Below are 114,873 nucleotides of genomic sequence, written 5' to 3'. Positions count from 1 at the left end.
CAGCCGCTTCAAAACTCATCACTGAGCTCGATCTCTCTTTTAACACGCTGGAGACAACAATGAAAGATGACTTTCTTTCATATGCTGCTTTGACGGCTTTGTTCGTGAATAACAACAGAATCAAAACCATCCATGAAGAGACATTTCACCCGCTGATTAATTTGGAGAAACTGGACTTCCACAAACCAGTTGGAGACTTTGTCTTCTGGATGGTTTCAGAACCTGATTTCTCTCCACTAGTTCAATCTTTTGGGAAACAAATATACAACACTGGGTCCGGGAAACCTTTTCCTGCCACTGAGGAGCTTGAAGACCCTCCATTTTTGAGGAGCTTTCCTTCAGTCTGTCAGTGAAAGGGATTTTGTTGAACCTTGAAACTGCCGTGACCCTGTCCAAAGACCAGCTGGCCACCTGGCCGGGTCAGTCATGGATATTCACAAATACCCCATAGTACTGGTGGAAAAGACATATCGAGGGAAAATCCATGTTCAGACCATGTTCAGTGTGTCGTGACACTTGCACGATGGAAGAACACACCCACTTGTTGGTGCCAGAAGAGCCACTGAGAAATTATTGTTTTAGCTGGCTCATTACAAGTCGATGGCTGCTCACCTGGAGTAGGATAAAACTCTGGAGCGAATAATTGCCCGATTTTACTGGACAGGAAACTGTTTTAGACTTAGAGCTTTTTATTGTCATTGTGCAGTTTCTTGCACAGTGAAATTGGGTAAGTGGAGAGCATAGAGCCGCTGTATCTGTGCGCACCACCATCTTGCATTTTTTGCATGTTTGGCTGGTGTCACTTTTGGACTTTGCTACCTGTAGCTAAACATTTGCAGCTAAATCATTTATTTAAAAGCAGAAGCTGCAACTGATCGAGGGAATATTTGTCTGAAAACTTAAACTGAACTCCAAGGGTACCATTGCTCCAGCTCACCATCTTTACCTGAGTGAATCAGTTTGTTGAACAATCTAAATGATTCAGAAACTTCTGTGACATCAACTTAACTAAGGCTCATTACAAATTTCACAAAACACTGCTGAATACTTTTAATATTTTTTTATTAGTTATTTTTGTTTTTGTTGTTATTTTGATTTTAATAAAACAAAATAAAATAAAGAATTAAATCATTTCTTTGGTTTTTTTTAATTTAATTTATTTTACAAATAAATTAATAATAATATTAATAATAATAACAACAAATTAGTGCTGTCAGCGTTAACGTCATTAGGTAAAATGACGTTAACGCTGACAGCACTAATTTGTTGTTCCCAGAGAGCAAGCCAAACACTGGTCCAGAAAAGGACGATCTCTAGTAGATTTTGTTTTAACCTCCTAGGACCTGGTGTCCACATATGTAGACATAACATTTTGGGTTGTCTAGACCAAAATACAAAATTTTGCTCTTCAAAAACCTGATATCCACTTATGAGGGAGGACATGACACTGCCACTGTTCAATCGAAATTTAAAATGAATGTCCTCATATGTGGATCTCATTCTTTTGAGAAACAAAAAAAAGATAGTCTGAATCTGATGTCTTGGTTTTTACCTTCATCGGGTCCCAATCAACCTAAATGGCACAGAGGAATTAAAAATGCATGCCATGAAAGTTCAGGTCTTAGGAGGTTAAAAATGTCCCTGCTGATGAGACCAGTGAATGTGGGGCGACGGTGGCAAGAAAAAACTCCCTCCTGGAGGAAGAAATCTTGGGAGGACCAGGCTCTCTGGCAGGACCCTCCCTCCTGAGGGCAATACTTACCTATACTTGTCCTCCAGTGTGCGATGGTGGGCTGGGACGACTGCTTTTCCTTCTCAGCATGATGATGACCTTAACTTCCTTCCTTCCTTCCATTTCCTGTTTCAGAACTGAGAATGAAGACAAAACTGGTTAACAAGGTAACAGGACATTTAAAAATTCTCTCACTTCAGGATGAGATGCTGTGTCTTCTTACGTTTCTCTTGTAAAACAGGATGTAGGCCGACTGCTGCTGTTCCTGACAAACTGCAGATCCAGTTGTGTGGAGCACCTGTGCGTCATTATAGGTGAGCCAGCGATCTGATGTAGAGTGCTGACTCTCCTCAGGATGGACAGAACTACAGATGTAGTGTCCTGAAATCACATTAAGACAAATGAATCCAACTTCTGGAAGTCAACTGATTCAAGCAAACAGTGATTTTGACTTAGTGCTTCTTAGAACATCAAAAGCTTTTGTGTGTGAGTCCTTCACTGAAAAGTAGCAAGTTTCATTTTCTGTTTGTCACAAGTCTGTTGTTTTACCTGACTCTGTGCCTCCATAATGACTGATGATGCTGCAAAGACTATAACAGCCACCACCCTGAGAAGGAACAAATCCAAAGAGTGTTAGTTTCATAAAGTCTCACATCAGTGCCATAATTAAGCTGATTTGCTGAGGCTACGTCCACACTAATGCGTTTTCGTTTGAAAACGCATCGTTTTCTCTCCGCTTTGACCTCCCGTCCACACCGAGACGGCGTTTTCCTCAAGGAAAAACACAGCATCTTGAAAACGCTCTCGAAAACGCATACATTTCAAAACGGAGTTGTCCCATCGCAGTGTGGACACTCGAAAACGCAGACTTTCTAAAACGATGACGCATTTTGGTCATGTGATGCAGTCATGTGAGCAATTAAACAAAGATAAGCCGAGTGCATTAGACAGCAGTTGTTTTGATTGCTCTCAACTTTGACAGCCCTAAAAAAGATTAATATCAGTTTGTACATGCTCCGGATAGCTTTTCTTCAAATTCTGTAATTCTCACTCACTTTTGCGCATGCGCAGGACTGGAACGTAAGCGTTTTCGGCCGTTTCAATGCAGACGCACAACTATTTGAAAATGACTGAAAACGCCAGTGTGGACACGGAGTTTTCAAATCTATCCGGGCTAGTGTGGACGTAGCCTGAGACGTTCTGCAGTCTGTTTTTACCTGATTGGATGGCACCACCAAGTCCCTCTGCAGCCTGACGGGGTCATCCACCTTCTTAATCTTGTAGGTTTGTGTAAAGCCAAACCTCTTCAGATGCAAGATCAGAACTCTGGCAGAAAAGAAAAAAAACACAAACAAGGTAGAAAATAAGAAGAATGAGTGTCAAACACAAACAGAAGATGGGAGAAAACGACTGCTCAAGTATTGTCTCGAAGAACTCTGATATTTGATGCGCCACAGTTTGGAAACCTGGTCAGTCGATCAATTCTGATGTGACCTTACTCACCTTGGCAGTGTATCAAAAGACGACTTCAGTTCTGAGGCCGTCCCTCCACAATCACAGCGAAATTCTATTTCTTGTTCCTGAACAACAGCACAGAGAAAACAGGCTTTATGGTAGAAAGAAATCTCAACATATGCACACACACATGCACACAAACACTAACAAAAAAGGTGTGTTAAGATCGCTGATACGACAACTCTATTGGAATTTGTGATCTTACCTTCAAGTATGTCTCTAACATGTTTATAATAGACCCCTCTGGAACAAGGTCTAGAGACAAGCTGGTGAATTCCTCTTGCTGTGATGATTGGTGACCGCAGCTACACATTTCAGGAGTAACGTAGTTAAAGTAAAGATCAGGTACGTGGAAAAGAGGTATATGAAAATATTGCAACCAGCTCTGCGTTTCTGAAAGACAGGCTTACCTCTTGCATGTCCTCATGTTTTCCATTTTAAAAATGTGATGGTCTTCTACTGGGCAGCTATAACTTTGGCCCAGGAGAGCTGCGTTCCTCTCCAGGTGAGGTGCGAGCCTTTTGACCTCATCGAGGAACAATGTTAGGAATTCATGAGCGTCCTGAAAGAAAAGCAGAGAGATTTAAAACAGTACATCAAAATCAGAAGGTAAAGCAAAAAACGAAATGTCCAAATAGCTGACGCACTTTCTGTGCACTGCCGGTGTATTCAGGAGCTTGACTGCTGAATGCCTTCTTAAAAGCTCTTAGGTGGTGATCTTTAAGGCCATAATCTGTTGACTCGTGACAGTCCCTGACATCAATAAGCCTTCTGTAGAAAGGAAGGGTAAACAGACATTTCTGCTGTTAGATCTCTTTGTTCTTCAGGTTTTTGAAGAAAGTAGAAGGTTGACGTAGCGCACCTTAAGAGCTGAGCTTCTGGATCTGTGCTCCACAAAACCCCCTGACGCCTGATGTCTCTTATGAACTCCTCAATGTTGAGGAGGCTCTGCAGGCAGGAGTTCATGTAGCAGGTGTTTCCGATGTTTGGAAACCTGACACACACGCGCAACGTTTACAGTATCAGTGTAAAATAATTCATTTTCTCCACTTTGACAAAGTGAGTCTTTGTGCACCACGTGTACTCACCCGAAGCAGTCTATAGTCCCAGTTTGACTTTCTATTTTTTTCCCACCGCATGCTACACTGCTCCAAAAAGGTAAAAACACAAACACAAAATTAGGAAAGATGTCAAGATTCTGAGCAGTGTATGCGCATGTATGCATGAGCTTTGAAGTTGAAACATTTTGGAGGACGTCCAAAAGTAGTAAAAAAGATGTAAATACACAAGGTGGAAGAAAAATGCCAATAAAAGGGAAATAAAACAGCTCCAACTAAACCACTGCTATAAATATCTCCAGCAGCATTAAAGAGCGGCGCATTTCTTTACCTCTGATGAGACGTAGAAGGAATTTCCTTCTCTGCCACGTTTTGTTTGTGTAATTTCTGTTTAGAAACAAGAAAACCAACATCAGTAATGGCATAAAACAAACATACCAAGGGAGTCTCTCCATGAAAAGTGTCCAGTTAGAAAATTTGGTATTATTTCATATTATTTATCACTTCAGTGAGCTGTCAGCTCATGAAGCAGATATATAGGAATATCTTTAAATAAATTAAAAACAATTTATTCATGCTTTAAATTGAGTTTTAAAGTTTGTCCTATGAAATACAAAATCCTTCATTTGGTTTTGATCAAAATTCAGTTTTTACAGAAATCATCCATCAAGCTTCATTAAAAGATTCAAAAATGCTTATTTACCATAAAAAATATTTAGAGAAACATCCTGCAAGTCTCTTCAAACTTACCTTTCTGTGAAAAAAAAAACGTTTAAACATCTTTGAACTTAATTTGAGGACATGGATGTGCTAAATTGCTCTTAATTCTTCGCATTTAACTGTGATGAGTAAATGCTTGATGACAGTGACTCTTTCCATAAAACATACCTTCCAGAATTTAAAAAGAAACCAGCGACACTTTTTTTGTGTCTTCACAGTGTTGCTCTCTGCCTCTGCATCGCTGTCAGTTTGCTGCAGAGGACGAACAAACATAAGTTTATTAAAAAAGTAAAGTCACTTTAAATTAACAAGTGCAATTTAAAGAGAATGTGCATTTCATATGTTTCGTGTAAAAGCAAACCGAGGAACAGCAGAGGTGTCTCCATTTTCTCTTCTTCTTTTGACCATTTTCAGCAACACAAGCATCCGGGATGCTGATGAGGACAAAAGTGTAAATGTTATTTTTCAAAGTGGAAATTTTTAACAAGGAGTACATGCTGGAGATTGCAGATAAAAATTAATAACTGTAATGGAACAAAATCATGTATTTTGTACATTTACACTCCAACTAACATTTACACTCCAACAAGAGCTCCAACTAAACCACTGCTATAAATATCTCCAGCAGCATTAAAGAGCGGCGCATTTCTTTACCTCTGATGAGACGTAGAAGGAATTTCCTTCTCTGCCACGTTTTGTTTGTGTGATTTCTGTTTAGAAACAAGAAAAGCAACATCAGTAATGGCATAAAACAAAGTATATGGTAAGAAAATACAATATCCTTCATTTGGATTCAAAATTCAGTTTTTACAGAAATCATCCAAGAAGCTTCCTTAAAAGTTTCAAAAATGCTTATTTACCATAAGAAAACATTCAGAGAAATGTGCTGCGAGTCTCTTCAAACTTACCTTTCTGTGAAAAAGAAGTTTAAACATCTTTGGACTTGATGTGATCGCAGCCAAAATCTCCTCAGCTTTGCAAAAGTTCAACTGAAAACAAGCAGTCAAAGGTTGTATATTTATAAACTTTCAGCATAGAACGTTCATACCCTGAACAGCAAACATCAGCATTATGATGTATGGGGCTCATTTGCATATTTTGGAATGTATGCTCATTTGAACTGTATGGTGCTCGTCTCCAAGCAACTGCTACAAAATACAGGTCAAGTCAAGTGGCTTTTATTGTCATTTTAACCACGTGCAGAGGTACTGTACAGAGTGAAATGAGACCGCGTTCCTCCGAGACCCTGGTGCTATATATGACATATACGGACAAACCCAGGACTACATAAAGTGCAGTGTGCATAAATTGCAAAAATAAACAAGACAAAACAGTGCAAAACTAGACAGAACAGGACGATACAGACACAAGACAATGGAAATGTGCAAAATGCTGAGTATTGTGCAAAAGTAACTTGGTGTCTGTATGTATGTGTATGAGTGTGAGATACTGCAGATAAGTGCTTGGTAGTGACATGTGTGAAGGTGTGCGTGTGCCAGTGCAGTCACTGAGTGTTCAGGGGTCTGACGGCTTGTGGGAAGAAACTTTTCCGTAGTTTGGTAGCGAGGGCCCGGATGTTCTGGGACCTCTTTCCAGAAGGCAGCAGGGTGAAGAGTGTGTTTGAAGGCTGTGTGGGGTCCTCCAGCAAGCGGGTGTTATAAGGAGGGGAGAGGGACTCCAATGATCTTCTCAGCTGCTCTCACAATCCGTTGTAGGGTACTGCGATCTAATACGCTGCAGTTACCATACCAGACAGTGATGCAGCTACTTAGGATGCTCTTGTTAGTCCCACTGTAAAAGGTGGTGAGAATGGATGGTGGGAGATGGGCTTTCCTCAGCTTCTGCTTGAAGTAGAGACGCTGCTGGGCCTTCTTAGTTATGGAGCTGGTGTTGAGGGAGCAGGAGAGGTTCTCCGCCAGGTGGACACCAAGAAATCTGGTGCTCTTGACGACCTCCACAGAGGATCCATTCATGTTAAGTGGGCAGTGATCCCACTGTGCTCTCCTGAAGTCAACAATCTCTTTTGTTTTGTCCACGTTCACAGACAGGTTGTTGACTCTACACCTCTACAGATGGCCCGCAGTGCAACCCTTCAGCTTCCTACTAGATTCACCTATATACAAATTTAAAGACCTAGGAGACTTACTTCTCGTCACAGAGTTGTAGCATTCACAAGATTTTCAGAAAACTTGAACTCAAGGTCAAGGTCACTGATATTCAAACTGACCCCAGAACTTTAGTAGATGCACCAATGGTATCAATTCAAAATCCTACGCTTCTCGTTCCATTTTTATTTCACTATCTGTAACTAAGACAAATAAACAGTATTTGAGACACAAGTCACTATTAAAGTGGTTCGTGAGACTCCACATCTGATAACAGTATAACACACTGCTTATTTATGTAAAATTGTCATCAATAAATGTGTTCAAAACAGAAGCTACACTGGCTTTAAAAGTTTTTGTTAACTCTGACTACCTGTCTGCTCTTACCTGTTTCTTTTGCTCTCTGCTGTCTTCATCCTCCATCCAACTCTACATTGTATTGTTAGGGATGACATGATGAAACTGAAGGGTGTCTGGGCACCGAAAAAAGAAAAGAAGAGAGATTGGATTAGGCTGCAGCTGGCGTGCCATTCTCTCACTTCAGGATGAGATGCTGTGTCTTCTTACGTTAATCTTGTAAAACAGGATGTAGGCTGAGTGCTGCTGTTCCTCACAAGCTGCAGATCCAGTTGTGTGCAGCACCTGTGCGTCATTATAGGTGAGCCAAGGATCTGATGTAGAGTGTGGACTCTCCTCAGGACGGACAGAATTACAGATGCAGCAGCTGTTTCCGATGTATGGAAACCTGACACACAAACAAAAGTTTACAGTATCAGTGTAAAATAATTCATTTTGTCCAGGTTGAGAAGGTGAGCTTTGGTCCTTGTGCACCACGTGTACTCACCTGAAGCCGTCTGTAGTCTGAATTTTATTTTCCATTATTTATCCACCGCCCAAATGTTTCACTGCGCTACTGCAAAAAGGTAAAAACACAAACACACAATTAGACACTGAGCACTGGATGTGCATGCATGCATGAGCTTTGAAGTTTAAACTTTTTTTTATCATCAACAATTTTTATTTATTTCATTTTAAACTTCAATAACAGAGCTTAAGGATAACTACATAAATAAATAGTTTAAAAACAAACAAACAAAAACAACAACAAAAAACAAAACAAAGGGAAGTTATCCTATTCTTTCTTCGCACACCAATTCCCACACCACCACTCTGTCATTACTCCTCTGTTCTTCAAGTTACAGAAAGCCAGCTTGTAAAGGGGGACCAAATACAATCATATTGATGCAATTTGTCTAAAAGGTTATTAAGAATGCAAAGCTGCAATTTGTGCCGTCAAACCCCAATGTTAAGACGTCGTCGCATGCTAAAGTCAGTGACCATGGCTATGCTAGCACTGAAGCTGCCAACGTGGGCTTAACCCTTGTGCTCCCCTTCGGGGCAGCTCCGGACCCCGGGGGTCCCAGAGTACCCCTGGGTCGCATTTCACAGGCCGCGCATCAGGGTTGGCTCCCGCGCCCCGTACACCCACGTTTCCCTCCCTGGATGCCACTCCCGTTTCAATTTTTCTCCTAGTTTCAGGCAGGCTCTATCATGTTCGTCCATGGGAGGCCGCTGTTAATTGGGACACGGCCTACGTCAGCTGCTGTTGAAATCAGGTGATAGACTATGAGCACGTTAAAAAAAAACAAAAAAAAAAACTATGTGCACGTTAGCATATGCTACTTCCGGTGCGGAAACTCCTGTGGGGAGCTTTGTTTCCGGTGTCCTATTCGCGCTTTGTTTACGGTCCAAAACAAGTTAAGAAAATGAATGAATCAAGCCGCGATTTACATTTCTATAGATGTCTTGGGCATTTACCCAATATATCTGTAAATTATCTTCATCGACTTGTTGATTTTTTCCCCCGCGCCTCAGCGCAAAAGAGAAAAGGGATTCAAATGTTATATTTCTCAGTATCTGTAATCAGAATCAGAATCAGAATCAGAAACTTTATTGTCATTGTCATGAGAACAACGAAATTAAGAATGGTCCCCGATCATTGCATCATCCCTAGCAATATCAAAATATAAATAAAACAATAAAATTCAATAAATAAAATAGATAGAATACTTAAAATACTAATAAGAAACAGCTGTCCCTCGTTTATCGTGGGTGTTATGTTCTAAAAATAAGCAGCGATAGGTGAAATCAAGTAGCCAATTTTATTTTTTGACAGTGCAAAACGTTTCGTCGACATCCACTGCACTTCAGAGTCACACTGCTAGTGATCGATGCAGCGATTCTGTACTGTACAGGAGAGACGTCACGGAGGAGATCGTCTGCAGCGATCAGGACACAAGGTGACGTAAAAAAAAAAAGCATGCAAACTTGCGCTAAAAAATCTGCGAAACAGCGAGGTGAAAGGTGAACCGCATTATAGCGAGGGACCACTGTAATTTGGAAGGTAAGTCACAACATACCCTTCGTAAATACTAATGTATAGAAACCCTTACCAGCAATCGTTCATTTTTTGTGTGGCTTTTTTTCACGGTTTGTTAACATGTTGTGTAGGTGTGTACTTGACTAGCTGATATTAACATAACGGGGGAAACATCTGGTTTGACTATTTTTCACCTGTAGTTTGAATGCTGAACATTTGCCTGTTTAAATCACAAGACCAGTCACTATACAGAGATGTGCTTCTGAATGTGGACGATGTGTCTTCTGCTGCAGTGATGCAGTTCTGCTTGTGTTGAGTGACGTAAACAACTGATCGATCTAAACTCTTTAAATTGATCATTAGATTTTTTATGACACAACAGCAGTGAGTGTTCCCACCTTCTGCTCTTTGTAACTTAACGCGATCTTTCCGTTTTCGAGTTTTGGACATGATTTTGGAGTATATCTTCGTAGTAGCGATTGACCGCAAAGTAAAACTATCGGAAATGTACAACCCTACATCCGGTCTCAAACCAGTAATCCTGCTCCTTTACTGATTACTTATTTTCAAAAGTAATTAGTTACTAAGTTACGTTTTAAAAACATGATTTACAACCTGAATAGGTAATAAAGCGATAGATCTTTCAGCCCAATTCTACTTTTTCTGCATAATCCATCATATAAAATGTAATCAAATGAAAAAGTCTCATTTTAAAACTAGTTTATAATGCCAGATATGTGGTCAAGGTGTCACTTCGTTGCCGCCCTGAGTTGAATGGGAATGATCTTATCACTCCTGTGTTTGACATACTGAGATCTAACTTCAGCGACTTGACATATTCCAGCCTGCCCATGAAAGATTTCTACAGTACTGTGCCACGACCAGGTGAGAATGCCATGGATTACTGGATCCAGTTGAACAAGTCCATTGACGCTGCTGATGAGTGTCTCCGCAGGCGTGGCAAACTGGTAGAGGACCCCAGTGGTGAGGTTGTTTCGATGTTCATTAATCACTGTCCTGATCACAGTCTTGCCTTGTCTTTTCAACTGAAGGCTCCTGAGGAATGGACTGCGGCTGAGGTTCAGAACCGTCTGGACAACTATGTGAGGAAAGTAAGACAGTCTAGTGTTTTGTCTCATAATACAGCATGTCTGTCCATCCCACATCTGAGCCCTGTTACTGTTAACAGCCAGCCCCACTCCAGTAGTGCTCAAGCAGTCCCAGTAACACATGAGCCAGCCTCGTACCCTATGCCCTCTGTTCCCTCTGCAGACACATGTCAGCCTCTCTCTTCTGGTGACATGGTAAGTGTGCAGCAGCCCTCGGCTTGTCCTCCCTCGACTCCTCATGTCATGCTCCAATCTTTGCCAGTTTCCGGCCCTCCTCCAGCTGAGCCAGATGTTCAACAGATGGTAGCACTGTTTGACAAGGTTCTGTCCATGTGCACTGCATCACTAGCCACTGGTCCTAGGTGCCCACAACCCACGGGTCATTCCCATGGGCACCGCAGTGCTTATCGTGCTTCTTGCAGAGTGTGTGGCTCACATGAACACACAACCCATTTGCATTGTAGGCTGTACAAGCTATGCCACAGCCGCTTTGACCCTGGACACATGAGGCGTGAAACAGTTGCGCCAGAAACAAAGCATTTCAGTCCCTCCTCCCACCAATGCTGCTTTAAACTAGCCAGCCCATGTAACGAGAGGGGTAGCATGGGCAGTGTTAATGAAACCCTCACAAATGTAACAGATCCAGAAACCATATATGTTAACTGCTGTAGTGGCCTCTCTGATGAGAAGACTGTTATTATGGGTTCACAAAGAGTTGGCAGGGCTAGTGAGTTGTTTTACACCCCAGTGTCCGTCAGTGGCCGGTGGTCCTTAACAGGCATGCTTGATTCAGGAATTATGTCATGCACACTAAGTGAAGAGGCTGATTACAAGCTAAGAGCTGCTGGTGTTGCTCTGATTCCGCAGCAGGTCTCTGAAAATGTGGTGCTGGTTGGTTGCGGTGGCCTTCTCACACAACCCAAATGCATCTGTGATTTGGAAATATATGGGTCTAGGTTGCTTGTGCCAACGTTTGTGGTTCCTGGGCAAAAAGATGAACTCATTGTGGGGAGCAATGTGATCCGGCCCATCATTCAGAAGATGAAGGCTGATACAATTTACTGGGAGCTTATTAACTCCAATTACACTGGCACTGATTGTGAAGACTTCCTGCAGTTGCTGAGTTGTATCTCACGGTGGTCTGCTCCTGTGATGCCAGATAAAGTAGGTACAGTCAGGTTGCGGAAGAGTGTCACTCTCCTGCCACAAAAATAATATGTAGTTTGGGGAAAGCTGCCAGCTTCTGCCCTTGTGTCTCCAGAAAGTACTGCCATTGTGGAACCCACGTCAACCCGTTCCACTCCAAAGAATATAATGGTGGGGAACATTATAACACCCATGTGGGGAGATCGTTGGGTCCCTATGAAAGTCCTTAACCCAACAGAGAGCCCTGTGACACTTCGTCGCAATGCTAAGACTGCGGATGTCTTTCCTTGTATTGCTGTAGAGGACCTGCCCATCACTCAAGGTCTCTGCGAGACTCTGACTGACCAGCATACCAGTTTTTTTTTTGTATTGTATTGTTGTATCTTTATTTGTTTCAGACATATAAAACAAAAAAACAATATATACACACTACATATATTTTCATTTACAGATACGAATATATATGTAGATATACACACACACACGTATGTGTTCAGATAAATAAAAATAATGAAATAAAACAAAATCGTCTGACATAATGTAACAATGTTTGGTCTGAAAAGGAGTAGGAAGAAGTATGAACATACTTATTAATTCCTACCCCTGCTCAACATCTTATTGATCCCACATAATTCACCTAATTCCCATCATCACATACTCCACACAATACACGAGGAGAACCTATATAAACATGGCTACCGTGATTGATATAATTTGGATATAATTTGATATTTTTATACATACAATGGGTGATCATCTTTATCGGTATCATATTCTTCCAAAATCAGTTTTCGAAGTATTTTCATGAACTTACTAATTCCTGAGCATTGCTGTAGATCTATAGTAAAACTATTCCACAGTTTTACCCCATAAATAGTGACACAAAAGGTTTTGACCTTTGACCGTGCTTTAAGAATCCTTAGATTCAATTTCCCCCTCAATTCATAGTCTCCCTTCTCTGTCATAGAACATCCTCTGTATATTTCCTGGTAACATATTGTATCTGGCCTTGTACATAATTTTTGCAGTTTTATATTTTATAAGATCCATAAACTTCAGTATTTTTAATTTCAAAAACATGATGTTAGTATGGTCTCTAAATCCTGCTTTAGTAATCATCCTGATTGCTTTTTTTTTAAATTTTACATATTGGTTGAAGTGCAGTTTTATATGTGTTTCCCCAAATTTCCACACAGTATTCCAAATATGGCAATATAAGTGAACAATAAAGTACCCGAAGTGATTTGGAAGGCAAAAAATATTTAACTTTACTCAGTACGGAGATGCTTCTTGACAGTTTGGCTTGTATATGCTTTATGTGAGGTTTCCAGCAGATTTTGTTATCTATTATCACACCCAGAAATTTTGTATCCGAAACTTGCTCTATTTCAACATTGTTTACTAATAATTTTGCTCCTGCATCTTTTTTACAATTTCCGAATAACATAAATTCCAAATTTAATGATAGCTTATTTCTATCAAACCATGTTTTCAGTTTAATCATTTCTTGTGTGACAATTTCCAAAAGCTGTTGTAAATTCTCTCCAGCACAAAAAATATTTGTATCATCTGCAAATAGAATAAACTGTAGTATATCTGATGTTCTACATATATCATTGATATAGAGGATAAACAGCTTTGGTCCCAATACTGACCCCTGCGGAACTCCACAAACAATGTCCATACACTCTGATTGATATTCCCCAATTTTCACAAATTGCTGCCTGTCTCTCAAATAACTCTTTACCCACTCTAACACCACTCCTCTAATGCCATAATACTCCAGTTTATCAAGTAATATGTCATGATTAATTGTGTCAAAAGCTTTTTTTAGGTCAATGAATACACTAACTATACATTGTCTTTTATCTATATTGTTGGTGATATTTTCGATCAGTTCCATTAATGCCAATGATGTTGATCTATTTGATCTGAAACCATACTGACTGTCCATTATTATTTTGTGTTTATCTATAAATTTGTCAAGTCTATTACTAAAGACTTTTTCCAGTATTTTTGAAAATTGAGAAAGTAGAGAGACAGGCCTATAATTTGTGAATTGGTGTCTGTCACCATTTTTAAACAGTGGTGTTACTTTAGCTGTTTTCATTTGTTTTGGGAATGTACCAGTTTGTAAGGACAAATTGCAAATGTGTGTTAAGGGTTTGGAAATGCCCTCTATCACTCTCTTAACGATTTCCATATCAATGTCGTCAGAGTCTGTAGAGTTTTTTGTTTGTGATTTCCCAACAATATCAATGATTTCCATTTCTTCCACCACCGTTAAGAACATTGAATGAGGATTGCGGTCAATGAGTCTAGTTTCTTTCTCTACAGAATCTGTTATATCAGGAATTGTTTCAGCCAAGTCTGGCCCAACACTTACAAAGAATTTATTGAACTCATTTACCACATCTCTCATATTAGTAATATTTCTATCATTATTTGCGAAATACGAAGGATAGTCTGCCTGCCCCGAGCCCTTTTTGATGATGGTATTTAATGTTTTCCAGATCCCTTTAATATTATTTTTATTCATAATCAGTAATTTTTCATAGTATTCCTTTTTACATGACCTTAAAATACTCGTTAATTTATTTTTATATTTCTTGTATTTATTTTCAGCTTCTGTACTTCTGTTCATTATAAATTCTCTGTATAAGGTATTTTTCTTCTTACATGCATTTTGCAATCCTCCCTCATCAGACTCTGTGCCTGACTCTGCACAGCTACTCAAAGACGCTGGGTTGGCTGATATTGACATTGAGGGCTGTGAAGTGTCAGATGGGTGGAAGAGGAAATTGGTGGGGCTTGTGTTGACTTACCAAGATGTGTTCTCTAGAGACAAACTGGACTGTGGTGAGGTGAAAGACTTTGTCCATCATATCCACCTCACTGACGACCACCCTTTCAGGCTTCCCTATCACAGAGTACCCCCGGCTCACTATCATAAGTTGCGAGAGGTGCTGTCAGACATGGAGATGAAAGGCATCATCAGTAAGTCCACCAGCAAATACGCCGCACCACTGGTAATGGTTTGGAAGAAGTCAGGTGACTTGAGGATATGCACTGACTTCCGCTGGCTCAATGCCAAAACCGTTAAGGATGCTCACCCACTGCCCCATCAGGCTGACTGCCTTGCTGCCCTTGGTGGGAATGCTTTCTTCAGCACCATGGACCTCACATCCAGGTTCTACAACATTCCCCTCCATGAGTCTGACAGATGGTACATGGCTTTCACTGCACCTCTTGGCCTGTATGAGTACAACAGACTTCCCCAGGGTCTATGCAACAGCCCAGCATCTTTTATGCGGATGATGCTCAGCATCTTTGGTGACTTGAACTTTTCCAGCCTCCTGTGTTATCTTGATGACCTGCTGGTGTTTGCACCTTCAGAAGAGGAGGCCCTAAAATGTCTCGAGATTGTTTTCTCTCGCCTGAGGACTAGCAATCTGAAGCTGACGCAGAAAAAATGTCACTTTCTCAGACGCTATGTGAGGTTTTTGGGTCATGTCGTGGATGCTGGTGGTGTCTCGGTTGATCGGGATAAAGTGAGGGTTATCGCCAGTTTTCAGAAGACTGACCTTATGGATGGTGACGGTCGCACCCCTTTTCAAAGGAAAGTGAGATCCTTCCTTGGCATGGTGATGTTTTACCAGCATTTCATTCCAGGGTGCTCTCATATTGCAAAGCCACTCTTTGCTCTAACTGCCGGTCAGAAGAGGACTAAAGGCTGCCATGGGAGTCGGAAACCTGGAACCTTTCGTAAGCTCACCCCTCAAGACTGGACTCCTGCTTGCGAGAAGGCATTTGAGGGACTCAAAGGTGCACTCCTCAGCTGTGCGGTGCTGGCACATCCTGATTTTGAGAGGCCATTCATCCTTTCAACTGATGCTTCCATGGATGGGCTGGGTGCTGTATTATCCCAGGTGCCAACTGGTGAGGAGAGAGCAAGACCTATAGCCTTTGCTAGTAAGTCTCTCAGCCGCAGTCAGGCCAAATACCCAGCACACCGGCTTGAATTTTTGGCTCTGAAATGGGCTGTGTGCGATAAATTCAGCCACTGGCTCAAGGGTCACCGGTTCACTGTCTGGACTGATAACAATCCTCTCACATACATTCTGACTAAGCCAAAGCTGGATGCCTGTGAACAGCGTTGGGTCTCTAAGCTTGCACCATACTGCTTTGAGATCAAATATGCTCCTGGAAAGCTGAACATCGTGGCAGACACCCTGAGCAGGGAACCATTTGTGAGGCCTTTGGCCCAGCGCCTCCTGTTGGAGCCTTACTTTGAGCTGCTAGAACAAATCACTGATGTGAAAGATGCCAGTGTCCAAGATGCCTTCCGTTTGACCTGTCAACCTCAATCGATACGCAGTGCTCCACCCTCTGCTGTGCTTGATGTGTCTCTGTCAACTGATGACATGCCTTCCCTCTGTGAGTGGGAGTCTGCTTCTCGCCAGCGTGCAACATCCCTCGCTGGTCACCTGACCTCCATTAGTCCACCTGACTGTGATGTCTTTCATGCGCTGTCCCATGCTGATCTCCTGTCTCATCAAACAGGGGATCTCCAGAGTAGCCCGCTATGTTGAGCGTAAGCGCAGACCCAACAGGTCCCCATTTGTCAGAGCACCAACATACGTTGCTGCTCCTGAAACAATGGGATTAGCTCACATTCCTCAATGGTGTCCTCTACAGAGTTGTGAGGGACCCACTGGCCAAACACAAGAGATTCCAGTTTGTGGTACCTGACTCCCTAAAACAAGTGGTGCTGTCTGGCATACACGACAATGCTGGTCATCAAGGTCAACCTCGCACACTCACACTCTCCTTGGCTTGTCAGCGTTTCTTCTGGTATGATATAGAGAAGGATGTGCGCGATCATGTGAGAAATTGCCGCAGGTGTGTTCTCAGCAAGACCCCAGAGCCAGCAGCTAGGGCCCCGTTAGAAAGCATTAAGACCTGTGCTCCACTGGAACCTGTGTGCATTGACTTCTGGTCAGCTGAGGACAGCAACAACAAGTCTGTGGATGTCCTTGTGATTACTGACCACTTCACAAAATTAGCACATGCATTCCACTGCCCGGATCAGACAGCTAAGAGAGTTGCTAAAAAGCTCTGGGATGGATTTTTCTGTGTGTATGGCTTCCCTCAGCGCATTCACTCTGACCAGGGAGCTAGTTTTGAGAGTGAGCTGCTTGCAGAGCTTCTGGTTTTGGGTGGTGTTGCCAAATCCCACACTTCACCATACCACCCCATGGGTAATGGTACCACAGAGAGATTTAATCGCACCCTTGGAAACATGTTACGGTCCCTCCCCCCCCAGATGTAAGCAGAAATGGCCGCAGATGATACAGTCCATAGCGTTTGTGTATAACTGTACAGCACACGAGACCTCCGGCTTTGCGCCATTCTACCTGATGTTTGGGAGGGTCCCAAGGTTGCCAATTGACCTCATGTTTCGGGATGTCCTTCATGATGACACCATTTGTGACTATGATATCTATGTCAAGTCACTGATGGATGACCTGTGCTCTGCTATGCTCCAAGCCAAGGAGCACATCACGATGGAGCAGAGACACCAGTCTGACCAGTACAACAGAAAGGTGAAGGGTCTGCCTCTATCACTAGGGGACCAGGTGTTGTTGGCAAACAAGGGAGTCAGAGGAAAAAGGAAGCTCTCTGACAAATGGGGACCTGTTGTGTACACGGTAGTCGACTTGGATCCTGCTCTTCACATCTGCCGTATCAGAGACAAAGAAGGTCATGAGCGTGTGGTGCATCGCAACCTGCTCCTTCAAGTTAACTTTTTGCCCTTGGATACAACATTGAACGACGATCCTGCACATCCTGCTGTGAGCGTTGTCAGTGGCCCCCCTGAGTCTGACCTGGATGGGTCTGTGACATCTTTTGGGGACACAGGAGCGTACCTCCTGCCACCCGTACTGTGGATTCCGTCTCCAGCATTGGCGAGTGTGATGACCGCACACTATCATGGATCCATCAGCAATCCGCCACTGACCCAGTCGAAGATGGCGTTCATGAGACCCCTCCTATGATAGGTGCTCCTGATCTTGGTGGGCTGGCTGGTTAATGTTATTGTCGACAGGATACAAGTTTGGGGAGCAGTGTTCAGCACCTGGAGTGCAGATATAGAGATGATGATGCCGGTGTATCCGGGTGCCCCTTGGGTACCAAAATATAAGGGTCCTGAAACAGATGTTTCATATGGTGACTGGAAAGAACAAATACAAGGTTTATTGAATGCTCAAGAAATAGCCGAGGCCCGGAAAGTAGAAATTTTAATTGGGGCTTTAAGCGGTGAGGCAAAGCGTCAAGTAAGCGTGTTAGAAGAAAAAGATAGAGACCAGATTAGGAAAATATTCGCATATCTAGATTCTCTATATGGTGACAATACCTCCCTAGCGGTTTTGAGGTCGCAGTTTTTTAGCTGTATACAAAAACAAAATGAGTCGGTAAAATCTTTTACCTTAAGGTTGAGGGAGTTGCACTGCAGGCTACAACAGCGCAATCCAAATCAAGCACCTACTGAAAAGTGTTTACAGGAACAGATGCTGTTGGGCCTGCGGGAGGGCCCGTTGTCACAAACCCTGCGAGCCTACGTGCGTCACCATCCAGAAGAGGATTTTGCAACAGTCCATCGGGAGGCGTTGCTCCTAGAGGAGGAACAGTTGGGACACCAGGGATTGCAAACTACGTGCTTGGCCGTGGGTGAGTCCAGGTGTGTTAAGCCACCTTATGAACCGGACTGGAAAGAGACATTTAAAAAAGAAATTATGGAGGATGTCAAGGGTCAAATGCGAGATCTTGTTAAAGATGTTGTTAATGAAATTAAACCGCTCTTGCCACAGCAAAGCCCAGCCGGCTCAGCTTTTAATAAATCAAGGTTTAAGCCAAAGCGTTCTGGGTATGCTAATAACTGGACCCGAGAGGGAGAACCCATTTGCCATCGTTGTAAACAAGCTGGGCATATTGCCAGATTCTGTCCGAGCACACTAGACCAGCAACCACCTTTAAACTAATAAACCCCGCTGCCGAGGCCCAGGCGGTGGGGACAAGGGACTATTCAAACAATCAGGGGGCCAGTACAGCTTTTGTGGGAGAATGTCCACTCATTGAGGTGTGTATGGGAGGGGTTAAGATGACGGGATTATTAGACACAGGCTCTCAGGTTACACTAGTGCAACAGCAGGTAATGGATCTCCATTTCCCTGAAGTGAATAAAACTGACACACCCCTGTTGTTCGCCTTAAAGGCAGCCAATGGACTTGAGATACCATACTCAGGCTATGCGGTTATGGATTTTGAGGTAGAAGGGGTGGAGATACCAGAAAAAGGGGTTGTGGTTGTGAGAAATGACTGTTCCACGCACCCTTTAATTATTGGTATGAATGTTATTAGTGCATGCTGGAATGATGTTTTTGCCAAGGGCAAGTCTGCTTTTCATCCTCAAAGGCTGAAGTCCCGCAGAGCATGGAAAGAGGCGTTTGCCGTCTGTCAACAGACTGCTACCACCAAGACTGATGGCTTTCTAGGCTATGTTCGACCTGCTAGCCGCAGAGGAGTCAAGGTGCCCCCGAACTGTGAAATGGTGGTCTGGGGCCAGACGTGTAAAGGTAAGGGTGGGACAGAACGCTTGGCACTAGTGGAAGCCTTACCTGATGCTGGACCCTGGGGGGTAGCTCGAACCCTGTCAGTAGTCAAAGGAGGGAGGCTCCCCATCCGGGTCTGTAACCCTAATCCATACGAAGTGACTATAGGACGCTACCAGAAAATGGGCCAGTTGTATCAGGTGGAGGAGTCGGACGTGGAGATGGACAGTGATCTTAGCCTGACAATGGGATCCGATGGTGTGATCGAGGTGGGCGTAGTTGAAGCAGCTGGGCCCGAAGAGCCTGCGATCCCTGAAGAGGAGGTGAGTCAACTGCTTAACGGCATAGACTTGACCCCCCAGCAGAAGGTCGAGCTCCAGACCCTGCTGCAGAGGTGGCGAAAGGTGTTTGCTGTAAATGAGGAGGATTACGGAAGAACTGATTTGGTCCAACACCAGATCCACACAGGTGATACACCACCCATTAAACAAAAGTATCGTCCTTTACCACCACTGATGTACAAAGAGATTAAGATACTTCTAGCAGATATGCTGAAAAAAGGTGTCATTCGGGAGAGTAGCAGTCCCTGGGCAGCCCCCATTGTGTTGGTGAGGAAAAAGGATGGCAGTTGGCGATTTTGTGTAGACTACAGAAAATTAAACGCAGTAACTCATAAAGATGCGTTCCCGCTCCCCCGAATTGAAGAGACTTTAACATGTCTGACCAGAGCTGAGTGGTTTTCCACACTGGATCTTGCCAGTGGATACTGGCAAGTGGAAATGGATCCTAAGGATCGGGAGAAAACTGCATTTACCACTCCTCTGGGTTTGTTTGAGTTTGATCGCATGCCTTTTGGACTCTGTAATGCCCCTGCCACCTTCCAGCGCCTGATGCAGCGGTGTCTAAGTAGTCACCTTTCTGAATTGGTTTTGGTATATCTGGATGATATAATAATCTACTCACCTGACTTCTCTACTCATTTACAGCAATTGGAGAATGTCCTGCAGAAGCTGTGGCAACATGGTCTGAAGCTGAGGCTGGACAAATGTAAGCTGTTCCACCGTCAGGTGAAGTTCCTGGGGCATCTTGTCGACCAACAAGGGGTAAGACCGGACCCTGAGAAAATCCAAGCTGTCCAGAACTGGCCTGTTCCCTCTACCACCCGGCAGGTCAGAGCCTTCCTTGGTCTGGCAGGTTATTACAGGCGATTTGTCCCAGGGTTTGCTAGGTTGGCTCGACCTTTAAATGCTCTGCTCGTGGGAACTTCTAGCAGGTCAAGCATGCAGATCCAGTGGTCTGCTGAATGTCAGGAAGCCTTTGACAGCTTGAAATGTGCTCTGACCGAGCCCCCTATTCTGGCTTATGCAGATTTCCTGGAGCCCTTTGCACTTTATACTGATGCCAGCAATCAAGGCTTAGGTGCTGTGTTAGCTCAGGTGCAAGATGGCAAGGAACGGGTGATTGCATATGCCAGCAGGAGCTTACACCCCACCGAACGAAATGACAAAAACTATAGCTCCTTCAAACTGGAACTTTTAGCTCTAAAATGGGCCATTACTGAGAAGTTCAAGGATTACTTGACAGGTGCCAAGTTTGTCGTGTATACCGACAACAATCCTGTGGCCCACTTACAGAATGCTAGACTTGGGGCAACAGAGCAACGCTGGGTGGCACAGCTGGCATCCTTTGACTTCGAGGTTAAGTACAGGGCTGGAAAAGAGAATGCTAATGCTGATGCTCTCTCTAGATTTCCCACAGACTGTCACACAGCTTACATAAACATCACGAGTGCTCCACATCGGGAGCCACAGGGGCTGGTGCCACAGATGAATGACTGGAAGGAGGCTCAAGAAAGGGACATGGATCTGCGCATCCTGAGGGAGCATGTGGAACAGGGAATCCCGCCTGATGCACCAACGAGGAGATCCCTGCCTAGCCCTGTACAGAAGTTATTACGGCAATGGAGAAGGCTGCAGGTTTGCGAGGGTACGCTGTGCAGAGAGGTAAGGGACCCTAACACTAACGAAATGTACCTTCAGATCCTATGTCCTGCAGAGAGACACAAGGAGGTGTGGGAGAAGTATCACGAGACAGCGGCGCATGCGGGAGCGGAAAAGACACTGTCCAGGATACGTCGCTTCTTTTATTGGCCCAGCATGGAAGAGGAGGTGCGCAAATTCCAGCTAGGGTGCGCTGCGTGTGGCCTACGAGATAGAAATAGGCCTAGAGCCCCCTTGCATCCCGTTATTGTGTCCTATCCCCTTGAGGTTGTGGCCCTGGACTTTCTTACATTGGGGAGGCCCACAGACAGGTACCAGAATATTCTGGTTATGACTGATCTTTTCACACGGTACGCCTGGGCAGTTCCTACCAAAGACCAGACTGCTCAGACTGCGGTGCATGCTCTTTGGGCTCACGTGATTCAGACCTTCGGTTGCCCGACCAGGCTACACTCAGATAGAGGTGGTAGTTTTGAGTCTGCCCTGATGTACCAGCTGTGTAAGTGCTATGGCATTACAAAAAGCAAGACCACCCCATACCATCCGGCTGGAAATGGTGGGGTTGAGAGGATGAACCAGACGTTGCTGCACATGCTTCGGTCCTTAGAGTCAGAGAGACAACAGAGGTGGCCAGAATACCTCCCAGAGCTCTTACAAGCATACAATAATACTGTCCATAGTGCCACAGGGTATGCGCCGTCGTACCTGATGTTTGGGCGGCATTTGAGGCAGCCAGTGGATTTGAACCTAGGTGTTGAGCGGGATTCCCCATGCCACAACCTGGGAGGGTGGGTTAAGGACCACCACCAGAAACTATCTTTTGCCTATGAGATGGCTAGGAAGAAGATGAGGGCAGCAGCCACCCAAAACAAGAGGGCTTATGACCGAAGTGCGCGGGCCCTGCCGTTGGTGCCAGGCGAGAGAGTTTGGATAAGGGACAGGAATAGGCAGGGACAAGGCAAGTTGCACCCAGGTTGGAGCTCAGAGCCGTATGTGGTAGTGGAAGAAGTTGGCAATACCGGTGTAGTATATAGGGTGCGTCCGGAGAAAGGGGGGGGGGAGAAGGTCCTCCATCGGAATGCACTGAAGTTGTGCGTTACCCCCGCAGCAGACTACCACTCAGAGGGGCAAGAAGTCAGCCTTGAGGGAGAGGTGCTAGTTGAGCCTCCATTTTATGGTTTTGTGCCCAGCGCTCCAGCCCAGCGGCCGGGAGAGTTGTCAGAGGTACGGCGCTCGATGAGGCCTAATTTTGGTCAGCCACCCGCCCGTTACAGGTCGCTTGATTAGGGTGACAGGGACTGTCACAGGTAAAATGTGGGGGGATGTCACACAGTGGAAAATTGTGTTTTTATATTTTGTTTTGGATCAGACTGTGTTGGTACAGGGTGTCGATTTTATTTGCATGATTTTATTGTAATAGTGATATTGCATGTTTGTTTATTGATATTCCTATTGCATGATTTTATCTCCATATTTATAGTGTGTGTTTAGTGTTGATTGAACAATATGTTTTTTTATTATTCCACTGTGGATTAAGCGGACAATTTTAGACACCTGTGAGGTGGGGGCGTTCCCCGAGGTGGCCTATCAGCCACCAAACTGACTTAAGGGAGATGGTGAGCGCAAAGACAAAAAAAAAGAGAGAGACACACGAAAAGTGGAGAGCTGGAAAACAAAACGGGTGCAAGCCAGCATATGAACAGAAGGACCTCCGGCCTGACTGTGGGGCGCCACGAGACATTCGGCGATCGGCCAGCATAACCCGGCGATCCAGTCCCGACGGACAGAATAGCGACCGTGGGAGGCGACGCGTGAAATCCACAGTAGGGCAGGGGTACGCCTCTGCCGGCATCTGGCGGAGCTACAAGGGAGGCCGTGCGAGGAGGTGGAGAGTAGCTGGACTGCACGATTGCGCACAGTCAGGTGGAGATAGGAGCCTCCTCCCTGGTCTTCTGCTGGCGAGAGTCCACATCCCGGAAGAGGAGTTCCTCTCCTGTCTCTCTCAGCTCAGGAGAATTTGCCCGTGTGTTGCTGGACTGGGAGAATTAGGACCCTGGGGGGGGAGTTTTTAGTATAGGGAAAAACATTCATTTAGCTTTGTATTTTTAGCGTTTAATCATTCCTGCCGGCAGGGTTTTTAGCGGCTTGTAAACACTATTTTTTATTGTATACGGGGATTTTAGCTTGTATTTGGGGTTCAGACTGTGTTTTATCCTGAAAATAAATGGTGTGTTTGAAGCCAGCTAAGTTTCTGTGCTCTGAGCGCTGACCCACTCACTCCCCTTTCTGCTTGTATAGGCGTGGTGGTGAAGATTTAGTTCCACCAGTTTAGCGGCTACATTATAAGTGTGTAGTATGTGTGTATCATAAATGTGTTTTAGGTGCCCTAAATGCTAGCATGAATATATACTCCTTGCTAGCTTGGAAGTTGTGGTGGGTTGAGCTAACCCTCTTCCCCACTGTTTGTATTTGGTCGTAGAAGCTGGAGTGGGCAAATTATTTACTTGGAGGCCTTTCTTTCTTTTACCTTTTTTATCAGGTATGTTGGATTTCATGTTGTTGTTGTTTTTTATCTTATGTCAAATATGTTAAGGACTAGAAAAGCGCTATACAAATGCAGGCCATTTACACTCACTCTTTTAAATAGATGCAAGTAAAACACAGCAGAAAATAAATAAAATCAAAGACTCAGCAATCCTGTTGCTCTATTTCTCTATTTGCTCTATTTCACCTGTATAGCAGGAGTGGGGCAGGCGGAGGTTTGCCCTGGTGCAGGTGTGTCGCAGCAGTCAGTGGAAGGATCTGGGAGTTTCTCTGTGAATTTCACATTACCGTGGCAGCGTACTCAGTGCTTGCTCGGAAGTTTAGGGGAGGGGGGGGGAGTTTCGCTGTAAAAAGAATGTTTTCTTCCCATGCAGTGAACAGCTAATGTTTTTGTCACTTTTTACAGAATCAAACTCAAAGTAAGGTCAGTACTTCCACGCTTTAACCCTTTAAAACCGGTCAGAGCGGGCACGCTCCGTTTTGCGCAACTACTTTTAAATCCCGGTAGCACTGCAGCCATGTAAGCTAGCAATAATTTTTTTTGCATATGAAACCGGAGGAGTTGTACTTACATCTTATGCCATCAGCTTGTCCTAGGTCACAGTTTCCTTCCACATATAGCTTTGCAGAAACTGCATAAAAAGCACTTGCAGCAACAAAAACATAATATTCCAGAAACACGCTTTGCCGATCCGATCAGCTGTTCATACCACTTCCTAGTTACAATAGACGACAGCGTGAACTATCGCATTACCTGCCCCGAAACCGGAAGTGGCGTCATTTTCGCGGAAATGTAGTTTTTTACCATCAGGGCCTCATGAGCATATACTGGTGTTTTTAAAAGTTATGTTTGACTTTATGACTTTCTGTGTCGTGTCTGGGATGCTTAGAACTCAAATTGCACTGCTGGAAATAATTTATTTAGATGCATATGCTGCTTTTTTGCAAATTAGGACTATAATATTTGTTTTTCGTTTTTCCTGCAGTATATAAAAATTGGTGTATTTCAAAAATAAAACTATGAAGACACTCAAAATAAATTTCCTGTGGTGGGAAACTATTTTGTGCAACTTTTTTGTATTTACAGTTTTGAGGGATAAACCTCTTAAATTTCTCTAACTAGAAATATATGTTAAAAAAACAAAAACGATTTTCAATTTTTTTGTAGTTTATTGCACTTTCTTGCATAACTAAAACCGATTTAGAGTGCTTTATTTAGCTGTGTAAGGTAATAACTGAAAATATGAAATAAACACACATGTAAGCTAAGACTCTCTAAAAAAAACAGCATTGTTGTTCGGCTTTTCATTTCGCCATTTGTTCATTCACTTGAAGAGCAAGTAACATAATATAGGTCAAGTGATCAGTTTGATATCAATCTTTTGTGATACACCGTCATATTTACATTATTTGTCCAGTATGAAAAATTTGCTTTGGTACCTGGTCAAACTCAAGCTCTCTTCTCTCTGCCAGTGCACTTCTCCTACAGCAAACTCGCAGGCAGCAGCTTCTCTCCCCGCTTCTCACTCACATGTGTAAGTGTTCAGAGTTCATCTTTCCCAGCCAAGAACAAGACACCGTCCTCCAAGAGAAGTGGACTCAATGGCTGAGCAGTTGTCCAGCTTTGATCCAAGGTTGTCCCTGGTTAAAATTCTGCACCTGGAATTCAAATCCCTGAGGGAATCGTGGAGTTGTGTCAGCAGCAGGTGGAAACTGAACAGGCCTGATCCGTCTGAACACTGAACCTGAAGTCTCTGTGGCCACAGTCAGAGCTAGTTAAGTTCTCTCAAAAGGAAATGTGCTTCAGTGCTACCTTTATTACCTCTTTTTGCAGAGGAGACACTAAAGCATCCTTTATGAGAGGAAGTAATTACATTCCATAATTCATAGCGATGCATTATCAAACCATTAATGAAAACCATCGACAAAAGTGATTCACATCAAATCAGTGTTGATTATCATTATTCCTGTTTTTCATTTCAGTGAAGTGCTGATATGCTTTCAATTTTGAACATCATGCTGATGGAATGAAATCGGATTTGTGTGTGACTTTGCATGAACAACAACATTTATAAACTCTCTGAATCCAAATTATAAGATCTATTACACGGATCAAAGTGTGTTTAGGGTCCGCTCCAGTTTACTTTGTATGATTAACATCTGCATTATCATATATTATTCACCACACTTCTTTCTTCTTTATAAATTCTCATTCACATCAGAAAGTAGGCATTTTTTTTATTCAAACATTCCTTGATATTTAACTTTCACAATGTGTTAAAGCTTCAGTCTGTATCATACTGTGTGTGCTATGTGAAATATTTTAATCTAAACAAAAAAAAACTCTTTACAAAAAGTTTTCTCATATTTATTAAAAAGCATTATCACTCAGAGGCTGTGGAGAAAGAAATGTGAACACCTGGAACCCCGCGGGCACTGACACAGCTGACCTGAATGACTTGTCTGACTCCGCCCCCAACAGAACTTCTCCAAGTTACACTGAAAATGAATCACAGTGGACACTCAGGTGGCATGCTTTATTTTGAAAGGACTTGAGTGGTTCTTCCCTGAGGTGTCAGTTTATTTTTACCAGGACAGTGACTCTGCGTCTCTTCAAACGCCGACAAAGTCCAGGAAGTCGTCTGAAGATGTTTTCCTTGACAGCTGAGGCGATGTTTGAAGCATTTACCTGAGAGATGACACATATTAAAGGTGTCTTATTCTGCTTCATATTCCATGTTTTTTAATCAGAGACTCTGTTAGTGTATCTTGGCATGATTCACAGGACAAAGTAATGATTCTTTATCTTATTCTAGGACTTGGTGCAGCCCCTCAGTTCATACTCTGTCTAAATAACAAGTTTTAGCTCTGCCTCTTCAATCTAATCCAGTTATAAACCACATTTAAAAACTATAAAGTTCGCAAAAGTGCTGTACATAAATATAGGGAGGTCACACAATGAGAATATAATTAAAATACAAAATGTAAAAAAGTTGACACACCTACATAACAAACACCAACACATGACTGTAAATACAAGCAGAAACAATCAAATTAAGTATTCATCTTTCACACTGTGCTAAAAGAGTAAAACTAGAGACAATTTTTTTCCTGGTTGGTGAGCTTCAGATAGCCAGCAGAGGGGCAGCCAATTGGTGCTAAAACCAATTATGGAGACGACGTTGACCATAAAAGGAAATCTGTTACACATTGATTTCAGTGTGCAATTAAAGTAGAAAAGTGTTTGGATCAAATCTATTACTTATTGATTTCTTTATCTTATTTGAAACTGTGCTTAATCAGCGGTGGAAAGTAACAAAGTACAAATAGTTTTCTTGCTGTACTTGACTAAAATTCTTTCAGGTGTCTGTAATTTACTTGAGTATTATTTTTTCTGATAACTTTTTACCTTTTCTCTCTTCAGTTTAACACAAATATTTTAACTTTCTGCTTCTGACATTTTCTAAACAGGCTTTTATTTACTGTGTCAGGAGTAGTGTCGTGGATGAGAGAAGGAGGACCCAAACACTGGACTCACAGGCAGGTAGGTGAAGGTGGATGTTTATTGCCGATGGAGTGAACAAACAGTACAGAGGTAGGAAATGGCTGGCTGGCTGGCTGGCTGGCTGGCTGGCTGACTGACTGACTGACTGACTGACTGAACGAACGAACGAACGAACGAACGAACGAACGAACGAACGAACGAACGAACGACTGACCGGTTGACGAACTGAACATACAGACGACATTAACATCAATGACACGACAGTGAACGAGTAGAAACAGAGGGCTTAAATACACAGACTGATGAGGATGATAATGAGAGACCGGTGAGTACACAGCTGAACATAATCTGGCTAATGACACAAGACGAGCAACACAGGAAAAGCAGGAAGTGAGCACATGGAAGTGGCAAAATAAACTGAACATGAACAAAACCGAAAACACTGGATCACCGACCCAGGAACCCTGACAGTACCCCCCCCCCCCCTCCCCCCTCCACAGGCTGGCACCCGACGGCTAAAAGAGAAAAAAAAACAACCCCAGAACAAAGTGGACTTGAACGGCCTCTAACAGCATTCAAGGTTCAAAAGAGGATAAAAGGGAATAACACTGGAAAATAATTTTAAAGTTACTATGAGCTCAAGAAATCACAGCAAGCACACAAGCTGTTTATTGTGAACTGTGTCTGTGAAGTTAGGATTTTTTAAAATTGTGAAACATCATCATAATAATGGATTGCATTTATATAGCGCTTTTCAAGACCCTCAAAGCGCTTTACAGTTCCACTATTCATTCACTCTCACATTCACACACTGGTGGAGGTAAGCTACAGTTGTAGCCACAGCTTTCAAACTTTTTGATTAAACTGTATTCTGCACACCTGGTAGCCACCTGGAAGCCACCTAAAGCTGGATTGTTAGACCATGTGGCACTAACAAGAATAAAGTACAGAGCCATGAAAGAGGCAGAAATGTTGTTACTGCACGGCGTCAACGCGTTAGCGTCGTCCAGTCCCGAGCCTTATCTCCTACAGTCTTAGAAACACAAAACTCAGCTTGTTATTTGGTGGTTTTGAAACTAAACTTAAACAGTCCTTTTTATCTGGTACTGAAACTCAGCTCTCACAAAAAGAAATGGCAGTATGGTGTACATTTTAGGACATCCGTCAGGTCTCAGACAAAAAGCTGTCAAGTGTCAGGTCTCAGACAAAAACTCGTCAGGTGTCAGGTCTGAGGTGTCAGGTCTCAGATGTCAGGGCCTCAATTGTCAGGACTCAGGTGTCAGCTCTCAGTTGTCAGTTCTCAGGTCTCAGGTGTCAGAACACAAGCTATCAGACAGAGAGAAGCCTCCTTCAGGTGGCGCTGTTGTCAGGTCCCAGCCAATGACTGTAACAAACATGGACGACGTGACAGCGTCAGTAGTTCATACGATGCTGTTTTATGTTCAAGGGGTCTCCTTTCTCATACGTTTGATTCTAATTACATTACATAATGCTGTGAAATTGGGGTGTGATGTAATTGTAACAGCTTTGACTGGAAGCTGCAGTCACGCACAAACTTACGTATCTCTGTTCGGGAATGGGAGATAGAGTGGGGGTGCAGACAGGAGCTCCAGCGTTTACGTTACAAAACCATGACGACTGTTTTAATCTGACAGCCTGAGGTGTTCTTCAGTATACTGGACTACCCGACAGAAGGACCCGGCACCCCGCTGCACTTTTTCGGTAAGTTAAACGTGTTTGTAAGCTTATCCGTAACCACCATTCTTAGCTAGGTCCTGAGACCTAGCTATAGTGATGTTCGATTCGTGAACGAATCATTCAATACTCGATAATTACTTTACTGACTCGTGAATCATGATTCACAAGCGCAACTGACTCAATGACTCATCTCTGTTGCTGTTAGCAAACTAATTCCATTAGTAGAAATATATCTAGCTTATAATTAAAATTGTGGGGAGAAAAAACAACAGCCAGTTTCTTAACAAAAACATCTCTGCTCTGAACTGGAAGAAAAAACCCTGAGTAGAAGCTCACATCAAGACAATAGCTCCTCGGTTCACAGTAGCATCTCTCAGCAAACATGCTAACAGCACATTTGAGTTACCCCTCCCTTGCTGTGCTGAATCGTAGCATAAGCGAATCACTCAGGACTCACTCACCCCCTCCCTCCTGGCTCACAGCTCAAACGAGTTGAACGAATCACTGACTCACTCACCCCCTCCCTTCCTGTGCTGAATCGTAGCATAGACGAATCACTCACTCACCCCTCCCTCCTGGCTTACAGATTCTTCTTCTTCTTGGTTGGCAACCAGTGTTGCTAACTTAGCCGCTATATTTAGCGAGTTTTCAGAGTGAAAGCGCGTATTGCTTTTACTCTCAACAAGCAGCAGGTGCTGTAACGCAGTCAGTTCTTCTTTTACTCTTTTACTCTGTGATGGCCAAACCTGTGGCCACACTCTAAAGTCGGTAACTTTTGTATTTTCATTCTTCATTTGAACATAGTAATATATTTTAGTTGCCAATAACTTTGATTGGTTTGGATACATTTGTTCTATTTGTAAGCGCGCACATTTAGTTTACTTATGTATTCATACTACTTCATTTCTTTGCTTTCTGACTAACTTTTGTCTTTTTATTTCTTACCTGCCATCATCCCTGGGAGTTGCTGGACAAAAGATGGTAGCCAGGGTTTGAAACCATTAAATATGAAGGAAGATAATTGGACCACACCACCACTTCCTGCTGAAGGGGGTAATGTGTGTTTTGTTTACTTTAAAAACAAAGTATTTGTATTTAATTAAATATTTGAGTTTAGGGTTTAATGGGGTTTTTGATTTTCTTCTTTGGTGTTTAGTTTATTAATACTGCATCGTTTGTGATTTATGATTGTGTTTGTTTGCTACCCCTCATGTGTCACAATGGTCTGATCAGCCATTATATATACCCTTGTATGTCATTTCATGTTAGGTCAATTATGTATGTTTGTAGCAGTCATTTGGTTTGTTAAGTTTGCAGTCGTTGCCTGAGTTCAGTTTTGTTTCTTTGACCTCTTTTATGAGCTCAACATTTATTACTCTTGTGAATATAATTTTTGGGGGTTAAATAAATGGAAACTATATTTTTCTAATAATTCCTGGGACGACTCCTGTTTTTCAACTCGGTCCATCACATACTCTTATGCTGTTTTGTGGATCACAAGGTTTAAAACTACTTATAAACACACACACACAAAGTAACTCCACCAGAGTGCCTATTTCGGGTCACTTTTGCCGGTCCAAGCCCAGGTAAAGGAGCAGGGTTGGAATTGTGACATTAAAAAAAACAATAATTGCTAAAAGAAATTTAATTTGTAGTTCTAAATAAACTCTAAATGCATTTAGGACATTTTTTACTCACTTTATGTCTCTTCCACGATGTTATTTCTCTCTCCAACAACATAGGTTACAATTAGATTAGCATGACCAATTATGCAAATTAGGCGATGACGTCATTTAGCAACTTCTAGCGACTTTTAGGACAACCAATAGCGATTTTCCTTACTGAGGAGTTGGCAACACTGTTGGCAACCAATGTTAAGGCGCATTACCGCCCCCTGGCTCACAGCTCAGTGCACATTTAGATGAGAAAATATATATTTGACACATTTAAGGAAAATATTAATAAAATAAAATAATAAATAAATAAATGTTCCCTTTAGAATTTTTTTTGCTCTATAAAATAGTTGTTTTCTTTTACAATCATTCATCTTAGCAGTAGGATTTACATTAAAAGAGAAACAAACAAGTTTGAGTGAAAATATACATTTTTGCACTCTCTGGTTAACTGACTCAGTGACTCAAATGACTCAAGAAATCTGATTCACTTTGGTGAGTGACTCATTAAAACTCGATTCAGGAAAAAGAATCGAATTTACCATCACTACCTAGCTAAGATGAGCACTCTGCTGTCAGGGAAACTTGTTTTGTAAAGTCCGTTTAGCTCTTTTAGACTCAGGGGGTGAACAGAATTTGATTGACAGCGGTCTGGTACGTCTTCTCGGTATTAAAATGCGACTTCTAGAGGTCCCTGTTTCGGTTTTTGCCCTCAATGGTCAGGCTTTGCCCTCAGTCACCCATGAAACGGAACCTGTCTCATCAATTCTCTCGGGCAATCATCGCAAATTTCTCAGTTTTTTTGTTTTCGCGTCCCCTGATTCCCCTGTAGTCTTGGGCTATCCTTGGTTCGAGCGCCACAATCCCCATATCAACTGGGCCACCCGTCGTATAGAGAGTTGGAGTAGCCACTGTTTGTCACACTGTCTGCGGTCTGCTTTACCTCCCTCTGCGGCCGGTGCTCCCGAATCGACACAAAAAGATTTGGACCTGTCGTCTGTGCTGGAGGTCTATCATGATCTGAGGTCAGTTTTCAAACGTCGCGCTCTGTCTCTGCCTCCCCACCGGCCATATGACTGTTCTATTGAATTGTTGCCTGGAGCTTTGCTGCCTACTAATCGGCTGTACAACCTCTTCAGGCCGGAGAGGGCTGCCATGGAAGCCTATATTACGGAGTCTCTGGAGGCAGGCTTGATTCGGCCGTTCTCTTCACCCGTGGCTGCAAGGTTCTTTTTTGTAGGGAAAAAGGATGGATCTCTCAGACCTTATGTTGACTATTGTGGACTTATTTCCATCACTGTGAGGAATAAATATCCCCTTCCACTGCTTTCTTCCACCTTTGTTCCGTTACAGGAAGCGGTTGTCTTCACTAATTTGGACCTACGTAATGCGTATCACTTGGTATGCATACGTCAGTGGGATGAGTGGAAGACGTTCAACACTCCGCTGGGACATTATGAGTATATGGTAATGCCATTTGGACTGACTCTGATCAATGATGTGTTGCGGGACTTTTTGAACCATTTTGTCTTTGTCTATCTGGATGACATTCTCATTTTTTCCCGATCACTGGATGACCACGTACAGCAGGTGCGCTGTGTATTACAGTGGCTTCTGGAAAATAAACTGTTAGTGAAAGCTGAGAAATGTGTCTTCAAATGCGGGGTCAGTGTCCTTTTTGGGTTATGTACTGGAAAAGGGACAGCTCAGAGCCGACCCCTGTAAGCTTGAAGCCATTGTGTGTTGGCCGACCCCTTCCACACAATAGCAATTGCAGAGGTTTCGCTAATTTTTATCGGCAGTTCATTAAGAATTTCAGTCGAGTTGTGCTTCCGCTTACTAGTTTGACATCTCCTGCTCGTGTTTTTCAGTGGACGGCGGAAGCCGAACGGGCTTTTTCACGGCTTAAGGAGCTGTTTTGCTCCGCTCCCGTCCTCGCCCGCCCCGACGTGTTCAGACAGTTTGATGTTAAGGTTGATGCTTCCGATACCGGCGTGGGAGCCGTGCTGTCTCAGATTTCGCCGGACGATGGGCATCTCCACCTGGGCGCTTTTTTTTTTGTTTTTTGTTTTTTTGCCTGTTCCGCTTGGATCTTTAGCCATCAAAATTGTTGTCTGAAGGCCAAGAAAGATGCCAATCGGCTTTACTTTACCAATTGGATCATCATGGCCTTGCCATATTGGTCCATTTGATTGACCTCATAATTATGTATGTCCGCCATGTCCGCGCGCATCCTGCATTGGCTGCACACTGTGCGCTTTGCCTGTCATCCCGGCATTTATCGTATGGTGTCTTTGTCGAAACGGTCCTTTTCGTGGCCTTCGTTGGAGAGGGATGCGCGCGAGTATGTTGTGGCTTGCGAAGTTTGTGCGCGTTCTAAAAGCCGTCACCAGGCGCCTTCTGGGCTTTTGCATCCCCTGCCCGTCCCCAGTCACCCGTGGTCGCACATCGCTGTGGACTTCGTCACAGGGCTGCCGCGTTCCTCTGGTCACTCGGTCGTCCTTACCATCGTGGATAGATTCTCCAAGGCTGCCCATTTTGTTCCCTTGCCTAAACTCCCTTCCGCCCTTGAGACTGCTCGCTTACTCGGTGTTCATGTTTTTCGGTTGCATGGGATTCCCCAGGACATTGTGTCTGACAGGGGACCTCAGTTTGTGTCACGTGTGTGGAAGGGGTTTTGTGCTGCCTTGGGGGTGGGGGCGAGCCTCTCCTCGGGCTATCACCCACAGTCTAATCGACAAACTTAAAGGACGAACCAACAACTGGAATCCGCGCTCCGTTGTGTGGTTTTGGCTAATCCTGCTTCCTGGAGCTCTCATCTCTCCTGGATAGAATATGCGCATAACTCTCTCACCTGTTCTGTCCCCAGTTTCTCTCCGTTTGAGGTTTGTTTGGGTTATCAGCACCCACTGTTTCCTTCTAAGGAGGCGGAGGTTGTGGTCCCAGTGGTGCAGGACCACCTGCGCCGCAGCAGGAGGATTTGGCGTCAGACCAAGGCGGTGTTGCTTTAGACTGTGACACGAGCTCACTGTACGGTGGATCGGAGGAGATCCCCTGCTCCTCTATAATCCATGGGACAGAAGGTGTGGCTGTCGTCTGCAACTGTTCCTTTGAAATGTATGTCTAGAAAGCTGGTGCCCCGTTTTCTGGGTCCTTTCACTATTCAATGCTTCATTAATCCTGTATGTGTCAGACTGCAACTGCCCGCTTCCATGAGGATTCATCCTACTTTCCATGTTTCCCAGCTCAAACCTGTTTCTCGCAGCCCGTTGTGCCCCCCGTCCGATTCCCCCCCCCTCCCCCGCCCGCCGGAGTAGTGGATGGCATTTCTATCTATTCAGTCCGGCAGCTACTGGACATGCGCCGCTGGGGCCAGGGCTTTCAGTTTTTGGTGGACTGGGAGGGGTACGGGCCTGAGGATCAGTACTAGATTCCGAGTTCGTTTATTGAGGACCCTGATCTCATTGCTGACTTTTACAAGAGACATCCTGGTAAGCCCTTCCGGGGGCCGCCCGTTGAGGGGGGGGGGGGGACTATTAGGAGTTGGTAGGGTTTCTCTGGTGTGGTGTCATGGGTTTGCTTCCTTTTTCAGCACAGGTAGGTGGGACGGTGTCTCACAGGATGCTGTCACACCGGTGGTACATCAGACGTCATTTGATGGAGCGTTATTTAGGAGCAGCGCGACAGACATCTGGTGTCGGAGTATTGTTGCCTCCCTGAGTGGTAACGTGTTTGTTAATCTCTGCGGTGTGCACTACAGCCAACCCATGTTTTGGATTTTGTCTGCTTACCTGTTGTCCTGTATCCTTAGCCGGATCCATCACCCGCTTGCCTGTCAGCTGCTGGTAAAGCCGTATTTCCGGGATCACTTCAAACATCAATCGCATCTTTACCTTCGCATCCTGGAGATTCTCGCCCAAACCTGTACTGCCAGTGTGAGAAGTGAGCTCTCCAACTCTCCCCATGTTTATTGCCGCTTTTTACTGATTGTTTGGTATCTCCAAACCGTCCAAAGACATGCAGCTTGTGGGGATAGGTTAATTGGACAATCCAAATTGCCACTAGGTGTGAATGTGCGAGTGAATGTGAGTGTGAATGGTTGTCTGTCCCTATGTGTTAGCCCTGCGACAGACTGGCGACCTGTCCAGGGTGTACCCCGCCTTTCGCCCTATGACAGCTGGGATAGGCTCCAGCGCCCCCCGCGACCCTGAAAAGGATAAGCGGAAGCGAATGGATGGATGGATGGATGTTTGGTATCTTCCCCTAAAATTTCGTTTTCCTTTTTCTCGTAGATCAACCCTGTGTGTGCCGATTATACCTTTCCCTCCGAGTGCGTGTCAGCCCCCTTTCCTGGTTTCCCTCCGTTTATTTATCACTGTACATAATCTCCCACCCTGTGTAAATAATCCAGACACTGTAAATAAAGAGCACTTTCTGCATTCCCTGCGTTTGTTCTGCCATAGAGTCCATTCGTTCAGCCTAACAGACAAGCCCTGGGAATCTTTAAGAGAGAATGTGCAACTAACTTTCTTATGTATGTCTAATTGTGTGAAGTTGACACATGGCAAGGGCCATGTGGCAAACGAGGATTTTCTGGGGAGGCTTAAATTACAGGTGGAAAAAGGTAAAGTGATGGAAGAAGAAAATGAGATGCAGATGCAGACTGAGGCTATGAGAGAGGCGACAAGAGGATCAGTGAGGGGTGGAGACCACCTCCAGTTGACGACCCGCAGAGAGCTGTACCACTGGGCTTCCTAGAGAGCATCAACAGGAGATGGTGGACAACAGAATGGTTATCTGAAGGATAAGGGGAGCATGCCAAGCTCCAACCGAAAGCACAGAGGAAGTTCAGGGATGGCATCATGATTCTGTAAACAACACAGAAAACAGATGCTATGGCGGTGACAGGAACTGACTGACGGCAATTTCTCAAAGATTATCACCTAATGTTTTTTCGCTGTGCCATACAGAGGTTGACACTCTACAGAGGGTCTTCCTTTGTGTCATTGTTGTTGTCATTTGCATTATGAACACTTCTACAAGACTGCTGCTGAAATTTTGAGCCATGGACGTGGTCATGACTCAACAGGAGGGAGCAGCATAACAGCAGTAAAACAACTGGATCCAATTTCCTTTTAAAAATAACATTGCTGAAAGATCAACATGGATTCACCAGAGTCACTGCAAGAAGATCACGCACCTTGACGCTGAGCCCGAGTCCAACTACAAAGGGGGAAGAAAGCCTCTAGGACCTTCCATCTCAAACCCGGTGAAGAAACCAATGACTCCCTTACCTTTAGTCAGCAACAAGGATGACAGCGTGGCTGAAAGTATTCCTGTTCGTGACGACAGCTGAAGCACTATGGGACCGAGGAAGCCACACTCAATAACCTCATGGCTATTCTACAAACTTTTGGTGGCAGATGATGAACACCACGGCGCACCTTAACAACAAGATGGACTGCTACATATGTGCCCACATGCCACTATCCACTCACAGCTCTGGATTATGGCCGTATAACATTCTTGCTAACCGCATCCCAAGGTGGGGTGTGTAAGCTAATTGGTGAGACATGTTGCACATTCATTCCAGACGAATACTCCACTGGCAGGACCTACAGAACTTAACCGTGCTGCAAAGGCATGTGGCAGACCACACACCATGAGCCTCAACACAGGATTGGCTCGCATGGCTGACTTCTGGACCTTGGTAGCACATGCTACTGTAGATTGTGACCCCAGTATTTGTTGTTTTAGTTCTTATGTTTATTGCTGTGACCTGTATTCTCCCCTGCATAAAAAGCATGATACAAAGGATGGTGACTAATACCTTTATTTACTACACATTTGCCCAGGAGGACCCAAAGAAGGACATGGAAGATTGCATTTAAATGAAGTAAGCATTGAAAATGCACCTGAAAGTGATGCTGTACTGATAATTGAAAACACAAGCTTTTAAAATGTAAAACAGGAGGGAATAATGTTAGCAACCTACAACACATACATTAAACCTATTTAAAAAGCTACACATTGCCATTTAAAAAGCTAGAATGCTTTTGTTTGCTCCCGAACCCAACAACAAGATCATGTTGTTCCAACACATCTCTTCCTTAGGCTGACTGAACTGTGGGAGCACACTGCCTCCGATCCAGAGCTACAGAAACTGAGCACTGTCACAATGAAGGCCTGGCCTTGCAGACAAACTCAGCTGCTCACAGAAATTCGTGAATACTACCCATATCAAATAAACTCCCCCTTGAAGATGACATTGTCAAGAAAGGCCTGAAGACAGTGATCCCAAAGTCTTTACAAAAGGATTAAATCACTGTCCTCCACAGAGGGCACCCAGACACAGAAGCTACTAAACGCAGGGCCCATGCTATCATGTTTTGGCCCACAATAACTGAAGATATAGGGCAAGAAACAATTGCGTGTCTGGTGTGCAACAGTACCAGGCCACATAAACAAAAAGAGCCACTCAAGCTCACACACTAGGTTCTCCAGCTGAAAGGCTCATGTCAAGGCAAAAATGCACTATCATGCAACATCTGCTGGTTCCCAGGCCCAAAAGCAACACAGCTGTTAAGACAAGCCTAGTTCATAAGCGCCATGCACAAAATAAATGCTATGACAACTCCAGCAGACCACTCCGTCCCCTCGTGCTAAGTGAGGTTGTGAGGATGCAAACGCATCATGGACATGACTCCTTAGGGACTAATAAGAAATCCAGATCATACATTGTCCAGTCAGGAGGCGGAGAGTATAGGCGGAACCGCAGGCATGTCCTCCCAGTCCCTGAAGCACCACCACAACACAGAGATTCCCACGATGACTCTACCGTGGTCCAACCATCAACCGCCTGTTCCCCAGAGCACAAAGAAAACGAAATCCATGGAAACTACATGTAACGTGATGTTGACAAGGTCAAATGTTAAATGTTTACTATATTCTTACCAATGACAGTTCCAGGTTTGAAGTGAATGGTTAATGTCCAGGCTATAATGTTGTGGATTAGAATCTGTTGTTTATACAGTCTTAACCTAAAGAAAGGGGACATAGAACATCTGACTGGTATTGTTTAATAATGGGGGTTGAATAGGGTCCCGAAAAGCGCTATATAAATGCAATCCATTATTATTATTATTATTACCTGTTCAGAATAGTGCACTGCGCATGCATGCAGTAAGAAGACGCTGGAGTCAAGCTGCTTGCATGTAATGCCTGCTCAGTTACCCATTAAACAAAGCTTGCAAGGAATCACAAATCCAGCGTCTTTACTAAACATCAAACATTGTCCTTTGAGATTTTAACATAAGACTGAGGATGATATAAGACTAAAGATTTAAACAGTTTTAGATCCATTACACTCACTGAGCACTCTACAGCCTGGTAACACATAAACTTTAAATAAAAACTAGTGTAATTTGTTCTTTTCATGTAATAACATCGTTCACATTATGATCAACAGCTAGATTCACAGTTAAGTAAACCTAATGAGGGAGACCATCAGGACCAAGCTGGGTTTCCTGGGTCCAGAGGTTTGGAGAAACTTCCTCCCTTTCTTTTATCACAGCTGTCCTGTGCCAGATGTTCTGTTGACCCACTGAGAGAGGCATAATTTCAGAAACATCAGAAAGACTAAAGCTCATTGCATAGATCAATGATCTTCACCATTGATCTCTACAGCTCCCTCAGAGGGAAATCTTCAGAGCTTCACTGTTGGCTCGCTCCAGAAAATGGATAAACCAAGTTTCATGAACAAGCGTGATGGACACCTTTGCTTTGTGTAATGTTAGAAGTACTCAGATAATCTTCAGAGGCTCTGGACTTTTACATAAAAATATTATATTCAGTCCTGTAGAAAGTTATATATTTAAATATACATTATCCTGTCTGGTTACTCTGGAGCTGTACTTTTTCAGTTTTATGTCAGTAAAGAAGTTCAATCCGTACTTCAACTTTTACTGAAGCTTTATTTTAACACAAGTATCTGTACTTCTACTGAAGTAAATATTGCCTGTAAATTTGCCACCTGTGGTATTAATCTGAATAATACACTTCTGATTTAAGTCAAAATCAGAGCTGACTTTGGTTGCAGCTGATTAGCTCAGTGTCAGGGTTACTGGTTTTCTTCCCAGCTTGCATTTGTCCTACCTGCAGAGGGGGAGTTCCAGGACTGAAGTTAGGTAAATGGCTGTCAGCTCTCTGCAGAGAGATGCAGACCAGCAGCAGAAACACAGAGAATTCACTAAGCTTCATCTACAATTTCATCAGGTGATTAATAAATCTTGACAACCCACAAATGCCTTGTCTTCTTCTGTGAAAACAAAAGACTGAAGCAGACAATAACTGAAGAGAGATTCAGTAATCCTCTTAGCCTGCTTTAAGAGTCACATGACTAGAGGATGACATCACACTGACGCGCCAATCACTGATGGACATTTCACTGTTACTGCATCACAGTCACTGATGGACCTCTGACCCCCTTATTAATCAGTTGCCTACAGAACATCTGTTTAAATAAAGCTTTATTTTAGAAAGAGGCTTTATATGAGGCTCCTTTTTTCCAAGAAAGATGTACAGGTCTTTTTCTACACAGAACCATACACCTGTGTGTACCTAGGTGTATGTTTTCTTTCTTATTGGTGTTTATCTTTATTTGCTCTTTGCTTCACTGCATAATGAAAAGCAGTTTAATTAACTGCATTTTCATTACTTGCTGCAGCCCACTTCTGTTGCTGAAAAAAAGTGTGTAAACTTATTTTAAACTAAAACATTTTTAGTCTTACTTAGACCTTTTCAAGAATCCAGGGTTGTGGTTTTTGTGTTGAGCAGGAGTTCCTATCGGCTGTAACAGTGAACTCGTTGTATCAGCCCCTGAAGGAGTTTCAAATTATCTGACATAATAGATTTGGCCCACTGCTGTCTCAGGGAGTGAATGGTGAATGATCACTGAAGGCAGCAGTGACTCTGCACACTTAGATCTATTTTGGACTCGGACCACTCCTACCGTCTGCTATGAAATTTATCTCAATGACTGGACTTCACTTCAGTTCTGCTCTTAAACCAAGAATGTTACAGGACTCAGAGCAGCTTTGAAGTTAATCTCCAAGAATGAAGGGACTAACTGTCCCACAAACTCAGAATACACCTAACATTTAGAAATTTCATGTACCATAATAATAATGTTGCAGTGTTCACACCTATTTACACACAAGGCAAAGTGTCATCAAGTATTTAAAACTATGATTTATTGGTGACACAGAGCAGACTGATCAGCTGAACACATACAGTCTTACAGATTTACACTGAATTATGTATTACATAGTATCAGTCAGAATGTTTTTATCATTGCACTCTGGCTTGTTCACTAATATATTTCTTATCAGGTTTATTGATTCCTCCTTAACTAAAACTTACTCTCTGCAGTAGGGGGTGGGGTCTTAAATAACTTTCAGCATTAGAGACAGGGGCGATTTTAGCCCATTTTTAGGGGTGCTTAAGCACCCCCAAAAGGAATCAAAGCACCCCCAAAGATTTCTTACTTTTTTTGACAATATTTGCTCTTTGTGTGACACAATACTAAAAATATAAAAAGCATACAGTACTGTACTTGTTTGAGACGTAACATTTTAACAACAAAAGTATAGATAACCCCCCCCCCCCCCTCCCAAAATGGTTTGTTCCAGCTCTCCCCTACTCTGGCTTTAGCGCCGTTGCTGCCAGAGATGGTGGCTGAGACGCAGCGGAGTGGAGGTTTAAGTGCCTGGCTTAAAACAGGACATATTAGCTGCATTTAACCTTCAGTTACTCTTTATATAGTTAGGTAGGAGTCAGACCATGTTTCTTTTTAGCTGAAAAGCATTACACCAGGTAACCTGCAGTGTTGAAAACGTGTTTTCCGACAATGTTAGCTACCCTACAATCCGTCCTGCTCTGTAGTAAAATCAGCGACATTTGACCGTCCTGTTGCTCCCATTGAAATGTATACAGCCTATTTAAAATCTAAAACTTAAAATTGTCCGCAGCCTACTTTTGGTTACCACTGTCCTGTTTGAAATGGATACTAACTAGCTAACTGACTGAATGCCCATTAACCTTATAAACTCCTGGTGTGTGTGTGTGTGTGTGTACAGAGAGACAGCCAGGTTCATAATGGATATAAGGAAGTTTTTCCAAAAAAAGGAGCCACATTCAGGTAAAAGTGTAAAATCAAATGATCCGTCATTCAAGAATAATGTTGGATCAGTGTTTCAATGTTTATATCTTTTATTAGATGTTCATGTGGTTATTTGCCTTTTTGTTGAAAGAGAGAAGACTTTTTGTTAGTGATCTTATTAGAATTTTTTTCATATTAATGTAATTTTTCATCTAATTGAATACAATCTATTTGTGTATGATTGTCAGTCCAAAGAGGGAGAGAGGAAAGAGGGAACATGAGGAGAAAGTACAAGGTCAGGAAGAACCAGGTAAGAAAACAGACAGGGAACAGTGACAGGCACAACAGAAACTGTTAAACTGACAAAGAGAAAAAACCTGATTTTACTCACACAATCTGGAAGTTGTGTCCTCCCTATATTAAAGCTGCTGTACAGAATCTGCAAAACAAACTGGGTTGAAACATTTTTGACCCTCTTTAACAACATTCCAACATAACATTATCATTGATTGGGGAGATTAAAATTAATGATATATTTTTATGTGGTTCAGCCACAACTCTACTAAAACCTCAGCCGCAGTACATACATTACATTTGCACTCTATCAGAAAGTGCCAAACAGCCCTGGTGGAGTGAGGAGCTGTAAAGAGAAGCAGATGCTCTGTTTATATTCTAAAAATGTTTTAAGCTTGTTTCAAAGATTCTGTACAGCAGCTTTAAATGTTTTCCAAAAGCACACATACACTTAACTTATCAGTGTTTCTCAAACATTTTACAGTGTGTACCACCTGAGAAAAATGTCAAGCTCTCCTAAGTACCGCTATGAAAGCATGAAAGTCATAAATCTTACAACACAAAATTAGTATTATTAAATTAGTTTCTGCAATAAAGATTTTTTTCATACATTGTATACATTCTACCACAGGCAAAGTTGCCTCCATTTTTATAGTTTTTATTAATATTTTGTAATAATTTATTTGTAATAATTTATTCTGTTTTGGGAGTGTTTTTTATGTATTTGTATTATATTATACATACACATTAAAAGTGAATATCTGTCCAAAAAATGCACTCAGTTTACTTTTTACTCACAATGAGCATCATTCATTATTCTCCCCCAGTAATTAAGGTTAGGATATGTATTTTTTTCTATCCCAATCCATTCTTCTTTTGCAGCATTTAAATAACCCTTATCAGATTTGATGGTTTTGTAACAGACTTTTCAAAAAAGTGTTTTGCTTTTCTTTCACAAATGTGGGGATTAAATTGTGTTAAAATGTACAAAACAGTGATGTCATGTTTTGTGATAAGGACCCAGGGACAGAGAGACTTGATGAATTTAAGAATCTTATGATTTAATAAAGAAATTTGCAGACTTGCACAGAGATGGTAAAATTATGATGACTGATAACGGAGATGAAGACGACAGACGATGAGGACAGGGAGGAACAGGGGTTTAAGTGCACCAAGGAGACAGTCAGAGAGAACTCGGGACAATATTTAAGGATGCAGGGACTGACAGAGACAGGTTTATCTTGCCTGGCTGGGCAGCTCTCTGGGTGCTCAGCACCCCCAAAGTTCTGATCCTAGAACCGCCCCTGATTAGAGATGAAAAAAAAAAAAAAAACACGACAAGAAACCCATTAATTGATCCATTAATTACTTGCACATGGTGTTACTATTGTGCTCTGGATCTTCTGGCTTCACAGAGTAACATGAGAAGAAAAGCAGTTCTCACACTCTGAAGGCCAATTCCATCTTCTCCATCACTTCCTCTTTAAAGCTACTCTACCCACCAAGCACCATCCACCATCAAATCAGGAGACTGGTGATTATTATATGAGGTAGTGAAAGTTTGTTTAATTAATGTTGAGGCTACAGATGAATCTTTTCTATTCTGTGTGGATTCGCATGTTAACCCTCAGGTCAGACTTAGAGCTGAATGTTTTTCCACATTCTGAGCAGCCAAAGGATTTCTACCATGTGTGAATCCTCAGGAGTTGTTTCAAATTTCCAAAGAGGCCAAATGTCTTGCCACACAGGGCAACTGAGTGGTTTCTCTCCTGTGTAGCTTTTTTTGTAGTGATGGGTCGGTTGCAAACGAAATGGCTCTTAGAGCTGACTCTTTGAAGTGAACGATGCAAGCCGTGGGGTTTTTTTTCTTTCTCTTACCCTCTCTCTCACTTTTTTTCGCTTCACGCTGCACGTCACTCTTGTGTTTCTGCTGAGCAGAGACGGGAGGGGCGCAAACATAGCTGGACTGGCCATCGGGCATACCGGGCATTTGCCCGGTGGGCCGATGGTAATTTTTCGTTTTAAATGGGCCGATGTTTTGTTGTTGTTGTCTTTTTTTTCCGTAACCGTGTAAACAGTGAAAGGTGGCGGATTGGACAGATGCTGGCAAACGTGTAAAAATAACTCAATTGTTTGGTAGTGGCTATGGTGGAGCTTTCACAGATTCAGTAAAATTAGCAAGTGGTGGAGGCCAGCAGGTGGATGGGGGAAAGGGGAGGCGGAGGAGGAGAGACCCAAGGCGGCCGCCGGTCCGACTGTCAGGTGAAATGAGCTTCAGGTAAGAAGTTATGACCTGCAGTCTATCTGGGTCAGATATAAACCAAGTTTAGGTGGAGTTTATTTTCGTTGTGCTAACTTTTTACAGTCAGTTACAATAACTCGTACTGCGTACTAGCTAGCATGATGGAGTTTCGATACAGTTGGGCGGGTGCTATGATGTTACTGGTGAACTTTATTTTATTCATAAGGTTAGTTAGTCGAGTTGCCTATACCTCTGGTATTCAGAGTTAATATTACGTGTTTTGTATTGAGCTGAAAATAAACGCGATTTGTTCTGTACTTCAGCTACAATAAAAAAAAAGACAAAAAGCTGGATTTATTCTGTCTTTATGCTGTCAGCTGCCTCTTCTCTCATTCTCCCCCCTCCCTCTCCTGCTGCTACTTCAATCATGAAACTGATCAATGATCAGCGTTTCTGCCGCAAGTCCCGTCTCTCTTGCTTGTTTATCTCCCGCTTTGTGCCAGAAAGAGGAAACTAGCGGAGGTCGCGTTAAACAGCAGAAGCACCTTTAAACTGACAGCTGGTAACTGTGCAATGGCGGGTCTAGCAAAGTTTTGCCAGGGGGGCCAGGTAGGGCATTAACAGGGAGAGGGGGGCACAAAGAAATACTTTTCTTTCTTATTCTCATTTAAAATTTCAAGCTTTTAACAAATAATTATCCGAATCTTACAACCAAAGTTTTCATCTGATGTCAAATTTATAGAAATTCATTATTGTACATAGTAAGTTTTTTTCAGGGTCCCAACATAATTACTTCAGAAGAAAGTACTGTACATGATGCCAGTATTTTCCCACATTTTCTAGATACTGTACTAGTACTTTGTGTAAAATGCCATCAAAAAGTCAGTTAAATTTTTATTCTTTCTCACCTGTCTTTCTGTCTCCCTTCACTTTTTAAAGGTTGCCATGTTAGAAAAAATATTTTGCCCTGCCATGCTGTTTATTGATATGGTAAATAAATAGTTTATGAAAATATCACTAAATCTGTCAATTATTATTTTTAATATTCAGTAATGGTCATGTCTTACATCTAGTCTTTTCTGTCTTAATGTCAGGTTTCCACCATATGTTGTAGATAGTTCAAGAAGTTAACTCAACCAAGCAGTCTTTGGGTTTCGGCTAAGTACTGTTTAGAATACCAGAATGGGGAGGATGGTGTAGGTTTAAGTTTATTAGATTGATACATATGTACCAACAAGACAGTGTACATCACTGTCACAACAACGTTTGTTTTCATTCAAAGGCTTTATGGTTTTTCCTGTAATACCTGGTGGGCTGGTCTCTAGTCAAAATGCCCGGGCTGATTTTTTGTCCCAGTCCAGCCCTGCGCTTAGGCACCGTGTTTCCTGCCAGGTAAGCGACGCTCAGCAACGTGGTGACGTCATTCGGGGCGACTGGAATCGATAAGGGAATCGTTTGCAAAAATGGCAAACAATTCCAAGGAATTGAAACAGTGGGAACCGGTTCTCAACAGGAACCGGGTTTCGATACCCATCCCTATTAGTGACCAGTGTTGGTCAAGTTACTTGAAAAAAGTAATCAGTAATTAATTACTGATTACTTCCCCAAAAAAGTAATCCCGTTACTTTACTGATTACTTATTTTCAAAAGTAATTAATTGCTTAGTTACTTAGTTACTTTTTAAAAACACGATTTACAACCTGAATAGGTGATAAAGTGATAGATCTTTCAGCCCAATTCTACTTTTTCTGCATAATCCATCATACAAAATGTAATCAAATGGAAAAGTTCCTTTTTAAAACTTGTTTTATTAGTTTTAATCTTAACTTTATGCATTGAGCAAAAAATGTAATTAAATGCAACATTCTCTGACTGGAAGAAATTTGTTTAATATTCAAACCTATTTTCTGCACATTCCAGCACATAAAATAAATAAATATATATATATATATATATATATATATATATTTGTGTTTACACTCACTCTTTGAGATGCAAGTAAAGCACAGCAGAAAATAAATAACATCAAAGACTCAGCGGCCCTGTTGCTCTATTTTCACCTGTAAAGCAGGAGTAGGGCAGGCGGAGGTTTACCCTGGTGCAGGTGTGCCGCAGCGGTCAGTGGAAGAATCCGCGAGTTTCTCTGTGAGTTTCCCATTACGTGGTAGCGCACTCAGTGCTTGCTTGGAAGTTTAGGAGTTTTTTTGCTGTAAAAAGAAGTTTTCTTCCCACGCACAACGGATGCTAATGTTTTTGTCACTTTTTATGGAATCAAACTCAAAGTAAGGTCAGTACTTCCACACTTTAAACGCTGCACGCTCACATTCTCTCCCGCACTCGATATATTATCCATTGTTGCTCTGCACACAGCTGTTGTCACAAACATCGCACTTGCTTACGTCACTGTCATGAGACATTCTCGCAAAAAATCACGGTTTTAGTAACGCAGCGTTCCTACGGGAAAGTAACGGTAATCTAATTACCGTTTTTGCAATAGTAATCCCTTACTTTACTCGTTACCTGAAAAAAGTAATCGGATTACAGAAACTGAGAAAACCACTGATAAAGGTATCAGTTTAAAAGGTATACATTGCCCCGTCCTTCAGTTATCGCATAAGAACATTTTCAGAAAACTTGACCTCTGACTTTTACCTTGAGGTTGAGAAAAATCATAATTACTTCTTTCTTGAGTTATCACATTCACAAGATTTACAGAAACCTAAAAAGTGCTTCAGTAAATATATTGTTATTGTGCAGGAGCATCACAAGCATTTAAGTTTTTGAGAAAAACATGTCAAATTGTGAATGTGAGTATGAGCACACAGAAAGGAGATGATAGTGGACATGAACAAGAAGAAGAGGCCTCGCCAGCCGCTGTTTATCCAGGAGAATGAAGTGGAGAGGGTGAGCAGCTTTTGGCACCTCAGCTTTCACATCAGTGAGGACCTCACTTGGACACTGAACACCACACAGCTGGTCAAGAAGGCTCAGCAGCGGCTGTATTTCCTGAGGAGGCTGAGGAAATTTGGTATGTTGGCCAAGATCCTCAGCAGCTTCTACAGCTGCACTGTGGAGAGCACATTGACCAGCCGCATCACTGCATGGTATGGCAGAACTACTGCTATGGATCGCAAACGCCTGCAGAGAGTGATAACAACTGCGGAGAAGATCATCAGGACTCTGCTGCCCTCTCTGCAGAGCATCTACCATCGCAGAGTCCAGAGGAGACCTGCCTCCACCCACAAAGACCCCACACACCCTCAACACGAACTGTTCACACTTCTGCCCTCGAGACGAAGGTTTAGAAGTGTGAAATCCAGAATGTCCCGACTCAACAACTCCTTCAGCCCCACTGCTATCAGACTCCTGAACAGCTGACGTAACTCAACTGCAATTTGCACAACAGGGGACGTTGCACACTAAGTTCATTTTGCACATTAAGCTCCTTTGTACATCCATCTACATTGACATCTGCATACCTCACTTGTCTACACTTATTTTTGTACTTGTGTTTTTATCTTTCGTTATTTTTATCCTTATTTTTATTTTTATTTATCTTCATATTTTTTCTTATTTTTATACTTATTTTTATCTTGTTCCTTTAACCCTTACCCTAACTTGGCATTTGCGTATGGACAGGAAAGGAAGAATTTCATTGCACAGAGAAATGCTATTTCTTCTGTATACATGACAATAAACACTCTGAATCTTGAATCTTTGAACAACTCGCTCGAGGAAATGACACACAGTCAGGATTTCTTTGATTCTTTATTTAACGTGAAACATTGCCAGCTTGGGGAAAAAACACAGGGTGATCCTGAGATTTAAGGAACAAACAGCAGCTTCAGATAAGACTTTCTGGTAGCTGAGATCAGCACCGTGTTAAGGACAAACACTTTGACCAGACTTTTGTGCGTGTACATTTTTATCCACAAAGTTCTTAAAAGGGTGCAAAACCCATCAGAGTATGGATGACATGTAACAGTAAAAGACACTGAATTAAAACAAATGTGATTGAACAGAAGATTTCCAACAAAGACATAACACAGCCACAAAAATAAAAGGGTTAAAGTATTTTAAAAAATTCAAAATTAAGATAAAAACAACTATTTGTATCAAGTTATGTCACATTTTCTCAAAAACAATAAAAGTAATAAAGTAAAATAGTTATTCAAATAAAAAAATTAAGTATAAAATATAAGAAAATGTTTGGTTTGTAGTGCCACCTTTTGTGTAGGAACACATGAGTAAAAATGTCATTGATCCAGCGTTGATGAGTCATATCAAGAAGTCAAAGCCTTTATGCCTTAGACTTTATGGACGCAGCTTTTTGTCGTTAATTTCTGAACTCTTGTGCTGCTTTTCCCTAACTCAGTAAGCCGTTGTAGAAATGACAAAATAAAGTAAATAGTGCACAGCGTGCGGTTGCTTTTTGTTACCCACTGATCACCGGTTACAAGTTGACTTCTTAAATTAATCTGTTTTTATTATTATATCAAACGTCATGTATCTGTTTTTGTCTCATCTCTCGTGCAAATTTCAGACAGGTGCTTTAAAAGCTTCACCTCAATGCCGTGACCCGGATTCGAACCGGGGTTGCTGCGGCCACAACGCAGAGCACTAACCACTATACGATCACGGCTGGTCAGCTGCAGACTGAAAGTCCATGTAGTCAGTCACCTCCAATCCACAGGAGTCCATTTTAAACCCACTAAGCAGGACTGTACGTTTTAAGTTTGACACGCTTAGGTCGTATCAACATTAGAACTACAAACATTTCGTGCTTTTCACTGCCAGTTACAGTCTGGATCTTGCTTTTTTTTTCTTATTTCACCGTAAAAACTGGAATCTGCGTGTAACAGCTGACCTGCACGATGTGCAGAAGAGCACCAAAATGTATTTACGGTCAGACCACGCGAGGTCCCTGTGTTAATGCAGATACTGTTACTGTGCCACGTGCGTAAATGTGCGCACCGTAGACACAGAGTTTGAGATCGATATGAAGGAAAAAACACAATAAAGATTGCAGATGATCATTTTCTGACCAGCCGTGATCGTATAGTGGTTAGTACTCTGCGTTGTGGCCGCAGCAACCCCGGTTCGAATCCGGGTCACGGCATTGAGGTGAAGCTTTTAAAGCACCTGTCTGAAATTTGCACGAGAGATGAGACAAAAACAGATACATGACGTTTGATATAATAATAAAAACAGATTAATTTAAGAAGTCAACTTGTAACCGGTGATCAGTGGGTAACAAAAAGCAACCGCACGCTGTGCACTATTTACTTTATTTTGTCATTTCTACAACGGCTTACTGAGTTAGGGAAAAGCAGCACAAGAGTTCAGAAATTAACGACAAAAAGCTGCGTCCATAAAGTCTAAGGCATAAAGGCTTTGACTTCTTGATATGACTCATCAACGCTGGATCAATGACATTTTTACTCATGTGTTCCTACACAAAAGGTGGCACTACAAACCAAACATTTTCTTATATTTTATACTTAATTTTTTTATTTGAATAACTATTTTACTTTATTACTTTTATTGTTTTTGAGAAAATGTGACATAACTTGATACAAATAGTTGTTTTTATCTTAATTTTGAATTTTTTAAAATACTTTAACCCTTTTATTTTTGTGGCTGTGTTATGTCTTTGTTGGAAATCTTCTGTTCAATCACATTTGTTTTAATTCAGTGTCTTTTACTGTTACATGTCATCCATACTCTGATGGGTTTTGCATCCTTTCAACAACTTTGTGGATAAAAATGTACACGCACAAAGTCTGGTCAAAGTGTTCGTGCTTAACACGGTGCTGATCTCAGCTACCAGAAAGTCTTATCTGAAGCTGCTGTTTCTTCATTAAATCTCAGGATCACCTGTGTTTTTTCCCCAAGCTGGGAAGGTTTCATGTTGAATGCTTGTGATGCTCTTGCAGTATAACAACATATTTACTGGAACACTTTTTAGATTTCTGTAATTCTTGTAAATGTGACAACGCAAGAAAGAAACAACTAGAATTTTCCTCAACCTCGAGGTAAAAGTCAAGTTTTGTACTGTCATCAGAATAATGATTAGAGTTTCAATCATTATTCAATTACACACGTGTTTCATAAGGAGTTGGAGCAGGTGGACAATCAGTCAATCGGTGCAGCCTAAAGGCATTAAGTGACAAATAATTCAGCAAAGGAAACACATGATCACATCTTGCCACAAGAGGGCGGTAAAGGCATAAAATAAGATAAGATAAGATAAGATAAGATAAGATAGAACTTTATTAATCCCTCGGGTGGGTTCCTCTGGGAAATTCGACTTCCAAAAAAAGCACAGCAACGACCGAAGTTACAGTTACAGAATTGTTATATATATATATATATATATATATATACACGCACACACATATATATAAATACAGAGACAAATATAAATAAAATATACAAAGGGGATAAATAGAATAAATAGGAATAAAAAATAAAAATACAAGTGAATTGCACATTTCAAGTATTGAGTCTATTGCACTGTTGACTATTTACAAAAAGTATTGCACAAAAGGTATTGCACAGTGAGGTGAAGAGGCACTACAGCTTAGTTGTTCCCCCCTCCTTTGTCCTCCTGTTTCCCCTCCCTCTCCCCTCCAGAGAGGAGTTAAACAGTCTGATGGCGTGTGGGACAAAGGAGTTTTTAAGTCTGTTAGTTCTTGTCTTGGGGAGAAGCAACCTGTCACTGAACAGACTCCTCTGGTTTTTATGACCGTGTGCAGAGGATGCCCAGCATTGTTCATAATGTCCAGCAGTTTCTTTAATGTCCTTTTCTCTGCCACTGTCACCAGAGTGTCCAGCTTCATGCCGACCACAGCGCTGATGTTACAGTCTAAGATAAGATAGAACTTTATTAATCCCTCGGGTGGGTTCCTCTGGGAAATTCAATTTCCAAAAAGCACAGCACCGACAGAAGTTACAGAATATTATATATATATATATATATATATATATATATATATATATATATATATATATATATATACACACACACACACACATACACACACATATATAATACAGAGACAAATATAAATAAAATATACGAAGGGGGTAAATAGAATAAATAGGAATAAAAATAAAAATACAAGTGAATTGCACATTTCAAGTATTGAGTCTATTGCACTGTTGACTATTTACAAAAGTATTGCACAAAAGTTATTGCACAGTGAGGTGAAGAGGCACTACAGCTTAGTTGTTCCCCCCTCCTTTGTCCTCCTGTCTCCCCTCCCTCTCCCCTCCAGAGAGGAGTTAAACAGTCTGATGGCGTGTGGGACAAAGGAGTTTTTAAGTCTGTTAGTTCTTGTCTTTGGGAGAAGCAACCTGTCACTGAACAGACTCTTCTGGTTGTTTATGGCCGTGTGCAGAGGATGCCTGGCATTGTCCATAATGTCCATCAGTTTCTTTAATGTCCTTTTCTCTGCCACTGTCACCAGAGTGTCCAGCTTCATGCCGACCACAGAGCTAGCCTTCCTGATCAGTTTCTCTAGCCTGGATGAGTCCTTCTTTGCTGTGCTGCTCCCCCAGCACACCACAGCATAGAAAAGTACTCCAGCAACCACCGACTGGTAAAACATCCTCAGGAGCTTCCTGCAGATGTTAAAAGACCTCAGCCTCCTGAGGAAGTACAGTCGGCTTTGGGCTTTTTTATACAGGTGCTCTGTGTTGCATGACCAGTCCAGTTTATTGTCCACCCACAGCCCGAGGTACTTGTACTTGTTGACCACCTCCACCTCCTCCCCCTCTACCTGAACCGGCAGTGGACCTTCTCTGGACCTCCCGAAGTCCACAACCAGTTCCTTGGTCTTTGAGGTGTTGAGTTGCAGGTGGTTTGTGTGACTCCATGCGACAAAGTTCCTCACCAGACTTCTGTACTCCTCTTCCTGATCATCCCAGATACACCCCATGATGGCTGTGTCGTCTGCAAACTTCTGAATGTGGCATAATTCAGAGTTGTAGCAGAAGTCAGAGGTGTACAGGGTGAAGAGAAGAGGGGACAGCACAGTTCCCTGTGGTGCTCCTGTGCTGCTGACCACAGTGTCAGACGTGATGTCCTTCAGCCTGACGTACTGTGGTCTGTCGGTGAGGTAGTCGGAGATCCAAGCCACCAGGCAGGGGTCCACCTCCATCCTGTTCAGTTTTTCCTGAAGCATACAGGGCCGGATGGTATTAAAGGCACTGGAAAAGTCAAGAAACAGGATCCTGACCGTGCCTTTTCCCCCATCCAGGTGTGAGTGGGCTCTGTGTAGGAGGTACAGGATGGCATCCTCCACTCCGACACCCGCCTTGTATGCAAACTGTAGTGGGTCCTGGGCATGCTGCACCTGTGGTCGGAGGAGGTTGAGGAAGAGCCGCTCTAGAGTCTTCATAAGATGTGACGTCAGTGCCACCGGTCGGAAGTCATTCAGCTCATTGGGCCGGTTCCTTTTGGGGACCGGGACGATGCAGGATGTCTTCCATAGGGCGGGCACTCTCCCCAGTCGCAGACTGAGGTTGAAGACTCGTTGTAGCGGCTCCCCAAGTTCAGCAGCACACGCCTTTAGCATCCTAGGACACACCTTGTCTGGGCCTGCTGCCTTCCTGGGGCGAAGCTTCCTCAGTTGTCTCCTGACCTGATCCACTGTGACACTGGGAGATGTTTGGGAGGAGGGGAGGGGGGAGATGTCTTGCTGCTGAGAGAGGGATTGGAGGAGGGGGGTGTCATGGTGTCAGGAAGGGGGGGAAGCGAGGGAGGTAGGAGAGTGGGGAGAGGACTCTGTAATAAAGGTGAGGGTGAGGGTGGGGGGGTTGTGGGCTGGTCAAACCTGTTGAAGAAGTTGTTGAGTTCGTTTGCCTTCTCCACAGTCCCCCCCCTGTGCTTTTCTTGGTGTTGTGGCCTGTGATGGTTTTCACACCATTCCAGACCTCCCTCATATTGTTCCTCTCCAACTTCTGCTCCACCTTCCTCCTGTAGGTGTCCTTTGCTTCCCTCAGGCAGCGTTTCACCTCCCGCTGTGCTGCTTTCATCTCCTCCTTCACTTGCTCCTGAAAGCCTTCTTCTTCATATTGAGGACAGCTTTGACTTCCTGTGTTACCCACGGTTTGTCTAATCAGTTCCCAGAACTTAAAAAATGTTTGGAAACTCGTTGCCTCAAAACACCTGTACTGAGTGCTCACTCTACATCCTGACTCAGTACTCAGGACGTAGAGTGAGAAGAGAACAAAAGACAAAAAATGGAAACGCACACAAACAACTAGTCACCACTTAAAGTGTGAAGCTCCCCAAAATGAAATCATATCCACTCTGCCGTGACCCGGATTCGAACCGGGGTTGCTGCGGCCACAACGCAGAGTACTAACCACTATACGATCACGGCTGGTCAGAAAATGATCATCTGCAATCTTTATTGTGTTTTTTCCTTCATATCGATCTCAAACTCTGTGTCTACGGTGCGCACATTTACGCACGTGGCACAGTAACAGTATCTGCATTAACACAGGGACCTCGCGTGGTCTGACCGTAAATACATTTTGGTGCTCTTCTGCACATCGTGCAGGTCAGCTGTTACACGCAGATTCCAGTTTTTACGGTGAAATAAGAAAAAAAAAGCAAGATCCAGACTGTAACTGGCAGTGAAAAGCACGAAATGTTTGTAGTTCTAATGTTGATACGACCTAAGCGTGTCAAACTTAAAACGTACAGTCCTGCTTAGTGGGTTTAAAATGGACTCCTGTGGATTGGAGGTGACTGACTACATGGACTTTCAGTCTGCAGCTGACCAGCCGTGATCGTATAGTGGTTAGTGCTCTGCGTTGTGGCCGCAGCAACCCCGGTTCGAATCCGGGTCACGGCATTGAGGTGAAGCTTTTAAAGCACCTGTCTGAAATTTGCACGAGAGATGAGACAAAAACAGATACATGACGTTTGATATAATAATAAAAACAGATTAATTTAAGAAGTCAACCTGTAACCGGTGATCAGTGGGTAACAAAAAGCAACCGCACGCTGTGCACTATTTACTTTATTTTGTCATTTCTACAACGGCTTACTGAGTTAGGGAAAAGCAGCACAAGAGTTCAGAAATTAACGACAAAAAGCTGCGTCCATAAAGTCTAAGGCATAAAGGCTTTGACTTCTTGATATGACTCATCAACGCTGGATCAATGACATTTTTACTCAAGTGTTCCTACACAAAAGGTGGCACTACAAACCAAACATTTTCTTATATTTTATACTTAATTTTTTTATTTGAATAACTATTTTACTTTATTACTTTTATTGTTTTTGAGAAAATGTGACATAACTTGATACAAATAGTTGTTTTTATCTTAATTTTGAATTTTTTAAAATACTTTAACCCTTTTATTTTTGTGGCTGTGTTATGTCTTTGTTGGAAATCTTCTGTTCAATCACATTTGTTTTAATTCAGTGTCTTTTACTGTTACATGTCATCCATACTCTGATGGGTTTTGCATCCTTTCAACAACTTTGTGGATAAAAATGTACACGCACAAAGTCTGGTCAAAGTGTTCGTGCTTAACACGGTGCTGATCTCAGCTACCAGAAAGTCTTATCTGAAGCTGCTGTTTCTTCATTAAATCTCAGGATCACCTGTGTTTTTTCCCCAAGCTGGGAAGGTTTCATGTTGAATGCTTGTGATGCTCTTGCAGTATAACAACATATTTACTGGAACACTTTTTAGATTTCTGTAATTCTTGTAAATGTGACAACGCAAGAAAGAAACAACTAGAATTTTCCTCAACCTCGAGGTAAAAGTCAAGTTTTGTACTGTCATCAGAATAATGTTTGGAAACTTGTTGCCTCAAAAAACCAGTACTGAGTACTCACTCTACTGAGCCGGTGTCCTACACTGGCTCTCGAGGCCTGGAGTTCCCTGCCCCTGCTTTAAAGAGAAGAAGCAAGAAGCACAAACCTCCAAACAGGAAGTGGTGAAAGGTGTTCCACATGTCTTGCAGGGCTTCTGGGAATTTCCTCCTCACGCCCTCTTGAACATGTCCTCTCAGAGTCTGAGCAGACTCTCCACCAGTGTCACAAAGACCCTTTTGGATCGAGTCTTCAAAACTCTCACAGCAATGGAGAAAAGGCCGTCTTCTCCCGCTCCATCAGAAACGACACAGTCCAGACCATCCTGACAAAAATCTGAGAGAAATATCCACAAGAAACTCTCCTCAACAACATTGCAAACTTTGCACCAGTTCTGCTCACTACAATCAGACTATCAGACGGGCATCTGTGCCACCCTCCTGGGAAGAGCTGATGAGAGCCCCAGACAAGGGGTCACCCAGCAGCCACGGAGCAGAAGCCAGAGGGGGCTGCAGTGATGTGCCCGCGGTGTGCAGTGATGTGCCCGCGGGCTCTGCCGGAAGTCAGCTGTGCCAGAGTAGACCGAGCCCCAGCCCCAGAGCCCGCAGAAGGGGCCCGACCCACCCCGATAGCTAACTGAGAACAGGGGTGTGTGAAGACCCCATAACTCCCTCCGTCTAGCGCAGTGTTGCTGCACGCTGTTCTAAAGCAGCGGTCCCCAACCCCCGGGCCTCGGACCAGTACTGGTCCGTGAGTCGTTTGGTACCGGGCCACGAGAGTTGAGGCTCAGGTGTGAAATGTATGGTTTTCAGGGTTTTTATCGGTTTTCACCGTTATTTTGTTATCGTTTTGATCGTTAACTCGGTTTTCCTGGGTCTTTTCACGTGTGTTATGAATAAATCTTCTTTTTTTCAGTACCGGTATTAGTTTTATTTTGTTGTATTTATCCGCGACACCTTAAAGGCCGGTCCGTGAAAATATTGTCGGGCATAAACCGGTCCATGGCGCAAAAAAGGTTGGGGACCGCTGTTCTAAAGTGCATTTAAAACATGGGAGGGCATGGTGTTGTTAACAGGACATATTGGCATTATTATTTTTAAGAGAATCTGAACTTGTTCTTACAGCTAACATATCAACAACAGTAACTGAAAAAGGTAAATGAAATAAAAAAGTTTCCAATAACAATAACAATGCTCCACATCTTTGTTTTTAAGAGTCCACATATAAGTTTCCAGATAGCAGGATTTTAGTGTTTGAGTATTCTTCAGGACTTAAGAATATTAACAAAAGGAGCATCTTCACGCCACAAAGCTGATCAGAACCACACATGTCTTCCAACATCCACAGATCTGTGTTTTACAATTAAGAGGAAGTTTGCATGATGTTTTCCAAGTGCTCAAATCCTCAGAGGCCTATTTAGGAATAGAGTTGTACTGATCCAACATGAAAAAAATATCAGCATAAATGGCTGCATTACAAAAATAGTTATTTAGATAAAACATAACTTTAAATTTTCATTAATGGTTGCTCATGCATATGTGAAATAGAGTCCCAGATAATTTGGTTTATTTATTTCTAATTTATTACTTCAGCCAAAGTTAAAGCTTCAGTGGACAAAAGCAATTTAATCTTTCACAATCAAGCTCTTTTAAGTGCGAAAAGGAAAACCCAGCTGGGTAACTGCTGATTACCCAGCTGGGTTTTCAGTACCTGACCAGAAAAATGTTGGATGTAAATTACATCATTTAAATAGCTGCATTACTGGATTGTGGCATTTCTTAGGCATATGTTAAAAGCGAGAGTAAAACAATTTCTTAATAATTTTTACATCACAAATACGTTAATGTAGTAGAGAGAAATTATGCAGGTCACAGCATAAAAAAGTAAAATCTAATTCCCTGAACTTAAAAAAAAAAAAGGAAACTCATTGCCTCAAAAAAATTGTTTTCTCTACTCATGTCATTATGAGTAGGCCTCAGTTCCCTGCTTTTCAAGAATGGGGGTTTAATGAATTAAAAGAATTTGTGTGTCTTGTCAGTCACAAAGTAAACATGCTCTTTTATTTTTAACTCTAAACATTTTATTAAATAGGACTTTATCCATCTACAGGCCGAGAATGCCACACAACATGAAGGGGATCAGTTACGTTTCACACTCCTTTTATTATAAATAATCAAATTGTTACATGTTTAAATTTACAAAAAAAAATGTCAAAATCAATGTGTTAATGCTAGCTTATTTTAATAAACACAGCTGTCATATAACAAAGTAGAGTGGCACTAGGGGTGGCACATGCCACCCCATGCCAACACAGTAGAGCCGCCTCTGATATCTAGGACAGGTGTGTGTCATGGTGGTCCATAGGCAGATGTCAATAAACACTATTCTAAACACTATTCTACTACTTCCAAGCACTTTACAACTTGTTGTCTAATGTGTGCCTTTCGATTGATTTTGTATTTATGTATATTTTTTTGTTTTGTTTTGAATAAATTTCTCCTGTGTGCTATTTATTCTTGCACCTAGTATTTATATTTTAATCCGGCAGAGGTGGTGTGGAGCACCCAACATTTGGTTGTACAATGACAATAAAGGTCTATTTTATTATATTCTATTCTGTTCTATTCTTTTCTAAGTAGGAGAATGATACGCGGGTAAAGCAAACACCGTAACAATTCCGAAAATCTTCAAAGGGATGAAGCTCCTTAATCTGATACTCTTCTGTTACGCTTTTTATAACATTGTAGTCTATGTCTGCATTTCGGAAAACGCATGAAAGTTTCTCTGTCACTTCCAAGTGACTCCGTCACTGCGCATGTGCCAGAATGAACCGGAAGCCGTATGTGCGCCAGGCGGAAGCTCTAACGTCCTTTCTGCTCCCGGACTGCCATCATGGTGAGTTCGCCATGAAAGTGTCAGAGATTTAATATCTTTTTTTTAATGTAAATATGTAATTGCTGTGGGAAAAAATGGGGCCGTGTGTACTTTTAAGGCACTAATACACACATCTATGAGGTTTTTGTACAGTACTGTGTCAGTTTTGCGTTTTTAATGAGGTATTTGTAAGATGTCGGCAGTTCCCCGCAACACAACGTGGTCTATCAGGCTGAGTGGGCCTGAGAGCTGAGAGGGGAAGCACGCTCAGTTCGTAGACTTAAATCGCGTAACATAAATCTCGCTGGTTGGGCGTAGTGTGATTTTTAGGTAACTTATAAAAAACTGTTAAACGCACCCTTGTGTTCGGTGCCTATCGTAGTTAGCAGAAACAGTGGCTAGCTGACGTTAGCTAATTGGTACAATGCATCGCCGGGTAGTCACACAGTCTCCTTAAATGCCCCTTATATATATATATATATATATATATATATATATATATATATATATATATAAGGTTTTCGTATGTTCTGTTTTTAACGCTAAATTTATTTAACAAAGCTTGTAAAGCACCTATCTAACCAAACAAAAGGTGCCCAGCTTCCTCCTCAGCCTCTCGGCACTCTGGTGAGCAGTGCTCTGCTCTCTTTTTCTGCTCCAGGTGTTCAAGCGCTTCGTTGAGATCGGCCGTGTGGCCTACGTCTCGTTCGGACCCCATGCTGGCAAGCTGGTGGCCATCGTGGATGTCATTGACCAAAACAGAGTGAGTGCTCTGGATTATAGCTGGTAGGTCAGTGTGGGCCCCTACATTTGACTTATTGATGTGAACTGTCTTTTGTGGTTTCTAGGCTCTTGTTGATGGTCCCTGCACAGGGGTGAGGAGGCAGTCCATGCCCTTCAAGTGCATGCACCTCACAGACTATGTCATCAAAATTCCCCACAGGTGAGTGTGGATAGTGATCATATTTAGTAATGGATATTCCAGCTATGAACAGGGCTGTAGAGCGCCGATGGGAGCAAGAATCTGGTTGTGTTTTGGTGCTGCTTTAGGTGTATATAATGTGAAACAGTAATGATCACCCATGTTATCAGTACTTAACATTTGTGGTGGTCCACAGTGCTCGCCAGAAGTTTGTGAGGAAAGCCTGGGAGAAGGCCCAAGTCAACGAGAAGTGGACGGAGAGCAGCTGGGCCAAGAAGATCGAGGCAAGACAGAAGGTAAGGCCGTGTTTCACTTTCTAAAGTTTTTAAATTAGTGTTATGGGAGAAAGGGGGACACTTAAACACTGAATTAAATAGTCTTTAATATTGTTTTAATGGCAAATCCAAAATAGTTTTGGAGGGGGGGAAAGGAGGACGCGGATGTGAAAACCCATCATTAAACATCTCACGTCTGTCTGCTGGGTTGATAGATGTGATTTCATTATTTGTGATTTATTGATGGTGAAGACATAATCTCATTAAACGTGTGACCAGTGTGGTCTAAGATGCTGCTTTCTTGCAATATGATTCCAGTTGTTTGTTGTACTTGTCTGTTCTGATGTTTGCAGTGGTAATGACTTCAGTTGGTGGTGGAAGCTCACCACCTTATCAATAGCTGTAGAAAATACTGAACTGGTTACCACATAGTTCACATAGACCAGTCTGCCAGCACCAGTTTCATACAAAACTTTTTTTCAGTCGAATGAAGCTATACCACATACAATACACAAAGAAAAACTATCACAGTATTTTGGGTGGTACTTACAGAACTGTTTCCAAAAGGTTCACGTCTGAAGACATAAGATTACACAAATGCCTCTGAGGGTTTAACAGCAATGTTGTGATACCTTGTAGTAGAGCAGGGCGATATGACCAAAAATATTTATCACGATATACATTTGAAAATTTGCGATAACGATATAACTGACGATATAATTGACACCAGACAAAATACTTTACAACTCCACAACTTTATTAGTGCAAAAAACCCCATCAATGTATTTTCACTTAAACAAGCAGCTGTTTTTTATGTGCATTAAAGTTATATAAAAACGTAACAATGCAAATTCCTTGCTGACAGTTTAACCAAAATGCATTTCGAGTGGAAACTGGCCGACATATCCTCAGCATAACCATGTATAATATCCACAAAACTTAAAAAGAGGTTATACACACACAATACGGTAATATTATGTTGAAGCACAGTACGTATCACTCCGCGAGGCGCCTGCCTAATATAGCTGTAATGCTCCGACATTCCATCAAGCGGTGCGGGTTCGTAGCTTAGCAAAGTCGTACTGAAACATTTGACAGATTTTCGAGCGCCGTGTGTACGACATGAAATCGTTTCGAGGTCAGCAAACACAACCAGAGTTCATACATAAGGCACACGGGATTATAAGGGGCACTGTCGATTTTCAGAAAAATCAAAGGATTGATTTTAAGTGTGCCGTATTTTCCAAACAACACGGTAATAACGACGGCCCGCTAGCATGCTGTACCAAAAATAGTGCTTTGTTGTGTATCTGACGGACGAAAGCTAAACCAGTTCCACACCACTGAAGCTGCAGAATTTTTACAAACAAATTCTGGTTCATCTGTTTCATTCAACGATCCGCTTTCGCCCTTCTTATTCTCCGTCACCGCCATGTAAACATAGGAACTGCGCATGCGCGTTTTACCCATGTTCTATCGCGATATTTCATTTTCCTATCGTTGCCCAAAATTACACTGGTATTACCGTGAACGGTATGATATAGCCCAGCCCTACCTTGTAGCTCACTTAGTGTGCACCTTAGAGGTTAAGGTCGGATCTGTCATTACTAAACAAAAGTTAAACAAAATTGCTGTGTACACTTCATTTTTGCGTGACTGTGTAACAGATTGTTCTAGTCTAGTTGGTCACAGCAATGCAGAAGATTATATATATGGCGACATATATAAAATGGGTTCATTACTAGGACAAATATCTTCAGTGCAGATTGGAATTACTTCAAATGCTTAAAATAATCGACAGTACGATGAATCAAATGTGGCGAGCAGAGTATTCACATCTTAACCAAAGTTCATGAAGTCTCAGATCCAGAACAAGGATGTCTCGGTGAGCCTGAGAAGGGTTGTGGAAAGTATCTGCCCTTACTTTCTTAGACCCCGGAGCCTGTGATGGGAAAGGTTTCGAGCCTGGTGGAAGTTGTTGTGATGGAGATTCAGTGTTGGTACTTGTGTTTTACTTTCACCTGTTTGGCCGTCTGCCACAGCTGAATGGATTCTAGTCAGTCACACAAAAAAGCAAACCACCCCCAGGCGCTCTCTGACCCTTGCCTCTTGGATTTCTTTGCAGAAGGCCAAGATGTCTGACTTCGACCGCTACAAGGTGATGAAGGCCAAGAGAATGGTAAGTGTGGCAAAAACACAAAATGCCTCAAATATGTGAGCCAAGTAAGCAAGCAGAGTGGCTTCAGATTATTCCTGAGGTTCAAACACTGGAACCCTCAGCTCTGATATTTCCTGCCTGTTAAACATGCTCTTTGAGGCTGCACTGTCACTATATACACACATGGTTAGAGCTTCTGAGGTTAGTGGATAGTGATTTAGTTAGTGATTGTGCCAGTAAGCAGGGTGCAGGTCAGTAGTGTTTATCCTCCAGCAGTCACTGAATATTTTTTAATGCATTCTGTTTTGTTTTTTCCTTTGCAGAGGAACAAGATCATCAAGCATGAGGTGAAGAAGCTGCAGAAGGAGGCTGCAAAGAAGTGAACAGTTTCTACAAAATAAATGTCCTGTTCAATTGTTCTCCTGTTGTCTTCTCTTCTTTTATCATCAGATTGAAACTGCTTTAGACCTTTAAACCTGAGCTGCTGGTACATAGAAATACCAAAACCCAAATTTTGATATGAGGACATTATCCCTAAAGTTTCCAAAGCTTCTGTGAACTCAGAAAAGTAACTGATGTAAAAACATAGAGCAAAGTAATAGAGTAAATGTTCTTAAAGTATTGGGTAAAATTTGTAATCACAGCTTATTTGAAGCTTTGAGACGGGATGTCTACAACACAGAGTTGGCTGCTTTCATAAAGTTATTTTTTTTTGTCATTCTAATATCTGTGCTGACCACCTTAAATTAAATATTTCATCTGGGCATATGGCCTCCTTTACAGTAATGCTTAAAGTACTGAAATGAATAACCAAACTTTAAACTTAAGAATTCAAAATAAAATGTTTTTTTTAAAGATCAAAGATCCATAATATCCAGGCTTGTGTCTGTAACCAAGCTGGAGTCATAACACTGTTAACATGAGCAAAATGCAGGATGTGCAGGACTATAACTGTTACAGTCAAATATATATGGACCTGTGAGCAATGCCTAAGTTTGTTTTACATTAAGCTGATGCAGGAACATACTTGTAATACACAGTGGTGCATAAAAATGAAGCAGAAAGCAGGAAATGAAGTGTTTGTGTAATAACTCATAAGGAGCCCATCACAATCCCTGTCAATGTATTACAAACTATAAACATTCCAGCGACACTGGTGTAATCACTATAAGAGTAATAAATGTACAAAAGGTCATTTCTGCCCAGTGTACTTTAATCTGTATATGTCTTACTTATAGGCCATCTATTATACCTGGGATCAAGGTTAACCTATCCAACCACACTTAATATGACAACTGACAGTCAACTAATCATTTAACGTAAATACTTCCGTTTTTAATTACTCTGTGCTTCCTAATTTAGCCTCAACGTGTCGCTAAAGTGATCGTTGGAGTGTAAGGCAAAAAAACCCAAACAAACATAAAAACCGAGCGCCAAGAACCATTTTGTCACTTGGCCACTAGATGGCAGTCTTGGTTAATCTTGGCTGATGTAGTGGAGCATAGCCTCTTTGTCTCTTCATATTTACTTAAAAACAAGTGATAGTTTTTCAGATGTTTAAATCTGAGCCACTAAATGCAAAGCTGACGTGCGTCATTTTGCTCAGTAAATCATTTGTTTAAATAACTGTTAGCTGTGAGATGTTTAGTATGGTAATTATGTGGTAAAGCACAGAGCAGCTTTGCACCAATTCTTTGAAACAGATTCCCTACTTTTATTTTTAAAGAGCTTTTTTATAGCGCTCCCCAGTCCTGGCTGAAATAAGCCACCATTTTGGGAGATGCTGTCATCAGCCAAACAGGTTCCTCTTCAAACCTCAGAGAGGAGCTTGTAAATATTACATAACAGCGCGCTTGAACGTCTCCCAGCTGGTTGGGTGCACAGAGCAGGGACACGGAGATAATGCGCCCGAGGACTGGAGGAGGCCTGCAATCGGAGGTCCGATTCACAGCTGCTCTGGTTTTTACAGTATCATTAAAACACAAATAACGATGATAACGAGCCTTTGTTCTGTTTTGGGGCCGAGCCGCATTAAACATCCCGGGATATATTTCACCCTGAAAGCGTTAAATGACTAATGCCGGGCTGTAGAGCAGGAGCACAGGTCAGTTAATAAGAAATGAGATAAAGTATATTTAGTGTTGTTATCGTGGGCCCGATAAACACGCTTTTCTCTGAGCGTAGCTCTGACGTCAGAGATGAATGGTACCAATGCGCAGTGATCATGGAGGTGACATTTACCCGTAACAAGACCGGAAACGCTCTCTAATGTCTTTCAAAATAAAACCAAAGTAAAGCTCCATTTTACGTCAGGTTTCCTCTTTATTTCCATTAGAACAACAAAAATCGGAGGCAATGTTCAACATCTGAAGGGAGACAATAAAAAAGAAAGATTTCTGTTAATGGTATTTTTTTTTCTTTAATACTTTGTGAAATTTTAAAGAAAAAAACATATTTTTTGTTGTCATGCATTTTAGTACGTCACATATCTATAATGCAAAAGGATTAAGCACGTTTGCTGACTTGTCCGTGTGAATATACTAGTTTAGTTGCCCTGATACAGATTTCTTCCTCAAAATATTATCAAACTTTGTAAGATTTTGAAAAAATTTAAATTAAAAAAAAAAATAGCGAGAAAAACCTGCAAACACTCGAGCCCCAAACTGTGCCAAATCCAGAAAGTTCAATTCAAATCAGATTGACTTATATGGCGCCAAACCACAACAACACACACCTCGAGGTATTTTATACTGTAAGGTACAATAATAGTGAGAAACCCCTAAAATCAAACGACCCCCTTGCAGAAGGGACTTGGGAAGGGACAGTGTTTAACAGGAAGAAACCTCAGGCAGAACCAGACTCAGGGAAGATGAGACGGGATTAAAAAAACACATTAATCTCTGGGGAGAGTCAGAGAATGAACTAATGAAACTATTAAATGTATTTTAAATACATGTATCCGAGTGATTATTATTTTCCCGCAGTTTTTGAATATGTTTTTTAAATTCTGTATTATTTGTTTATCTATTTTCGCACATTTCCCACACTAGTTCCTTTACGCTTTTATTTTGAAAGCCACACGCCCTCGATCGGCCTGCCCTCTGTGTTTACTTCACGCAGCTGAAAGCTCGGGGAGGGAGAGAGATCCTGAGTTGACAGTGTGACACATTAACACGGGGACTCGCTGGAATGATCCGTGGCCGGTGTGCTGTCTTCGGTACCGGGATTTTCACTGAACTGCGGTCTCGTTAAAACCTTGCGGCTCACCGTCCGGAGCCCCGCGCGCTCCCGCAGGTGTAAATGTGCCAGAATGGACGCTGCTTCAGATTCCTCTGTGGTGAGTAGGACTGCTGTAGTTGCGTGCATGCATGCTGGTGGTGTTTTGAGGAGGGGGGGGTCTTGTGTAGTAAAGGTGTGTTAAGTCAGCTGGGCCTCCTTTGGGTTTGAGCTGGGGGGCACTTTCCCCTCACTGCGCATCTTTCGGGTATCATTTTAGCATGCTGCCCGTGTCCGCTCGCCTCTCGTATGTGCGCCGTTTGCGCAGGCTGCTCTTCTCCGCACTGTCATGTTGTTGTGGATGCAGCCAGCAGGCATGTTGACAGTTGGCTGGTCCCATATGGGCAGTAGCACCTATGCGGGTGTAGGAAAAAAATAAAAATGTGAGAGATAAAAGGCAGGGTGGTCATCTAACAGCTTTAACACAGAAAACCGCTGAGATTGATGAATCCGGTGTGAGGGGCGCATGAAGTGTTTCCCGTGGTATAGGGAAGCTAGTTTACAGGGATGGAACTTTATTATACACCTTCAATAACATACAGAGGAGACATGGAAGTGCGGGTTACAGAGCTGAAGGAGGCTCATGGTGTTGTAGTGTACTTCTTATATGCATGGGGGATTGCTGGCACTCTAATGTTCCTGTTATTTCTGTATTAGTTTGTTATAAAACCACTGTCATTTACTGGCACAGCAGGAACATAAAAACGAAAATTAATGCAGATAAAGTAGAGCATCAGGGTCAGGGATTTATCTGAGCCGCGTTGGAGGTTAAATTGCGTGTCTTTGACCCTGAAGCAGGAACTCTTTACTATCAAAGAGTTTGCATGTGAACAATGGTGCTTATATTTAGCCTATTGGTCTATACTTTATTCAAATGTACCAGGAAACTGATTTTACTATTAACCATAGATTTGATGACCCCACACCCTCTTCCAGTTTATCTCAAGTCTCACAGGCTGGGAGTCTGGAGCAGCAATTATAACAGGTCCTTGGCCTCATAATCTGCGTATGTGTACTTTTGTGCACGCAAGTACACACCCGCACGCAAACCTTGTAAATCAATACTCCACCATCACCTTGGACCGGTTACACAACCAATGTCTTTGCATGCATGACTGGTATACAGTTGTACAGTATGTTCACATGTCGCAGAGACTAGAGGGATGGCTGGCTTTGTTGTTAAAAAAAAACAAACAAAATAAAAAAAAGAGAGCAAACTTCACCAAAAGTGCATTTTTGTACCTTGTTGTTGTTTCCATCACCAGGCGTTAGACTGGTCTCAGTCTGCTGAGATAAACATGAGGTCTAGATTTAGATGGGCTAATGTCAACGCCCAGGTTTGCTTATCAGCACACAGCAACGCACATTGACCTCACCTAACTTGCCCTATCATCAGACGAGTGCATCAGTGTGTGCGCTCTTGAGAGGACTGTGTGTGTGTCTGTGTGTCTCCTTTCTTTTCTTCAGTGTCTTGAAGCATTAACACCTACATGTTGTCGTTGTCAAAGAGGCAAAGAGCTGAGCTCTGTTGATATTACTTTGCGTCTGTGTGTGTGAGTGAAAGAAAAATCAGAAAGATGAAGATGTCAGCCTCCTATTATAAGAAACATGACTCACTCTTTTCTCACAGGTACATTTCTCCCAAAAAGCCCAAAGAGCGTTTTAGGCTTTCATAGTCTGATTTAAGCAACCGCAGACTGCTACTAGGTTAGAGCGGCTTTTATTTAGCTTTTCTTACTGTATTTAGTTGATAGGTGTGTCCCCTGACAACACCTGTTTGGAAATGTGTTGTCTTTTAAATTCAGGTGAGTTGGACACACCTAGGCGAGGATCAGTACACAGGAATGTTCTTGGCCTGCAAATTGTGTGTTTTGTGTCGTCGCCATGCTCCTGGTATGCAGGTTCTTGGAAGCGGAATGGCATGCCTCCCCTGCAGGCATTGTTTCGTAACCCAGGGCCGTGAAGCAACACACTGCATGACGAGAGAAGCTTGTGGCAATCGGAGCAGGGGCGTCTGACATAAGTGTATCAGAATTTGAGATGAACTAGTTTAGTTTGTCATCTTGGGCAGGCAAAAGGTGACAGATAGAAAATCCTGTACAGTATCATTCCTGAGCTAATGTGAATCAGGAGAAATAATTGAGTGGCTTGCTAGAGTGACGGAAAATGATGTGGCAGATGCTTTAATCTTTAATGAAGTTTGTAAAATTGTAAAAAAAAAAAATTTGGTGGTTAGTATAACAGATGGACACCGCTACCGTGAGGTAACCCATTAAAATTTAAAGTCTCTTCTTTGCTTGTTCTGTAATATAAAACTCAATTAACATATTGTTTGAAAAATAATGAAAGTCTCAAAATAAGCATTTTTGCTATAACCATGTTGGGTTTTTTAATTTAGGGATTGGAAGATCTGACTGGGAAACCCAGCCCAGAACATATGTGCAATCCTCCGTTGTGATCATGATTTCCAAAATGAACTTACTGTAGTCCAGTCTCTCATTGGAGTTGCTCGATAAAAACCAAAATGAGATCATTTTAATGATCATTTGGATTTGAATGAGACTCTAAACTAATCAGGAAAAGTGTTTCCACAAGTCAGGGCTCAGGGAGTTTTCCCCCATTGACTGCTGTAGGACCAGAAGTCTTTTTGCAACCACTGGGTTTCCCCCCTGGTGGTTATTAAATGCCACTTTAAGGCACTTCCTTGTTGGCTTTTTAGGCACAATTTCTTACAATATGTAAAAGGAAAAACAAAACAAAGAAATAACCTAATTATAAAAAATAATACAAGTTTTTTGAGCCCTTAAAATAACAGTGCATATGTCCTAGCCTTTTATCCTGCACAGCACTGAGACAGTAAATGCAACTCAGAGTAGGTGTAGTGTTTGTCTGTTGGCCAAAAACTACATGTATGAATGTAACATACAAATGTGAGTCAAAACATGATCAAAAGTCAATCTCCAAATATCCTCTCTGAATATAAACTTGTCACTATATTTCCTAATGTACTGTGTTGGATTCTCCATATTTTATTGCTATTTTCTGTTTTCATTTTTAAAAATTTCATAGCAAATAAAGACACTTTAAAAAAAATTGATATTATAAATGTAGTTGATTTTGCTGTTTAGTTATACCTTAAAATATGTCAGTCTGTTAGTTTTTTTTCTGACTCTGGCAGACAGCAATCCCATAGTCTATAATAGAATATAGAGTTTTGGATAGGATGGGCTGTTGAACACTCATGGTCTCTGCTTGCTGTTCCCTGATGTTACTCTTAGTTCAGAGTTATAATTTATCCAACACTAGTTTATGAACAAATACCTACAAAGCTAATGATATTGGTTTTAGTTATGCTTTGTTTTGTTTTTTTTGCACAATGAGATGCTGAGCATGACAAACCACGACTCTTCAAGTTTTCTCCAAGCACTGTTAAAGATAACCTTACATAACAACTGGACTTTAGACTCTTGGCTCACTCTCTGCAATTCGAGCTATTATTATTATGATACTGTGCCTTGGTCCAGCTAATGCCAAAGTAATGAGCAGTAATGGTGAGCAAATATTAGTTCATCAGACAGGTTCATGATCCATTGTTTAGCAGAGTAAGTGACTATTATCATGAGTGGCTGTGTTTTGGTTTCTTGTATCTCTTACTGTTTTCCCCGTTCTCACCCTCAGATCATAGCGAAGTGGGACTGAACTGAGTGGAGCACTCAAAACCCGAAATATTTGCCACAACCAGTTGAGTATCTTGCTATCAAATCTACCACAAGGAGATCAACAGTTAGCCCAGAATTAGCTCAAACACCACCACCACCAACCTCACGTACGTTCAGCCTAATCAGGAGAAGATGAAGGACTGACAGCCGAAGACCGGCAGGTGACAGAAGGCAGCTCCGACCTCCCCATCCGCCAACCGCCATGGCGGGGCTGAAGCGCCATCATGATGGGAAGATTGCAGGGCTGTACGACCTGGACAAGACGTTGGGTCGTGGACACTTTGCTGTGGTCAAACTGGCCCGCCATGTATTCACTGGAGAAAAGGTATGCTCATCCAAGTCCGTATATGCAAGTTCAATCATTTGTTGGCAGTTACTAGATTTCTTCTCTTTGAAAAAAAAGTTAAAAAATACTTTTAAAGACATCACCCTTGTTCTTAGAAACAGGCATACCAAAGAAGGGTGACTGGGAGCACTGATGAGACTAAATATTTCTGATAGTGTGATTCTGTTCTTGGTGGACATCAGAACATCTGTACTAGCTCTACTAAGCACCTCTAAGTGAAGATAATACAGTCTCACTGTTTCTGTGCAAGTGCTTCAACAGCTGCTGACGTTACCAGCGCTGCTATTGTTCTGATCAGTTCTAACTTCTGTCTTTCAGGTTGCGGTGAAGGTGATCGATAAGACGAAGCTGGACCCGGTTGCACGGGGTCACCTTTTTCAGGAGGTGCGATGCATGAAGATGGTGCAACACCCCAACGTGGTACGCCTCTACGAGGTCATCGATACAGCCACAAAGCTCTACCTCATCTTGGAGCTGGGCGACGGAGGAGACATGTATGACTGCATCATGAAACATGAAGGAGGCCTCAGCGAGGAGGTTAGTGGGGCTAATGAACATGCAGAGGTGTCCTTCATGCAGTCTACCAAACCTTGAGTTACTTCTTTGTTTCTGTACTTGATCTTGGGTACTTGAAGAAAGAACCTTAACACATTAATTTAGTTTATCTGGAGATGGGAAGGGAAGCATTTTTTAAAAGAACAGAATTTGGTTGCATTGGTTTGGTTTATTTCTAGCTAGTATAAAAATGTGAGGAAATATAGTGAAGAACAGTTCAATGGTAGCCAGAAGCATTATATATGCAGATACTTGGAAGTTAATAAATTCTAGACATAAGTAAGCAACAGTGATGCTGAAAGCAATAACACTGTAACTAAAGGAGGGCAAAAGGGGTCTTTATTCCATATTTAGCGGCGAGTTGAACAAAATTCCTTTGCAGATGCAAATTTTGTTTATCACAACATTGCATACAGGCAACATATGTTCAATGTGACATGTGAAAGAAAGATGATAATCACATTTGTAATAAATCTTTTATAAAAACATATAGTTGTTAATAATCACTGTATGTTTGACACTGGTTGTTCAAAGTTCCCTTCATATTTTCTTACGTGTTTAAGAAGAGATGGGGTCGTGCCTAAAGGAAATAAAAATTCTTCATACAAGCACCTCTAAAACTCACTAACTGCATAATAGTTATGTTGTCTGTTTTATCAGAAAACAAAAGTGGAAAAACAAAGTATTTGCCATGTTTCTGCGATCGTTGATTAGCTATTCCGGTCTTCTTGCTAAGCTAGCTAGCTACATGTACTTTCTGGCCACTTCAGAAAAACAGGAACAAGTTGCAAACACCACACTAACATTAGCATTCTGTTGGAGTTAAATATTCAAGTTCGAGTCAAATTTTCCCGCTCTAATTCTGCAGATCCTGACTCTTTATCTATTCCAAACTTTTCTCAAGCTAACTCTTGCTAACTTCTTTTTAGTTTGCTGTTTGTTTTCTGGGTTTTGGAGCATTTTTATTGTATTTTCTTACATTTGTCTCTCCTCTTTAAGGTGGCCAAGTGTTACTTTGCCCAAATCGTCCATGCCATCTCCTACTGCCACCGGCTACATGTGGTGCACAGGGACCTGAAGCCTGAAAACGTGGTGTTCTTCGAGAAGCAGGGTGTCGTCAAGCTCACTGACTTCGGGTTCAGCAACCGGTTTCAACCTGGGAAAAAACTAAACACCTCCTGCGGCTCACTGGCCTACTCAGCGCCTGAAATACTGCTGGGGGATGAATACGACGCTCCTGCTGTGGGTAAGTCTGAAGAAGTGACAGAGAGTAGCTGCTGGGGTACATCTGTGGTGATTTATTTTAGTTCCTACAGCTTTAGCTTTACTAAAACAGGACACCATCTGAGTTGTTAGTGCAGTGTTGTATCAAGCAGCAGCTCACATTCACATTCAATCACTGTCTCAGCTGTGATAGCTCTGACCAAGCTATATGGCCTGCAATGGTTTGTAAGGAACCTGTAGACCTGCTTGGCACACTGCCGGTATTATCAGGCAGCTGATAGAAGGAGAGGAGCTGTTCAAAGTTCAGAGCATGATAGCATACCTTGAAGCCTGGAAATGAGATGATCCACAGCCCTGCAGTCCTGCACCTGCAGTTTATTTCTGTCTGCAGTTTGCTTTCATTTGCCTCTCTGTGAATAACAAAATCTGATATCAGATCGGGCTGAAATTGGTTTCTCAGCACTCTCTTCTTCTGTAATTGGAGCGCGCACTCACCTCAGTGTCACCACCACCACCCCCCAACACCCCACCCCAACATCGTCTCTCCCATCAATGGTGCTTCCAGTTCTTGCTGCTGAGGTGCAGTTAAGATATTGAATTATATTGTAACGGAAAACAAATCAAACATAATTGTGCAGAGTGAGGGAAAAGAGGGCAAGAGAAAGAAAGGGAAGTAAGAGGGAAACTGACAGAGCGAGAAAAAGGCATCAGGAGTCCCTCTGTCTACAGATGCCTCTCTGTCAGGAGCAGGAGAAAAGCATTTTCTGTTTTTCTGACTGAGTGGATTTGCAGTGGCTATTTTCTTCTCTCTGCCTTCACTGCCTCTCACTCTCTTTTGTGCCAAGCGGCGTCCATATTTTGAAAGCAATAATAGTCTTATTTGACTGCGCGTGTGTGTTTTCGTATGGATGATGTGTGAGTTGCTGAATGTGTGGGGCCTGTCTGAGCACTTGTTAGTGGACATTTTGCGGCGTGTGTGCGTTTGTTCTCTGGACCGTGCATACTGCCTGTGCACTATTGCTCATTCAGCTGAGATGATGATGTTTTGATTGCAGGGATTATCCACCCAGCCGGGATGTAATATTGTGTGATTGTATCAGCAGTGCTGTCTGATGGGCGAACAGGCTAAATGGAGGCCAGCAGTCCTGACGTTCAGGTCTTTGAGGAAACCTGGGCTGGGATTACACTGCTGCCAGGCTACCTGCTGACAGTCTGTAGGGCAACTGAGCTTTTCCGGTGACTTGCCATGTGGCGGTCGCCCCAGTTTGTTGCAGAGATAAGAAGCTGTCCTCGCCTGGCTTTCTCACTTCGGGCCTGCTTGGCATTGGTTTTTGTTTTTTTTTCAGGAAGTGCTGAAAATATTTTGAGATTAAACATGAGTCAGTCCTGCAGATTGTGCAGAAGGAGCCAATTTGCAGGAGGCAAACACTCCAAGCTTCAAGCAAACCACACAAAAACTATAATTATTTATAAATGGTGTCACATTGCTTCAAATTTAACTTCTTCATCTCTTAGCTCTCACAGTTTTTCATTAGAGGTTAGTATGCTGTTTATTGTTGCTTGTCACTTAATGAAATATCAGAACATAGTGAAAATGCCCATCAAACCTTACTGCGCTATAAATGTAACTAACAATCACTCTGTATTTAAAATACTTGTTTTTGTCACTCAGTGTAGCGATTTCAGCCTTAAGTTGAAAAATGAATGGGTCATGGCAGACTAGAAGTGAAATTAAAAGGAAAATTGAGACCCAGATATGTGTGCGAAACTGTATTCTTCTATGAAAAACTTAAAATGATTTTGTTGGACAAATGAGTCCTCTCTGTAAATATTCTTCGGTGTGTGGGCTCCCTCCTTTTTGTCTTCAGTAAATGGAAAGTTAAATATACAGTGGGGCAAAAAAGTATTTAGTCAGCCACCGATTATGCAAGTTCCCCCACCTAAAATGATGACAGAGGTCAGTAATTTGCACCAGAGGTACACTTCAACTGTGAGAGACAGAATGTGAAAAAAAAATCCATGAATTCACATGGTAGGATTTGTAAAGAATTTATTCGTAAATCAGGGTGGAAAATAAATATTTTGTCACCTCAAACAAGGAAAATCTCTGGCTCTCACAGACCTGTAACGTCTTCTGTAAGAAGCTTTTCTGTCCCCCACTCGTTACCTGTATGAATGGCACCTGTTTGAACTCATCATCTGTATAAAAGACACCTGTCCACAGCCTCAAACAGTCAGACTCCAAACTCCGCCATGGCCAAGACCAAAGAGCTTTCGAAGGACACCAGGAAAAGTATTGTAGACCTGCACCAGACTGGGAAGAGTGAATCTACAATAGGCAAGCAGCTTGGTGTGAAAAAATCAACTGTGGGAGCAATCATCAGAAAATGGAAGACATACAAGACCACTGATAATCTCCCTCGATCTGGGGCTCCACGCAAGATCTCATCCCGTGGGGTCAAAATGATCATGAGAACGGTGAGCAAAGATCCCAGAACCACACGGGGGGACCTGGTGAATGACCTGCAGAGAGCTGGGACCAAAGTAACAAAGGTCACCATCAGTAACACACTACAACGGCAGGGAATCAAATCCCGCAGTGCCAGACGTGTTCCGCTGCTGAAGCCAGTGCATGTCCAGGCCCGTCTGAAGTTTGCCAGAGAGCACATGGATGATACAGCAGAGGATTGGGAGAATGTCATGTGGTCAGATGAAACCAAAGTAGAACTTTTTGGTATAAACTCAACTCGTCGTGTTTGGAGGAAGAAGAATACTGAGTTGCATCCCAAGAACACCATACCTACTGTGAAGCATGGGGGTGGAAACATCATGCTATGGGGCTGTTTTTCTGCCAAGGGGACAGGACGACTGATCCGTGTTAAGGACAGAATGAATGGGGCCATGTATCGTGAGATTTTGAGCCAAAACCTCCTTCCATCAGTGAGAACTTTGAAGATGAAACGAGGCTGGGTCTTCCAACATGACAATGATCCAAAACACACCGCCCGGGCAACAAAGGAGTGGCTCCATAAGAAGCATTTGAAAGTACTGGAGTGGCCTAGCCAGTCTCCAGACCTCAACCCCATAGAAAATCTGTGGCGGGAGTTGAAAGTCCGTGTTGCTCGGCGACAGCCCCAAAACATCACTGCTCTCGAGAAGATCTGCATGGAGGAATGGGCCAAAATACCAGCTTCTGTGTGTGCAAACCTGGTAAAGACCTATAGTAAACGTTTGACCTCTGTTATTGCCAACAAAGGTTATGTTACAAAGTATTGAGTTGTATTTTTGTTATTGACCAAATACTTATTTTCCACCCTGATTTACAAATAAATTCTTTACAAATCCTACCATGTGGATTCATGGATTTTTTTTTCACATTCTGTCTCTCACAGTTGAAGTGTACCTCTGGTGCAAATTACTGACCTCTGTCATCATTTTAGGTGGGGGAACTTGCACAATCGGTGGCTGACTAAATACTTTTTTGCCCCACTGTAGATTTCCTCTTCCTCTTCATGAAGCACAACCTACACCTAAAAAAGAAATAACTTACCTAATAGTGATTATTCTGGGTACATGCATACTTCAAAGCATATCTATGCTTAATGACCATACATAAATGGAAATGTTTATTGATTGATTGATTGATTTAGAAGAAGATGTTGTATAAAGATGAGTAGGACAGGATGCTTGAGTTGGCCCACTCAGTGTTCAGGGTTAACCCGGTGAAGACAGGACTGGTTATCCTGTTGGTTATCATTGTTAAAACGGTGTTCAGGGCAGCAGAAAGGATGTTTACACTGCCAGCTGTCACCAATAAAGAGTCGGCGTTGTTAGCGAGAGAGATGCTGATGTGCGCTGACGCGAACAGTGTTATCCAGAGATGTGTGAGCCATCTGGTTTATAAATAAAGTTATTGAGGAAGGAAGTTTGGCCGACCGCTGACGCAAGTAATGAGGGAGCAGGGTCGCGGTTGCTAGGATACGTTGGTTGGGGGTAAGGTGGCAGTGGGGGCTGCAGCAGCATTTGCTCCCTCCATCAGCAGTATGGAGCACTCTTTCACTGCCTCAAAGCAATAAATCCTCACCACCCACAGTAAACTGCCACATTTACTCCACCAGATTGAACTCTCCTGCGTATCCTGGCAAACTGGAGTGATATGAAGACGTATCACCAGGGGTCCCGAGCACTGTAAACCCACTTCCAATCTGTTTACCTCCTTTTTTTGGGTCTTCTCAAACTTCCGAGTTAGAAGAGCACAGGTTTTGTTCAGATAGTAATTGTAGCATGCTGTACCATGTGCTGTTCCTTTGAGAAAACCATGGACTGTATATAAAAGGTGGACATAGCTACAGCGATATCACCCATTGCTTTTGCACTCCCATTTTAATTTTTTTTAATTATTATCTTTTTACGGTTTGCTTTTTTGTCTTTTTTTTTTAGCTAGAAATTGGCATATTTGGGCGCGAGGATTGAGTGCTAGCAAGCTCGTTTAGGACCTAGCTACCTGCTATATAGTCACACAGGAACTCACAAAATGACTGCACTGCAAAAGCTGGTTTTATTACATTTATCATCACCACTCTTGTCTAAGTTCTCAGTCATGCAGGTCATGATAGTCTAAGGAACTTGGGAAGAAAACGACTGGACTTCTTTAAGTTTTGTCCAAGAAGCTTCTTCAGTTCTAAAACCAAATGGTGGAGAGTCCCAGGTATTAAAACCCTAGTGGGGGCTGTCCCTTAGGTGGTGGTTGTCCCGCTATTAGTCATGTGTGCCATCACATTAACCAAGGTGTGAAAAAAGCTGTGGGTCTTTACCACAGATCAGCTAGATCAGCTAATGCAAGATGTGAGTGGGGGTTGAGGCACCTGAGAAGGAATTTTAAGACTCCATTGTAGGTGGGAGACAGTTGGTGTTGTAAGCCATGCCCACTGATAAATGATGGTTGTTCACAGTGGTCATAAATAGCCTCCTTTACTCCTCTTTCAAACCATTTGTCTTCTCGGTCAAAAATGGAAACATTGCATAGCATCTTCGACCTCTGCTAGGATTTAAATACCTGAGACTCTCCACCTTTTGGTTTTAGAACCGAAGAGGTCTCTTGGCTGAGCAGTGAAATGTCTTCAAAACTTAAAGAAGCCTAGCTGCTTTCTTTCCAAGTTCCTTAGGTCACCACTCTTCTAAACACTGATGTAATGCCTAAACACTAATAGTGAAAATTAGCACCTAGCTAGCTAACAAACACAATGAACTAGCTAATGAACAAAGAGTATCTCATAGCTGACAAGGGCCCAAATTTATCTCAGGAAAGTCTAAAAAGTAATCTAAAAGGAGCGAACAGCTTGCAGCTTGTTCCACAGTTGCTAGTGACATAAAATAATTTATTTCAGTTTGAAAACCAGATGCTAACTAGCATCTCTTTAGCTTTCATAATGTGACTTATTTCAAAGTAAAATGGAACATGTTTGTGGGGTTTAATGTAGATGTGGGCAGATCGATCCAAATATCCACAGTATCAATACTGTCGATATTGTACTGATATCATATTGATATCCTATCCTCCAAGTTCAGTATTTGGTTTACCTAATAAATTTGTTTTTTCTGGAAATGAGAAGATGCCTTTTTGTGTTGACTGTCACATCTATTTTACTTACAACCTATTGATTGCACATTTAAACAACACATGTCGACCCGAAGTGCTTTAAAGACAGCACATTTACATTTCAGGTCCAAAAAAACACAGTTTCAAAATGCATGAAAAGCAGAAATGTGTATTTTGTTGTTTAAACGAATTATTGTAAAAAGTAAAAACCTCAGTAAAATTGCAAATTGATGATGATTCATCTAATCATGACACAATGGTCTCACCTACATAAGCTGACTTTATAAGTTAAAAATATCAGTATCAGTTTTGGTGTTGGCAATACTGGCCCTGTATTTTGTGGGTATCGGATTAATGTCAAAATTTGAAGTGTCGCACACAACTAGTTTAATGGTCAAATGCATTTTATAGATGTGTGATTAAATCATTTTATGGTTAAGAAATGATACAGGTGCTAAATTAAACCTGGATTTTGTGTTTTTTACTTAAGTCAATCTTAAGAGCAGACAAAGCTTACTATGAAATTTGCTGAAAATGGGTCAAAACCGTGACTAAGACCGAGTCTGCTTGCTTTTATGTCACAGCCTCTGCTCGCAGTCTGTATATGACAGCAGAATGTGTGTCAGTGGACCATCCTGCTGACCCGAGCAGCAGTGGAAGCCCTGAGCAATAAAGTTGCTCTTTTGAATCAGACCAAGAGAAGCGTTCCATAAAATTAGCATTTGTATGAAGCTTTGAGGGATGAACACGTTAACCCACTTTCCCTGGACGGCGCGTTTGTGTGGAAGCGCGTGCACCAGTGTAAGTGTGAGCATGACGCTGGCGGCAGGCAGCAGCACTGAGCTTCATCCTCGGTTAGACAGATGTGTCCTAAGCTGGCACACATTCATGGAAATGGCTCTGATCGAATATGATTCATGCTTCATTTGAACTTGGGGAAGAGACAGCTCTTGTTTTTTGTTTTTTTTTGGGGGGGGGGGGTTCTTCTTTATCTAGGTCGCTAAGCAGACAGAACATGCGGGCTTCACTTAGTTGATCAGTCATCTTTATTTTCTGGCCTTCTTACAAAAACAACAGCTTTTTTCTGACCGTAATGACTTGTTCATTATAAACTGACCACATTCTCTCTCTGTGTCTCTGCAGATATCTGGAGTCTGGGCGTGATCCTCTTCATGCTGGTCTGTGGTCAGCCCCCCTTTCAGGAGGCTAATGACAGCGAAACGCTCACTATGATCATGGACTGCAAATACACGGTGCCGTCGCACATCTCCCATGCATGCAGAGAGTAAGTAACAAGCGCACGCACATAGCTGCAAAGATGGACAGAGTACTCTGCAGGTGCTGCATATTTCATGTTTGTAGATGTGTGAAGAAAAGAGAGCAAAGAGAGAGGTGCGGTCTCCCTTCGTTGTCCTGCTTTCACTCAGTGCTGCAGTCAGCTGCTCCACCAGAGATGCAGTGCTGCGTTAAGTGTATCTAATGCACCCTTTAAAATTGGACTTCTATTTTTAACATTGTGAGGGTTTAACGATGAGTCAAAGCAGAGCTGGGCGAAATAGTTGCAGAATACATTTTGAACGGCTGAAGCTTTGCAGACACATACTGTTAGTGAACATGGCTTCATTGGGTCAGGTTGACTTTCACAAAGCACCCCAAATATTGGCATGTAGCCCAGTTTTTGTGATGTTTATTTGAACCCTCATCCAAATCTATTGCCAACGTGGGCCTGATAAAACAGCACTTCTACCTATTTGTTTGGGGGATTTAGCCAGTGGATTTAGTATATCTTGCTAAGCCAGAGTGCAAAAAATAAATAGCTTGTATGCAGACCCAAACAGGGTTCTTTCAGTACTGCTACTGTTTGGAGGAGAAACACGTGCAGTCAGATATCATAAGCGCTAACTTCTAATCAGTCTAGATTAGGTGCATTGATAATTTGCAAGAGAAAACGCATCGCTTCATAATCCTGGCTCGTTTGTTAGCTGTGCGGCTAGCAGCTGAATAGGCAACACCCTGTTCCACTCGTGTGTAGGTGTACAGCATGCACAGTTTGTTGGAAGCTCTGCATGCTGTACACCTACTTGTATTACAGGCCTGGAGGCTTGAACTCGTGCCAGGAGGTTAGCTGTTAGGTTAGCTGATAAAGATTAATAGCCTACTGTTGCTATGAGCTATTTTACACATATAAAAACAATAAGTACTTAGAAAAAGAATAAAGAACCAGACAAATGAGATACCTTAGTTCTGTCCCATCTGTAAGTCTGTTCGGTAACATGGCCAGGTTTGGACAAAACCCTGCAACTGTAATAAATTAAAATTTTCTATTACCATCCATTCTTATTTCATTCGTAACACCAGTTTCTGCCTTTTAAACATTCCTACATCAACGACCAGCTGTTTCTCTGGTGTGTCAGGAGTACTTACCTCCACTGTGATTCCCTCCAGTCTTATAGGCCACATGCTGCAGAGAGACCCCAAGAAGAGAGCGACCCTAGAGCAGATTGAGAGCCATCAGTGGCTTCAAGGTGTCGACCCCTCCCCAGCCACAAAGCTGTCTACTCCTCTGGTGTCCCATCGCAGCTTGTCGGAGGAGGAGCATGGCTCCATCATCCAACGCATGGTGCTCGGGGGCATCGCAGACAGAGACGCCATAACTGAGTATGTGTCCCTCTCTCGTACAATCACACATAAGTAAAAATCAATGCAAAGCTGTTCTATCTTGTGTAATCTCCGAAAATTCGTCATGGTTCACTCGTCCCACTGAAGTGTAATTGAGTGTCTTCAGCAGTTTAATTGGCATTAACAAGCAGCTGGCAGTCAATCCTGAGCTGTCAAATTAAATCTCCACTCCCGTCACTTCCCTTTTCCACTCACGGGTGGGGTGAGGCATTGATCTGTGTTCCATATATGTGTGTGCGCGTGCATACTTTTGTGCATTTTGGACCTCAATTTGATTTCTGTCTCCTCCGTCACAGGGCTCTGGAGTCTAACCAGTACAATCACATCACAGCTACCTACTTCCTGCTGGCCGAGAGGATGCTGAGGGAGAGACAAGAGAAGGAGCAACACAGCCAGACACGATCACCCAGCCCCAGCAAGGCCCAATTCAGGTACACACACACCCCAGCGCACATACACAAACATTTCCTGAGACAGACAGAATGCTGCCTCTGCAGTGCTGCGTACTGTCAGTTTACGCAAAACAAGTCTGACAGAGGATGGACAGACGGAGCCCTTTTTTTTTCAGCAGGGATTGAAGGACACACTGAGAATAGAAGAGAGGCTGCAGATCAGCAACACTGTGAGGGATGTGCTACCAGAAATATCCTGCAACAGAACAAAAGCAGCGTCTTTTTATTTTCTCTTCTGAGAGACTGAATCTAACATTGAAGATTTAACTATGAAGTTACACTAAACCTCTAAAATAAAGATAATTTTATATAATTCTATGAAAATATTAAGTAAATGAGATTAGAAGAAAAAAGTAATATAGATTAAAGAATAATCTCACTGCTTGTTTTGTGGATTCGACATATTTAGCTCTATTGTCTTGCATCACAATTTTAAGGCCAGTCAGAGTTGGAGAGGAGCATCATATTTCCCAAAGTGCCTTCAACCATCTCTCATAAATTCCTAGCAATATAGCACTGAACTTAAATTCAACCACTCCAACAGAATTAAATATTAACAGCATGGCCATTTACCACTCTTATTCTAATGTAGGATAAATGGAGAAAATAATGTGGCTGTTACCATTAGAGAAGTAAATAATTCAGCATTTTGAGAAATTTTCTTTGAGTCTCAGAACAAATCAGTGAAGCATAGCTAGCGGCTTGTTAGCTTAGCTTGGTGTAAACTGTTAAAATACGTAAAATAGTGAGTAACACGAGGTGGAAGAGAGTCATTAACAAACACCTGAAGATCAACATTTTATACATGGTATCACTTTTTTACATTTATATGGTTTTAATGCATGCACAGGTTTTAATTAATGCACAGAGCCTGGAGCCAGTTAGCAGATAGCTTTGGTTTGAGATTATAAATATAGAAAATTGCTAACTTTTGATAAATTGGTAGCTTACGGTATATTTGTGTACTTCATATATCTTATATATGCTATAAGGGGGTTTATTAGGAATCTTCAGTGTTTTATTTAGCTTTATATTTTTAGTTATGTTATACAGAACCAGGCTAGCTGCTATAAGTTTTTATGCTAACCTTTCTAGCTGATTACAGCTAGGTATTTACTCTATTTATTTATCAGTTTTTTTGTCTCTTGAAAAAAAAAAGTAAATGTCATTTTTTTGCCACCATTGAAATAACTTAAGAATCGTATGTAATTTATTAATTCTCAACATTGTATTTGGCCCTTTGCAGGCAGTCTTGGCCCACCAGAGTGGATGTTCACCAGGATGTCAGCGATGGTTTAGGGGGTCCAGCTATCTCCCACCCTGGAGGGCCGCAGTCCCCTGCCCGTAGTGCTGAGAGCCTCCACAAAGGCCCCAGGCCTAAAACAGCTCTTCTAGATGTCAGCCAGCGGCAGGAAAATCACACTCTAGCATCCAGCCAGCAGCAGCAGGCGCCACAACAAAACCAGGAGAGAGGGCTCAGACCTCTGGCAAAGCCCCACTCCAACCCCCTTAGGTTGGGCTCTCTTTCTTCAGTGGGTCCTGGAAAACCTCGGAGTCCCAGCCTTTTCAGCGTGGAAGAGGATGAGGAAGAAGATGGGGCAGAAGACAAATGTTTGCCCCCCTGTACACTGCCTTCTCAAGTGGTGCTTCGTTGCAAAGCTTCCTCCTCATCGTCGTCTTTGTCCGGTAATCGGCTGACATCTCGTATGAGTGCTCCAATTCTCAACCAGATCCACGAGGAGGATAAGGAGGACGAGGAGGAAGAGGAAGAGAGCAGGGAGTTGCAGGGACTTGGCCCGCCCAAACCCAGCCTCAGCCTCAATCTGAACTCTAGGATACCTTCACCTTCAACACTCATGTCCTCACCTAAAACTGTTGGTGCACTGGCACCAGTTGCCACGTTCACTCCTAGCTCAGAGACTAGCGATGATGATACAGAAAGTCACTATAAACCTGACACAGCAAGTCTAGATGAACATGGGGTTGAGAGAGGAGGGAGGAAAGAGGATGGAGAGAAAACGGGGGCAGGACAGGACAGTCCTTCCAACTGTGCCAGTCCTGGATCAGGGTCAGGCCAAGGTAAAGGCACAGCCAAGGCTGCCAGCGGTCTGGTGGAAAGCCTAAAGCTGATGAGCCTGTGCCTAAGCTCTCAGTTCCACAACTTAACGGGGGGAGGAGGGGGAGGTGGCGGAGGTGTTGCTGCTGGCAGTGCCGGCAGTGCTGGTGGAGATGCCCAGGACCGTCCCATGTGGAGAATGTGCATGGGCGGATCCACTGGTAGTTTAGATAAGGTCTCGCTCCTGGGTGGCCCCTCGCCCAGGGGCAACCTGTACCACCAGCCCCCGCTGGGAGACGCACTGGCAGATCCACTGCTGGAGGGACCCTGCTCAGGCCGATTGAGGCTGGGAGAGCTGGACCTGGCCCGGGAAAACCACAGAAACATGAAGAACCGTGTGCTGCAGATGCCTCTGAGCGACAAGACTCTGTCCGTCAACATTCACCGGAGCCCCAAGGAGGGTCTGCTCTGCACGCCAACCCCACACAGCTGCTGCCAGGTCATCTAGAGCACACCTCCCATGTTCCTCCGCTCATATTCCTGCGACCATTATTATTCTGCTTTCATTTCAGTGATGTCACCACATGAATGCGCATTGTTTTTGCATTTCTATTTCTTCCCTTTTGTTTTGACACGCATTGGTGAATAACTGGGAGGTCCAAATGCCAAAAATTGCACATTTAGAGACAATAAGTCTCCACGGAGGACACTGGGTGCAATGCCAAGTATGTGAAGCACTTTCAGCAGATTCAACAAAACACGGAAGGGGGGGAGGTCCTAACCGGCAGGTGTGTTTAAATGATGATACCGAAGGTGCTCACACTTTCACACTCTTAAATACCGTATGCGCACAACATTCACACCGTCAGCACTCTGGTAAGCCGAAGGGAAAGCTGTAGATTTTTTTTAAAGTATCATGTTACATATCATCTTTTTGTTGTGTTTTGATGCTGTTTTTTAATATAATTTTTAAATTATATTTTGGACATTTTATCTTTTTTTTATTTTAATGCTTTGACTGAAAGAGTTAAGTGTTTTCACTGAAACAAGGACCAATACAGGGTGAAAATGATGACGGTGGCACACAATATTTTGTAGTCTTATCACTGTTTTATTTTTCTATCTCGAACATGCTCTATAGAAAAGGAAATGCACACTCGCTCGTCAAGTCTCTGCAGGTGAACGGCAGAGTTTGTACATATGTGAATATACCTAGCAGTACTCTGTACCTGTAGTATTAACGGTAATGTTGTATTGCGGTAGAAACCTGAATACTAGATCCTAACGCACCATTGTTCGTCATTCCTACTGGATATCCAAGGTTTTGGTTGAACCCAGAGCTCTAAAGCTGTTTAAAGAGATCAGAAATCTCCACCGCCACATAATCAAATTATTAAATGTGCAATGGCAGCTTTTTAAAGTGAAGTGGCCCTGTTTCTATGTCCAGTGGAAGGAAGAAAAATTTAAAACTGGGGCAAACCCAAACCATGTTCATCCCGTAGCTGTCCAGGATCACAGTAGCCACTGTTGTAGCGTATTCCAAGACAACAACAACAACAATCGAGGGGTTTAAATGGAAAACAACAACACCGCCCCTTAAAGTGTCAGCCTGTGTAACTGGATGTGTGACCCACCCCTAGCGGAATATATAACTTGACAGTGCATGTGTTTTTGCTGTAGCAACCTTACTCTTAACCCACTGAGGTCAAGCCACCTATTGTATCTACCTAAGTAACAGATTCAAATGGTCACTTTACTGTAACCTCACAGCAATACCAGCGACTGCAAAATGTACAACAATAATATATGTGCCATAAGATCTGTCTTGAGCATATTGTACTGTATGTATATGATAGAGATCTATTAAAATAAAATGATGTGAATGGAGTCTCATGTCTGTTTCTCGAATGTTGTAAATGTTTTCTCTTTTGCCATCAGTGTATCAGAGGTTTAAAGCACAGGTTCTATATATAATAGCCATGGTGATGTCACCCGTTGGTTAATGAGGTCTAAAAGATATTGTCTTTATTGCCTAATGGCAGTTACTATAAACCTGATTCAGCAAGTGTGGTTGAATGTAGTTTCTGAAGTAAAGTTTTTAAAATAAGTTGTCTATGCACAGCCAAACAAGCCATGATTTTCAGTCTTTTTCTAATTTTATTGTCATCGACTTTAACATTTAACATGCTAACTGAAGCCTGCAGACTCTGAGCATTGCACTGTGTGATCTTGGGCTGAATTTGCTGGGACATCCACTCGTGGGAAGACTGTGACATTGTGTTAACACACCTGAATGCTCCAGACATGCAAACTGCTAAAACCTCTTTTATGATTATGCTCACACTTGCCGATGATCTGTTAGTCAAGTAAATTTGATTAGCAGCACCTGGCTAGTAAGGACGGACTTAGTTTTTCAGCAGACTGCATAAAGTCCTGTGAAACATTGTTTCTTTTCATATAATATATGTGAGGATCCACTTGGGTCCATGTGGCAGACATTTTCTCCTCACAGTGAACACAGGGCTCTCTGCGGAGATTTCTTGTGCCCTCCAAATGACTGCAGACTCTTTCAGGCTGACTATCCGGCTTTAATTTTAAATATTAAAAGAATACTACTCATCCATTGTATATATAGCCTCCTGCATTTTCTCAAGCATAATCCCTATCAAATGTACTCCCAGTGGGCCAGTAAAAATAAACACTTGTGTGAAGCAGGACTTGAAACAAAAATTTGACAAAGTCTTGAGCAAAGTGTGTATACATGCAATAGGGAAATTTTCCACTTGGCCTCTGTACAAGCATCAGCCTCCAATGCTGAACAATGAAGCCAACAAGGTTGTGGCAAAACTGCAGTTCTTCTAATGACCACTTGAGTCTCACTCCAAAAGGGAGACAACCTGTGTTAAAAATGACCAAATAAAGCTTGAAAGCTTGTGTTTACTGCCTGGTATAAAGGCTTGGCTACTGATGAGCCATAAAGTTACATGGATTAAATATGACATTTTATTTATTTGTTTTATTTCAGTCACTCACTTGGATCTCTCTGCCATGGGGCATTTTAAACGAAATTATCTGACAAATTACATGGCTAGCTTTGTGGTATAGGTGGTATAGCCCGTCCAGGAAGTCTGGGTTTCAGTCAGTCAAATTATTGCATATTTTTTATGAATATTTTGTTTTTTAGGAAAGCTCACTAGCCCTAGGTGATAACTTATCTCGGCCACCCTTTGTCCAAATATGGTCATTTCTGGGTCCCAGAAATAAACATGCCCCCAGCCAGAATGATAAGACTGATGCTTCAAAAATGCAGACTGAAAAAGCCAATGACTGATCTCCATCTTTTAGATACAGTTCATGCTTCTGTACAGCGTTGCTTCTTTTTTTTATTATAAGAATTGGCGACCTCTGCTGGTCATCAGAAGAATGAATATTTTAGACACTTCTTGATGCATTCTCAATCATCCAGGAAAGTAAATCTCCAAAAGTTGATTCTGTTCATCTGGACGTAGCGTTTTGTGGGAGAAACGTTTCATCACTCATCCAAGTGACTTCTTCAGTCTCAGCTGACTGCAGGTTTCCCCAATCTTATAAACAGTACATTTGCATAATGACTGAAACCAGCCCACTGAAGGAACAATGGGCTGGGAGCAGAGGCGGTCCTAGCCTGTTTGCCGCCCTGGGCGAACACTCCCTATGTGAAGTAGGTGGAATGAAGACACAGTTCCAAAAGCAAACACACTTGGTCGATGCTGAGAGTGGTCCTGTTGCTGAGGTTGGTGTCATCCTGTAATCTCTTATGGACTACCTCCAACGCTTCCGTGACTGGGATGCAAGTGAAGAGAGATGTAACGTCGTACGAGACCATGGTTACATCTGCCTCCATAATGACATCTCTCACCTTCTCAACAAAATCCAGGGTGTTCTGGATGTGGTTTTCAGAGCTGCCCACCAGCGGGTTGAGGATTGAAGCCAGAAACTTGGAGATGTTATAGGTGACAGAGTTGATCAACTCTGTCACCTATAACATTGTCTTCATTCCACCTACTTCACATACAAGGGTCAGTTCTACAGGCAGAAACATGGGTGTGCCATGGGCTCCCCAGTTTCACCCATTGTGGCCAATTTGTACATGGAAGAAGTAGAAAAGAGGGCTTTGCTATCCTACCCTGGAACACCACCAAGCCATTGTGGATGTCACCTGGGTGAAAATCAGGTCTCAGGACGTTCCACATTTCACGGATCACATTAACTCGGTGGACCAACACATCACGTTCACCAGGGAGGATATGAAAAATGGCAAGTTGGCCTTCTTAGACTGTGAGATTTCCATCAGGAATGGGGGACATCTAAAAGCTGACATGTACCGTAAACCTACACATACACATCAGTATCTAAGGTTTGACTCTCATCATCCACTGGAGCACAAACTGGGTGTCATCAGGATGCTACAACACAGAGCGAACACCATCCCCACAGACATAGAAGCAGAAGAACATCACATCAAGAAAGCCCTGAGTAAATGTGGTTTCCCAGCTGGACTTTTGTCAAAGCGGGAAAGGCACCTAAAGAAAGCTCCAGCCGATCCAGCAGAGAAGGACAACTGCTGCCTAAGCGAAAACCTGTAGTGATCCCGTATGTGTCAGGAGTATCGGAGCAGTTGAGACGCATTTTTTCTAAACAGATGCGATAAAAATCAATGGTGAATGCACTGTTTGGCCAGCGCTGTGCTTCACGTAGTACTTATTTTTATGACTTTTGCCTCCAAAGCTGCCAAACCAAGTCGACTGTGGTTTAATCGTTCAGTTTTAGCACGTGTTCCACTTTTCACACATAATTTCTCCAAGGTAGGTGATATAGCCTAAAGTGCCACACCATAGGACGTGCACAATTGATGCGACATGTTTTGTGCTTGTTATCTGATGTCTAGAAACAGAAAGAACAGGGAGTTCTGTCTCTGTGGAAGAGGCTTGATTCATCAGAGTAGGCCTGTGTGCGCTAAAAATTGTCCCATTGTGTTTATTTTCCTGAACGGCCACAACCCCTCCACAAACACAGCAGGGAGTTGTAATCTCTGCAACATCTGGGCTACTGTTCCACATCAGCCAGCTGTGAGAGGAAATCAGATCAGACCAGATGAGCTTTCGGGTCGATGAACCCGTGCGACCCACAGGCTCAGACACACAGACACTCATACACTCACGCAGTGATGCCAAGCACAGCAACAGTGACACACGAACAAGCTGCCACAGCAGCCATGTAGGACAACGTACACGCAAATGAGCAGGTGACAAAAATGTCATACGGGTTTTTTTTTTAAAAGAGTGAATGGATCGACGAGGAGAGTGTGCCAGAGTGAGGATGTCACGTGTGCACCGAGGCACGTGCCAGATTCATTCCTATCATCCACCCACATCGTTCTCAGCAGTGAGAGACGTCACTGCCATCTGATTTCTCTCAATATCTTTCTGTATATTCAAACTCTATTAGTTCCTTCACTAGTTTGTTTTAATATACTGAAATCACTAAACATCTAGAATATGATAATCATGATGTAGAGGCCAAACTTGAATGAGTTTTTCAAGAGTATATCGGGGATCAGCCAGGCTGACTTGCTGAGAGGAACTATCTACACTAACAGCAGCAGATAGATTATCTGGTGATAACCTGTGACTCTTTGTAATGAGAGTATTCCCCATCCTTGAAGCTGAAATGCTAAACATTTAGAATGGAAAAAAGACTGAAAGGGTCTGCTCCTAATGATGAACAGCATTGCCAGAATACACCCCCCCCCCCCCCCCTTTTTTTTGTAGCACATTTCTTTCACAGCTCACAGTGTCATTTCTTGGCTGCAGCAAGCACTCTAAGCGCCAACTGTACTTTACCTGCCCAGCACTAAACAGCAGTCAAACTCAGTTAGCCACCAGCTTGTGAACAGTGTTAACTTAGTGGAGCATGCAGCTACTAAAGAGACAGATATTTCTCAACAATACAGAGCTAAAAGGGAGTAATTATTGAATTTATAACCATCAGATGTGGGTCTATAACTGCTGGGGTGTTATAACTGCCTCCACATCTGGGGTGCAATACATCGAGGCGCTTCCAGCTTATTGTTTCATTAGTATTAAAAATACATCATTGCACTTCTAACATGAACTGTAGTTTGAGTGGTGTAATACATCACACAAGCTGACACAGCCAACAGCTCATTCACACCTTCGTATGTTTGTTTCTACACTCTCTTGTTAGCTTTCTGCACATGTGATCACTCAAGAAGTGTCTGAAATGCACACTTTCGGGTTTAATTAAGGAGGTTTTACAAATATTTTTGCATTAACAATTTAGGAATTTACAGTTACTGTACACAGTCTCCATTTTCAGAGGCTCAAAGTAATTGGACAATTCACCAAAGAGCAGTTTCACAGCCAGCTGAGGCTTGTTCCTTTTTTATTTCATGACAGCGGGACCAGACATAATACCTGAAGTTGATTTTTTATTTTATAGTTTTTTTACCTTCATTTCACTTATGAAGCTGAAAGACATTTGAGTGCAAATGAGACTGAAAAACCAAAATAAACCCATCAGAAAAAGAGTAAAAACCTTAGTAGAGGCCAAATCAGCAATCTGGCACAATCTCAAAAAGAATGGCCACAAAGCAACATCAAAAGGCCAGAATGACTTAACGAAAGGGCATGGTGACAGAATCATTTCCATGGAGAAGAAAAGCAACTTCACAACATCAAACCAATTCAAGAACACTTTCTAGGACATAGGAGTATGTTAGGAGTGAGGTCATTCACAGCAAGGTACAAACCACTGGTTATACTCGAGAGCAAGAAGCCTGCACTGCAAAAACAACTAAAGAGATTCTCAAGGCAAAGAATTGGGATGTTCTTCAATGGCCAAGTCAATCTCAATCCAACAGCACATCCTTTTCAGTTATTAAATACAAACCCGAAAGCAGAGAGACCCCCAAAGAAGCAGCAAATAAAGAGGGGTCGAATAAAGGCCTGGAAGAGCATCTCAAAGAGTAAAACCCAGACATTTGGTGACGTCTGTTAGATCTACACTTCAGGGAGTCATTGCCAGCAAAGGGTTTTCATCTAAATATTATTTTAAAAATCCTTACGTATGTTAGCTTATCAAATTATTTTGTGTCTCTGGAGGACTGTGTATGAAAATGGCTAAACAGTATGTCCATCATAATGTAAATGTTTTGTTAAACACATTGAATTTAAGCTGAAAGTCTGCCCTTTGTTGAATGTGATTTTGAACAAAACAATTATGGAGCTAAGTGTGTAAAGTCTTGATTCAAAGCAACAACAAAACACAGCAGTCAATTGATTACTAAACGAGTCGTTCGGTATGGGTGTGGCCGTGTGTTTTTACGATGTACGGTCTCTGTGCGGCTTAAGCTGCAGACTGAAAGCTGTATCTGTCAGCGCAACATTTAATCTGACTGTCAGAGGAGCTGAATGGTGAGGCTGAACTCCTGCCACCGAGCTGTCAGCGGAGCGGCTGATAAAACTGCTGCAAGAAACAAAGTCCCTCAGTACACACACATGCACAGACGCACAACGCAGCACACAATTTCTGTGAGCCAGACGGACACCTCTTAGGCTAAGTGCAGCCTGCTGAGACACTGCACTCCTCTGTTATTTTGAAACTTAATTTCTTTGTGACTATTCCCAACCAGCAGCACACACACACACACACACACACACACAGTTAATCTCTGAGTACACACACGCTGTTTTGCCATCTTTTTTTATCTGACATTGAGAGTGATGTGTTTGTGTCTGTGTATATGTGTGTGTGTATACTTGCTCAGCTATCTTTGTGGGGACCAGTTTCAGTTTTCTACAGCACTGAGCAGTGGGATTTAGGTTAGAGTTAAGCCAAAGGTTTGGGCTAGAGAATGTCTTACATGACATAATTTTACAGTCTTATACAGTTAATGTCGTCACAAAACTAACCACGCAATCGTGTTTGTGTGTGTTCATTTGATAAGTGTATTCATAGTTTAGCAGTTTTGTTTGCTCATGTCAACCATGCAAATTCAAGGACTGCCAGGCAGGACAGGCAGGAGGGAGAGCGAGAGGGGAAAATTCAATCTGAATCAATTAAAGGCAAATTTCATTAGCCGTGACAGCATGGAAAAGGGGAAACGGGAGGAAATCGCTACTGAGAAAGAAAACCTATCACAGATATTACACAGAAGGTGCCACAGGCATTCTCGCAATTTAACAACAAATAAACCTGTGAAACTCTAATTTTATGAGCAAGAAACAGAGGCGCTAACAGGATCCAGGAAATTTATGTGGGGGAAGCTACATTGGAAGCAGAGATAAGGCTCTAAGTGTTGGAAGAGCAGTCCAAAGATGCTTAGAGTTGGGTTGACGATGCAGATGTTACTGTTTGCAAGGACATCAGTGGGGATGGCAGACCTCCACTAGAGCCACATCCTGTTGGTTATGAAAGCTGTTTTAATTGATCTTAACTATGACAAAGGCCTGTTGGATGTTACCCAAACCCACAGAGAATTCTCAACCCGAAGGCAGAAATTCTGGCAAGAAAGCCCTTTGTGTCTGAACATAATTAACAATAGTAGCCTGTGGTCTGTTTTCACACATGGTATAAAGAACCTGCAGGGGAATGATAAACACTCATTGTTAGTTTTAAAGTAGAACTCCACTCATTTTACAAACCCAGGCCAATTTATTAGTCATGGTGAGAACTAAGCTGTGCATAAAACAGATATATAAAGTCTCATGTGCACCAGAGAGGAGTGCAGCTCGTGCTAAGAATCAAGCTATTTTTAAAAATATAAAACTTTATTTTTAGGTATGATGTTTGGAAGCAAATTCATAGACTGTGACGGCTGTAGCCACTCAGGGTTACCTGTTTGTTGTGGACTCATTTGAGGCCTCAAGTTCTGCATTTTGACCATTGCTGCTTTGCAAGTGGATGTGCCATTTAAAGGCTGATCTGATTGAGAAACACCGGAGGACGCTGCATGCAACTGATAATTGAAAAATTACCAACTCCAAGGCATGCCCTAAATGATAAATGATAACCCTGCCATTTGTTGTAGTTGTTGACTTGCTTTTAGATCTTTATTGAAGACAGAGTGTCTGTGGACAGTGAAGAGACAAACGAGAGCAGTGTGACTGAAAGATGGTGAAATGATCGCTAAAACTAAAAAAATATAGAAGAGTTCAAAACTGTTTCTTCATCAAAGCATTAATTTAAAGTAAAATTGCATTAAAGAGATTGAAACTTTTCTTGCATCAGTTGACAAGTGCACTATAAACCCTTACATACTATACTATTCATGCCTTCACAGTGTAGCTCCGGTCAAAATCTATGCCAAAGTTTGAACTATAGGTTGATTTACAATGTTTAAATAGTCTGCTTTCTGAGCAGTGGTAGGAACCCTAGCATGTGTGGGATTTTCACATGTGTTTTCCACCCTCATTATGATCTCATGACTTTCCCGACTCCTCTTTAAATATGTGTTTTAATCTCAGTTGGCTCAGCGTAAATAGATTACGTTTTTAAATATATTTGCATTCATATAGTGTTTTTTAGTCTTAGTGGCCTCTCAAATAGCTTTTTACAAGTCAAGGTTTAAACAGTTCATCTGCCTCTCGACCGTGGCATCTTCTGACCTCCACAGAACTGCTTTTCCTCATGTTCACCATACATGATCGCTAGTGTGCTGTTTTACTCTTCCTGTGTTTTGAGATTTCTCCATGATCCTTCAAAGACCATCAAGTGCCTGTCTCCATGGGAACCTGGGCACATGGGGCGGGAACACAGGCAGTTCACACGACAGTGTCAAAAGTTCCCCTGAACTGTGTCACTACTATCCAATAGAGCATATCACAGACATGACACATGCAGTTTCACAGTTTCAAGTTTTACTAAAATCACAGTTTTTCTCGTTTTGACCTGTAATTGTGAATAAAATCCAGGACAAATGAATCACACACTGACATGGATGAAATTTGACCTGGAAGAGCTGGAACAGCAAAAAGATTTGTTATTGTTACAGCAATCCAATGTCATAAATGGACACATTTGACCCAAACAGTATGTAAAGGTTAAATGGCTTTGCGGTTGCAATGGTCGATGTTCATAATAAACATGGATTAAACCTGAGCCCAGAGGCCCCACCCACCTACTGCCAATCAGAAGAAAGCTTGTTTGAACCAGGTATCGGGAAAAAATACTCCACTAGAGTCAAAGTATAAAAATATGGAACTGGAATTGGGCATGATCAGTCCCCTTATGCAAGTCAAGGGCATTTTAAAGTGTATATACGTTTACTTCCCACTGTGTTAGCCATACCTGTTATCTAATATCTAAAGCCAATGTCAGCATGCCAGCAATTTAGACATGTAGACATGGTCAAGATGACTCCAAAAACCAGTTTTGATTTCACAGGCTTACACTCAATATTATGAGTGTTTATGTTAACTTCTATTTTACTACTTTTCAAAGTTTTATTTTGCCCTTTTCACTGCCTAAGGACACTGTACACCTGCATAGGTTTTTATCTTCTGTGTTAAACACATTGAGTTTGATGAAATGTATATAAATAAAACTGACATTGTCATTGCTAAACATCAAACTGAACATCAGAAAGGGAAAGAAAGAAGACTTTGAACATAGTTTTGTTGTTGATGGCTGATGGGTCGGTCTGAGTATTTCAATAACTGCTGATCTACTGCAGAAAATATCCAGTGAGCAGCAGTGAAAATACCTTGTGGATGTCAGAGGTGAGGAGAATGGACAGACTGCTTCAAGCTGATTGGAAAGCAGCAGTAACTCAAATAACTTCAAGGTGTGCAGCCTTCCTCTCCTGTCAGCTAAGAACAGGAATCTGAGGCCACATTTCGCACTGGTTCACCAAAATTGGACAACAGAAGATTGGAAAAGCACTGACTGGTCTGACGAGTCTCGAGTTCTGCGGCCACATTTAAAAAGTAGGGTCAGCATTTGAAGTAAATCACTTGAAATCATGAAGCCATCCCACCCCACATCAAAGGTTCAGGCTGTTAATGGTGGTGTAATGGTGTGGGGGATATTTTATTGGCACACTGTGGGCCCTTTAGTATCAGCTAAGCATCGTTTATAAACCACAGCCTACCCAAGTATTGTGGCTGACCATGTTCTAATGGCTGTTTCCAGCAGGATAACACACCATGTCTGAAAGCTCAGATCATCTCACACTGGTTTACTGAACATGACAGTGACTTCACTGTACTTAAAGGCCTCCACAGTCACCAGATCTCAATCCTTAGACACATTACCTTTGACTTGATGCTACCATTTCAACATGGACCTAAATATTTAAGAAATGTTTCCAGCACCTTGTTGAATCTGTTCTTGAGCTAAAAAGAGAGTCCAACCTGTTAACTGTAGCAAGATGTACCCAAGAAAGCAAACGGTGACCAGTGTATAGCCCTCTGAAGTATGTGATTTGCTGTTATTTATCAGGGTGGGTAAAGAAAGCTTAGCTGTGCTTTAAAATCAAAGTAAACCAGCAGCTGGGACGGGTGTGGAAATCTGCTTGGTGACAGGAAGTAGCTCTGAGTCCAAATTTAGTTCTGCAGGATCAATAGTTTCGGTGAAGAGAGATAAATTACCACCTCTACAGGATTTTATGAATCAGTAGCACTGCTACTTCAGCAGCAGTCCCAGTGATGTCACTGCTGATGATCCTTAATATAAAAAGTTTTAATGCCTCTTTGGATTCTATTCAGTCCTTCTGCGAGATGAAGAGAAGTCATCACATCACCAGCTTTTGTGCCACACGCGTGCAGAGAACAACCATCCAGATGGCAAACTCGGGGCTCTGGCTCTGTTAGTCTTCCCTGAAGCGCTCAGTCAGAATTTAAGTGCTGAGATCATTAAGCTCTGGCGCTTTCCATGTAACGTGAGAGCCGCGATGTGCTGTGAAGTGCTCTCGCTGCATAAAGGCTGAGAACATTATGGAGTTCTGGGGAAAAAATCAGAGCACTCTTCAGATCTTTGATATTTCAACTCCCTAGACAGCCAGATAGAAAGAAAGGAAGGAAGATATTACCTTTTTTTATTCTACACTGATTTCACTCCGCACAATCTTTTCTGTTGTGCAAATGTCTGTCTGGCTGCTACTTCTGTGGCTAAAAATAAATGCCCGGACTGTAAATATCATCAGTCACCGATGAGCTAACTATTATTGTTCGGATTGTTCGGAGGGGAGTGGAGCTGCCTGTGAATGATGCATGCATCTAATTACATTGTTTGATTGCCACATGAAAAATTAACTTAATTGTCTGTCAAAGTGGTGATTGATGCATTTAGCTAAGCAGATGTTTTGGACTCCTGGAAAACTGTCTGATGGATTAACTGCACATAAAAAAAAAAAGAAATGTATGCAGAAAAGTGTTGGAGCATTGAGCAAACTTACAGCTGTGCGACCCGGAAATAGTCAGAATAATATGCAACATTACTGCAGTCTTGTAAATAAATGAAACACCAATTTTCCTGATGCTTTGGCAGCTCCAGCCTGTGTGTGTTTCTGCTGATTAAAGCGACACTGAGAGCCGATGGCTGGCGGCAGCAGTGGCACAGTGTGCACTTCTGTAGGCGCACACCTTTTATGTGCAGTTATTTCAGGCCCTCAGGCTTTCAATTATATCCAAACCCAGTATGAAAGCTCCTGTCACTTCTCTCACTTGTTTCCCTTTTTTGTAATGAAATGATTTCATGTCCATGTGACTGAGTGGGTGACAGAGAGAGACAGAGACACGATGAGTAAGCCTCCAGGTCTATTAAGCAAGTGAGGACAGTGGTCTGTGCTCATGGTGTGTGTGTGTGTGTGTGTGTGTGTGTGTGTGTGTGTGTGTGTGTGTGTGTGTGTGTCCTCAAAAAAAAAGCAGTGCACGTGGAGCCCCTGCTGAACGGTCCTCGCTTCTTTGATGATGAGCCATCCGACGTCTTCAAGAAAAACAAACAACCCATAATCACCCCGTCCAACCACAGCATCGCTTCCTGCAGGTCCACAATCTAAACGACTCCGTCTCTGTGGCTACCCTGTTGCCAGGAGACAGTTCGGGTGGGCCGGGTTGATGTCTTAGTAATGATGGAGACGGGCAGAGCTAACAGAGGGGTTACATCGGTAAAGGCCACGGTGCTCAAAGCTCAGAAATAACATTCAAATAATCTCCTGCTCAGTCTAGTGAAGTTACTGAGCAGGGAAATCTTCTTCCCTTTCCCATGCTGAAGGTGAAAGTGCCAACTTTCACCTTCAGCATGCCGCTACAGCATTAAAGTTTTCTTGTAAACAAAACTCAGGCTATACTTTATATTTAGCTTCTAATCAAAGATACGGGGTCACCAAAACAACCCTGACTCATCAGGGCACGGACACCAGACCTCTGTGGGGTGGTAGATGGCGCCTCCGTGAATCATCTTTGCACAACGTTCCTTATGCTTAATAAGATCTGTGGAGTTTGGGGGACATCTTGATTCTTTGTCCTTTAATTTCAGTGTTAAACAAGCCTTTATGAAGCCGCCTTTTCCATCTGATAAAATATCACCCAAATTAGTGATGCGGAAAACTAGTCAATGCATTTCTTACTTCTAAATTCGATGTGTACTTCCTTGTTATCAGGTCGTCCAAAAAGCTCCCTGAAGAGTGATGAGTCCTAACAAGGACTTTCTCCTTCTATAAAAAGTCTTGAATAACCAGACATCATTATATCTTAAAGATCTCACAGAACCATATTAATTGAAAATAACTGGTGGTGGCAGGTGGCTGCTCCTCCTTGAGCCTGGTTCTGCTGCTGGTTTCTTCCTGTTAAAAGGGAGTTTTTCCTTTCCACTGTTGCCAAGTGCTTACTCATAGGGCTTTCTCTGTATTATTGTAGGGTCTTTACCTTACAATATAAAGCAGCCTGAGGTGACTGCTGTTGTGACTTATAGCTATATAAATAAAACTGAATGATTAATCATGCTTGTATACAGGGAGTGCAGAATTATTAGGCAAGTTGTATTTTTGAGGAATAATGTTATTATTGAACAACAACCATGTTCTCAATGAACCCAAAAAACTCATTAATATCAAAGCTGAATGTTTTTGGAAGTAGTTTTTAGTTTGTTTTTAGTTTTAGCTATTTTAGGGGGATATCTGTGTGTGCAGGTGACTATTACTGTGCATAATTATTAGGCAACTTAACAAAAAACAAATGTATACCCATTTCAATTATTTATTTTTACCAGTGAAACCAATATAACATCTCCACATTCACAAATATACATTTCTGACATTCAAAAACAAAACAAAAACAAATCAGCGACCAATATAGCCACCTTTCTTTGCAAGGACACTCAAAAGCCTGCCATCCATGGATTCTGTCAGTGTTTTGATCTGTTCACCATCAACATTGCGTGCAGCAGCAACCACAGCCTCCCAGACACTGTTCAGAGAGGTGTACTGTTTTCCCTCCTTGTAAATCTCACATTTGATGATGGACCACAGGTTCTCAATGGGGTTCAGATCAGGTGAACAAGGTGGCCATGTCATTAGTTTGTCTTCTTTTATACCCTTTCTTGCCAGCCACGCTGTGGAGTACTTGGACGCGTGTGATGGAGCATTGTCCTGCATGAAAATCGTGTTTTTCTTGAAGGATGCAGACTTCTTCCTGTACCACTGCTTGAAGAAGGTGTCTTCCAGAAACTGGCAGTAGGACTGGGAGTTGAGCTTGACTCCATCCTCAACCCGAAAAGGCCCCACAAGCTCATCTTTGATGATACCAGCCCAAACCAGTACTCCACCTCGACCTTGCTGGCGTCTGAGTCAGACTGGAGCTCTCTGCCCTTTACCAATCCAGCCACGGGCCCATCCATCTGGCCCATCAAGACTCACTCTCATTTCATCAGTCCATAAAACCTTAGAAAAACCAGTCTTGAGATATTTCTTGGCCCAGTCTTGACGTTTCAGCTTGTGTGTCTTGTTCAGTGGTGGTCGTCTTTCAGCTTTTCTTACCTTGGCCATGTCTCTGAGTATTGCACACCTTGTGCTTTTGGGCACTCCAGTGATGTTGCAGCTCTGAAATATGGCCAAACTGGTGGCAAGTGGCATCTTGGCAGCTGCACGCTTGACTTTTCTCAGTTCATGGGCAGTTATTTTGCGCCTTGGTTTTTCCACACGCTTCTTGCGACCCTGTTGACTATTTTGAATGAAACGCTTGATTGTTCGATGATCACCCTGGACACAGTCTGTTTGACCTGCTCCCCTCAGGCAGGAGGCTCCGGTCCATTCGCACCAGAACCTCTCGCCATAAGAACAGTTTCTTCCCCTCTGCTGTTGGACACATGAACAATAACCATATGACTGTTCCCGCTACTAACACATGACCCTACGCTGTGTCACTGCATCATTCTATGTTTGGCACTGATCACCACCTGCACTCATGTATATATCTTTCAACGTAGCACTCTTAATTCTTATTCTCATGTATATATCTCATGTATATCTCATGCACATATCTTTCCACGTAGCACTTTTAATTCTTATCCCTACTTTTATTTCTTTCCATGTCTATTTAAGTGCTATTTATGACAGCATGTTTGCACTGAAGCACCGCAGCAATTTCCTAATGTTGTAAACCTGCTCAACATTTGGCAATAAACCCCATTCTGATTCTGATTCTGATTCTGATCACGCTTCAGAAGCTTTGCAATTTTGAGACTGCTGCATCCCTCTGCAAGATATCTCACTATTTTTGACTTTTCTGAGCCTGTCAAGTTCTTCTTTTGACCCATTTTGCCAAAGGAAAGGACGTTGCCTAATAATTATGCACACCTGATATAGGGTGTTGATGTCATTAGACCACACCCCTTCTCATTACAGAGATGCACATCACCTAATATGCTTAATTGGTAGTAGGCTTTCGAGCCTATACAGCTTGGAGTAAGACAACATGCATGAAGAGGATGATGTGGACAAAATACTCATTTGCCTAATAATTCTGCACTCCCTGTAGACTCAGGCTTCCTGGGGACTTCCCATGATGCACTAAGCACTTGAACTCCACTCTCGGTGCATTTATATGGTATCCCATCGTCTGCCTATCAAAATGACTTTTCTCTCTCATAATTTGTATTTTTTTCTGATCGCTGTGCTCTTTTTTTCTTCTCTTCTTTCACTCTCCCATCTTAAAATGGAAATCTTCTTCCCTTCCTTACACTGTAGGATCTGTATGTTTCAATATAAAGCAAGTTGATAAATAAAATCCCTCAATTTAGCTCAGTGCAATTTTATTTTACTTTGTGCTGTTTCTCAGTGCATTTCCTGAATACTTCTTAAGGTGCAGCAGGGTGTATTTTCCTGCTGGGGAGAATATCTCTTTGCCATAGCTGGGTCTGTAGCAGTGTTTTGGCAGGTTGTGCATGTAACATCCAAATATATGCCAGGACCTAAGGTTTCCAGGCAAACTGAAATAATCAGTGCTGTTCACTGCGCCTGTCAGTGGTTTTAATGTTGCGGCTGATGTGTGTGTTTTGAATTGTGTAGTGTGTATTTTGATGCAGAAAATTACAAAAGAAGATGAAGCTTGAATTTCTCCAATTTACTGAGTTATACAATAAACAGGGTTAAAAATGGATTTAAATGGAGTGTACAATACGACCGGAAAAAGAGCAAACAAAAGGACAGATAATAGTATTTTTGCACACTCACACATTCACAAATTTAATGTCTCACAGTAACATGTTTCCTTCATGCTGATGGGTCTTTGAACAGAAGTCCTATTTTTAGTCCAGCACTCATCTCTGACCCTATTCTGTCACTGCAGTTGTGACTTAGCAGCAAGCCGAGCGACGTACTGCTCTTAGAGCATCACTGTCCAGGTCTCCTGAGTAGGTCGCTCAACTCAATATGCATGTGAGGTTACTTTGTGTGGGATTCGCTGGCACGAGTGTGCAAAACAGAGAGGCGCTGATGCACGCACGCTGTTACTGTGCTGCCACCTGCTGGTCACTTCCCACACAGTCACAGCGGCTCTTCTTAGAAGTGAAAAGGTTTCCTAAAAATCCCATCCAGCCCTTTGCCCCACTTACTTCTCCCTCATATCTCTCACAGAGCGGGTGAGGGGTCAGAAAAGGAACAGTCTGTTTACTTTGTCTAGATCCATACAGAAAACAACTAATTCCCTTGAGATGACATTTCTTCATTTTTTTGATAAGAGTTTCCCAACAAGTTCTAGGAAAAATGTTAGACCCAGCTCCTCTTCCCACAATCTCAAAAACATTTAGCAACAAATGCAACACTGGCTGCATTTCACAATTATTTACAAAATTGTTGTATGTGCTTGAGGCAGGATAAATAAACCTGTGGCACCGTCTGACTTCAGACGCCGGGCCTCATGGAGTATTAGACAGATAATGAGGAATCCTCAATCCAGCACTGATGAAGAGTCTTACAGTATAACACTTCTCTGGCTCTCCTGTGTGTTTTCTCACTGCTCTGTTCCTTCCCCTTTCTCCTCCGTCCTGGCGAGAATCTGAAGCACCGTCTGGTTGAAGTCCTCAGGCTGGTCTGCGAAAACATAATGGCCCGCTCCTCTGATCACCTGACAAGCGCACACACAGTGGATGCAAAATAGTTTTGAGATAAAGGTGCCACCGTTCCACAAGGCAAATAAAAGTAACTTGACATACATTCAGGCAGATTTAGGCACAAAAAAAATGCTTAAAATCTTGCTTAAAATGTATTTTGAACCTTGTACTGACAAAGTTATTAAAGGTGCAAAATGTAAAATAGAGAACCTACTCGGATTTCCACATCTGGCCTGGTTTTCTTGAATGCATATCCAGAGTGGCTGTCAATACTGGACCGGGATCCATAAATGAAAGAAATAGGAATTTCAACCTGGATCTGGCCGATCCTGTCTAGCATGGGCCTCTTAGCCCAGCCGTAGGGAACGGTCATGTTCTTAAAGGCTGTCTCGCCACTGAAATGAAAAAATAGAAAAGAAAAATGCACAAGCTCCTAAGATCTTCTGAGAATGGACATATTTGTGCACGGATGGTTTAAAATGTTCGTCACCTCGGAGTCTGGGCATTCAGATGATAGATGTAGTCACACACAGTGTAGTCACTGAACACAGAGGAGTATTTCTGCTTGAAGTCTGACCTGATGGTCTGGACGAGCATCGGGCCTAAAAGAGACGCACAAGAAAAGAAGGAGATTTAGTTACAGTTCAGACCTTTGAATAGAACAATGGCACCTCAAGCAGACGTTTGATGTTTGGTGCTCCCCCGACTCAGAAGAAGCTGGGGTGGGGGGGGTGTTGCCATAGAATTAATTAAAGGCATTTAAGGTGGCGTTACTGCCAATTTTATCCTCATATTTTTTGCTCTTTGACTTTTCCAGAGTAATTACTGCATTATTCACAGTTCAAAGTAATCTATATTTATGTCATTTTGATCAGAGTTCATCCATCCTCTCTCTTTAGCCCAGCTATCTTCTGATTGGCTGCCCCACACAGACAGAATATTTACCAATATATAACAGCAGGTGGGTGGGGCTTCTTGTAAAAGAAGGTATATGTGTATTTAAATTACGATGCCTCCTGTGCAAATTCCTTTTTTTCGGGTCGTTCCCAGCCAGAAGACACTGGGATAGACCCAGAACTCGAAAGTTAAGACTATACCTCTCATCTGGCCTGGAACCGTCTCAGAATTCCCTGCGAGAATTGGAAAACACTGCTAGCAAAATGAACATCTGGCAATACCTCCGTAGCCTTCTACCAATAGACCTGAGCTTATGTAAGCATAAAGATGGAAGTGCATGGTGGATGGAAGTATTTAAAATACTTACTGTATTTTTTTAAAAGCGTATCGTTTTTATAGGAATTATTTTCTTTCCTGGGGGATTAATTTTGAAATGATGCAAGAACAGTGGTATGGCATGGTTTAGATAACTGGGACATTTTAAGCCAACCCCCATCGCTGCTGATAATAATTTGTCACTTAGAAGTTGAAAACATTCAAAATACACAGATGCGTAAGAGAAACAAATATGTGTTTGTTCAGTGTGTGTTCAATGTGTGTTTGTGTGTGCTAACCTAGAGGTCCAGCCAGTCTGAGACCGGCCAGAGGGTTGAAGGGGCTCATGACGGCGCCAATTGCTCTGATCCACATTGGGATGGAGTTGTGGTTGGGGTTCTCTGGGCGTGCTGGGAATCCCCACGGCTCCACCAGCAGCAGATGCTTTACCCTGCATACACACACATGCAGTTACCTGATCAAATGTACAAACTAAAATGTAGAAATTCAATTAAAACTCCACACATTTACTTCTTTTTTTATATATGGGCTTGTAGTTTATTTGGCAAGTGGTGCAAAAAAAAAAAAAGAAAAAAAAAAAAGAGATGGCTAAACTAGAAAACCACCTGGAACTGTGTCCTCTCACACACACTCTCACACAGACACAAAGCACCTGTGTGGGTATTTCAGCGTGTAGGCTGCAGACAGGTATCCTCCGAGGTTGTGTCCCAGCAGCACCATCTCCTGAAGCCCCACCTTCTCCCTCCACTCCTCCAGGGATGCCACAAACTGATCCTCGGCCTCCCTGGGGTCGGTGCTGAACTGGGGACGGCTGCTCCTGCCAAAGCCCAGCAGGTCTAGAGCGTAGACCGGTCCACTGCTGGAGAGAGAATCCAGGTTAAGAGCCCAGAGGGCGACACCACCTCCGAAGCCGTGCAGCAGAACCAAAGGAGTGGTGGGCGGGGTTGGGGGCTGTGGGACACACGGGGCTGCTGACTGCTGCTGCTGCGTGGAGAAAGCTAAGGTCCACAGGTAGTTGCCACTCGATATCCGAACATGCTGCCTGGAGAAAGGCCGCTTCACAGCTGCGGCAGACAGAAAAGATTATAGGGCAGGGATAGAGAAACTGTTTTAACTCTGACTTTATGAAACACATAAACTACAGATCGGAAACAGCTACATCAGACACACTCACTCTTGAGGATTTTTTCCTCGGCATCTTTTAGTTGAGAAGGAGAGGTGGGACACCAGGAGGGAAGCCAACTTGATATCCAGGAACTGTGACTCAGACAGAAAGGATACACAAAAACATGCATGAAAGACACATAAAGCACGTGCAAACCCAACAATAAACTGACCTTTGGCTATATGATATTTTTGTAATCAGTGCTGCTGGTATGCAGTACTTGACAACAACATGCAATCAATGTCCAGAAAGAAGCCCAAACATGTCTTTGTTCTGTGTATTTTGGGTCACTTACGGTCAAATGCACTGTAAATCAGCACGATTTTAACATTTGGAGGACAAAGGCAGACGCCGATAAGATAGGGTGACCATATTTTGATTTCAAAAACAGAGGACACTTGGCCGAGTCATGAAGAACTTTAATAATACTGTTTGCTTAAAGAAAACTTTGACATATTTAACGATGCCTTCTCTGTGCGGTTAATGAATGGTGAAATAAAAAAATAAAAAAATAAGTCATATAGGGTTTTACAACTCAACAAGTGCAAAACGTTTGGTCACCCTAAGATTTAAAGTATTTTTTCTACAATAAAGTTTTGTATAGGAAGTCACTCACACAGCAGCCAGAATTAACAGGAAGATTCGGGCTCGAAAACTTTTCACTTTGGACGTTTGCCAGCAAGCGGGTGGCCTGTATATTTACACCGTTTTCCTATAGGTTTAGTGTGGGTGGATCTATTTTTTTTAATCTACCTGTGAATACACTAATGCGGGTTCACACGAAGAGAACAAAGTTGTGTTTGTTGTCACACAAATGAACAGCATTCACGCTGAGAAGAAACAAAACGACAAAAACAACTAGCATGTCCAACGTGAAGAAGAAAGGAAGAAAGAAAGAAACGAAAACAACTCACCTCTGCTCCTTGGCAGGTTGTAGCTCCTCCGCCATCCTTCGCATTGTGTAGCCTGCAGTGAGGGTCTCCTCCCGAGCTTACGAACCTGTTGAAAAACTACGGTCTGTGGTGCTGCGTTCAAGTACATTCGGACGGAAAATAAAAATAGCTGCCTAACATAATAACGACATGCTGCTTAATTAGAATGCTGTACATTTCATAATAAGTTAGAGTTCAGCTATCCCTCCGCTCATTTAATTCTTGGGGTTATTTAATTCTTTGGAGTTGGCATTTTCAGCGCTTCGTATTTGTTTTTTCCAACTGTATTGAAGGTAACATCATGATTTTAACCTCTGTACTCAGGTTGGCTACGTCACCTTCTTGGCTTTGTGTAATAGTGATGGGTCGTTCGCGAACGAAATGGCTCTTAGAGCCGGTTCTTTGACGTGAACGACGCGAGCCGGCTCCTTATCGCGAGCCGTCACGTGTTTTGTTTTGTTTTGCTTTTTTTTCTTTCTCTCAGCCTCTCTCTCGCACCTTTTTTCCGCTGCACTCTGCAAGCGAGCCTTGTGCTTTACGCTGGGCAGAGGGGGGGAGGGGCGGTAGTTACACTCAGTAGCACAGGAACAGAGCCAGAGAGAGAGAAAGAGAGGCAGGGACAACAACATTAGAAAGGTATAGTAATCATCCACAACTATTTTCGGTTGCAGATGATAAAGGATTCAGAAAGTTTATTCATGCAGGCCCATATGACAGAGAATATGCATGTTCTTTTTGTTTTCATATTATAATTTATATTTAATTGTGTTGTGGTTTGCAGTGTTTTGTGTTGTTTTCACTTTAAATTTGTAAAAGAAAAAAGCTGAAAATTTAAATAGTTAAAACTTGAAATGTGAATAGTTGATTTTTGTATTATGTGATTTATTTATTACATTTTATGTGGAGTGAATAAATAAAAGTATATTTACGGTGGCCCCTAGAGACAAAGCACATACAAACTTCAAATCACGTACGAACTCTGAAGCATGTACAAACTCCAAAACACGTAAAAACTCCAAAACACGTAAAAACTCCAAAACACGTAAAAACACGTACAAACTCCGAAGCACGTAAAAACTCAGAAGCATATAAAAACTCAGAAGCACATAAAAACTCAAAACACGTACAAAAGACAACAGAAGTGCTCCAGGATGCTGGGCGCAGTGTTGAGCCTTTGTTATCTTGTGGCTACACAAGCCAGCAAGTACCAACGACCAGATTTGGTGTGTGGTAGTAACAGGTAAATGAACTTTTTTTTAAATTATTTGAATATATATGAGTGCCTGTGTATAAATACACAAACAATACACACATTCTTTCAATTGTGTAATTTAAGTGATCTAGTAGCTCTGCTTTGGAAGTTCAGTTCATGCTAGAAATGTGTTTTGGAGTTTGTACGTGTTTTGTCTCTAGGGGCCACCGCATATATTTATATATAAACATATATAAATAAAACCACTTTTTTTACGTTAGTAATTCCTTTTGTGCATAATTTTATATTATTGTTAATAATAAATTAATTAAAGCAACAAAACAACCTGAAGAGCCGGTTCGGAGCCGAAAGAGCCGGCTCTTTTTAGTGAGTCGAACCGAAAGAGCCGGGTCTGTAAAAAGAGCCGGAAGTCCCATCACTATTGTGTAACTTATATTGTTAATGTGCTTCTTTCGCACAGCATCTCATATAGTTTAATACAACCGAACTAATGAAGGCTATAAAACGCTTAATCCAAGGAAGAAACGTTTTTAAAGAATTGCCAGCGACACTCGGATTTTGTTAGAGCTAGCTTTGGCATGCTAATTAGCATGCTAATTAGCATAAGTTGCAAATAATGAGATGCCTGCACGAGAGTGTTTGAACTGTTTACCTTAATTACATACATTTCCAAAAATATGTATTGTTCCCTTAAAAGTTTATACTAATGCCACTTGCATAATATTATAATATTATATAATATTATATTAGGTTGTAAAAAAATTCTAGAAACAACTGTTTAAAGCCTGTTTTAAATATTAAACTATTATCTGCATTATCGCTACTATGACAAAAGTAATCCTGTAAAAAGTAGTTTATTTAAATTACATCAAACAGCAGGCCCCCTTTTAGCCAGAGGCCTTTTTTTGTCTGTATATAAAATTTAAATACATCTGTTTTTTAGGTATTGTAGTGACAAACCCAAGGATATTCTTTCCCCTTTCAAGCTTACATGCAGGCTAAAATGGACAGAGAAAATCAGTCACGTTGGATCCCTATCGAACTTTTTTCTAATCCTTTTTTCTTAGTATAATTTAAGATAAGGCAGATTACATGAAAAGTTCATTATCTTCAAGGATGTGACTGTAAAGTATGATTATGTTTTTGCAGGAATAGTCCCTTCACTATCTTTTCTACTCTTACTGTGATTCTCATTAATTCTTAAAGGGAGGGCGTTATAGATTTATAGGCGTGCTAGCCTTGAAAAGCTCATGAGTGTCCTTCAAGAAATTATCCCGCAGTTAGTGTGTTCTAGCTGCACATTTAAAGGTTATTTGTGTGTTTTGCAAAGCCTCATCGAGTAACAGTCTGCTAATGAATTCAGCAAAATGTTATCCGATGTTGAGTAAAATGTAAGTAAAAAGTTCTAAAGGGACAACAAAAAGACTGAAATATATGTGTGATACCATCTCAACTAATTAGCTTGATTAGAAGCAAGTCAGTAATATAATTGGTTTTAAAAAGAGTGTCCTAGGCAGGCTGACTCTTTCACGTGTAAAGATAACTGAGGGACAACACTCTGTGAAAGCATGTGTGGGCATGTATTTAAAGTGCAAAGTTTCTGGATGTAAAATGACAAAGGATTTAATTATTTACAGTACATTATATCATTCAAGGATTCAGGAGTGGTCCATGCAAGCAAAAGATAAGCCATAAAATGCATACTGAATAACCGTTATCTTCAGCCCCTCAGGTAGCACCATTATTCTACATGTGAAATCACTGCAAAGGCTCAGGAACACCTCTAAAGCACAATTTGTGAATACAGTCATAAATGAAGGTTAAGACTAGAATACCTTAAAAAAAAAGAGATTAAAAAAATGGTCAAACAGATATCAACATGATGGTTTGGAAGCAGCATTGGTGCACATGGCATGGGTAACTTGCACATGTGCGAGGGCACCATTAATACTGAATGATACAAAACCAGTTTTTAAAAATGAAAATAGTTCAGGTATCTCAGTTTTCACGCAGAATGTCATGTCGACGTAGCTCAAGAGTTATCCACTATATCAGACGTTACATAGCCACTGGTCACTAGAGAAAAACTGTAGATTCCCTAAAACATTGGTGAATGGTTCCTGGAGGTAGGTGGGTGTCACTGTGTGAAATCACTTGCAAAAAGGGTGCTGCACCTAAAACCTCCTTGTAAATGCTTTGGTCACTGTAAGGTTACCACAGTTACCTGTAGTTTACATGGAAGACGCCAACTTCTCTGCAAAAACTTGCAAACTACTTTCCGAGCTTTAGTCAAGCTGTGAAAAGTGCAAACGAGACTGAAAAGGTTTACCTTTCAAGTAAAAGTTGTGCCTCAGCTCAGCACCCAACACTTTTCAAAAGGCACAACTTTTACTTTGAAAGCAAACGATCTCTGTTTCCCGTTTTCATAGTTTCACTACAGCTCCAAGAGTAGTTTGAGTGTTCACATACAAACATGCAACCTACAGGTAACTCCATCAATCTGCTAGTGACCAAAGCAATTCCAAAAGGTTTTTTTGGTGCAACACCTTCTTTGTGTCTGATTTCATCTACCGACAATGGCTGCCAGGAGGGTCACTGACTGGTCTCTAGGCCTGTGAGTGCAGTTTTAACAACAGCCAGCAACCTCCAGGAACCAGTCACCAACCAGTTGAAAAATGGAGATTTTTCCCTCACAGGCAGCAGTTGCCACACGGTCATGGAGTGGTCTCTATGCCTGTGTGACTGGCCTTTCGTACACACAGTCAAGCACAATGAAAAGGGCTAAATGCTATTTTAACATGTCAAATCTTTATTTACTGTAGCGCCATTTGTCCACGCATACCACTTCAACATTTAACATACATCTTAAAATGCAACAGTGCAACATGCCATCACCAGTAAAATGAATAAATAAGTTGGTCGTTACAGTATTTTCCTACGTGTCAGAGTAAGAAAACAGTTTGGTTTGCTGGTCGACTGCTGTCCTCTGCTCTGGATTGTTTTCATTTCTTTTCTCTCATGGATCGAAGTGTATTTGGTCCCCAGACAGTATTGTCTTTATTTTCGGTGCAAGCTGAATTCTTATTTTAGCCTTGTTTGCAGTATAGCATTGCAGTGCTAAAGTAATTTTAGTTTAGGTTTAGCTGTTGTTTAAGCAGCCTGAGGCAAAGATATGTAGACCAAAGAATGGAAACCCACCCCTGATCCCCCACCAGCAAATTGCCCATGTTAAATACAGTACATTATATAAGGAAGAACCAACATTTGACTACCTGTGCTTTGATTTTCTCTCTCACAGATGGACAATAGCAGGAGGTTCCTGTCAATCCTGGTCCACAAGGTGGCGTACTTCCTTTACACACACATACGTCCGAGCACACACACATGCACAGTTAGACACACACTCTCTGGCAACTTTGTCCTTCATTCCTCAAACACAATTTTCCTCTCATACCACCCACTTGTGATTGCTCTCAGACTATGGGTTGACTGAGTGGTTCCTGAGTGCTTCATTTCCTTTGCTCCCATAGATGCGCACACTCATTCTCCCTGTGTGTTACTGTCCGTTCACTCTGCTGAGTACTCAGAATTTCATAAGCCAGTAGACAATGAGGCAGTAGCCAAGCCCAAAGAGAAGAGGTAAGCCCGTAACTGTCTGGAGACCAGTAACTGGGTGAAGCTTTTAGTGAGGAGACTGCATAAAGCTGCAGCAGAGAGCCGGCCTGCTCGTCGAGCATCACAGCCAAGTGCTAGTCATGCTAGCTCGAGCCTTTTGTTTTATCTGAGGATCAAAATCAGTAACCCGTGGTCTGGCACCAGACTGACTTAAACAAAGAGTCTGTTCAGTCTCACCAGTCCTGGGACAATCAAGAGGAAATTTCAGAAAATATGGCAAAACCTTTACAATTCAGTGTAAAATCGCTGCAGGTGTGCGGCTTTATTGTGACATCAGAGTGAATGCATCAGATTTAGACAGTTTCCCAGAGATCTTTACACTGATATTTAGATGCGTCTTTAAGTCAAGTTTTATTCTGTATGTTAAGGTTTAGCAAAAAAATTCCTCCAGTTTCCACCCATTATTTAAATTACCTGACAAAAATACTGCTAAAAAATCCCAAAACACTGCATTTAGATGTCAAATAACCACAGGAGTCCCCAATCAATACGACATTGTAATGCTAAGCAGGTTTTGAGTATGTTATGTGTTTATACTGGAAAGGGCATACAATTAAGTGTACTTCCCCAAAACAGAGTACTTAAAGCATAAAGAAGCCTGTGCTGTAGAGGTGCGCTATTGTCCCAAAATAGAATGTACAAAAACAGGAGAAACACCAAAGCGTTGCTAACTACTGTAAAATATTTAGTGCTGAGACACGTGTGAAAAAATCTTTAAAAGCAACATAAAAGGAACAATTCTGATTATTATTTTTGTTCAGTTGCAGTTGACTTAATGACGTGTCAGGTTAAAGTCCATCTTTACATGTGTGGCATCGTTTCCTGTTAGAAAGGCTATTGAATTTTCACACAAAAGAGCACAAAGGCTAAATTATGTCCCAGTAAGATACACTACCAGGTTACATACAAAAGGAGCACTATTCTGCTCTTTTACAGCTTTTTTTTATTGCAGGATAATTTAAATGTTGATTTATTAATTACAGACCTTTGCAAAACTCTCAAGCCACCCACCATTTCTTTATATAGTGCTTAGAAATTTCAGTAGTTCATATAAATATATGTAAACATACATGGAAATACAACATCTAAGGCACAATTCTGATGAGCTTGAAGTATTTGTTATGGATCGCCTTTATTCTTTAACACAGCCTGAACTCTTTTAAGCAAGCTTACTCGTATTTCTTTAAGTCGTCTTCAGGAATAGTTCTCCAGGCTTCTTGAAGGACATTCAAAGCTCTTGTTTGGATGTTGGGTGCGTTTTGCTCCGTTCTATGTCAGGATGATCCCACACCGCTTCAAAAATGTTGAGGTATGAGCTCTGGGGAAAAAATCCATGACTGTTGTGTGTTTTTCCAGGTATGCTTTTACTGCAGTGGCTTTGTGTTTGAGGTTATTGTTATGCAGAAACACGAAGCTGTTGCTGATCAGATGCGACCACATTGCATTGCATGGTGGATCAGTGATCTGATTGTACTTTCCTGTGTTCATAATTCCATAAATTTTGATTTTCACCACTGGTTCAAATGTAGCCCCCAAAACCACGACAGAGCCTCCTCCATGTTTTACAGACGGCAGAGTTAGCAACATTGTATTTATATAAATGTAGCCAAAGAGTTGACGTTCAGCATAGCTATTGTCCACACAGGCTTGTGTGTGACATTGTATGCTTTTCTTAATGTAATTTGTTACGAGTCATTTCTCATCTATTTCTTAAACCTGTCCGTAGTTTTGTGCTCTTTTGTGGATTATATTGCAAATCAATGAATGAATAAAACCATACAGCATACAGTGATTGAAGGTACCGTAATATTTTCAGTCACATGTTGTGTGTGCGTTAGAGTGAGAGAGCACTGTGTGCAGCTTTGCTCAGTACAAGCCCTCCTTACATCAGTCTGCAAACTGTAAGCACAAACCAAACTCTGCCATGAGTTTATGGGCCATAGCCCAGTGCAGTATGGGTAATAACAGTGACCTGGCTGTTAGCAGAAGAAAGAGATGGGGATGGAGGAGAGGCGGAGGGTCTGTCTGGTTGCTAGGATACGTGGCCGGCGCCAACAGCGGATATGATTTATAATGGCCAGTCTGACTGTCTCGCTTTCTGCACTTGTTTCCTTCTTCCTCTCCTCTCGCTCACTTTTCCACTGACACTCTCCGTCTTCCATCCTCATTTCTATCCTCAGACTATCAAAAAACTCTGTGCTGGCCCCGTCAGCCACCACAGGGGTTACTATGGATGTTCCTGATATTAACACCTGTGTCCATCATGAGATAATGTAAAGAAACTTTAATTTGTCTGGGGATAATGACAATAATCATGTAGAGACTTTTCTAATTATATATATATGAACGTGAAGCAACGCCAGTGTCTGTGCATGTTCAAGTGGTCATGCAAAAGCTGCATGCATGGATACTATTGATTTTACTGAGACTTGATCCAGCTCAGGATGGTAAAACCCTCAGGGACAAATACAGAGAGGAAGAGGTTGTACAAGGACACTTGATGGAGGGTCACAAGGGGAAATGGAGGTCTGCATGTAAGATGAAAGCACATAAGGATGGATCTTGAGTGTTCGATTGTGACGTTGAGTCTAATTAGCGCTCTTGAAAGATATTTTTGTTGTTAAAAAATCGTATTTCTCAGGAAAAAAAGGCATTTGGTTTGGGATTTGCCTCAGAGCAGCATTCAGCCATATCACCAGGCTCTGCAAGTTTCCACTAAAACACAGACTAACATGATTACTCTTTGCTTAGTGACTCCTCCAAGTGGAGTGACACAGGTTTTTACAGACAGACTTTGATGTTTATTTTTAAATCAGGGGCAGATGACACTGATTTCTGTTTGATTTTCATGCACGTCTCATCTGCTGAAGTTTTCAGATTTCTCACAGCACCTCAATCAAATTACAAAAACTTCACAGCGAAAAGAAAAAAATTAAAAAAGTCAACAACAGTGTGGTTCTCCAGAAACGGCTTCCCATTCCATTAGGAACAGTCCAGCAGAGACATGTTGTCCTTGAATTTTTCAAAAGGTCGGGGCACCGCAATCAAAATTGTACTCAGCTCAGTGCTGGGCTATAGGCGCATATATCCGTGCATCCCTACGAGAGAGACCACTATTTTATTTTATTTTATTTTATTTTTCAGAATTTCTATTAATTCAACATGAAGCCTTCGAGAGCATCCAAACCATCTGAACTGGGGTTAATGGGAGGCCTGCTGCAGGTAGCTGTAGTTCCTGTGAACCCTAAAGAGCACCCAGGCTAGACACACGTTTTCTACATAACCAGATTATGTTACACTTTAATTAAGATCCTCGCAGTAAGCATGTGTTTATTCTTCTGCTTTATTTCTTATATAAATCAACATTTAGCTGCACACGAGCGTAACTGGAGCTCGCTTTAGATGAGTTTTATTTTGAGATACTGCGGCTGTCGGTCCTTTATTTCAACAGATTGCACGGCATCTCAACTGCAGGCCATGGCTTGTTTATAAGGCACCTGTTATACTGTTTTCTTTATTTTTGCCATATGTGTGTGTGTGTGTGTGTGTGTGCGTGTGCACAGAGATGGAGGTGATTAAAGTAGAGTGGATCGCAGCTAAAGCAGCTGGTTTCAGACAGGATGACCTGAGGGCTTGAGACGAGGCCCAGTATCTTACTGTAACGACCACAGCATACGTCAGTATATATGTCTGTCTGTGCCCTAGCTCCTCCTTCATGGGTGGGCTGATCTGAACGAGACTTTGCACTAACATCGTCACACATACGTTGATTATTAGCATCTATATATTTTCTTTTAAAAACAAAATCCCAATTCTTTTGATTTTTTGTTTTATCATCTTAATTTCATCCCACTCTCCCATGAATGCTGCATTATGTTCTATGCTCCATTTGTGTTTGTTTCATGAACCCTACGGCATGTTTTGCAAAATTTAATGTAAAACTGTTTTTAAATGTAATGTTTAATATGTTTTTTATAACAGACTAAATCTGGAGTGGGTTCAGTTAAAATACAAAGTGTAAAGGCTCGTCGTGTTTTTACCGGTGAGAGTTGCTTCACGCAGTTTGCAGTGCATCTTATTTTCTTTGACATCAAGTGTGAAATGTGTCCGTACGTCTGCTCTTCCCTTCCTCCCAAGCTTTCACAATTCGTTGCATTTTCATGAGAAACACGGAGCTCGTCGTACCGCCTCAGAAAATAAAACCAACAACCAAAAAACCAAAAAAAGCCAGGGGGGCAAATTAAACGTGCGTGTCTAACCTTACTGCACAAAAAGATTACTTCTGATTGGATCATCCACCTTTCTACACAACTTAATCAGTTCTGACTGGATCTCATCTCTCAGGAATTTTTTCATCTCATTTTTATTTAATGACGAAAGCACCGATACACCTAATCATAGTTTTTATTTAGCTTCCATCTTGTATTTGTAAGAAGAAAAACGATGAAAAATAAATGATGAAAATTATTGGGCAACAAAGTTAACACTGGTATAACGGCAGCAGTTTGAGGTTAAACGATCAGTCTGTGTAAATTTAGACTTACAAACAAGATATATAGATATAGTTTATTACATGTCTCCTAAAACTACAGGTTATGTGCGACCTGAGGTTTACAGTTTAGGTTTTGTGTGTATGTGTGTATAATTCTGATCATTCTGTTGTTATATACAGTGATACAACAAATAGAAATAAGATAAAGATAAATTTACTACAGACAGTTTTTACTAGTCTTACTAGCAAAAGTCATAGGTGGTTTTTGCTTGTGAGACTATTAAGGATTAGTTTATAGGATTATTATTTGCAGAGCATCAAATAAATGTCCTTTAAATTTGTTACTTAGAAGTCTTCTTAGTTTTAGTTTCACTTCCTTAAAGGATGGTTTCACATTTTTCAAGCCTGTCTAACAGTGCTCACACGCCTATACACAGTGACAGTTTCAGGTCACTGTAATCATTCCTCCTGTCCATACTGACTGTGAGGAGATCCCTCCCTAAAGCAATAACAGACCAGGGAACAAAATCCACGGTCATCATTCTGTGCAAATATACACGCTTTGTTACGCAGGTCAAGGTGGTATCTCTGTTACTGACAGTCTTTTCACTTCAGTATTCACTCCTTCTGTTCACTGTGGCGTTACAGTGGAAGAACAACGACACAAGTCACTTTGCAGAGTGTACTGTCACTCTCATTTTTAGGTATTTAAAACAATTCAATCGTAACAATCCCACTGGGGTTAGCAACGTGTTGGTGAAAAGAGAGCCAGAGTTGTTCCGTGGGGAGTATGCTTAGCTGTAGCAGCTACGACGTTTCAGTGTAGCTACAGTAGGTTCATGCTTCCCTGCTGTGTCTGATCTGACAAATGAGTTATTCTGTGAAGCTGAAATGTCTCACCCGGTTAGCTGTGGCATTACCACCCTTCCAGTCTGGCTTCTTAACTCATCTGCACTTATGAAATAAGTTTATTCGATAAAGCAGCTAGCCTGTTATTCTCTTCATTCTGCGCCCATAAGTGATGCAGGAAGACATTCAAACTAGAGTGTCCACATCTCTCTTTCTCTCTCTCTCTCCGTCCGTCCACTGTCTTCCAGTAAATGGAGGATAATTTTAGAGCGATAAAGAGCCCGGAGGATATCGAGGGGAGGGAACGCGCACACGCACACACAACAAGATGGTCCCTCATTCCCTGTTGCACCTGCTGACCCCACAGGATCCACCGAGATCTGCTACTGCTGAATGTGCGGCTTGTATACACACACACACACACACACACACACACACACACACACACACAGGAATGCGTACACACTTTGACTAATAGGCCTAATGCTTCCTGAAGAGGGCCCAGCACTGCATTAGCTACGGATGTGGGATTGATTTAGAAACTGAAAGCCTTCTAGTGTGTGTATGGGTTAGTGCTTGTGTATATGTGCTTGTGGGGGGAATATATTGTACACTCAGTGGTGTTTTTTCTTCAGTTCCACTCGTTTTGGCATTATTTATAAAAAAAATGAAGGAGTTTTACCAGTTTTAATGAAGGCTGTTCAGTGATGATGTATAATGTTTACATATATGCAGAGTTTCATGCCACAGTTTTATTCTTTTCAGAGCGTCAAAGCCTCAGCACAAATGTTTTGGCTGTCATCAGACACTTAAACTCTCCTACTAATTTTAGCCATAACAGAAGGTCTAATTAAGGCAGCCTGACCCCTCACACCAATTAAATGGTGGTGAATCTCAGGAAAACATTAGTCCTTCTAATGTTGGATTAATTCCTGACATCAGTTTTAAAAAAATTAAATTAGATAGATCAGTCCCTATTTCATTTCACAGCGGGCCTCAGTTCAAAGCGACGCAGACTGAACATGTGCAGTTTTTAACATCAGTTGCTGATAACAGCTGCATACAAATGCAAATGCAATTTTAAAAAAACCCCAACTTTTTAGACTTTAATGTGCATAAAAAGTGTGAATAGCAGTTCCAAACACCACTCAGAAAGCAGGTAGAAGAGCAAGTCGTCACAGAGACAGCAAAGCCTGTTATGTTAATGCAAAAGTACTATAAAATGAAATGCATTCATGAAGACGAGTCAAGTTGGTTAAGATGAAGTGAATATCATAAAACAGCAGCTCAAACACCGGGGAGTTATAACTGGGGATGTTGTGGCAGGCCTACATAAAAAGGAGTCTTGGTTCTGTGCTGCTGGTGAGGCGTGGGCATGTAAATCAGGTAAATCTGATGCAGGTGATTCTGCACCAAATGTAACAGCTAGCACAACAACAGAGACTACAAAACGCCGAGGCATAGCAGAGTCTCCGCTTCACTTCAGTGGGTAATGATGGGAGGCCGTGGTGTGCTTTCTTCTCAGAGCTTCTTACTGTATAAAGGTTAACTAGTTAGGATGCCACTTGGAGACTTCACAAAGTGCCTTGTTATTTTTTTAGAGTAATGTTACACACTAAAGTTGTACTTTTGTCGTACCGTACTCGGCACTTTGACATAAGTAAACCAATCAGTTTACTTATGCCCAGCATTCCTCCTGGGATGTAGGCCATCAACAAGGGATCCTCCAAGGTGTTCAGTTTTGAGTTATAGTCTTAATCTGATGTCAGGTGTGTATCAATTTCTTGTATTCTTTCGAAGGTCTTGTTGCGATGCATTGCATTCTTTGGCCTTCCTCTTTTTCTCCTCCCTTGGAGCTTCCACATCAGGGCTTGTCTGGTGGTGATGTTGTTGGTTGGTTTCTTCCTGTCCATCTTCATCATCTTCTTCCCATCTCTCCCTCTACAGGTACTTGCTTCACTTTTTTCCCCACAGGTCGTAATTGCAGATCTTGTTGAGCCAGTAGACCTTTAAAACTTTCCTCAGCCAGCTGTTGATCAACATCGGTATCTTATTAATTCTGCATCATAGAGCAACACAGATTTCACAATTGGTGTTCAAGATTCTGATCTTGGTGTGTTGGCTTTTGAGTATTTTGAGTTCCAGATGTTCTGGATCTGGACACTGATGGTGACCATAACTTAGAGGATAAATTTCATGTTGTATTAAATAGCACTGCTGGTCTGTGTGACTAGAATTGTTTTGACACACAAACCAAAGAGTCAGAAAGTCAGATTAGCACATTGTGTGAAGTTGTGCTTTTGTGGATGCAGAGAAATGCCGAGAATACTTAGTTTGGTTTAGGTGAGGGTATTGCCTGGGTAGAGTGTGCAGGAGACAGGACGGCTGCTCATTAGCTGTCAGTACACTGTACTAGTATCAGCGCTGCAAAAATTGGAGCAATCAGACATCATCAGCAGATGCTGTACCGGAAAAGTGGCAAATTAAAGGACATTGGTGCCTTTACATGCATCTGCATTGGATATAGTATCTTGAAAATCTTCAGGTTTATGGTGTTTGTGTGACCTGTGCAAAGGGTTACAGTTACACTGCCTCTTTTTTGCAGTAGAATAGACTTAAAATCTATTCCTTGATTTGTGATCATATTCTGTGCATTGTTTCGTGTAATGGTAAACTTAACCCAACCTTAACCTTCTGGTCTTCTTGTGTTTGCTGATAAACATCGGCAAACCATAACGTAAGCTTAACGTGAAGCCTTGTGGAATTTATAGGAGAAACAAAGAGGCCATGGAGCGTGGCATCTGCTGCCAGGTGAACGACAGTCGGTGCTGATAGAAAGAGCGAGAGCGAGGGCCGAAGTGGAACGGGTTAAAGCGTGCTGAGAGCAGAGGAGAGGGCGAGGTGGCCTGGGGGGGAGGAGAAGAAGAAGAAGAAGAGCAGAGAAACAGAAAAGCAGACGTGGAGGAGGAGGTGAGGAATTGATGAAGCAGAAAGCTGGGTTATTCCTGCTGTGAACCTATGTGTCTTTGCTCGGTGTGTGTGTGTGTGAGTATAAATGGCAGGCTTTGGCAGTAAATGAAACTGTTTATCAGATCAATATGGCCATCATCTCCCAGATGACTGTGGCCTCTGCTGAAGAGCAATCATAAATCACAACCAAATATGGAGGACAGCGATCTATACCTACTGAGTTTGTCGCTGCGTGCCTGCCTGTGTGCACGCGTGTGCACAAGGAT

The 114,873-nt window shown here is 42.1% G+C and overlaps 5 protein-coding genes, 1 long non-coding RNA gene and 4 other non-coding genes across 11 annotated transcripts; 5 read left to right on the top strand and 5 right to left on the bottom strand.

The window, feature by feature from the left end:
* Positions 1-1,045: 1,045 nt before the first annotated feature.
* LOC146549618 (ubiquitin carboxyl-terminal hydrolase 37-like) lies at positions 1,046-26,157 on the bottom strand. Of its 2 annotated transcripts, XM_085261357.1 has the most exons (18): positions 25,363-26,157; positions 7,975-8,043; positions 7,698-7,875; positions 5,934-6,014; positions 5,680-5,735; positions 5,387-5,459; positions 5,194-5,277; positions 4,637-4,692; positions 4,336-4,392; positions 4,110-4,241; positions 3,895-4,018; positions 3,658-3,809; positions 3,453-3,552; positions 3,236-3,312; positions 2,950-3,058; positions 2,282-2,339; positions 1,956-2,113; positions 1,046-1,869 (listed from the first exon to the last, which is right to left on the bottom strand). In XM_085261357.1, exons 2-18 carry the CDS (start codon positions 8,007-8,009, stop codon positions 1,864-1,866), a joined length of 1,536 nt encoding a protein of 511 aa, XP_085117483.1. In that variant the 5' UTR covers positions 8,010-8,043; positions 25,363-26,157; the 3' UTR covers positions 1,046-1,863. The 2 variants fall into 2 exon arrangements, with proteins under 2 accessions (XP_085117483.1, XP_085117484.1); XM_085261358.1 differs by lacking the exons at positions 7,975-8,043; positions 25,363-26,157 and adding an exon at positions 7,518-7,603 and having other exon boundaries at positions 7,698-7,829.
* Positions 26,158-26,274: 117 nt separating this feature from the next.
* On the bottom strand, positions 26,275-39,165 carry LOC146549617 (uncharacterized). The gene is made up of 3 exons (XM_085261359.1): positions 38,953-39,165; positions 26,513-26,611; positions 26,275-26,421 (listed from the first exon to the last, which is right to left on the bottom strand). Exons 1-3 carry the CDS (start codon positions 39,055-39,057, stop codon positions 26,311-26,313), a joined length of 315 nt encoding a protein of 104 aa, XP_085117485.1. The 5' UTR covers positions 39,058-39,165; the 3' UTR covers positions 26,275-26,310.
* A 1,366-nt stretch (positions 39,166-40,531) lies between these two features.
* On the top strand, positions 40,532-41,363 carry LOC146549616 (uncharacterized). The gene is made up of 3 exons (XR_014890405.1): positions 40,532-40,671; positions 40,935-40,996; positions 41,206-41,363. It is a non-coding gene; the product is annotated as an uncharacterized LOC146549616 (long non-coding RNA).
* A 6,700-nt stretch (positions 41,364-48,063) lies between these two features.
* On the bottom strand, positions 48,064-48,135 carry trnah-gug (transfer RNA histidin (anticodon GUG)). The gene has a single exon. It is a non-coding gene; the product is annotated as a tRNA-His (tRNA).
* A 405-nt stretch (positions 48,136-48,540) lies between these two features.
* trnah-gug (transfer RNA histidin (anticodon GUG)) lies at positions 48,541-48,612 on the top strand. The gene has a single exon. It is a non-coding gene; the product is annotated as a tRNA-His (tRNA).
* Positions 48,613-52,813: 4,201 nt separating this feature from the next.
* Positions 52,814-52,885, bottom strand: trnah-gug (transfer RNA histidin (anticodon GUG)). The gene has a single exon. It is a non-coding gene; the product is annotated as a tRNA-His (tRNA).
* Positions 52,886-53,290: 405 nt separating this feature from the next.
* Positions 53,291-53,362, top strand: trnah-gug (transfer RNA histidin (anticodon GUG)). Its single transcript has one exon. It is a non-coding gene; the product is annotated as a tRNA-His (tRNA).
* Positions 53,363-57,172: 3,810 nt separating this feature from the next.
* Positions 57,173-60,981, top strand: rpl14 (ribosomal protein L14). Its single transcript, XM_085262650.1, has 6 exons — positions 57,173-57,228; positions 57,869-57,970; positions 58,056-58,150; positions 58,326-58,425; positions 60,530-60,583; positions 60,886-60,981. The coding sequence occupies exons 1-6, from the start codon at positions 57,226-57,228 to the stop codon at positions 60,943-60,945; spliced, it is 414 nt and encodes a 137-aa protein (XP_085118776.1). The 5' UTR covers positions 57,173-57,225; the 3' UTR covers positions 60,946-60,981.
* Positions 60,982-63,672: 2,691 nt separating this feature from the next.
* Positions 63,673-82,356, top strand: LOC146549610 (SNF-related serine/threonine-protein kinase-like). Its single transcript, XM_085262448.1, has 8 exons — positions 63,673-63,899; positions 67,517-67,882; positions 68,222-68,440; positions 69,458-69,704; positions 76,425-76,566; positions 77,727-77,939; positions 78,257-78,391; positions 79,659-82,356. The coding sequence occupies exons 2-8, from the start codon at positions 67,760-67,762 to the stop codon at positions 80,974-80,976; spliced, it is 2,397 nt and encodes a 798-aa protein (XP_085118574.1). The 5' UTR covers positions 63,673-63,899; positions 67,517-67,759; the 3' UTR covers positions 80,977-82,356.
* Positions 82,357-97,075: 14,719 nt separating this feature from the next.
* abhd5b (abhydrolase domain containing 5, lysophosphatidic acid acyltransferase b) lies at positions 97,076-101,636 on the bottom strand. The gene is made up of 7 exons (XM_085262768.1): positions 101,391-101,636; positions 100,486-100,568; positions 99,964-100,375; positions 99,590-99,741; positions 98,569-98,680; positions 98,293-98,473; positions 97,076-98,092 (listed from the first exon to the last, which is right to left on the bottom strand). Exons 1-7 carry the CDS (start codon positions 101,432-101,434, stop codon positions 97,979-97,981), a joined length of 1,098 nt encoding a protein of 365 aa, XP_085118894.1. The 5' UTR covers positions 101,435-101,636; the 3' UTR covers positions 97,076-97,978.
* Between the last annotated feature and the right edge of the window lie 13,237 nt (positions 101,637-114,873).

The sequence above is a fragment of the Mchenga conophoros genome, linkage group LG22, assembly GCF_057382185.1.
Source record: "Mchenga conophoros isolate Kocher_MC1m ecotype Shallow Benthic linkage group LG22, M_conophoros_male_GT1.1, whole genome shotgun sequence".
NCBI classification, from domain to species: Eukaryota; Metazoa; Chordata; class Actinopteri; order Cichliformes; family Cichlidae; genus Mchenga; species Mchenga conophoros.
The sequence above is the reverse complement of the archived record's forward strand: the minus strand, read 5'-3'. Positions and strand labels throughout refer to the sequence as shown.

What these genes read in the sequence shown, in the direction of transcription:
- LOC146549618 (XM_085261357.1), bottom strand. Translation starts at nt 8,009, where the DNA reads ATGGAAAATAAAATTCAGACTACAGACGGCTTCAG. An exon ending in AACATGAGGACATGCAAGAG is followed by an intron (nt 3,553 to 3,657) that starts GTAAGCCTGTCT and finishes TGAAATGTGTAG; the next exon opens with CTGCGGTCACCAATCATCAC. An exon ending in TGGTGGTGCCATCCAATCAG is followed by an intron (nt 2,340 to 2,949) that starts GTAAAAACAGAC and finishes GTTCCTTCTCAG; the next exon opens with GGTGGTGGCTGTTATAGTCT.
- LOC146549617 (XM_085261359.1), bottom strand. Translation starts at nt 39,057, where the DNA reads ATGAAGCTTAGTGAATTCTCTGTGTTTCTGCTGCTGGTCTGCATCTCT. An exon ending in CTGGAACTCCCCCTCTGCAG is followed by an intron (nt 26,612 to 38,952) that starts GTAGGACAAATG and finishes GTCATCTCTCAG; the next exon opens with GTAAATGCTTCAAACATCGC. An exon ending in GACGCAGAGTCACTGTCCTG is followed by an intron (nt 26,422 to 26,512) that starts GTAAAAATAAAC and finishes ATTCATTTTCAG; the next exon opens with TGTAACTTGGAGAAGTTCTG.
- rpl14 (XM_085262650.1), top strand. An exon ending in ATGTCATTGACCAAAACAGA is followed by an intron (nt 57,971 to 58,055) that starts GTGAGTGCTCTG and finishes TGTGGTTTCTAG; the next exon opens with GCTCTTGTTGATGGTCCCTG. An exon ending in AGATCGAGGCAAGACAGAAG is followed by an intron (nt 58,426 to 60,529) that starts GTAAGGCCGTGT and finishes ATTTCTTTGCAG; the next exon opens with AAGGCCAAGATGTCTGACTT.
- LOC146549610 (XM_085262448.1), top strand. Translation starts at nt 67,760, where the DNA reads ATGGCGGGGCTGAAGCGCCATCATGATGGGAAGATTGCAGGGCTGTAC. An exon ending in AAGGAGGCCTCAGCGAGGAG is followed by an intron (nt 68,441 to 69,457) that starts GTTAGTGGGGCT and finishes CTCCTCTTTAAG; the next exon opens with GTGGCCAAGTGTTACTTTGC. An exon ending in ATCTCCCATGCATGCAGAGA is followed by an intron (nt 76,567 to 77,726) that starts GTAAGTAACAAG and finishes GATTCCCTCCAG; the next exon opens with TCTTATAGGCCACATGCTGC.
- abhd5b (XM_085262768.1), bottom strand. Translation starts at nt 101,434, where the DNA reads ATGCGAAGGATGGCGGAGGAGCTACAACCTGCCAAGGAGCAGAG. An exon ending in CGAGGAAAAAATCCTCAAGA is followed by an intron (nt 100,376 to 100,485) that starts GTGAGTGTGTCT and finishes TGTCTGCCGCAG; the next exon opens with CTGTGAAGCGGCCTTTCTCC. An exon ending in CAGACTGGCTGGACCTCTAG is followed by an intron (nt 98,681 to 99,589) that starts GTTAGCACACAC and finishes CGTCTCTTTTAG; the next exon opens with GCCCGATGCTCGTCCAGACC.